The 144,179-nt window shown below is 44.9% G+C and overlaps 1 protein-coding gene across 1 annotated transcript; it reads left to right on the top strand.

Annotated features, from left to right (window-relative positions):
* Nucleotides 1-39,063: 39,063 nt before the first annotated feature.
* Nucleotides 39,064-131,762, top strand: MACC1 (MET transcriptional regulator MACC1). The gene is made up of 5 exons (XM_075315379.1): nucleotides 39,064-39,151; nucleotides 99,601-99,710; nucleotides 120,670-122,711; nucleotides 124,293-124,481; nucleotides 129,086-131,762. Exons 2-5 carry the CDS (start codon nucleotides 99,605-99,607, stop codon nucleotides 129,293-129,295), a joined length of 2,547 nt encoding a protein of 848 aa, XP_075171494.1. The 5' UTR covers nucleotides 39,064-39,151; nucleotides 99,601-99,604; the 3' UTR covers nucleotides 129,296-131,762.
* The last annotated feature ends 12,417 nt before the right edge of the window (nucleotides 131,763-144,179 follow it).

Here is a 144,179-nt window from a genome sequence, read left to right as displayed (position 1 = left end):
GGAACATATACTAGGATAGGACCATATATACAAAGATATAGGCAGGATGGGGGTCATACACCAGGATGGGGCCATGGTGGGGATATATATACCTGGATGGGACCATGATAGTGGACATATTTACCAGGAAGTGGCCCAGGATGGGGGACATTACTACACAGTAAGGGTGAGGGGGGGCTACTTTATGTCAGTATAGGATTTAGAATGCTACAATGGCCCATACATCTGACGAGAGGGGAGAGAGGGAGCACCCAGGCTCAAACTCTGCAACGGGGCCCATCAGACTGTAGTTACGCCACTGGTCACAAGGATTCAAATACAAACCATATAAACTTATCTATCAGTGGTTCTGATGAAGAGATGGGCAACGGACCACCAATAATTCCATTATGGGATGCAAGACAAGGTGGCAGAAACAAGGGTACAGCTTTATTTACAAACAGAAGATAAACATTTATGCAAGTGAACAGGGGTAAGTAATCTGGTAACAGTCAAATTTAAAGGGAACCTGTCAGGTCAAAAAAGCATTATAACCTGCAAGCAGGAGCATGTGTGAGCTACTAACCCCTTCCTACCCATCCCTTTGTTGTAATATTGTGTAATATGAAAGTAATAAAATATGTTTTATTACTTACATATTCCCTATATAAATGAGCAGGTCTCTAGCCCCATGGGCGTCGCATCGACCTGTGGGCGTTTGCATGCTTTCCATGGTATCACGTCCCTGTGGGCGTGATACCATGGATTTACATGAGCAACGTCATGTCTGCTTCTTCAGAATCCCGCACTTGCGCACTTACCATTGTCGCCGCCTTCTCATCCTGGTATTTACTTGCCGAGTTCAGACGCGCACTGCGCATGACCGGAACCGCAGGACTCTTCTGAACATGCGTAGTGTGCGTCTGAAGCTGACCAGCAAATACCAGGATGAAAAGGCGGCAAGAATGGTAAGTGCGCAAGCGCGGGATACTAAAGGAGCAGACGTTACCGTCGCTCATGTAAATCAATGATAACACACCCGCAGGGGCATGATACTATGGAAAGCATGCAAACGCCCACGGGGCGGTGCGACGCCCAGGGGGCTAGAGACCCTGCTCATTTACTTAGGGAATCTGTAAGTAATAAAACGTATTTTATTACTTTCATATTACACAATATTACAACACAGGGATGGGTAGGAAGGGGTTACAACAGTGCTGGTCAAAAGCATTGGCACCACTGAAATTCTGTCAGATAATACTCAGTTTCTTCTTGAAAATTATTGCAATCACAAATTCTTTGGTATTATTATCTTCATTTAATTTGTCTTCAATGAAAAAAAATGTCATAAAGCTAAATTGAATATAATTCCACACCAAACATAAAAAAGGGGGTGGACAAAAGTATTGGCACTGTTTGAAAAATCATGTGATGCTTCTCTAATTTGTGTAATTAACAGCACCTGTAACTTACCTGTGGCACCTAACGGGTGTTGGCAATAACTAAATCACACTTGCAGCCAGTTGACATGGATTAAAGTTGGCTCAACCTCTGTCCTGTGTCCTTGTGTGTACCACATTGAGCATGGAGAAAAGAAAGAAGACCAAAGAACTGTCTGAGGACTTGAGAATCCAAATTGTGAGAAAGCATGAGCAATCTCAAGGCTACAAGTCCATCTCCAAAGACCTGAGAGTTCCTGTGTCTATGGTGCGCAGTGTCATCAAGACGTTTAAAGCCCATGGCACTGTGGCTAACCTCCCTAGATGTGGAAGGAAAAGAAAAATTGACGAGAGATTTCAACGCAAGATTGTGCGGATGGTGGATAAAGAACCTCGACTAACATCCAAACAAGTTCAAACTGCCCTGCAGTCTGAGGGAACAACAGTGTCAACTAGTACTATCTGTTGGCGTCTGAATGAAAAGGGACTATATGGTAGGATACCCAGGAAGACCCCACTTCTTACCCCGAGACATATAAAAGCCAGGCTGGAGTTTGCCAAAACTTACCTTAGAAAGCCTAAAATGTTTCGGAAGAATGTTCTCTGGTCAGATAAGACAAAAGTAGAGCTTTTTGGGAAAAGCCATCAACATAGAGTTTACAGGAAAAAAAAAGAGGCATCCAAAGAGAAGAACACGGTGCCTACAGTCAAACATGGCCGAGGTTCCCTGATATTTAGGGGTTGCTTTGCTGCCTCTGGCACTGGACAGCTTGACCGTGTGCATGGCATTATGAAGTCTGAAGACTACCAACAAATTTTGCAGCATAATGTAGGGCCCAGTGTGAGAAAGCTGGGTCTCCCTCAGAGGTCATGGGTCTTCCAGCAGGACAATGACCCAAAACACACTTCAAAAAGCACTAGAAAATGGTTTGAGATAAAGGACTGGAGACTACTAAAGTGGCCAGCAATGAGTCCAGACCTGAATCCCATAGAACACCTGTGGAGAGATCTCAAAATGGCAGTTTGGAAAAGGCACCCTTCAAATCTCAGGGACCTGGAGCAGTTTGCCAAAGAAGAATGGTCTAAAATTCCTGCAGAGCATTGTAAGTAACTCATTGATGGTTACCGGAAGCGGTTGTTCGCAGTTATTTTGGCTAAAGGTTGTGCAACCAAGTATAAAGCGGGCTTTACACGCTACGATATTTCTAGCAATTGCTAGCAATATCGAACGCAAAAGCACACGCCCAGTCGTGCATGCGATATCGTGTGATCACTGCCGCAGCGAACATTATCGCTACGGCAGCGTTACACGCACTTACCTGGTCGTCGTCGCTGTGACTGCTGAACAATCCCTCCCTCAAGGGGAAGGTGCGTTCAGCGTCACGACGACTTCACCGCGACGTCACTAAGCGGCCGGCAAATCAAAGCGGAGGGGCGGAAATGAGCGGGACAAACATCCCGCCCACCTCCTTGCTTCCTCATTGCGGGCGGGACGCAGGTAAGGTGAGGTTCCTCGCTCGTGCAGTGTCACACACAGCGATGTGTGCTGCCGCAGGAATGAGGAACAACATCTATATACAACCATTAACAATTTTTGGTTTTAGGACGACCTCTCCATGGTGAACGATTTTCACCACTTTGGAGGACGTTTAAGGTCGCTGGTAAGTGTTACACGCTGCGATACCGTTAATGACGCCGGATGTGCATCACTAACGACGTGACCCCGACGATAAAACATTAGCGATATCGTAGCGTGTAAAGCCCCCTTTAGTCTAAGGGTGCCAATACTTTTGTCTGGCCCATTTTTGGAGTTTTGTGTGAAATGATCAATGATTTAATTTTTGTTTCATTCTCTTTTGTGCTTTTTCTTTGCAAGCAAAATAAATGAAGATAATAATACCAAAGAATTTGTGATTGCAATCATTTTCAAGAAGAAGCTGAGTATTATCTGACAGAATTGCAGTGGTGCCAATACTTTTGGCCAGCACTGTAGCTCACACAGGCTCCTGCTTGTAGGTTATAATGCTTTTTTGACCTGACAGGTTCCCTTTAACACACTGCACATTCTAGCTGGAGCGCCCCAACTATACATTTCCCCAGCTACTACAAATATCAATAGAATTGGAGGAACTTGTGTCAGGACCATTTTATTGTTCCATATTAAACAGAGGTTGTATGAAACTTTAACATGGTCATGTGTATAAAGTGTAACATTTCATGCAGTATTTTTTTTGGATTCAAGGTAAAAGAAAGCTATTAAGCTGAGACTGACATGTCTTCTCTCTGTTATTTTCACTCTGGTGTTTGCTTGAAAAATTGATTAAAACCTACTAGTGCTATTCCAGCCTAAAGCCACTTTCACATGGTAATTTGTCAGTCAGTATATGCAAGCCAAAATCAGGAGTAAAATATACAATCTGAGAAAATTATATTGGTGTCACACTGTACTCTAAGATGTACAATAGCAGTACGGCGCAGTAATGTGGGACAGAGAGGATTCCTGAAACTACCTGAGGAGGTAGTTAGCTGGTAAACCACTAGGGGGCATTAGAGTGGAGAAAACGTATGATCAGAGAATTCCATAGCAGAGGTAATACTAGTCAAGCCCACCAGATAGCCGTAGAATCGTCAGAAAGCCGTGTCACAACATGAGGTCTTGTAAATACATAGGGGCAAAGTCTAAACGTAGTGAGAAGGAAGCAGTCAGTAGCCGGGAAATCAGAACTCAGAAGCGAGGGAGAATGGGAAGACAAGACAGAATCAAGGTAAACAGATAAGGAACGAACAGTGAGACAGCGGGAGAAACACTGACAAGACGGAAACGGAGAACAGAGGAGGTTAACAACAGGTCAGGTGAACACGGAGGTCAGGCAGGGGGCAGGGCAGACAACAGGTCACTCACGAGCAGAACACAATAGAGCCAGAAATATCACTGGCATAGTCCCAGAGAAACAGTGCTCTAATAAAGCAGCCTGACCTCCAGAACAAGGCAGGAAGGATTAACCCCTAACTTGACCTGTATCAGAAATGAAATGAAAAAAAAGGCTCAGCTGCAGCTGAGCCAGGAGTAAATCATGACAACTGGAAAGTTTTCTACCTCTTTTAGGTTTAGGACTAGTGATGAGTGAGCACTACCATGCTCGGTTGCTTGGTCCTCGTAACTAGTGACCGCAGGACCCCCGGATCCGGAGACCCTCGAGCCACCCACTGAAGGTCCGGACCTGAGTGGCTCGGCTGCCGAGCACGGGGCGGCACACTCCGATTTCTGGCGTCATGAACAGGATACTTACCCATCCACTTACCTCGTGGAAGTGCGCCTGAAGACAGCGGTGATCCGTTGTGAAATTTTCAAAATCTTTTGGCGCGAAGATTCCCGCCATAGTCTTGTTCCCCGCGAAAAGAGCGCGAAAACTGAAGCCCCGCCCCCTGGGAACACGGCCATAAAGCAAAGCCGGAGGTCGCGAAACGAAACTTACCGGCCGGCTAGACGAGTGACACGAAAAGACCAAGGGGGGCGGGTGAAGATTCTGCGACATATGACTGAGCAGATAAAGGGCAGGGACTCCAGGACACTGCCATCCTTCTGGTTCCTGGACCCTGAGAGAGCGACAAGGCTGACCCGTCCAACAAGCCCGGAGCAACGGAGCCCGCGCCCGGAACAGCGGCGTGGGTGGAAGCCCGGACGACGCAGATGTGTCGCCGGATACAGGCCCAGGCACGATTCCTGATGAAATGGTGGATGGCTGAGATGGAGGAGCTAGCTGCGGCTGTGTGTGCACGCGAAGTGGAGGCAACCTTAGAGGAGCGGGTAAGCGACCCACGCCCCTATGTCACCGAGAGACTGGCCGATACGGCTGAGGGACTCGGTCTGCCCCTGCCCTCTATATTGCCTCCCTCGCCGTCCGTACTGGTTGCCGCTGATCCCCCGCTCGGTCCGCTGCCACCAACACCGGCAGCGGAGTCCATTCCACCAGCCCGCGAGGACCCGCCTGCAGTGGCCGCTGATGGTCAGGCCGTCGCCACCCTGACACCGACTCCGAGGAAGATTCACCTCCGGAGGATGCCCAGCCCCAGTGTGGACCCGTTGGTCCCGGAAGTGACTGCGCCCCAGTTGATCCAGGCCCCGGCAGTCCGCCCGGCCAAGATGGAGGTGGCTGAAGACCGGAAGTGGGCCCAGCGGGCAAAGCTAACCGCTCCCAAGACCCAGGCCTCGGCTGAGGCACTGCGGGGTTGCCGCTGTCAAGCAGCAGAACCGGCCGCGATACAACGGGGCTCCCCAGTGCAGAGGGTGCCGGTCGTAGCTGACACGGGGGAGCTCCGGCTGGGCCCGACCCCCACGCGGAGTGAGCAGGAGCAGGCAGACGCTCCGTATTGGGAGTGGCAGCAGCGCCACCTGGGCCGGGAAATAGCAGCCTGCGAGAAAAGGAAAGCAGAGGTGCTCGCCCGGACCATCCAAGAGATGGAAAACTTAAGGAACGCCACCTTCCGGGTGCGGGGCCCGATGCATGAAGGCCAGGTTCGGCACTTCAACCCCCGAAATGGATGGGGGTTCATCTTCGAGCCGGACCTGGACGCGGAGATCTTTGTGTCCCGGAGGGACGTCTATCCCCACCTTCCCATGGGTCACCCAGACCGGGACCTGGAACCCGATGAGTTAGTCATGTACACCCAGCATTGCGGGGAGAGGGGATGGTTCGCCCTCGACGTTAAAAAGGAGGGTAAGCCAAAGTGCCCGGAGGCGCGCCCATTCCCCTCCCGCACCATACAGTCAAGATGAAGAAGAATGCTGAGTTGGTAGCGGTTCCTGGCTACCATCCTGCCCGTCCCCGTTGGGACTTTGTTGACTTCCCCGTTTCAGTTTTAAAACCCCATTTATGCATAGAGACAAGGCCGAGAACTTGCAGGCCAACCCAAAAACTATTGGGCCTTGTAAATAGTCCCTGACCACCCTTTTCATGTCCTGCAGTCTCCGGAGAGGCTGATTGGAGGAAGGGCCTGTGGCAGAAGAGGCCAGGGTCCCATCACCAAGGAAACCAGTGACTACCCTCCGGGTCAGGGGTCCCCTGGACGTGGGGCCTCTGAGAGAGACTGCTGGGTAAGGAACTTATTACCTGGCCCGTATGGGCAACACCCGGACCCGAACCCGTTTCCTGGACTAGGGAAAAGGGGTGCTGACCTGGTTTTTAGAGGCAGCATCAGGGCTAGGTTTGTTTGGGTGGGCAAAAATGGAAAGGACTCGGTCCCATCCCATTCCCGGTTAATAAAAAAAATGTTATGCAACGTTTAAGCCTCCCGTAAGGGAAGAAAACCAAAAGTATGCTTAAAAATTGTACAAATGTTATTATAATTGTAAATATGTTTTATCTTTTCCAGTTAAAGAAAAATAAACGGTGGTGGTCGGACAGCCCGCAGACGGTCTGTGGTTATCCAAGGGGGAGGTTAACCAAGGGGAATGTGACGCCCTGGCTGGGCCAGGTAGTCACAGATAGGGTTCCGCACTACACCAGTCCCCTAACAAGGTGACAGCAGCCAAACATTTAAAACCCTAGTCACCCCCCCCCAGTGCTTGATGGACACACCAGGACGGAACTAGGCGGTTGGTAGATGCCCACCGAGGAGTCTCAGACAGCCTGGGGCGGGAAAGTTTAGTCTAGTCCTGAAGTTCAAGTCTAGAGGTCAAGTGGAGAGGTGTGTGGGCTGGAGCTGTGTGCAGCTCCAGCGGAGGACGGACCCTAACTGAACCGGTGCCAGGGTAGGAGCCCTGATACTGCTGGCTAGGAGGCAAACGGCAGTCTCCGTCTGCAGTTGCCGGGAAGACGGCTCTGTGGAACCGAGGTGGACTAGGACCAGAGCACAAAGGGGGGTACTCAGACCCTGAAGCTAGGTCCAGAAGCTACTGGGGGCTAGCTAATTAACTGATTGTGGCCAGGACTATAGGTCCTGTCCCACCCAAAGTCCCGGCTGAAGGCAACAGCCCAACGAAGGGGAAAGAAAGCCACCACCACAGCAGAGAGATCCCACGGGTCAGCGTCTGCTGGCAAAGGGCTCCTCAGGCCACCACAAGCCGGAGAGCGAACTCCTGAAGTTGCAAGCGCAGGTAGTCCACCATCACAAAGCAGGTGCGAGAGAATCCGAGACCACCAACCGGGTGGGGGACCAGACTGCAGCCGGCTGCGGGCACCGACCACCATCACCTTGGTTTACCAGAGACTCGTGTGTTTACTAATAGTGAGTACATCAGTGCCCTCCGGCCGCCCATCTACCTGCACCGCCCAACTTCCCCAATGGGTCCCGGGGCCACCATCCCTACCCACGGAGGGGTTAACAACTTGCTGCGCAACATCTCCCCTGGGTGCCCCGTAACTGCAGCGGTGGTGTCCACCTTCACCACATCCCGTGGGTGGTGTCACGAACTTAACATAGCTCCGGCCGCACACCTACGTCCTCAAGACACAAACCCCTTTTTGATCGGAGTGACCGCAGGACCCCTGGGTCCGGAGACCCTCGAGCCACCCACTGAAGGTCCGGACCCGAGTGGCTCGTCTACCGAGCACGGGGCGGCACATATTTACTTTACAATCCAAAATTCTGTGGTGTATCCTTTTTAATGTCACAGATATTTGCAATCAGGAAGTTGCAGCAGGAAAATGGTTAACTGCAGGATAGGAGTGATAAATAGGCAAACTGTTTATTTACTTTCAGTGCTGAGATTACAAGGAAGAATAGTAGAGACAAATAATAATCAATTTCTTAGCTTGTGAAGATATTTCTGTGAACAGCACATTTTTAGCTAAGATCCGATCACAGACACGTGTAGCAGGAGAGACTTTGTCCTGGACTTGATGAAACCCAGAGTTGTTAATTATACTGCCAGATAAATGCCCGTTTCACACATCCGGCATTTCGCCGGATCTGGCACGCAAGCAGTACAGTAGATTCAACTACAGTGGAAGTGCGACACCATGTGGTTGTGTGCTTCATGCACAACCGCATTTGTCCACATGGTGTTGCGCTTCCACTGTAAATGAATCTACTGTACTGCATGCGTGCCGGATCCGGCGAAATGCCAGATATGTGAAACGGGCCTAATGAAGCATGATTTAGTACTCCCAGAACACATTTCCACTGCTCCAGTGTTGGCATTTTTTACACCACTCCATCTGACATTTGGCATTGTGTTTGGTGCAATTTTAGGGATGATGTTTGTGATAGAAGAGGGATTGGAAGTTTCGCAATTATTGATTTCATAGCGCTTTAGTGACTTTTAGGCAATATTCTCCCCAGCACTCGCCAACCCTGTTCTGTAATTTTACTACTTTGTGGCCAAGTTGCTTTGGTTCCCAAATGTTTACACTTTTCAATAATACCACTCATAGTTGAGGAATATTTAGGAAGCGTGTTCTTGAACTGAGTTTGTTACAATGGTGATATCGTATTACAGGATCATGCATGAATTCAGTGAGATTTGTAGCAAAAGACATTCTTTTACCAAGGTTAGTAAGGGCAGACTGCATTGGGAGTGGCTGGATATTATACACATGTGGCAATGGGACTGATGGAAAAACCTGAATTCAGGTTTGTCCCAATACTTTTGTCTTCGTAGTGTATATTGCAAAGTTTGTTATCTTTGTGCCTTTTACTTATCATAGAAAAGTAAAGTGTAATTACTATTTAAGGAGCTATCTGGACCTGAAATGATCAATCAGGATTCTTGGCATGTTTGTTTTAGTAAATACTTGTATTTCCCATGAAATACTAATATTGAAGAACATTTTCTCAAATCTCTGCATTGTGCAAAATCTTCTCTTATTCTACATGGAAACGTAGAAATATTTATGCATGAATGTATGTAAACTACTGTGCAAATGTTTTAGGCAGGTAAGGAAAGAATGCTGAAAAATATGAATGCTTTCAAAAATAGAAGTGACAATAGCTTATTTGTATCAATTAATGAAATGCAAAGTGAATAAAAATCAACACCATCTTTTCCCTTGAAATCAGGTTCAATTCTTCTAAGTACACTTACACACAGTTTTTCAAGGATATTGACAGGAAAGTTTCATATTTCTTGAAGAAATAACCACAGATCTTCTTTGGATGTAACTGTGTTACAAAAATACAACATAGAAGTAAACAAAAATGCATTTAATTGCATATATGTCACCCCTCCTGGTATATCTATCTATATATATGGCCCCATCCTGGCATATATTTCCCCCTCCTAGTTTATATGTCCTCCTCCTTGGCCTCTCTTGGTATATATATGTCCCTCTCCAGGTATATATGTCCTCTTACGGTTATATATGTCCCCATCCTGGGCTCTTCCTGGTATATATGTCCCCCTCCTGCTAAACATGTCTCTGTCCTGTCTCTAATGCAAAATTAATCGCTTGTAAATTAACCATGTGGTAACGCCCACTCAGCTAAAGTGGGCATAGCAACATGGCCAGCCCCCTCTGCTGAGGCTGTACTACAGGCTGTGACATAGGCCCAGCCCGGGATTAATAAAGCAATGTAATTACCCTGACCCGGCCCAGGTTCACCTCTTCCCAGTCAAAGGAGCATCTGGTCAATGACGTAAGTAGAGCTGGGACCACCGTCTCAAAGATTACAGTTGGTAACACATTTTACCGTTATTGATTAAAATCCTGCAGGGCACAAAAGGCCCACCTGATCATGCCAGCACATGCCCAGGCCCAATTAAGATCGCCAATGACCATCTGCATGATCCAGAGGAGGCATTTGTCAGATGAGACTGAAATAGAACTTTTTGGTATGAACTCCACTTGCCCTGTTTGGAGAAAGAATTAGGATGAGTACAACCTCAAGAACACTTTCCCAACCATGAAGCATAGGGGTGGAAACATTATACTTTGGGGGTGCTTTTCTGCAAAGGGGACAGGGCGGCTGCACCGTATTGAAGGCAGGATGGATGAGGTCATGTATCTCGAGATTTTGGCCAACAACCTCCTTCCCTCAGTAAAAGTATTGAATATGGGTCTTGACTGGGTCTTCAAGCATGGCAATGACCGAAAACATACAGCTAGTGTCACGCACGGAGTAGGAGATGTCCGCATGTACCACATAACACATGCGTTCAGACCAACGGGCATCTGACTCACTACAACATATCAACAAACAAGGGGAACACTGGGGACACAATAACAGAAGGGGGACCTGGAACTAGTGAGAGGGGTAGGTGGGACACCTCCTATCCTCACCTGCAGTTGTCCCTCCTCTCCTAGTCAGTCCCTATATGGTCTCCAGAATTGCTACCAAGCAGGAACCACCTGAGACCCTGATAAGACCCTATAGATGCTCTGGCTAGTGAAGGGCAGGTGAGGGTCACTAAACCCCACCTCTGCACTAACAAGACACAAAGTAAGGTATGACAGACAGGGGGATTAACAGAAGGATACAAACACCAAACAAGCTCCCCCAAGCTCCTTTTACAAGGATGGCCAGAGTAGAATAAATTCTAACAACAGCAAGGACTGCTGGGAAAACGCCAGCAATTAAACCTAAATGGGCGTGGGCTCAAAGCAGCTACAGCTGACTTGCACTGCTATGAACTGCTGGCAACAAAAACTGACGTTAACTCATGAGACGCCAAAAAAAGGAAACTTCAATTAAATGAGGAGTCTAGATGGAGATGGGCACGCAGCATAGCGGTGGATACCGTTGCCTTGACACTCCAATTTTGGCCAGTTTATGATACCAGTTGTCTGATGAAGGCCACCTAGTGGCTGAAACGTCACATGTTTAAAACTATTTTGGAATAAATTATATGAAAATTAACCCTTGAGGGTGCTTTGTACCTATTTGATTGACTTACGGTTTGGAAACCAACAAGTGCACCTCGATATACTTCCACTATATTGGCTGTGCCTTATCCTTTTACAACTAGATGGAGATGGGAGGCTCCAGTACTACGGCTGTCACTAGTCTCAAAACAGCAGGGAGACGACCTTGACAGCCAGAGCAACTAAGGTGTGGCTCTATAAAAAGCATTTCAAAGTAATAGGGTGGCCTTCAGATCTGAACCCAATAGAAAATCTTTGGAGGAAACTGAAACTCAGTGTTGCCCAGTGGCAGCCTCGAAACCTGGAGAAGATCTGTATGGAGGAGGGGGACAAAATCCCTGCTGCCTTGTGTGCAAACTTGGTCAAGATCTACAGGAAACGTCTGACCTCAGTAATTACAAACAAAGGTTTCTATACCAAATACTAAGATCTGTTTTTCTATTCTATCAAATACCTACTTTATGCAATTAAAAGCATATTAACTATTTAAATTATCATACAATATGATTTTTTTGGATTTTTTTGTTCATTTTTGTCTGTCACAGTTGAAGTGTACCAACGATAAAAATTACAGACTTCTCCATTCTTTGTAGTGGGAAAAACTTGCAAAATCAACAGTGTATAAAATACCTATTTTTGACTCTGTAAATTAACACATTATTGTTCTTGGTCATAAAATCATATAGTAAATAACAGCACTATATATACTGTATATACAGTCATATGAAAAAGTTTGGACACTCCTATTAATGTTAACCTTTTTTCTTTATAACAATTTGGGTTTTTGCAAAAGCTATTTCAGTTTCATATATCTAATAACTGATGGACTGAGTAATATTTCTGGATTGAAATGAGGTTTATTGTACTAACAGAAATGTGCAATCCGCATTTAAACAAAATTTGATCGGTGCAAAAGTATGGGCACCCTTATCAATTTCTTGATTTGAACACTCCTAACTACTTTTTACTGACTTACTAAAGCACTAAATTGGTTTTGTAACCTCATTGAGCTTTAAACTTCATAGGCAGATGTATCCAATCATGAGAAAAGGTATTTAAGGTGGCCACTTGCAAGTTGTTCTCCTATTTGAATCTCCTATGAAGAGTGGTATCGTGGGCTCCTCAAAACAACTCTCAAATGATCTGAAAACAAAGATTATTCAACATAGTTGTTCAGGGGAAGGATACAAAACGTTGTCTCAGAGATTTAAACTGTCAGTTTCCACTGTGAGGAACATAGTAAGGAAATGGAAGAACACAGGTACAGTTCTTTTTAAGCCCAGAAGTGGCAGGCCAAGAAAAATATCAGGAAGGCTGAGAATTAGAATGGTGAGAACAGTCAAAGAAAACCACAGACCACCTCCAAAGACCTGCAGCTTCATCTTGCTGCAGATGGTGTCAATGTGCATCGGTCAACAATACAGTGCAGGTTGCACAAGGGGAAGCTGTATGGGAGAGTGATGCGAAAGAAGCAGTTTCTGCAAGCACACCACAAACAGAGTCGCCTGAGGTATGCAAAAGAACATTTGGACAAGCCAGTTACATTTTGGAAGAAGGTCCTGTGGACTGATGAAACAAAGATTGAGTTGTTTGGTCATACAAAAAGATGTTATGCATGGAGGCAAAAAAACACGGCATTCCAAGAAAAAGAAGAAAGCGATCCAGCTGAGTGAACAGGTGATTTATTCAGTGCAGTTCAGACAAGGCATATAGTCGTAGTTAACGCGTTTCTGGCTTAACGCCCTTAATCATAACTATGTTATGATTAAGGGCGTTAAGCCAGAAACGCATTAACCACGACTATATGCCTTGTCTGAACTGCACTGAATAAATCACCTGTTCACTCAGCTGGATCACTTTCTTCATTTTCATTGTTGTGCGGCCAGGGCAGGGCCGGATCCGAGTCCGAAGTGCAGTGAGGTAAGACGTGGGTGAGCTGGATTCCTTTACAAATTCCAAGAAAAGCACTTGCTACCCACAGTAAAATTTGGGGGAGGTTCCATCATGCTTTGGGGCTGTGTGGCTAATGCCGGCACCGGGAATCTTCTTAAAGTTGAAGGGTCGCATGGATTCAACTCAGTATCAGCAGATTCTTGACAATAATGTGCAAGAATCAGTGACAAAGTTGAAGTTACGCAGGGGATGGATATTTCAGCAAGACAATGATCCAAAACACTGCTCCAAATCTACTCAGGCATTCATGCAGAGGAACAATTACAATGTTCTGGAACAGACCTGAATATCATTGAAAATCTGTGGGATGATTTGAAGCTTGTGGTCCTTGCTCGGCGACCATCAAACTTAACTGAACTGGAATTGTTTTGTAAACAGGAATGGTCAAATATACCTTCATCCAAGATCCAGGAACTCATTAAAAGCTACAGGAAGCGACTAGAGGCTGTTATTTTTGCAAAAGGAGGATCTACAAAATATTAATGTCACTTTTATGTTGAGGTGCCCATACTTTTGCACCGGTCAAATTTTGTTTAAATGCGGATTGCACATTTTCTGTTAGTACATTAAACCTCATTTCAATCCAGAAATATTACTCAGTCCATCAGTTATTAGATATATGAAACTGAAATAGCAGTTGCAAAAACCCAAATTGTTATAAAGAAAAAAGGTTAACATTAATAGGGGTGCCCAAACGTTTTCATATGACTGTAGATACAATTATTGCACAGTGTCCTAGTATGGTATACAGAGAGCAAAGGTACTGACAGATGACTATAAAATATAATTATATCTGACTTTTCATAATGTTCAAGCAACTTAAAATGACCCAATTATGTCCTAGTAAGAGTGTGCAAAGATTGTATGTAATGGGGCATGTACAGGTACATGTACAAGTATATGTGGCTCTATATATAGTTGTGATATATTGCACCTTGCCCCAGTAAAGAATATGCAAAAGTGGCATACAAATGGAGCATCTGTAAGTACATGATTTAGTATTATTTAGCATCTGATGTGGCCTGTATAAATGCTATGCAAGAGGAAATTTGCCTTGCTGAGCCCAATATAGTAGTGGTGTAGCACTATATAGTAGTGGTGTAGGTCAACTATGTAAGCAGGGCGGCGACTAAGAATTTCAGGGCCCCATATTGGAAAATATTATGGGCCACCTAGAGACTCCACCTAGGCTCCACCCCAGCTCCGCCTCCACCCCTCAAACCTTTCATGCTCTCACTGCCATTCTTGGAAAAATGTGTATGTATATGTGTATATATATATATATATATATATATATATATACATACAATACATACACTCACACACACACACACACACACACACACACACACAGTCATTGACAAAAGTGTTAGCACCCATGAAGTTGTTCCAGGACATGAAGTATTTGTCAGAAAGTCAAGTTGACAAAGGCTACAATATGTAGCCAAAACATCTTGTGGTTGTCATATACTTGTGTGGCGCCCCTGAGGCTTCCGTCACCACAGGTCATTGCACCCCATCCAGCGGTGTGATGCCCCATTCTGGGAGAGGAAGAGAGTGAACTCCGGTCCCCTGGTAAATCCACACTACACCCAATGCTAGGAACACACTGGGACCAGGGAAAGTGGCAGACAACCCTCCCATGCTGCATGCTGGCAGGGGTCGTAAGACCCATCCCTGCTCCTATAGGGTAGAACAGGGCAATTGGGGAGGTGGGAGGAGCCATCTGAGAGCAGATAGAGGAAGGAAGGTCAAGTTAGGAGCAGTCTACCTCAGAGAGTGAGAGAGTGAGGAGCCAGCATGTAGTTGAAGAAGGAGAACGAGAGAGAGTGGGGAAGGAGGAGGAGGCCTGCTGGAGGCAGGCAAGGAGGAGAAGAGAAAGAAAAGAAAGCTCCAAGTCAGTCAGGAGCTGAAAGGAAAGAAAGAGACGCTTCCTGGTGAAGATCCTGGGACTCAGAGGGTCCAGGTGACACCAAGCAGAGAGCAGAAGGGGTCCCAGGGCCACGGGTAGCTGTAGAGCTGCGGTGGCCTGTTCCACAAGAACATCGGTGGAGGGATCAAGCTGCAACAGGGGACGGTCCCTAGAAACCGGAGGAGTGCAAAATCATCTCCAGACAGTAAAAACCGAGGCCCAGGGAATGTTGTAAACTCCCCGGGCCACAGCCCACAGCAGTACCTCTAGAAAAGGGATAATCAGCCGACAGGTGACTCCCCAGCCTGGAGGCTGTTGTGGAGGCCAAGCCAGGTTCAACCTACCAAGGCAAGGCTAAGGAAGACAGCAGAAGATAGAGACACTTAAGGGAAGGGTACTGTTAAAAAATATACTCTTAAATATATTTTTCTTCAAATACGTAAAGGCGCATGAATGAAAAGACCTCAAAAATGTAAAAATAAATGTATTTTATCTATTTAAAAATGGTTGCCAGGGTTCAGTTACAGAAAGGAAAAATAATATACTTTGATAGCTTACGCAAAGAGTTCATTTAGTAAATAATGATCAATGGGAAGTCTTTACCCATCTTTCTTTGGGTCCTGAATGGCAAGGCAGGAGGTGTCATCTCTTGGACAGCGTGTCTTGCAGCACTGGAGTCTTCTGACAGCAGGCAATGTGGAGGAGCGAGCCATAGCCCCCTCCATCGTGTGTTATATAACAACTGTCCAGTCCATATAGGGTGTTTAGTTGAATATAGCTCCATATGACATAAGCTTCTAGAAGCTACCAGAAGCTTCTGGAAGGATTTATATATATCCTTCCATGCTCAGCATATATATATATTCAATATGGATATTTTAATACTTATTCCTTATAAAAACTTTATTAATATACTATGCCCTTCAACATAAACAGAACTGTGAACTTATATGTCCTTCTATAAAATATTTGATAACTAGATGTATTAATTTTAATGTTTTTACAGGTACCGGCTTTTACTCTCTGAATCACCCAGAAACTGCGGAGGTCCCTGACAGTGGTCCCAGCAGTCCAAGGGTCCCTGCAGGACTGTGACAAGAATTGTGAGTAAAGAACTTGAAACTGTACCGTTGAAGTTGCCTCTGTTATTTCATCTGCATAGACACTCACAAGCACCAACTGTGCCCCGGGGCATTGCTCCACCTGTGGGGAGTAGTACCACCACTGCTGCCATATCATCCCCCGGAGGCCTCATACAGCAGCGGCGGCTTATTAGCCGCATACCACAGGTGGCGTCACGAACACAAACTTTATTCACCAAGCCACACATCTTCTACTGACACCCACCAGGGCCACGGAGCCGGGCCCAGCCACCACTGACTACCACTGGACTAGTCCGGCCCGGCACCGGGTGTCCCATAGCCCTGGGGTGGGCGAGTCAATTTTGGCGTCACGAACAGGATTTCGTGCCCGGTCACACCGGGTACTGTGCGCCTGAAGAATCGTGAAATAGCCTGTGTTTACTGTGAGAAACTGCCGCCATTGAAGCCACAGAGCGCGGGAAGAAGGGGGGCGTGCAAGAAGAAAGGGCGCGAAGAGAAGCCCCGCCCCCTTGTCCAAGAAAAGAGCGCGAAGCGGTGCCCGCCATAGAAGGCGGAGAAAGAGGAAATGGCGACTAGACAAGCTGGCCGGCTGGCAGAAAGAGTCTAAATGCCAGACCAGCAGATAAAGAAAATGTACCTTATCGCAAGCGGAGTGGTGCCGGCCGTGATGGGCTGGGCGCCAGTCTGGCGCCAGATGTTAGTGCAGCCTCCGGCCCCGCCTCCGAGAAGGGAAATGGAGCAGCCGAGTGGCATGGTCGAGCACCCGAGCAGTGATCCATCAAGCGTTCCCCAGGTCGGCAGCATGGCAGAGAGGCTGCAGAAGTGTACACCAGGGACCGGGAAGATGGATCCCGAGCTGGACCTGCTCCGGGAGGAAATGCAAATCCTGGCTCGGAGGCTGCATAACATGCAAGCAGAGGTGGACCGGCGGAGTGAAACATCGATGGTGTCGGAGAGCGTGGGCCACTGGATAGAGGCCGCGGAGCAGCGACCGGGTGAGCTACATGAAACCCCGACCCATCCTGACCCAAGGCCCTACCTAGCGCCACCGCCCAGTCCCTCCACCGTCCCGCTAACTTTCCCCGCCAGCCCCGCTGACGCCCGGTGGGGCACCGGAGGCCTGCCGGCAACCCCCGAAGATGGCGCCTGGGGAGGGGAGGACCCCGAGCAGTTAGTGGGCCCCCTACCGAGTCCCCCAGTAAACCTCCTGGGAACAACATCCCCGGGAGTGAACTGGGACGCGGCGCCCATTGAGAGTGGGAGACTGCAGCAGCCACTGCGGCCCAAGGAGACCCCCCTGGCAAATGAGCTGACCTGCCAGAGATTAGTGGAGGTGTACCAACGGGAGCGGGAGGCCCGGGAGAAGAAGCGGAGGGCCGCGGAGGCGTCCAACCTGGCCTCCAAGGATGAAATCCGTAAGGCCCTTAAGGGGTCACAGGGCCCAGTGAGACGGGGCCTAGTGGTAGATTTCCGGCAGAAAGGAGGCTGGGGCTTCATCAGAGAGCCCGGACTGGGTAAAGATGTCTTTGTGGCCCGACGTGATATTGAGGAACACCTGCCCAAAGGCCACCCAGGGCGAGATGCTAAGCCGGGTGACGCTGTGGAGTACACACGGCTGATGGGAAGCCGGGGCTGGTACGCCCTGCACGTCCACATCCTGCGGGAGGAGATGGCCTCCGAAGAACCGGAGTGGCGCCGGACTATGCCAGCGTGCAGCGTCTCCCCTGTCAGCAGCCGCCGCAGCACTACCTCAAAGCAGGCCCAAGCCGCAGAACTGAGCAGCGGGCCTGCAACAGCCACGCAGGAGACACAGACGCGGATCTCCATGGCTTGTGTGATGCAGGGTGCAAGGCCAAAGCAAGACCCAAAGGACCACAGCAACAGCTCTCTGCAAACCAGCAGCCCTTTGCAGGAACGCCGAGCTGAGCATACAAGAAGCCCCATTCCTGCCCAGGCTGCAGCGCCTCGCAGTAGGTCAGGGACCAGCACACAGGAGACGCAGACCCAGATCTCCATGGTCTACCTGCTACCCAGGGCCCTGCCGAAGCAGGATCCCAGCCATTGAAGCAAAGAAAAGAAGAAGCTGAACTGTAAATAGCCCCTGTCTGCCCCTTATGCTTTGTGAAGATGTCCCTTTTGTGCTGCCCTAATGTCCTTTTTGAAGATGACACCCTTTCCTGCCTTACTGCCCCTTGTACTTTTTGAAGACGTCACCCCCCCCCCTGTGTATGTGTACCGGGCCACTAGACTGGAATGTGGTCCCTGATAAATGTGATATGTAAAGTGTCCTATGTAACCAGGCCACTGGACTTAGTGGCTGGTTTTGTTTTCCACTTTGTTGATTGAAAGAAACGAACTGCCAGGCTACTGGACTTGTTGTAGCCAACCATGTAAATAGTTGCACCCGTTGTGCCCCCTACCAGAATTATGGGGGATGTGCCCGAACCGTGCAATGGACTGGAAGTGCACATTTAGAGTTTTCTTCATAAGAAGTTCGCAACGTTTACTTATATGTGCCTCCCATAAAGGGAAGAAATGTTTTATTGTTTTATGTTATGCATAACAAAAATGTTTTTGCAGTTTCTCCACAATTTTCTGTTGTTTTTCAGCCCGAGGACATGCTGGGATTTGCTGTGGGGGAGTGTGGCGCCCCTGAGGCTTCCGTCGCCACAGGTCATTGCACCCCATCCAGCGGTGTGATGCCCCATTCTGGGAGAGGAAGAGAGTGAACTCCGGTCCCCTGGTAAATCCACACTACACCCATTGCTAGGAACACACTGGGACCAGGGAAAGTGGCAGACAACCCTCCCATGCTGCATGCTGGGAGGGGTCGTAAGACCCGTCCCTGCTCCTATAGGGTAGAACAGGGCAATTGGGGAGGTGGGAGGAGCCATCTGAGAGCAGATAGAGGAAGGAAGGTCAAGTTAGGAGCAGTCTACCTCAGAGAGTGAGAGAGTGAGGAGCCAGCATGTAGTTGAAGAAGGAGAACGAGAGAGAGTGGGGAAGGAGGAGGAGGCCTGCTGGAGGCAGACAAGGAGGAGAAGAGAAAGAAAAGAAAGCTCCAAGTCAGTCAGGAGCTGAAAGGAAAGAAAGAGACGCTTCCTGGTGAAGATCCTGGGACTCAGAGGGTCCAGGTGACACCAAGCAGAGAGCAGAAGGGGTCCCAGGGCCACGGGTAGCTGTAGAGCTGCGGTGGCCTGTTCCACAAGAACATCGGTGGAGGGATCAAGCTGCAACAGGGGACGGTCCCTAGAAACCGGAGGAGTGCAAAATCATCTCCAGACAGTAAAAACCGAGGCCCAGGGAATGTTGTAAACTCCCCGGGCCACAGCCCACAGCAGTACCTCTAGAAAAGGGATAATCAGCCGACAGGTGACTCCCCAGCCTGGAGGCTGTTGTGGAGGCCAAGCCAGGTTCAACCTACCAAGGCAAGGCTAAGGAAGACAGCAGAAGATAGAGACACTTAAGGGAAGGGTACCGGCTTTTACTCTCTGAATCACCCAGAAACGGCGGAGGTCCCTGACAGTGGTCCCAGCAGTTCAAGGGTCCCTGCAGGACTGTGACAAGAATTGTGAGTAAAGAACTTGAAACTGTACCCTTGAAGTTGCCTCTGTTATTTCATCTGCATATGTCGCGGGCGGGGAGGAGGGTGTCAGCACACCGCGCTCACCCCTTCTGCTCGGGTCCGGCAGCTGCTCCTGGTGGCTCGAGCTGTAGGCCGGATCCCGGGGTTTCTCGAGCGACACTCCTCGCCCGTGAGTGAAAGGGGGGTGTTTGTTGGGTGTGGGGATTGTTATAGTTCGTGACGCCACCCACGGTTGTGGTGATTGCACCACCGCTGCTCAGTGTGGGGGTCCCGGGGATGGTGATGCGGAGCAGCCAGGTGTTGTGTTGCCCCTCCGTGGGTAGGGGTTGGTGATCCCGGGGCCCAGTGAAGAGATGTAAAGTGTAGGGCCAGGAGGGCGCAGGGACGCGGGGGCAGCGCTGTGCCTTGCGGCACTGTGGTACTCACTCAGCCTGAGACTTGGACACAGTTTGTACGGTAAACCAAACGGCTGGTAGGACGGTCCCACAGACGGCTGCACCTGCACTCCCGGTAGGTGACGGTGATGTCTCTCTTCCTTGCACCTGTGTTGACTGATGGTAGCGGTGGATTCCCTCCGGTTACCCGCTCCCCGACTGCAATCTGGGCCGGAGGAGCTCTACACTTTGCCCGCAGGCGCTGGCCCTGGGGAAACTGGTGCCCTGGCGGTGGCGGTGTCTCCCCTGTAATGGTCGGGCTGTTGCCGTCAATCGGGACTTGGTTGCTGGGGGATCTACGTCCCCTTCACTGACGGATTCGGCAAATTTGGCGACTCCTAGCCTTGCCGGGGTCCGAGAGGCCCCTGCCCTGGTGCTGACTGTCCTTCGGAACACTGCTCCAGACCACCGGGCACACAGCCAACGGGGTCCTTCCAGGAACTTCCAAACGGTCCCCCTCCGGACAGTCACCGCCGTCGCTGACCTTGCTGTTCTAGCCCTACACAAAGCTGGGCTCTCAGGCTTTGCACACTCTCTGCTCTGTCACCACTTCTTGCTTTCCTCCTTTACTCCTTTTCTTTCCTCCACTTTCACTTCTTGGTTGTTTACTCTAGCCCTCAGCTAGACTTCACTCTTGCCCTCCCCGGGCTAATCTTGTTTACACAAGCTCGCCCTGAGCTCAACTGCCTGACACTTCCTGCCTCCAGAGCTGTGAGCTCCTTGGTGGGCGGAGCCAACCGCCTGGCCCACCCCCTGGTGTGCATCAACAGACTCCTGGAGGAAGGCAACAAGGATTTCTGGTTAGCAGATGTGCCTACCTGGAGTGTGGGGTGCGGTGGTGTTGTGGCCTGTGACCCCTGGCTTGCCCAGGGCGACACATTCCCCCTTAGCAAAATGCAGACCGTCCGCGGGCTGCCGTCCTACACCGGTTTTATTTTTCTGTAAAAAGGGGATAACAGGGTTAAACAAACATACATAACATTTTTAATAAACTCTTCCCAAGACGGGAGGCACATTTACTTTTAACGTTTCAACGGTATACGGTTACGGTTTCCGCTCTCTCCCACCCAAGTAACCTGTCCCTGATGTTGCCCCTAAAACCCAGGCAGCACCCCTTGACCCACAGTCCAGCACACGGTACCCGAGCGGGATCTGTCCTTCCCTCCAGAGGGTAGCCACCGGTTCCTTTGGTGGCTGGTCCCTGGCCTGCTCTGCTCAGGGCCCTCCCTCCAACCTGCCTCTCCGGAGGCGGCATTGCGGAAACGATAAAAGTACCCAACATATTTACAAGCCACTAACGTTTGTGGTTGCCCTGCAGAGTTCACGGGCTTGTCCATGGCTAGTTCCCATGCATAAACTTTTAACGGTCCCCACGGGGACAACGGTGCCGGCTCCAGCCGGTTGCAAATCAACAAACAAATCAGGTTACTTCTTCGGTGTGATCATTTTCATTATTGGCAAAACTTTCAAACTTTCAACTTTTTCAAACAGACACACAACCCTCTTTTACATTTGCGGACCCCTCTTACTCATAGAACGGTCTCCCTGTACCTAAGTGGGGGTCTACCTAGGTTGGAACGGCTGGACCTTCGGGGCCCGGTGTCAGTGGTGCTAGACAGTGGGGTGAGGGAACAATCGGTTCCTCCTCCCTGCTATAGTGTGGAGCAGGCGGAGGTGCAGGGGGGCTGGGTACAGGTTCATCCCTGGGCACTGGCACTGGTTCTGGCTCACGGTTAACCGCTTCCACTACTTCTTCATCCACGGGTTGTGGGAACAGTATCACTGGAAGTATCACCGCACCGTTCTGTGTAGGCCAGTTTGCTGGGAAGTCACCCATCACAGTGTGGATTACCTCTGCTGCCTTTTCCACTGGTGGAGGAACCGGTACTTCAGCCTCTGCCTTCAACGCTGGGGGGCATTTTTTTAGATGGTCCCGAGAAACTGTGGCCAGGGTGCCCCCTTGGTCACGACTGATCTGGTAGGTCTTCCCATTGTCCCACTCGGTGGGTTGTACAACGTAAGGGACTTGCTCCCACTGGTCATCCAGTTTATGGGCTTTTCTCTTCCGTTTCAGCACCACATCTCCTGGCTGGAAAGGACCTGCAGGCGCCTTCTGGTTGAACCGGTGCTCTTGCTGTTCTCGACTTCGACTGAGGTTTTTCTCCACATACTCCTGGATTTGCCGGTACTGGGCCCTCCTCCGACTTTCCCACTCTGCCGTTGAAGGGAGTGCTTCCGGAGCCTCCAACCCCATCTCCAGATCCACCGGCAGGCGGCCCGGCCGAGCCCTCATCAGATACACTGGGGTGCACTTTGTCGAGCTGGACGGGATATTATTGTACATGTCGACCAAGTCGGGTAACTTTTCCGGCCACATGTTCCGTTCTTCCAGCGGTAGCGTCTTGAGGAGCCCCAGGACCAAGTGGTTCATTTTCTCGCACATGCCGTTGGTTTGGGCGTGGTACGGAGTGGTCCGGATCTTCTTGCAGCCGTACAACTGGCAGAATTCGTGAAACACTTCTGCTTCAAAAGCCGGGCCTTGGTCAGTCAGCACCTTCTCGGGGTACCCATGGGGTCGGCAAAAATAGGCCTGGAACGCTCGAGCAGCGGTTCGACCAGTCAAGTCCTTAACGGGGACTACCACCATAAATCTTGAGTAGTGGTCTACCATGGTCAATGCGTAGGTGTACCCACTTCGGCTAGGGGTGAGTTTGACATGGTCCAGGGCGACCAGCTCCAGCGGCTGATGGGTGACGATGGGATGTAACGGTGCCCTCTGGCTAGTCTCGTCCTTTCTCCTCAGTGTACAAGGACCGCACTCTCGGCACCAGGCTTCCACCGATTCACGCATCCCACTCCCCTCAACAACATCTCCAGCTTCTTCCACCCGAAGTGGCCAGCACCATCATGGTATGCCCGCAGGACAGTAGCAACCTCAGCTTGAGGAACGATCAACTGGCATATCTTCTCATGGGTCTTTGGGTTGATCAGCTCACGGTACAGCCTCCCTTGGTGTAGGTAGAGCCGTTTTCGTTCTTTCCACAAGCGTTGGGCTTCGGCTGGAGCGGCCGGGTCTATTCCCATAGCACCTTGTTCCACCAGGGTCTTGACAAGGCGAACAGCCGGCGCTTGGTCCTGGGCGTCCTGCCACTCTTGACTGGGCCGCGGGTCCAGATCCACCCGTTGCTGACATACTTGTACCCTCTCAGTAGGCGGCTGGTGGAACGCCGGCAACTCAATCTCCTCGAGGTCGTCATCCTCGCACCCCTCTTCTGACAAATGGGGCATCCGGGAGAGTGCATCTGCATTGATGTTGACACGACCAGCTCGGTACTTTATGGTGAAATCATAGTTGGCTAACCGGGCTACCCACCGCTGCTCCAGCGCGCCCAACTTGGCCGTGTTCAGGTGAGTCAGTGGGTTGTTGTCCGTGAATGCGGTAAATTTTGCTGCCGCCAAATAGTGCCGAAACCTCTCCGTGATAGCCCACACCAACGCCAGTAGCTCAAGCTTGAAAGAGCTATAGTTCTCAGGGTTCCTTTCGGTCGGCCGGAGTTTTCGGCTGGCGTAGGCAATCACCTTCTCCTTTCCATCCTGGACCTGGGATAGGACCGCTCCTAGCCCCACGTTACTGGCATCCGTGTGGAGGATGAATGGGCGCCCATAATCAGGGTACGCCAGGACCTCTTCTCCGGTCAGGGCCGCCTTCAACTGGCAAAAGGACTCCTCATGCTTGTCTTCCCACGACAGTGGGGCTCCAATGGGCCTTCCACCTTTGGTCTGTCCCACGAGGAGATCTTGCATGGGGGCAGCCATTTTCGTGTACCCCTTTATAAAGCGCCGATAGTACCCCACCAGACCCAGAAACTGCCTTACTTCCCTCACTGTAGTGGGCCTCGGCCAGCTTTGGATGGCAGTGATCTTCTCAGGGTCGGGGGCAACACCATCTGCACTCACCACATGCCCTAGATATTGCACCCGGGGTTTCAGCAGGTGGCATTTTGAGGGCTTCAACTTCATCCCGTACTTGGCAAGGGACGCGAACACCTCGGCCAGGTGCTCCAGATGGGCTTCATACGTCTGGGAATAAACAATCACATCATCCAAATACAGCAGGACGGTCTCGAAGTTTAAATGTCCCAGACAGCACTCCATCAGCCGTTGGAAGGTCCCGGGGGCATTGCACAGCCCAAACGGCATGCTATTGAATTCGCAGAGCCCCATCGGGGTGGTGAAGGCGGTCTTCTCCCGGTCCTCTGGGGCCACGGCCACTTGCCAGTATCCGCTGGTGAGGTCAAGGGTCGAGAAGTAGTTTGCGGTTCTTAGTGCAGCCAAAGATTCTTCGATACGAGGCAATGGATAGGCATCTTTATGGGTTATCTGGTTGATCTTCCGGTAGTCCACACACATCCGCATGGTACCATCCTTCTTCTTGACCAGTACCAACGGAGCGGCCCAGGGACTACAACTGTCCCGAATAACCCCTGCCTCCTTCATATTCTTCAACATATCTTTGGCACACTGGTAATGTGCAGGGGGAATAGGTCTATACCTTTCTTTGATAGGGGGATGTTCCCCCGTGGGAATGTGGTGTTGGACCCCCTTGATCTGCCCAAAGTCTAGGGGGTGCTTACTGAAAACCTGTTCGTACTCCTGCACCACCCTGTGTACCCCTGCCCTGTGATGTGTAGGGGTATCATCAGTGCCTACATGTAGCTGTTGGTGCCACTCCTTTGTGCCCCCCTGGGGTGGGGAAGTGCTGGTGGTAGGTGGGAGTGTGGATGGACTGGCTCCCTGGATAGTGTGAGGGTCCAGGGTGAGCAGCTTGGCAATGGTGGCATACCGGGGGAGCCTGACTTCTTCCTCCCCACAGTTCAACACTCTCACAGGCACTCTCCCTTTCTTCACATCTACCACCCCTCGGGCGGCTACTACAGTGGGCCAGTGCTCGGAAGGCATGGGCTCCATCATCGCAGGGTAGTCACGCCCCTGAGGCCCTACTGCTGCCCTACACCAAATCATCATCTCACTCCTAGGGGGCACAGTCAATGGAGCAATGTCCATCACTCTCACTCCACCAATCTCCCCTCCGGTTGAGCTTACATGCTGGCGGTACATCAGGGCGCGGATCTCGCGCTGCACAGCCCTCTGCCGGCTCCCCGCCGCCGTGGCGGCTAGCTGTTGCAGTAGGTTCAACACATCAGCCATGCAGTGTTCCATCACATTGGTTCCCAGCACTATTTTTGGGTTATGATCACTAGGTTCATTCATGATCACAATCATACCCTGGTGTTGCAGTTCAGCTTGCCCCACTGTCATAGCCACCTGTTTATACCCCACCTGGGTCAATGGAAGTCCATTAGCGGCAATCAAATTTATACTATTGTCTGGAGGCGCCAGCTCGTCTGTGGCCCAATATTGCTGATACAACGTGTATGGTATGGTAGTTACCTGCGATCCAGTGTCCAAGAGAGCCATCACTGGTATGCCGTCCACAGCCACGGGGATGATAGGGCGGGCCCCGACATATCGGTCTCGCCAGTCCGCGGGGCCACGGTGTTCTACTCCTGAGGATTGGCCCGGGGCCCCAGGGGTTGCTCGTTTAACGGGCACTGTCGGTAATAATGGCCCGGTTTACGGCAATTGTAGCAGATTGGAGGTCTGCTCCGCGGGTTGTTAGCGCTTCTCCGCTGCATCCAGGGAACATCTTCGGGACTGTCAGCAAGCTGTATCTGCGCCGGAGGCTGAGATCTGGTCAGAGGTTGTAGCGTAGCAAGGATCTTGGCAAGGTCTCCGTCCATGCGACGGACCTGGGCTGCCAATTCTTCCACTGTGCTGCTCGGGGCTGCAGGTATTAAGGAGGTTGGTTTGGCTGAGGCCGCCACAACGGGAGCTGTCTCGGCGGGCCACGGGACGGGTTCCAGAACTTCAGCAGCTGGGGGCTGTAGTGCTTTGATAGCCCGCTCTTTTAACACAGCAAAGTCCACATCAGGGTGTTCCAGGGCCCACAGCCGGAGTTGTTTACGATCCTCAGGGGACCTCATCCCCTGCGCAAATTGCTCCACTAACATCTTGTTGCTATCTGCCTCATTAATAGAGTTCACCCGCTTCAGCGTGCGGAGGGCGGTCTGCAGACGTAGAGCATAGTCCCGAATGCTATCCCCAGCTCGTTGCCGGCACTGGTAAAACTGCATCCTCAGCTCAGCTTCGGTCCGGGTCTCGAAGGCAGTCTGTAGCTTCTCGAAGATGGTGGCTACAGAGAGCCGGTCCCCCTCGGCCCAGGTCTCTGCTTCCTGCTCCGCCGCACCGGTTAACTGGCCTAGCACTATCGCTGCACGTTGCTTATCAGTCAGGGGGTACAGCTCTAGCAACGGGTTAAGCTTTTTCCGGAAGGCCTGTAGGGCATCCGGTTTCCCGTCATACTGCGGTAGCCAGGCAGCTCCGGGCGCATAGGGCAAGGAAAACGGCATGACCTGAGCAAGCGCGGGGGCCGCGGCACCTCCCGCCGGTACGGCCGGGACTTGGGCAGGCCCATTCCCATCCGCGGGTGCCGCTGCGGCTGCGACCACCGCTCCTCCAGCGGCTCCGTCGGGCGCAAACATCTTGTTTCCGTCCCCCTTAGCTCTTTCCGGCCCCTCCTCTCTCGGGGCGAGGTTTTGACCTTCGCGCCTCTACTGCTCGAGAAGACGCTCGAGCGGGAACTTTTCGCGCCAAAGATGGCGGCTTCTGAAATTTTTCTGCCGGATATCTCCGGCGGTAACAAGGCGCACCTCTACCAGATGGCAGAGCGGTAAGATCCTGTTCGTGATGCCAAGTTGTCGCGGGCGGGGAGGAGGGTGTCAGCACACCGCGCTCACCCCTTCTGCTCGGGTCCGGCAGCTGCTCCTGGTGGCTCGAGCTGTAGGCCGGATCCCGGGGTTTCTCGAGCGACACTCCTCGCCCGTGAGTGAAAGGGGGGTGTTTGTTGGGTGTGGGGATTGTTATAGTTTGTGACGCCACCCACGGTTGTGGTGATTGCACCACCGCTGCTCAGTGTGGGGGTCCCGGGGATGGTGATGCGGAGCAGCCAGGTGTTGTGTTGCCCCTCCGTGGGTAGGGGTTGGTGATCCCGGGGCCCAGTGAAGAGATGTAAAGTGTAGGGCCAGGAGGGCGCAGGGACGCGGGGGCAGCGCTGTGCCTTGCGGCACTGTGGTACTCACTCAGCCTGAGACTTGGACACAGTTTGTACGGTAAACCAAACGGCTGGTAGGACGGTCCCACAGACGGCTGCACCTGCACTCCCGGTAGGTGACGGTGATGTCTCTCTTCCTTGCACCTGTGTTGACTGATGGTAGCGGTGGATTCCCTCCGGTTACCCGCTCCCCGACTGCAATCTGGGCCGGAGGAGCTCTACACTTTGCCCGCAGGCGCTGGCCCTGGGGAAACTGGTGCCCTGGCGGTGGCGGTGTCTCCCCTGTAATGGTCGGGCTGTTGCCGTCAATCGGGACTTGGTTGCTGGGGGATCTACGTCCCCTTCACTGACGGATTCGGCAAATTTGGCGACTCCTAGCCTTGCCAGGGTCCGAGAGGCCCCTGCCCTGGTGCTGACTGTCCTTCGGAACACTGCTCCAGACCACCGGGCACACAGCCAACGGGGTCCTTCCAGGAACTTCCAAACGGTCCCCCTCCGGACAGTCACCGCCGTCGCTGACCTTGCTGTTCTAGCCCTACACAAAGCTGGGCTCTCAGGCTTTGCACACTCTCTGCTCTGTCACCACTTCTTGCTTTCCTCCTTTACTCCTTTTCTTTCCTCCACTTTCACTTCTTGGTTGTTTACTCTAGCCCTCAGCTAGACTTCACTCTTGCCCTCCCCGGGCTAATCTTGTTTACACAAGCTCGCCCTGAGCTCAACTGCCTGACACTTCCTGCCTCCAGAGCTGTGAGCTCCTTGGTGGGCGGAGCCAACCGCCTGGCCCACCCCCTGGTGTGCATCAACAGACTCCTGGAGGAAGGCAACAAGGATTTCTGGTTAGCAGATGTGCCTACCTGGAGTGTGGGGTGCGGTGGTGTTGTGACCTGTGACCCCTGGCTTTCCCAGGGCGACACACATAGACACTCACAAGCACCAACTGTGCCCCGGGACATTGCTCCACCTGTGGGGAGTAGTACCACCACTGCTGCCATATCATCCCCCGGAGGCCTCATACAGCAGCGGTGGCTTATTAGCCGCATACCACAGGTGGCGTCACGAACACAAACTTTATTCACCAAGCCACACATCTTCTACTGACACCCACCAGGGCCACGGAGCCGGGCCCAGCCACCACTGACTACCACCTGACTAGTCCGGCCCGGCACCGGGTGTCCCATAGCCCTGGGGTGGGCGAGTCACTTGTCACTTTGGATATGCCTGACCCATGAAGAGTTCCATATTTTATTGAAGACCTACAATAAACAAGCTGGACATCTCCCCTGGGTGGCTGATTTGACTTCTCAAGCGCCGGACCAGCCTCTTTTTTTTTTTCCTCAAATTAGTCAGGTGCCAGTATCTGTTAGTCCGTGCAGCTAAGAAAATTCAAGACACATTGGAAGGGTTGAGCTGAACTTGTTTTATTTTATAATTTCAAAAGAACAGATACCTTCTAACCTCACTAACTTGTTGTTCTTATCAGTCCGCAGCTGTCTGCTTTACCTCTGCTGGTTACCAAAGTTGGGGGAACCCCACATCATTTTTTCACTTATTTAATAACTAAATAATTGTAGAAGCTACGTATCTATCTATCTTTGCACACTTTTTATACAACCAAACCATTCTTTTCAGTTTCATGTGTTTTTCCATGTACGTGTCACAAGTATAGCACATGGATGACACACTCATACACACGAATAGCCAAATGAGACTGTGCAATAATTCTGTTTTAACGGATGTGTGAAGGGGCCTTATACGGTGGTGTGAATGAGCCCTGACACATCTGCAGCTTCCTCTCAGTTTTTCAGCCTCCACCTCACAGGCAGCCATGGTTGCAAATTGTTGCAATACAGCAGAGCTGTGAGAGCTGCAGCTGCTAATGTGTTTGTAAGACGACAAACTTCAGTTCTCCTGTTCTGTGTTAGTTACTTGTCTTACACTGGTAACTCCCCCTTTTAATTAAAATGAGCTCTGAGTGTACGTCCCATAGCCTGGAATAGCTAATTTACATATTTAAAAAATTATGGATTTCTATGACATAATACATCGGATCGCAGAGATCAAGGTATCAATTTATTTAGTTGTCTATAACCTAGATGCCCATATAGATGTCTTAGGAGGGTTGATCCTACTGATAGCTTACCTTAAGGCCCTGTGCGCACACTGCGTTTTTTGCCACGGATTTGCCGCGGTTTTTGCTGCAGAAAAGGTGCAGTTTTTGTTCATAAAGTTCATGCAGTCCTTATCCAGATAAATCTATGAGGAATCCCAAATGCTGTGCGTACACTGTTTTTTTTCCTACAGATTTTCCTGCAGAATTTTTGCAGCAAAATGAAGCAGCATGTCACTTCTTTTCTGCAAGTACCTGCAATTTTGCCATTGATAATGGTTAAAAACCGCAGGGACAAAACCGTGGTAAATCCGCACCAAAACCGCAACAAAACGCAAATTTTGGGTACGTTTATTTGCCGCAGGTGTGTAATTCTGCCAGAGGGATTGGATATTGCTGAAGAAATACATCTACCCAGTGCACACAGACCCTTAAAGCTCCGCTCCCATGATGAGCTTTTGGCTGCTGTATATTTTAGATGCCCGTAGTGATGGCTAAAGGCCCCATCACCCGCCCCCGTCGTTTGTGCGTCACGGGCAAATAGCTGCCCATGGCGCACGATATTGTTCGGAGCCGTCACACGGACTTACCTGCCTAGCCTTACCGCCTTACCTAGCCTTACCGCCTCCTTTCTAAGGGGGCGTTTCGTGTGGCGTCACAGCGGCGTCACTAAGCGGCCGCCTAATAGAAGTGGAGGGGAGGAGATGAGCGGACAGAACATCCCGCCCACCTCCTTCCTTCCTTATCGCGGGCGGCCGCAGGTAAGCTGTAGTTCGTCGTTCATGCGGTGTCACACGTAGCGATTAGAGTTGAGCGCGGTTCGTGGTTCGTGGTTCTCCAGTTCTAGGCTCGAGTGATTTTTGGGCTGTTCGAGATCGAACTAGAACTCGAGCTTTTTGCTAAAAGCTCGATAGTTCTAGATACGTTCGAGAACGGTTCTAGCAGCAAAGAGCAGGGCTTTTTACAGCTACAGTGAGCAGGAGCCATCGCTGGCAGCCTGCCACAAGCTGGTAACCAAGATAAACATCGGGTATCCAAGCAAAGCGCTTTGGTTAGTAACCCGATGTTTATCTTAGTTACGTGCAGGAAGCCCACACTTTCCCGCTCAGCTCGCTCCACCCCCTCCTGCCCGCGGCATGTACACATACATACACATACACAAACACACACACACACACACACATCCACCCCCCCCCCCCCCCGCCCGCCCGCCCGCTCGCTCGCTCGCTCGCTCGGCTTACCTGCGGTGATGAAGTCCCGCCATCCCGACCTCAGCGCTGTCACTGTCCTCCATGGCCGCCGCTTGTCACATCACCTATCGCTTCCGACCCGAGACTGACACTGGCGGTGACGTCACGGACCTCTCGCGATACTTGATGTGAAGGCGCCGGTCATTGACCTCAGTGACAGGGGCTGTCAGTGTGCTGGAGATCAGCGCAGGTAATGTACCTCACTGACAGCAGCACTTGTCACCCCCCTGCAGTGACCTGGGCTGACCCATTGATGTTAGCTCAGGTCACTGCACTGCTCTCCCAGCCAATGGGGAACATCCTGCTCTTCATTGACTGGGACAGTGTGCATCGTCATGGCAACCCCTTGGATTACACCAGACCTGGATTTGTTTTTCAATCTAATAAATTGGTTAAAGAGGGAATGTTTTGGGGAGTGTTTTTTCAAATAAAAATGTGTTTGTCGTGTATTTTTTTTTTATTACTGACTGGGTTGGTGATGTCGGGTATCTGATAGACGCCTGACCTCACCAACCCCAGGGCTTGATGCCAGGTGACATTACACATCTGGTATTAACCCCAAATATTACCCCGTTTGCCACCGCACCAGGGCGCGGGATGAGCTGGGGCGAAGCACCAGGATTGGCGCATCTAATGGATGCGCCACTTCTGGGGCGGCTGCGGCCTGCTATTTTTAGGCTGGGGAGATTCCAAGAACCATGGACCTCCCTAGTCTGAGAATATCAGGCCCCAGCTGTCTGCTTTACCTTGGCTGGTGATCCAATTTTGGGGGACCCCTACGTGTTTTTTTTTTTAATTATTTATTTAATTTAAAATAACAGCGTGGGGTGCCCTCAGTTTTGGATTACCAGCCAAGGTGAGGTTGCCAGCTGTGGTCTGCAGGCTGCAGCCGTCTGCTTTACCCTAGCTGGCTACAAAACTAGGGGGAACCCTATGTCATTTTTTTTTCATTTTTTTGGCTAAATACAAAGCTAAGCACCCCTTAGTGCCACATGAAAGGTACCAAAGGGTGTTCCACTTTTTCTCCATTTTTTTCTCCACTTTCTCTCCACTTTTTCTCCACTTTTTCTCCATTTTTTTCTCCACTTATTCTCCACTTTTTCTCCTCTTATTCTCCACTTTTTCTCCACTTTTTCTCCACTTTTTCTCCTCTTATTCTCCACTTTTTCTCCACTTTTTCTCCACTTTTTCTCCATTTTTTTCTCCACTTTCTCCACTTTTTCTCCACTTTTTTCTCCACTTTTTCTCCTCTTATGCTCCACTTTTTCTCCTCTTAATCTCCACTTTTTCTCCACTTTTTCTCCACTTTTTTCTCCACTTTTTCTCCTCTTATGCTCCACTTTTTCTCCACTTTTTCTCCTCTTAATCTCCACTTTTTCTCCTCTTATGCTCCACTTTTTCTCCACTTTTTCTCCACTTTTTCTCCACGTTTTCTCCACTTTTTTCTCCACTTTTTCTCCTCTTATGCTCCACTTTTTCTCCACTTTTTCTCCACGTTTTCTCCACGTTTTCTCCACTTTTTTCTCCACTTTTTCTCCTCTTATGCTCCACTTTTTCTCCACTTTTTCTCCACTTTTTCTCCTCTTAATCTCCACTTTTTCTCCACTTTTTCTCCACTTTTTCTCCACTTTTTCTCCACTTTTTCTCCACTTTTTTCTCCACTTTTTCTCCTCTTATGCTCCACTTTTTCTCCACTTTTTCTCCACTTTTTCTCCACTTTTTCTCCACTTTTTCTCCACTTTTTCTCCTCTTATGCTCCACTTTTTCTCCACTTTTTCTCCACTTTTTCTCCTCTTATGCTCCACTTTTTCTCCACTTTTTCTCCACTTTTTTCTCCACTTTTTCTCCTCTTATGCTCCACTTTTTCTCCACTTTTTCTCCACTTTTTCTCCACTTTTTCTCCTCTTATGCTCCACTTTTTCTCCACTTTTTCTCCACTTTTTCTCCATTTTTTTCTCCACTTATTCTCCACTTTTTCTCCTCTTATTCTCCACTTTTTCTCCACTTTTTCTCCACTTTTTCTCCTCTTATTCTCCACTTTTTCTCCACTTTTTCTCCACTTTTTCTCCATTTTTTTCTCCACTTTCTCCACTTTTTCTCCACTTTTTTCTCCACTTTTTCTCCTCTTATGCTCCACTTTTTCTCCTCTTAATCTCCACTTTTTCTCCACTTTTTCTCCACTTTTTTCTCCACTTTTTCTCCTCTTATGCTCCACTTTTTCTCCACTTTTTCTCCACTTTTTCTCCACTTTTTCTCCTCTTAATCTCCACTTTTTCTCCTCTTATGCTCCACTTTTTCTCCACTTTTTCTCCACTTTTTCTCCACGTTTTCTCCACTTTTTTCTCCACTTTTTCTCCTCTTATGCTCCACTTTTTCTCCACTTTTTCTCCACTTTTTCTCCACTTTTTCTCCACGTTTTCTCCACGTTTTCTCCACTTTTTTCTCCACTTTTTCTCCTCTTATGCTCCACTTTTTCTCCACTTTTTCTCCACTTTTTCTCCTCTTAATCTCCACTTTTTCTCCACTTTTTCTCCACTTTTTCTCCACTTTTTCTCCTCTTATGCTCCACTTTTTCTCCACTTTTTCTCCACTTTTTCTCCACGTTTTCTCCACGTTTTCTCCACTTTTTTCTCCACTTTTTCTCCTCTTATGCTCCACTTTTTCTCCACTTTTTCTCCACTTTTTCTCCTCTTAATCTCCACTTTTTCTCCACTTTTTCTCCACTTTTTCTCCACTTTTTCTCCACTTTTTCTCCACTTTTTTCTCCACTTTTTCTCCACTTTTTCTCCTCTTATGCTCCACTTTTTCTCCACTTTTTCTCCACTTTTTCTCCACTTTTTCTCCTCTTATGCTCCACTTTTTCTCCACTTTTTCTCCTCTTATGCTCCACTTTTTCTCCACTTTTTCTCCACTTTTTTCTCCACTTTTTCTCCTCTTATACTCCACTTTTTCTCCACTTTTTCTCCACTTTTTCTCCACTTTTTCTCCTCTTATGCTCCACTTTTTCTCCACTTTTTCTCCACTTTTTCTCCATTTTTTTCTCCACTTATTCTCCACTTTTTCTCCTCTTATTCTCCACTTTTTCTCCACTTTTTCTCCACTTTTTCTCCTCTTATTCTCCACTTTTTCTCCACTTTTTCTCCACTTTTTCTCCATTTTTTTCTCCACTTTCTCCACTTTTTCTCCACTTTTTTCTCCACTTTTTCTCCTCTTATGCTCCACTTTTTCTCCTCTTAATCTCCACTTTTTCTCCACTTTTTCTCCACTTTTTCTCCACTTTTTTCTCCACTTTTTCTCCTCTTATGCTCCACTTTTTCTCCACTGTTTCTCCACTTTTTCTCCACTTTTTCTCCACTTTTTCTCCTCTTAATCTCCACTTTTTCTCCTCTTATGCTCCACTTTTTCTCCACTTTTTCTCCACTTTTTCTCCACTTTTTCTCCACTTTTTCTCCTCTTATGCTCCACTTTTTCTCCACTTTTTCTCCTCTTAATCTCCACTTTTTCTCCTCTTATGCTCCACTTTTTCTCCACTTTTTCTCCACTTTTTCTCCTCTTATGCTCCACTTTTTCTCCACTTTTTCTCCACTTTTTCTCCTCTTATGCTCCACTTTTTCTCCACTTTTTCTCCACTTTTTTCTCCACTTTTTCTCCTCTTATGCTCCACTTTTTCTCCACTTTTTCTCCACTTTTTCTCCACTTATGCTCCACTTTTTCTCCACTTTTTCTCCACTTTTTTCTCCACTTTTTCTCCTCTTAATCTCCACTTTTTCTCCACTTTTTCTCCACTTTTTCTCCACTTTTTCTCCACTTTTTTCTCCACTTTTTCTCCACTTTTTCTCCTCTTATGTTCCACTTATTCTCCACTTTTTCTCCACTTTTTCTCTACTTTTTCTATGGTCGGTCTACCCATTAGCTCTGCCATGCATAGTGTAGCTCTACACCTACTGCACATGTTACTTTATGATTGACATCTCTTTCGTACCAGAGCTGTCTAAGTCTACTCTGACCCCATATTTGTCATTACTATATTGTCCTTGTACTGTATTATGACATTTGTATCATGTGTTTCATTTCTTGCTGTGTTGCAATTTTTTTGCTGCATCCCAATTGTACCTCTACATTGTTCGAGTTTATGTTATTGTTCTCTCACTCTTATGTGATACTGATTATTGTCATTTTTCATGATTACATGCAGATAAGTCCAATCTGACGAAGGCTCAGGCCGAAACGTCATTTGTAACTTGTTTTGGACAAAAACATATATGCTTATGAAAAAAAAATTTTCTTAATACGGACCAATAAAGAGTGATTTTGCATTACTATCCGTTGTGACTTACTGACTTAGTCTGGGAGATATAGAGTGCCGAGGTTACTCACTAATTTTATCTATTATTACCTCTGAGCACCTATATACCAGTGAGCAGAGCTTCCTCTACAGTAGTTCTCCTGATTAGGCATGCCCTTACCTCATGAGCAGGGCATTGCAGCTTTGGTAGCAACCATTACGACATGGACTCTGCTGCTGTGGACCCGGGGAGAGTGAGTGCAGATTCATTGCACCCACACTCCTCACATGAAGGGTCCGCACTCCTAGAAAATGGGGGATACGTTCCCTGAGTGTCTCCCCCCCATATTCTAGACGGTCCAGAGTCGTCGTGGGACCCCTTTATTTTTTTTCTTACAATAAATTGGTGAAAGAGGAAATGTTTTGGGGACTGTTTTTTCAAATAAATTTCTTTTGTCGATTTTTTGTTTTTGTTAGTACTGACAGTTTATGATGTTGGGTATCTAATAGACGCCATGACATCACAAACTGCTGGGCTTGATCTCAGGTGACTTTACAGCTAGTATCAACCCGATTTCACCCCGTTTGCCACTGCACCAGGGCACGGGATGAGCTGGGGTGAAGCGCCAGGATTGGCGCATCTAGTGGATGCGCCACGTCTGGGGTGCCTGCGGCCTGCTATTTTTAGGCTGTGAAGGCCCAATAACTATGGACCTTCCCACCCTGAGAATACCAGACCACAGCTGTCCGCTTTACCTTGGCTGGTGATCCAATTTGGGGGGTCCCCTACTTTTATTGTGTAATTATTAATATTTATAAAATAATTATAAAAAAGAGCCTGAGGGGACCTCCACATTGGATCCCCAACCACGGTAAAGCTGCCAGCTGTGGTTTTCAGGCTACAGCCGTCTGCTTTACCCTAGCTGGCTATCAAAAATGGGGGGACCCAACGTAATTTTTTTTTTTTAACTATTTTTTAAATAGAAAAAATTAATGGGCTTCCCTGTATTTTGATTGCCAACCAAGGTAACGGCAGGCAGATGGGGGTGGCAACCCATAGCTGTCTGCTTTATCTGCGCTGAGAATCAAAAATACCGCGGAGCGCTACGTCATTTTTTTAAAGATTTATTTTTACAGCACTGTGATGTCCAGCAATCAAAATACAGGGAAGCCCATTTTATTTTTAGTTATTTAAATAAATAATTAAAAAAAATATATGTTAGCTCCCACTGCATTTTTTGTATTGCTAGCTAAGGGTAATCCAAGCAGCTACTGGCTGCTAACCCCCACTGCTTGGTGTTACCTTCACTGGCAATGGAAAATCCAGGGAAGCATTTTTTTTTTTTTTGCCAAAAAGCTACAAAAAAAGGACGTGAGCTTCGCCATATTTTTGTATGCTAGCCAGGTATAGCAGGCAGGTGCTGGAAGAGTTGGATACAGCGCCAGAAGATGGCGCTTCTATGAAAATGCCATTTTCTGAGGTGGCTGCAGACTGCAATTCGCAGCAGTGGGGCCCAGAAAGCTCAGGCCAACCGGTGGTGCGGATTCCAATCCCAGCTGCCTAGTTGTACCTGGCTGGACACAAAAATGGGGCAAAGCCTACATCATTTGTTTTCTAATTATTTCATGAAATTCATGAAATAATAAAAAAAGGGCTTCCCTTTATTTTTGGTTCCCAGCCGGGTACAAATAGGCAACTGGGGGTTGGGGGCAGCCGTACCTGCCTGCTGTACCTGGCTAGCATACAAAAATATGGCGAAGCCACATAATTTTTTCAGGGGGCAAAAAACTTCTGCATACAGTCCTGGATGGAGTATGCTGAGCCTTGTAGTTCTGCAGCTGCTGTCTGTCTGTATGGAGAAGAGCAGACAGCAGCTGCAGAACTACAAGGCTCAGCATACTCCATCCAGGACTGTATGCAGAAGTTTTTTGCCCACCAAAAAAATGACGTGGGCTTCGCCATATTTTTGTATGCTAGCCAGGTACAGCTGGCAGCCACGGGCTGCCTCCAACCCCCAGTTGCCTATTTGTACCCGGCTGGGAACCAAAAATATAGGGAAGCCCGTTTTTTTTAATTATTTCACTTATTTCATGAAATAATTAAAAAACAAATGATGTGGGCTTCGCCCTATTTTTGTGTCCAGCCGGGTACAACTAGGCAGCTGGGGATTGGAATCCGCAGCACAGGTTAGCCCGAGGTTTGTGGGCGCCTCTGCTGCGGATTTCAGTCCGCAGCCGTCCCAGAAAATGGCGCTCTCATAGAAGCGCCATCATCTGGCGCTGTATCCAACTCTTCCAACAGCCCTGGAGCCGGGTGGCTTGTTGGGTAATCATGAGTTAATACTGGCTTTGTTTTACCAGCCAGTATTAAGCCAGAGATTCTTAATGTCAGGCACATTTGACCCGGCCATTAAGAATCTCCAATAAAGGGTTAAAAAAAGACACCACACAGAGAAAAAATACTTTAATAGAAATAAATACACAGACACATTAGAGACTCCATCTTTATTACCCCTGTCAGCCCTCCACGATCCTGCTCTTCTGTCTTCTTTCTTTCTAGTGTAGTAGTAGTGACGATTGTAGTGAGGGGCATCACTTGGGGCTGGGGAACCTCCATCCTAACTACAATGCTCACTACAATCGGGAAGCAGCGTGCAGCCTTCACTCCGTGAGTGATCACTGCTGGCTGCTAGCGGTAACGCTGACAGACGCGTTACCATAGCAACGGTGCTCCCGGAGCCGCGGTTAGCGGTGACGTCACCGCTAACTGCGTTGCTATGGCAACGGTGATCTCCGTTAATGACCGGCTGTGTCAGCCGGTCCCTAACGGAACGGGGAGTCGACCGTGTGCTAGAGCATGTCGCCGGTACACGGCGATACACATATGTGCACCGTGTACCGGAGAGATGCACTCGCAGGTCCTACATGACGTGTCATAGTCATGTGACCAGTCTGTAGCCAATGAGATAATAGCCACGTGACTGGTCACATGGCTATTTTGACGTCACGATAGGTCCTGCTTCTCTGCTGGCAGTGCAGGTCACCGGGAGGATTCAGCGATCATCGGATGGAATAGCGGCAGGAGACAGAGTGCAGAAGGGATCGCGAGGACCGGTAAGTGTTATGGCAATGTTTATTAACTGTTTGTGTACATTTATAATGCATTTTTATGTGTTTGTGATTGCCTCCCATTATAGCCTATACGTTCGAGTTCGAGTTCGGTTCGTCGAACGTTCGACGAACCGAACTCGAACGGGACCCCCGTTCGGCGAACCGGCCTCGAGCCGAACCGGGACCGGTTCGCTCATCTCTAGTAGCGATGTCTGCTGCCTCGGGAACGACGAACAACCTGCGTCCTCAACAATCAATGATTTTTTTAAAATGAACGACGTGTCAACGATGGACAATTAGGTGAGTATTTTCCATCGTTAATGGTCATTCATTGGTGTCACATGCAACTACGTCGCTAACGATGCCGGATGTGCGTCACGGAATCCGTGACCCTGGTGATATATCGTTAGATACGTTGTTGCGTGTGACGGGGCCTTTAGAAGTGTTGATCCCACTGACAGATTCCATTTAAAGTTTGTACCCTTCAAAGAGAACCTGTCACTTACATTATATATATATATATATATATATATATATATAACATTTTGTAAATAATATTCACATTTTTTTCTTAGAGTTGATGTCACATGTCCATCCTGCGTACACTGCTATGTAGCCTCTTACGAAATGTATTAGCTACACTTCCTGCCATATGAATGTGATACCTTACTAGTAAGAGTTTTCACTTTTTTTCCCTGGTACCTCCTTCAACCGAAACTCCTTCCTCAGTTTCAGGTATTCACACAGGTAGGCAGATGAGAATTTTGGGTAATGAGTCTTTTCCTCTGTCAGAAGACCTGGAAGTACACAAAGAAAAACTTCAATTCCCAGCAGACACTGCGCTCTGGTATGTCAGTCAGCAGGGATAGGGCAAGGTGTGTCTGAGTTTGCCTAGTCTTGCTCAACAAGGTAATCATTACGCCAAAGTTAACTGCTTGACTAGGTAAACAAACAGGAGTAATTGAGCATGAGCAGGACACCATGAAAGCTGCTCTTCTGAGCTGAACTTCTTTACAAGGTAAGATGGTTTCCTCATATTGCAGAATCTCAGAAACCTGCACAACTAATGAAAAATGCTGTGTATATTCATTGAACACATATACATTAGTTTGGAGGAGATGGTTGTGCTAGGAGGACAATGAATGAGAAGACGTGGAAGCTGCAGGTGCCTATAGAACAGCACTGAGGTCTGTACTTCACTACAGAAGAAGCTCCGGTTGAGTAAATCTCCTACAATGTGTCTAGGTGACTGTTCGCAATGGATTTTGTTGGTAATTGTGTTCATATGTGTCTTATGTGATAGCAACAAGTATTTATTACTATTTATTTGGCTTCAATTGTGCGAAAAATTTCAAAACCATCATCTTATTCTTAGCAATACCCTAAATGATGCAGATGGCTCTATAAGACATTATGGAATATTGATTCATGGTATTATCCTGGTAGGGATTGGAGCTACGGGAAGTCTTCAAGTCAAAAACGTTGCAAAATATTTGCCAAAGATGCAAAGTTTAGCTTTGTTTTGTGTTCAGACTACACTAAAAAAGTCAGAAACCTGAGCAGTTGGCGGGCATAAGCCCCGGTATGTACGTATACATAAAGTGATACATAATACATACCAATACAATTTCCTATCATTGCTAACCGCCTGCATTATTCTTGGCTCTGCATATTGTGATTGTATCCTTGTCTAAAGGAAATCAAGACGGAGCTACTGAGGTTCTAATTATTATGTGATATAGGGTTATTGTTTGGATCAAGTTCTTCATGATAAATGTCCCATTATTGGAGCCGTTTTCTAGTATATTTGAGACTTCATTAAAGGTTTGCAGAGACTGGAGAAGTCACACATTGACGCTGCCTGATAATGGCAGGAAGAAAGTCATATTGTCATCACCACTTTGATGATTCATGGTAGCGTCACAAATACATCTTGTTTAAAAGGGAAAAAAAGTGTCATTGGGAGGGGCCATCGGGTTACTTGGTATCATCTTGTACAACGAGATGACTACAACTGATTGAAATTTATGTAGATGAAGATTGTAATATGAGTATTAGTACAATCAAATATTAAAGGGAACCTGTCAGCAGATTTTCCCAAAAATATCACCTTCTGCAGCTCCTGGGCTGCATTCTAACTAATTTACATATGAAAAGGTAATATTTTATAAAGTTGTTTTGGAGGTCTGAAAAGGGGGCCAGCAACAACGTGAACCTTCATAGAATACCTTCATAGAATACAGCCCAGGAGCTGCAGAAGGTGATATTTTTGGTTTAATAGGGAAAAATCTGGTGACAAGTTCCCTTTTAAGCACTGTAGGGTTTAACTGAAAAACAAACAAAAAATTAGGGTTCATTTTTACTCTAATCAAGGCTTCTAATCCTACTGGATTGAAGACAATATGGAATTGTTTAAGATACATGTCTTCTGTTAAAATGAACCTGTCAGTTAAATAAAAAACAAATTGTATTTCTCTGCAGCCATAGTGCTAATCTGCAGGTAAATACTATCTAAAAAAATATATGCTTCTGTTATGCCCTGGACTATCCAGGTCGTCCCAGGTAGACACAACAACACTACACCTCAGGGGTTCATTCCCACCTAAGTCCCGATTGAAGGCAACAGCCCAACCATTCCGGATGAGTGCCACCGCCAAGGGCCAGAGATCCAAAGGGCCAGCGTCTGCGGGCAAACGGGCTCCTACGACAAATACAGGCCGGGGAGCGGACAACCGGTGCCTAGGCACAGGAGTCAAGATTCACATATAAAGGTGCAGGAGAAAGGCGGACATTACCAACCTAACCTGGGAAAAGCTGCAGCCGGCTGCGGGCCCCGTTCATCACTCCGTTTGGTTTACCAGCGACTCCAGTGTCTTGTGCCAGAGTGAGTACATCAGTGCCATCAGGCACCGCGCCGCGCTGCACCGCAACACTACACCCTGCACCCAGGCCTTGGCCCACCGGACCCCGAACCAACAACCCCTACCCACGGAGAGGTCAACACCTAGCTGTGTCATTACACCGCTCCCGGGATCCCCGTACCTTCACCGCAGCGGTGGTGTCCACAATCACCACAACCCGTGGGTGGCATCACGAACTATCACCCCACATCCCCGCATGTAGCGCCAACTCCCTTGCAGAGCGACATGACCCCTGGGTCCGTGAGAGGCTAGAGCCACCACCCGCAGTGTGAGCACGGATCCGAGCGGCTTGGCGGTTGCAGCCGAGCCCGCGGGGCGGTACACTTCTAATTGGAAGTTCAGCTGTACAGAAAAATTAAATCAGCATATGTGCACATGGCATCTTATGGACGCCGGCGTCCTGTACCCACGTAGTTTTTGCTATTGGAAGATGCTTCGGGAAAATGTCGGCTGTCTTTTGCTTGAAGCATCTTTTCGGACATCTGTTTAGACAACGTTTGTGGTGGCTTTGCTGTCAATCTTTAACTTTTAGAAGCAGAATATGTCAGAAAAATGTGCCAGTCAATTATTTTAGCTATTTCTCAGCTCTTGAAGCCTGACAAAAGACGGAATACAGTTCATTTTGACATTGCTGTGCTGATGATCATTATTTTTTATGCTTTTTAAGGCGGGTTTCTTGTTGGGTCCAGTTCTCAAGACTGGCATTTTTCACTATGGTCTTAAAGAGATGTTACTGATTCACAAAGAGGTTTGCGCCTCTACATGGATTAGAAGCATCGGACAAGTGGCATGCGCCTCGCCACAAACTCTACTGCAATCCCTGCTGGAATAAGATTTATAGAGTAGCAACTAGTCATGAATTTGACAAGCGGTGATTGGCACCCCCAACCCCACTCCAGATACGCCCTCTTTGTTGAACCTAGGCACAATTATCATGAGAACTTTAAAAGTTGCCACATGTTATATTTCAATGTTTTTATGCCAGAATACAGTCCAAAAAGCTTTGATGATTCGGGCCATTGTGTGCACATGGGTACGATTCGTAGGTAACCTACGATTAAGAGCCATTTGTTCGAAACACATCTGGTGTTTCAGATTTTAATGTTGTGATGGTGCAATTTGCTTTTCAAGAAGCTATGAAATTAAGAATTAAGGAAAACTTTTTAATGGTGCTGGATTCCCACTTTTTTCTTCTCTGAAAATTGTTTATGGGGTAATTAAACATGCATTTTTCAGTATAAATAAAAGGGGAGACCTCCAAAACCATTGAGACTTTTGCTTAGGGAATAATTTTCTGACACTGGGTCCACTGCCTAACAAGTGTGATCTGTTTTGAGTGGCATTCTGGTTTAAATAAATGATTACCTTTCTATTGTGTAGGTGCTAACTGTTCATTGTGGGTCTGACCATTACAATAGAGGATAAATGTTAGCTGAACTCTTGATATTGATGGAATTGGCTAACAATCTTATGTGTGTGGACACTGTCTTGATGGAGGATGTAAGAGGACAGGGGAGGTAGGCATGTTTGTAGCACCCAGGGATATGGAGTACTCGGTTCCGGGCAGTGTCTCTATTAGGAATGTCATGGTGGTGGCAGTTACCCGGTTCCGTGCCCTGGGCCCTTTTTGTAATGGGGATATTTACAGGGGATTGGTGAATAAAGTTTATTCGTGACGTCACTTGCGGCTATATGTAGGGAGCCGCTGCTGCAAAATGTCTCTACTGGGACTGATGGTATTAGCAGCTAGTATGGTAGTCCCTCCGCAAGTAGGGTATTGCCCCAGTGGGTGTATGGTGCAGTGGGCGTTTGAAGAAGGAGTCCAGACAGGTATTCAGTGCAACTGGTTTACTCCATTTCTGAAGATGTTGACTGGTGGCCCGAGGCCGGCTGGTTTCACCTCCAGATCCCCTTGTCCCAGTGCCAGTCTGGTTCTCTGGTACCTTCTTCCCCTGCACCTGTCTCTGGTAAGTGGCTTCCCATGGTATGGAACACTGGGGGTCCCCGGTCTGTGGTTTGTTCACTTCTGTCCACCTGACGGTAGCGTGAACCCTGTGGGGATGGAGTCTCTGGTCCTGTCCCCGGTTCTCCCTTTGCTACTGAGTCTTCGGATTCTTTAGGGTCAGCAAGGTCCTTAATGACTTGCTGTACAGGTGTTAACATGTCGGCTTGAAGCTCTTTCATGTCCCAGGGTCCTGTACTCAGTCGGTGCGTAGTTCCGGCAGTACTCTGCCAGCAACTAACTCTCCTGGGTACCAGGTCAACATCAACCCGAATCAGGGAGTCACTTCACTTCCACCTTTTATACCTCAGCTGTCACTACTCAACTGAGTACTATCCATAGTCTGCCCTTCCCACCTGGTCAACTAGTGGACTGGAGTGGCTCCACCTCTAGGCGGCCATCCAGGCTCCCACCCTAGCTAGTTACCATTGTATGCGGGATTGTTGGGGAAAACTGGGATTACCTGGGTTTTTGGTGTTACTGGCAGTGGGTTTCTGGGTCCCCAAGGGGGTAGGCCCTGCATCCTGGTGGGGATGCAGAACCTTGTAGCACTCTGAGGGGTTCAGGGGCGCTACATGTTCATATCACTGGGGAGATGGAACATTGGTAGCTTCTCTCACCAATGGATTTGGTCTAAATTTAAGATGTATTGGCCACTGTAGATATAAAGATCCTGATCTAGATAAACGTGTCTGGATTTTCCAATAAATATGTCAATAACGTCTGAACAAAGGCATAATTTATTCTTAGGCCTCATTCAGACTTCCTTTTATTTTGCAAAAGAACCGTTCTCAGGATTCAGTTTTCACCTATTTTTGATCTGTGTATCCATTTTTACCATCAGCGTGGCATCTGCTTTTTTTCATATTCTTCCAATCTTATAAAGGACCCAATGAACCAAATGGATGTGATAGATCCGTGACTTGTATAAAAAAAAAAATTGGACATTTTCGTTTCTGTGAAGTTAATTTGTGGACACTTGACCTGCAAAAAAGCCCCCCCAAAAAAAACAAAAAAAAAAACCCCCCAAAAAACCACACGGATGTGTGAACAGCCCCATTCACTATAATAGGTATTTGTTCTATTTGTGGGAAAAATAAAAACAAGTGTGAAAAATGCAATTTTGAAAGCGGACTTCTGTGGAGTCAAATGTTTCCAGGAAAGTTTAACTCTGTATAGAAAAATGTATAAAACTCTTGGTGACAAGTATAAAAACTAATCTGAATTATGGGATAGCTGATTCTTGTCCCTATCGGTCACAATCACTGAAGTGTCCTCACTAATAGAGCTCGCTCACACTGGCGTATAATTTGTAAAAGTGTTATCCAGTGTTTTATCCGATAGCACTAGCTCCAATGTTATTCTATGGGGCAATGCCGACCAGCTATTTTTTCCCATGCCAATCTGGAATGAGAAAAAATTGCTGCATTCTACGATTGGAAGCAGATATCGGATGGCGTGCACCCATTCAAGTCTAAGGTAGCATGCGAAGCATCAGACTGCACTAGGATGACATCTGAATGCAGTCCGATATATACAGACAGAGGCAATGGAGAAGTTAAGTTCTCCATTTTCTTCTCACCTATGCTCTGATTCTTGCATGTGAGAGAATCTGATCACAGAAAAATAACACTCGGCTCACACTCACAGCAGAATTTGAGCCAAGTATCATTTGCATATTCAGTACAATTCTCTATCATGAGAGAACATACACTAATTTGAGCCTACCCATGATGTAAGCATTCTTATGAACATAGTTTGGTAGGGCTTCAATGATATTTTTATAGCTGACAGCCTACAAAATAATATGTTAAGGCCCTGTCACACACACAGTGATAAATCTTTGGCAGATCTGTGGTTGCAGTGAAATCATGGACATATTTTTCCATTTGTACAAAGCCACAAACCTGGCACTGATTGTCCACAATTTCACTGCAGCCACAGATCTGCCACAGATCTGCCACAGATCTGCCACAGATCTGCCACAGATCTGCCACAGATCTGCCACAGATCTGCCACAGATCTGCCACAGATCTGCCTGTGTGTGTGACAGGGCCTTTAGACCAATATGGTGCATTGAGATCTCTGTTATTTCTCCTCCATTTCTCCTCCATTCTCTCCATTGCCCATTTATATAGTCGTTTAAAGATTCAAAAGCAAAAAATAAAGTAACTGAAAGTCATCCTCATTTTCTATTATGGTGTAATTAAATGTTTTTGCCTGTTAAGTTAGGCTTAAGTATTTGAGTATTAAAGGACTTGTCTCAATATCTTTGGTACATTTTCTGTCTTTCAAATGTCTTTGAAAACAAATAATTTGCAATTTATTTGTAATTTAAAATCCTCTGTCCTCACAAATGAAGGGATTTCTTATTTTATTGTTTACTGTTCATTGCCGGGTTACTGGCCATGTCTGCAGTCAGTGGTGACCGTTCTCCTAGGCAAAGAGCATAGTGCTTACAGAGGTTCTTCACTACTTCAACAACCTCTCCTTAAATACTGTTTATCCCCTATTAAAATTCATAATATAAAAAATTGATACCCACCTCCCGCGTTGGCATTATTATGTCATGTAAACACTGCAGCTCATTGATTGGCTGCAATGCTCTCATGGCAAAATAATGTTACGCAAACCCTGGTAGAACCACAGTGACATTTTTAGAATGGTGTCGATATAGACCATGAGTAAATATGAGCGGACCCATTGAAGTTTGGTTCGGAGGGTGCAGTGAAACTTTAAGTTAAGATCGGTTTGGGACCCGAACTTGACCTGAACTCCAATGGAAGTCACTAATTGGACAGTTCAGATCTCCGACTACATGCAGCGATCCATAAACAGATCACTTCCTGGGGATGGTGGGGTGTTTTTTTTGGGGTTGTTTTCGTGGGGATGCATACTACTTCCAATGATGCTGTTGTTACCCCCAGTGCAAGCAGTTCACACACTGCAAGAGGCTCGCACTGATCTGAGCACCAGGCGAAAATTAATTAAACACATGGCTCCAAAGTGTTTACAGAATATTAGTCAAGTGTGTATGAAGGGTTTTTGGCCTGTATGTTGGTATACTGTAGCCTCAAAAACAGTATGCCAAGAAAGCTTGTAAACTCCAGGTGTATACAGCTGAGCCTTACGTGTCATACTCTACTGCTAAATGTGATGCCAAAACAGGATGTAAGATGCGCCAACCCTACAAGGCTTTCTTATTGTTTTCTTTGTTCTTGGACATTGCAATCAGTGTTGTATACACATTATCATCACGTGTACTGTAGACGGTGAAGAAATTTGAATTTCATGGACGTATTCCTTAGTGCAAACATTAAAGAAGTCCGACATCAAAGTGAGGTATTTTTCAGACCAGTCAATCAATCTCTCAGGGTTACTATTATGGCAAATATGGCACAGTGTTTTGAAAGGCCCGCTGCTGACGCTTGCATGTCCTGTCCAGTCCTTGTGAACTTGGGACTGGTGCCTGTTGTAAACTCCCCTGACGAATACTAAATGTAGGAAACGCGTCGGGAGAACGGGGACACCAGGACCTCATTTCCTAATAAGGGGACCATATGCTCAGTCCATGTAAGGACCATTGGGACGCCATGGATATTATGAGGATCCTTTAAAGTAAAGGTGGATGGATCGTTTCTGGGTGAGACCATTCCATCTTTTCTACATATAAGAACAGTGATTTCTGGGACCCAGTGGTACTGAGGTGGTCCAAATCCTGTGGGTAGCTGTCCTATTTTGCAGATTTGCATCGGTCACCATACCAGATTATTGTTCTGGCCATTTGAACCCCTTTTACATGCTGAGGGGAACTGTGTGTTCTGGCTATTTTAAGATAACATTTTATTGAGGTTGGGATCTCCGGCTTCTTTTAAGGAATTTATTAAAAGTTAAGTTTTAGTTCTTGTACCCCGGCTGACTACCTTTTACAATTATGGCAAAGCCATTTATATGAATGACATGATAGCTTGGTGTTATATATACAAATATTGCTTTTAGTAGAGAATATTTAATATATATATATATATATATATATATATGTATATATGTATGTATATATATATATGTATATATATATATATATATATATATATATACATACATACATACGGTATATATATATATATATATATATATATATATATATATATATATTATGAAGCATAGCATTTTTATAATCTTGTATGTAATTTGAGAAACACAGAGGTACAGTTGGGCTATGTTCACACAGTTTTTTTTTTAGTAACTCAAACACAATGAGTTTTTCAAGTGGAAAGTTCTTCAGGAGATGCTCCTTCTTTGGAGTATCTGCTCATGGTGTAATTTAGACACCGACACAGCTGCAGAGTTTTCCCAGGCAAAGTCGCTTCCTTCAGGCAAACACTGGCGGACGATTTTCTGATGTCAAAGTGCTGCCATTCTTGTTGCACCTTTATACTGTGGAGTATAGAATGCAGGAATGAGCATATCACTTCTATTAACCATTTAAAGGTTTTCAAAACTTGAAATAGTTAAAAGGAGTGACATAAAAAGTAACTAAAGTGACGCATAAAATAAACAATAAACATAAAATGAATGTCAAAATGTCACTGCAGTGTCCTACGTTCCTTTTATATGGTGCTTTTGTGGCCATGTGCACATACTTATGGGGAGTTTTTTTGAAAAGTTTTTCTTTTCCTGGAGTGTTTTTGTGAAGAGGTTTTGAAAAGTTATGAAAGAGCGTGAACACCGTGTTTTTTAAATCTTGAAATTTTCAAGGCCAATCCAGTTTAGAAATACAGTCATATGAAAAAGTTTGGGCACCCCTATTAATGTTAACCTTTTTTCTTTATAACAATTTGGGTTTTTGCAACAGCTATTTCAGTTTCATATATCTAATAACTGATGGACTGAGTAATATTTCTGGATTGAAATGAGGTTTATTGTACTTACAGAAAATGTGCAATCCACATTTAACCCCTTCACGACCTTTGACGGATCTTGTAATGGAATCCAGCTCACCCACGTCTGACCTCACCGCACCTCAGACACGGATCCGGCCCTGCCCCGGCCGCAGCAATGAGAAATGAAGGAAAGCGATCCAGCTGAGTGACCAGGTGATTTATTCAGTGCAATACAGACATGGCATAGTCGTGGTTAACGCGTTTCTGGCTTAACACCCTTAATCATAACCATTATGATTATGATTAAGGGCGTTAAGCCAGAAACGCGTTAACCACGACTATGCCATGTCTGTATTGCACTGAATAAATCACCTGGTCACTCAGCTGGATCGCTTTTCTTTGACGGATCTATCAGTCATGGATCGTGTGCCGTTAAGCCCCACCCCCTGCCGCGGGCAGGGAGCGGCGATCGGCGCACATATCAGCTGTTTTCAACAGCTGACATGTGTGCCTGCATGTTACGAGTGGAATCACATTCCACCCGTAACATTAACCCCTTACATCTCGCTGCCAAAGTGTGGCAGCGAGATGTATATACGCGCGGTGAAGATTTTTTTTAATATTTCTGGATTAAAATGACGTTTATTGTAGTAACAGAAAATGTGCAATCCGCATTTAAACAAAATTTGACCAGTGCAAAAGTATGGGCACCTCAACATAAAAGTGACATTAATATTTTGTACATTCTCCTTTTGCAAAAATCACAGCCTCTAGTCGCTTCCTGTAGCTTTTAATGAGTTCCTGGATCCTGGATGAAGGTATAGTTGACCATTCTTGTTTACAAAACAATTCCAGTTCAGTTAAGTTTGGTCGCCGAGCATGGACAGCACGCTTCAAATCATCCCACAGATTTTCAATGATATTCAGGTCTGGGGACTGGGATGGCCATTCCAGAACATTGTATTTGTTCCTCTGCATGAATGCCTGAGCAGATTTGGAGCGGTGTTTTGGATCATTGTCTTGCTGAAATATCCATCCCCTGCATAACTTCAACTTCGTCACTGATTCTTGCACATTATTGTCAAGAATCTGCTGATACTGAGTTGAATTTATGCGACCCTCAACTTTAACAAGATTCCCGCCCGGTGCCGGCATTGGCCACACAGCCCCAAAGCATAATGGAACCTCCACCAAATTTTACTGTGGGTAGCAAGTGCTTTTCTTGGAATGCCGTGTTTTTTTGCCTCCATGCATAACGCCTTTTTGTATGACCAAACAACTCAATCTTTGTTTCATTAGTCCACAGGACCTTCTTCCAAAATGTAACTGGCTTGTCCAAATGTGCTTTTGCATACCTCAGGCGACTCTCTGTTTGTGGCGTGCTTGCAGAAACAGATTCTTTCGCATCACTCTCCCATACAGCTTCTTCTTGTGCAACGTGCGCTGTATTGTTGACCGATGCACATTGAGACCATCTGCAGCAAGATGATGCTGCGGGTCTTTGGAGGTGGTCTGTGGATTGTCCTTGACTGTTCTCACCATTCTTCTTCTCTGCCTTTCTGATATTTTTCTTGGCCTGCCACTTCTGGGCTTAACAAGAACTGTACCTGTGTTCTTCCATTTCCTTACTATGTTCCTCACAGTGGAAACTGACAGTTTAAATCTCTGAGACAACTTTTTGTATCCTTCCCCTGAACAACTATGTTGAATAATCTTTGTTTTCAGATCATTTGAGAGTTGTTTTGAGGAGCCCATGATGCCACTCTTCATAGGAGATTCAAATAGGAGAACTACTTGCAAGTGGCCACCTTAAATACCTTTCCTCATGATTGGATACATCTGCCTATGAAGTTCAAAGCTCAATGAGGTTACAAAACCAATTTAGTGTTTAGTAAGTCAGTAAAAAGTAGTTAGGAGGGTTGAAATTAAGAAATTGATTTACGGTGCCCATACTTTTGCACCGTTCAAATTTTGTTTAACCCCTTCAGCCCCCAGGCACTTTCCGTTTTTGTTTTTTGCTCCCTTTCTTCCGAGAGCCATAACTTTTTTATTTTTCCATCAATCTTGCCATATGAGGGCTTGTTTTCTGCGGGATGAGTTGTACTGTTAAATTAAACCATAAGTTTTACCATATAGTGTACTGGAAAACGGCAAAAAAATTCCAAGTGAGAAAAAAATTGCAAAAAAAGTGTGATTGTACAATAGTTTTTGGGATATTTTATTCACCGTGTTCACTATATGGTAAAACTGATGTATCTATGTGATGTCTCAGGTCAGTATGAGTTTGTAGACACCAAACATGAATAGATTTACTTGTATTTAAGGGGTTAAAAAAAATTCACAAGCTTGTCTAAAAAAAGTGGCGCACGTTTTGCGCCATTTTCCATAACCCGTAGCATTCTCATTTTTCGGGATCTATGGCTCAGTGATGGCTTATTTTTTGCGTTTCGAGATGACGTTTCTAATGGTACTATTTTTGCGCAGATGTTACATTTTGATCGCCTGTTATTGCATTTTGTGTAAAACTTGTGGTGACCAAAAAACATAATTTTGGCGTTTGGAATTTTTTTGCCACTACGCCGTTTACCAATCAGATTGATTGATTTTATATTTTGATAGATCGGGCATTTCTGAACACGGCGATACCAAATGTTTATATTTATTTTTTTTTGAACCCTTTCATTTTCAATGGGGTGATTTGAACTTTTAGGTTTTTTTTTGTTTTTTTTAATTTTTTAAAACCTTTTTTACTTTTTTTTTTTTTATTTTACTAGTCCCCCTAGGGGGTTATAGTGATCAGCAATCCGATCACTCTGATCTATCTGCTGATCACAGCTATACAGCTGTAAACAGCAGATACGGTCACTTCCTGCTTCACTGGCCTCCCGGCCGAGTGAAAACGAAAGTGAAACGCCATAGCTGCAGGCGTCATCACGACCCAGTGCTAACATGGCAACCACCGAAAGTCACGTGATCACTCACGTGACTTCCGGTGGGGGCGATGGTAAGTGAAAATCTTCACCGCGCGTATATACATCTCGCTGCCAGACTTTGGCAGTGAAATGTAAGGGGTTAATGTTACGGGTGGAATGTGATTCCACTCGTAACATGCAGGCACACATGTCAGCTGTTGAAAACAGCTGATATGTGCGCCGATCGCCACTCCCTGGCCGCGGCAGGGGGTGGGGCTTAACGGCACACTATCCATGAAGGATAGATCCGTCAAAGGAAAGCGATCCAGCTGAGTGACCAGGTGATTTATTCAGTGCAATACAGACATGGCATAGTCGTGGTTATCGCGTTTCTGGCTTAACGCCCTTAATCATAACCATAATGGTTATGATTAAGGGTGTTAAGCCAGAAATGCGTTAACCACGACTATGCCATGTCTGTATTGCACTGAATAAATCACCTGGTCACTCAGCTGGATTGCTTTCCTTCATTTCTCATTGCTGCGGCCGGGGCAGGGCCGGATCCGTGTCTGAGGTGCGGTGAGGTCAGACGTGGGTGAGCTGGATTCCATTACAAGATCCGTCAAAGGTCGTGAAGGGGTTAAATGCGGATTGCACATATTCTGTTAGTACAATAAACCTCATTTCAATCCAGAAATATTACTCAGTCCATCAGTTATTAGATATATGAAACTGAAATAGCTGTTGCAAAAACCCAAATTGTTATAAAGAAAAAAGGTTAACATTAATAGGGGTGCCCAAACGTTTTCATATGACTGTATGTCTGCAGTCTTTTTCCTCAAACAGCTTCGGTGGTGGCTTTGCTGACGTTTTTGCTGCGGCTTTGCTGCCAGTATCTCTTTTTACTTTTCAAGTAGAAGTAGAAGCCGCTCAAAGAATGAACATGTTCCTTCTTTTAATCCCTTCAAGGTTTCCAAACCTTGAAGTGGGTAAAGAAGTGACATAGGTCTTTATTTTAACATTGCTATGCATTATATTCACTTTATACGGTGCTTTTGTAGGCAAATTCCAGACAGAATCCACATGAAAAAACATAGGCCCCAAGTCATTAATACCATACATTTTCTCGCAGGTCTTAAGGATGCGGCGTGTTGGAATCACATGCTTCTGATTCTTGAAGTACACGCTGTTATGACCTGTTAACTGTGGATGATCACAAAAAATCCCATTAATAAGGAAAAAACAAAACCACAAGCATAGTTGGAAACTGAGCTGACTGCAATCCCCTATCTATCAGACAACACTAGAAGTAGCAGTGGGATGTTCCTAACACACCTAGACACCTCGTCACTGCCCGAGAAACTTGCTACACCTCAAAGATAGAAATGAAGAATCCTAACTTGCCTCGGAGCAGTCCCCAAAGGAATAGAAAGCCCCCAACATGGAACAACGGTGATGAAAAAAACACAATAGACAGAAAATATAGCTCAGGTGAGGCCTGACTTACTAGATAGACAGGACAGATAACTGATTGAGGCCAGCAAAAAACCCTGCAAAATAACACCAATGTTCTGGTAGGCAAAAGATATGAGACCGCACGGTCTCTCCCCCACTATATCAGGTAATCTTGTGCTAGACACTTTAAACAGAACTGCAGATATAATGTGAAGAAACAAAGTCACAGAACAAATAATATTCTAAAGTGTAAATACTCCAAGCATGAACAGGGAGCAAGCTCCCTTTCTTGCTGGAGGAACTTTTCTGCTCATAAAAGCAGAAAGACAGATCCTCACATACAAGAAACCAAATACAGAACAAAATGTAATAAGCAGAAACACTCTTAAGTGCAAATCCAGCAATTAAACACAGAAACAGTAAGCTTATCTGGAGTAGATTTATGGGTACTTCACACACAGCGAGATTGCTACTGAGATCGCTGCTGAGTCACGTTTTTTGTGACCTCATTAGCGATCTCGCTGTGTGTGACACTGAGCAGCGATCTGGCCCCTGCTGTGAGATCGCTGCTCGTTACACACAGTGCTGGTTAGTTTTTTTTATTGTTGCTCTCCCGCTGATAAGCACACATTGCTGTGTGTGACAGCGAGAGAGCAACAATCCTGAATGTGTAGGGAGCAGGAGCCGGCGTCTGACAGCCTGCGGTAAGCTGTAACCAAGGTAAACATCGGGTAACCAAGGTGGTTACCCGATATTTACCTTCGTTACCAGCCTCCGCAGCTCTCATGCTGCCAGTGCCGGCTCCTGCTCCCTGCACACGCTAAGTTAAGCGGTGTGAGCTGGTAACTAAGGTAAACATCGGGTAACCATACCCGATGTTTACCTTAGTTACCAGTTTCCGCAGCTTCCAGACGCCGGCTCCGTGCAAGTGCAGCATCGCTTGCACGTCGCTGCTGGCTGGGGGCTGGTCACTGGTTGCTGGTGAGATCTGCCTGTTTGACAGCTCACCAGCGACCATGTAGCGATGCAGCAGCGATCCTGACCAGGTCAGATCGCTGGTCGGATCGCTGCTGCATCGCTAAAGTGTGAAGGTACCCTAAGGCACCAAATAAATGGGAAAAACAGAAGGGAAAACTCCCACCCATCTTCAGAAGCAGGCAGGAACATCTATTACTGGTGACCGCCAGGCACAAAATGCTCTCCTAAATAAACTAGGCTGATCTGCAATAGGACTTCCTTGATTCCCAATTAATTCCATCACCTGTCTGTCATTACCATTCCTGGCCACCAGAGGGAGCTTCACACCAGTACCCACTCGGATGACTTTAACAACAGCATGTCTCCTAATGAGCTGTTTACAGCACCACAAATCTTACTCCAGTCTCTAACTGGAGTAAGGATTCTGAAGAAAAGAACTTCACAGCTCTTTATGAATTAGATGAGCTGTAGCATCTCACGCCCCCTCATATCTGCCACATCCCTGTCCCAGCCTATTATACCCATTTAGGTGGAGCTGGGAGAACCTGGCATGAAAAAGTGTGACTTGTGAAAAACTACTGCAACTTTTCACAGCGATTTACTCCAGAATTCTGGTGAAATTGCTTTCATGAATTGAGGCTATATTGTGCACATACCCTTCAACGATGTGACATTCATTTTTATTATTTTTTGTTAACCAGGATTTTTTTTAAAACCACTTTATGAAAGAAAACAAATGCTCAAAAACTGCTCATATAAACAGCAAAGTGGTATTTCCATACAAAAATGAAATTGGTTAGAATTTTCCATGCCTTTTTGAAGAGGATTTAAGAGCAAATCTGCTGCTAATTATCTCCTTAAAACGATCTGTGTGAACATAGCCCTAAGGGATTGGACCCATACACCTCATTCACCCTACAGTCATCTCTCCCACCCCTACACCCATACACGTCAACGCTTGGTCCAGTATTAATTTATTCTGAATGAGGAGAGAGAAGGAAGTTTTCTCAGGTGAAAAAATATGAATAAAAAATTCCCGAATTCTACTATTTCCTGACATCAGTTTTAGGCTGAAATCCTTGAGGGTCCCATCCCTAAACAATAAATCTGTGTGAAATTTTACTGTACAAATGATAAACTTTTATAAGGTTAGAAGATTACTCCTTAGGGCTAGGACACACGGTAAGTAAAACTGAGCGAGTGGAATGCGATAAAAAAATTTGCATTCCACTCAGACCAATGTTACTCTATGGGACCACCCACATGAGCGATTTTTTTTTTTCTCAGCCAAAAAAACAATCGCAGCATGCTGCGGGTGGAATCTGAGTCGTTTTCACTTGCACCCATAGAAGTCTATGGGTGCGCATCAGCTGATAATGGAGGAGATGGGGAGATTAGTCCTTCCCTCTCTTCCGCAGCTATGCTCCGATCGCAGGATCGCATCACAGTATAATGACACTTGGCTGACTCAGCAGAGCGGGAGTCAGGGGCCATTCGCATAATGCTCTTGTATCGGATACTAAATGCCCATATGTCTTTAGCCTTAGAGGACCTTTCACCAGGTCACAACTGTCTGATTCCCACTGCTCCATTAAGGTATCCATTTTTGTGTTGTGTTTTTTTTTTGTTTTTAATCAAACATACATTTTTGTGTGGCGCTAAATGTTATGGTCTTTACCAAAGGGGCGTGGCTCACTGGATTCTCTGGGGGCGTGTCTTCCGGCTGCTTTGCATTGCTAACCTGTTAGTTATACACCTCTTTGGTAATGGCAGTAGACTAAAAGCCCATTGTCTCTGAATCAACATAGTGGATCTAAAAAACACAATAATCCCTCCAGAACACTCAGGGGACCAGCGGAAATAAAATAAAAGCAAAAATTGTTCATTTTTTTATGTGGTGACAGGTCTTTTTTAATGCTATAGGTCAATGGTAAGCATGGTAATCTGTCTCTTTACCTATGTGCTGGATTCATATTTTCCATGTCTATTTTTTTTTTTCAACCTTTGAAAGAAATATGTTGTTGCCTGGAAACTGAACACGCAGCACACAGTACCTGCCACTGATATTATTATATCTTTTCATTTTTTTTTTATTCTAATAGCACAAAAAAGCTTGAAGCCTATTATCACACAAGAAATTATGGGTTAAGGTGGCCATATATGTTAGATAGAAGTAGGTTAATGGTTGAGCAAGTTTTTTTTGTGAAAGACTATGATGTCAATGCACCCATATGCAAGTCACAATTTGTTAAACTACGGGGTGATTGACTCACTACCTGGAAAAATTGCTATAACTTCTACAAGAGACGATCAATCATACGTAAGACACAACTGCATTCCTACCAATGCATGGCGTCCACCTAAGCTGACATCCCAAGCAGGGAGAGGGCTGATTAGAGACGCAAACAAGAGGCCCATGGTCAGTCTGGAGGAGCCGCAAAGATCCATAGCTCAGGTGGGAGAATCTGTCCACAGGAAAATTATTAAGCCTTGGTTCCACTTGCGTATAGTTTCCGAATGAAGAGCATCGGATGCGATATGCTAACGACCCTCGGCTCAGGCTTTGCTGCAAGAGTGAGCCGAGGGTTATGCGACTGTGATCCGATCTTGCGATTGGATCACAGCTGCGGAGGAGAGGGAGGGAACACTTTCTCCTTCACTTTCAGCCTGTCTCTCGGATGACATGTGAGTGCGGTGCGATGTTTCACACGCATCCATAGACTTGTATGGGTGCATGTGAGCCGAGACTCACTGCCAAACACAGCATGCTGCGATTCTTTTCTTTTGCCAATATGGTATAAGAAATCAATCGCAGATGGACACTGCCTCATAATTTTGCACTGGTGTGAGTGCAATCCAATGTTTTATCGGATTGCACTCGTCCGTTCAAAATGAAAATGGAACCAAGGCCTTAGGCTGGGGTCACTCGAGCTTATAAAAGAAAATCGGTCCCATTCTCATTGAGAAAAGTGGGACAACTTTTCTCACTTTTCATCTGTGTGCTGTCCATTTTTTACTCAGCAGCTATTATCTTTTACAGTATAGGAGGGGGGGAAACTACGGGTTTAGCCGCACTGGAACCACAGGAGCCCATAGCTCCTGTGGTTCCAGCGCGGCTTAACCCGTACTTTCCCCTCCTATATTGAACCATTTTCGGGGTGGCTGCTGACCACCACCATCACATGCACTACAAGCAGTTGTGACTTTCACAACTGAATCACATGAGTACTACTACAGTACTGCCCTCATTATCACTACCGGGTAAGACCCTATTGTGCTCTTTTATCCACAGCTCCTCATTATCTTTTACAGGACCATTCACCATTTCCCATCTTACAGAATTGTACAGATTCTGTCAAATTGAAGCATGCTGTCATTTTTTTCTTTTCTTCTCATGCTGAAATAGCTGAGAAAAAAAACGCTGATCTGCACTGCCTCATTGAATAACATTACATCAAGTGTAGTCCATCTTTTTATCGGATTGCGCTAGTCCGATTTATATGCTTTTGTGAGTGAACCCTTAGTCGTATACTCCACAAATCTGGCCTTTGTGGAAGAGTGGCGAAAAGAAAGCCATTGTTGATAGCAAGCCATAACAGCCCTGTTTGAAGTTTGCAAACAAGCTGTAGTGGACACCGCTAACATGGAAGAGGGTGGTCTGGTCAGCCAAATGGAAAATACTGTGTGGTGGAAAACTAACACTGCACATCACCCTGAAAGTGCCATCCCCATCGTCAAATATGGCAGAGGCAGCATTATGCTGTGGGGATTTTTTTCTTCAGCAGGGGCAGAGCAGATGGTCAGAGTATATGATCCGTTTGCAAAGAAAAATGGTGGCGGTCTCTCAACCTTTTCCTAGCAAGCAGTCTGTGAAAAACAAACAGCATATAGATATAAATTAGATTGCTTTTCATTTTTTTAACTGACCTATCTACTTAAACGGGTGAGTTTATCAGATAAATCAGATAAATATAGGACATTTCCACTTCTTTTACATGGAACATGAGTCAACAAAAAAATGTGAATAGCCCTTTATACTACACTGAACAAAAATATAAATGTAACACTGTTATTTTTGCTCTAATTTTTCATGAGCTGAACTCGAAGATCTATGACTTTTTCTATATACACAAAAGGCCTCTTCTCTCAAATATTGCACATTTTAGAGTGGCCTTTTATTGTGGCCAGCCTAAAGGCCATGTCTCACTAAACTACATCGGTAGCAACATCGCTGCGGAGACACGGTTTTTGTGACACAACAGCGATGTTGCTAGCGATGTTGCTCTGTGTGACATCCAGCAACAACCTGGCCCCTGCTGTGAGGTCGCTGGTTGTTGCTGAATGTCCTGGACCATTTTTTAGTTGTTGCTCTTCCGCTGTGAAGCACACATCGCTGAGTGTGACAGCGAGAGAGCAACAAACTGAATGTCTAGGGAGCAGGGAGCCGGCTTCTGCGGACGCTGGTCACCAAGGTAAATATCGGGTAACCAAGAAGCCCTTTGCTTGGTTACCCGATATCTACCTTAGTTACTAGCGTCCGCCGCTCTCAGGCTGCCGGTGCCGGCACCCTGCTACCTGCACACGTAGCCGGAGTACACATTGGGTAAATAAGCGAAGCGGTTTGCTTATTAACCCGATGTGTACTCTGGCTAGGAGTGCGGGAGCCAGCGCTAAGCGGTGTGCGCTGGTAACCAAGGTAAATATTGGGTAACCAAGCGCTTGGTTACCCAATATTTACCTTAGTTACCAAGCGCAGCATCACTTCCATGTGTCGCTGGGGGCTGGTCGCTGGTGAGATCTGCCTGTTTGACAGCTCACCAGCGACCATGTAATGACGCAGCAGCGATCCTGATAAGGTCAGATCATTGTCGTGATCGCTGCTGCGCCGCTACGTGTGACCCTAGCTTTAGGCACACCTGTGCAATAATTATGCTCTCTACAGCATCTTGATATATCACACCAGTGAGGTGGATGGATTATCTGAGCAAAGGAGAAGTGCTCACTGAATAGAAATGAGCAAACCCGACTTTATGAAAAAAAAAAACAGAGTTCAGGTGCTTTACGTATGAACCCCACTTGAGCTAGCATCGCTGTGCTTGGGTACACTCGGTGCTCAGTCTAGTGCGAGCCACTTGTAATGTTTGAATGTCTAGTACTGGATGTAAAAACAGCGTGATCGGGTGTAGTGTGCAGCAAAAAATAAATGGGAAAAACCCCGCTCACCCTCCGATGGAAGTGATCTCTTTATGGCTGGTTGCATGTGGACGGAGAGCCAAACTGCCCAATTAGTGACTTCAATTGGGGTTCAGGTAAAGTCTGGGTCCTGAACTAACCTTTATCTAGAGTCCAACTGAACCCACTGAACTGAACTTCCACAGGTCCGCTCATCTCTACTCACTAACACAGATTTAGACAAATTGGTGAACAATATTTGAGAGAAAATTGACTTTTGTGTACAAAGAAAAAGTCTTAGATCTTTGAGTTCTGCTCATGAAAAATGGGAGAAAAAACTAAAGTGTTAGGTTGATATTTTGGTTCAATGTATTAAATATGTCAATGAACTGTCAGCATAAAAAACTGACAGCACACACACAGCAATAAGCTCTAAATTGTAGGACCTGTCAAAAGTGGCCAGTTTTTGCTCTTATTTTATTCCCGCTGCTCCTTTTGAGTATGTGTGTGTATATGTGTGTATATGTATGTATATGTGTGTATATATGTGTGTGTGTATATATATACATACATACATACGTGTATATATATATATATACATACATACATACATACATACATACGTATGTATGTATGTATGTATGTATATATATATACATATACAGTTAGGTCCAGAAATATTTGGACAGTGACACAAGTTTTGTTATTTTAGCTGTTTACAAAAACATGTTCAGAAATACAATTATATATATAATATGGGCTGAAAGTGCACACACCCAGCTGCAATATGACAGTTTTCACATCCAAATCGGAGAAAGGGTTTAGGAATCATAGCTCTGTAATGCATAGCCTCCTCTTTTTCAAGGGACCAAAAGTAATTGGACAAGGGACTCTAAGGGCTGCAATTCACTCTGAAGGCATCTCCCTCGTTAACCTGTAATCAATGAAGTAGTTAAAAGGTCTGGGGTTGATTACATGTGTGTGGTTTTGCATTTGGAAGCTGTTGCTGTGACCAGACAACATGCGGTCTAAGGAACTCTCAATTGAGGTGAAGCAGAACATCCTGAGGCTGAAAAAAAAGAAAAAATCCATCAGAGAGATAGCAGAAATGCTTGGAGTAGCAAAATCAACAGTCGGGTACATTCTGAAAAAAAAGGAATTGACTGGTGAGCTTGGGAACTCAAAAAGGCCTGGGCGTCCACGGATGACAACAGTGGTGGATGATCGCCGCATACTTTCTTTGGTGAAGAAGAACCCGTTCACAACATCAACTGAAGTCCAGAACACTCTCTGTGAAGTAGGTGTATCTGTCTCTAAGTCAACAGTAAAGAGAAGACTCCATGAAAATAAATACAAAGGGTTCACATCTAGATGCAAACCATTCATCAATTCCAAAAATAGACAGGCCAGAGTTAAATTTGCTGAAAAACACCTCATGAAGCCAGCTCAGTTCTGGAAAAGTATTCTATGGACAGATGAGACAAAGATCAACCTGTACCAGAATGATGGGAAGAAAAAAGTTTGGAGAAGAAAGGGAACGGCACATGATCCAAGGCACACCACATCCTCTGTAAAACATGGTGGAGGCAACGTGATGGCATGGGCATGCATGGCTTTCAATGGCACTGGGTCACTTGTGTTTATTGATGACATAACAGCAGACAAGAGTAGCCGGATGAATTCTGAAGTGTACCGGGATATACTTTCAGCCCAGATTCAGCCAAATTCCGCAAAGTTGATCAGACGGCGCTTCATAGTACAGATGGACAATGACCCCAAGCATACAGCCAAAGCTACCCAGGAGTTCATGAGTGCAAAAAAGTGGAACATTCTGCAATGGCCAAGTCAATCACCAGATCTTAACCCAATTGAGCATGCATTTCACTTGCTCAAATCCAGACTTAAGACGGAAAGACCCACAAACAAGCAAGACCTGAAGGCTGTGGCTGTAAAGGCCTGGCAAAGCATTAAGAAGGAGGAAACCCAGCGTTTGGTGATGTCCATGGGTTCCAGACTTAAGGCAGTGATTGCCTCCAAAGGATTCGCAACAAAATATTGAAAATAAAAATATTTTGTTTGGGTTTGGTTTATTTGTCCAATTACTTTTGACCTCCTAAAATGTGGAGTGTTTGTAAAGAAATGTGTACAATTCCTACAATTTCTATCAGATATTTTTGTTCAAACCTTCAAATTAAATATATATATATACAGATCCACCATGCTCTTTTTAAACGGACTCTCAGCAGGAAGTCTATTCAAACCATGAGCGGACGCATCATGTTCAACCATTGACAAACACCTTCCCGTCTGCTTGCTTTCCTTCTAGCTCCACCATTCTCTCACTTTATGAAGCCAGAGCTGCCAATCAAAGAATAGGGGGGTAGAGATAGAGGAAAAATAATCTGGTGGCAAAGTATATTTAAATGTTTGGCCCTGCCATGATGCACAAGCGCCTGTACTTGGTTTGCACAGTTATTCTGCGTGGAAAGGGTCCCTTTAACTCTTTGTGTGGTCAAAGATTTTATAACCAGTGTTTAGTACTACATGACTGATGGCTGAATCTGTGTTTAGACTCAAACGTGGATGACTGTCAGTTACTTATAATCACAGAAAGAGTGGATTTAAATTGATAGTTATGCATAATATTTTTTTTAATCACACACAGGGACTTCCCAGTTGGACACCATCATGTACAGTACAGACCAAAAGTTTGGAAACCCTTTCTCATTCAAAGAGTTTTCTTTATTCTCATGACTCTGAAAATTGTAGATTCACATTGAAGGCATCAAAACTATGAATTAACACATGTGGAATTAAATACTTAACAAAAAAGTGTGAAACAACTGAAAATATGTCTTATATTCTAGGTTCTTCAGAGTAGCCACCTTTTGCTTTGATTACTGCTTTGCACAGTCTTGGCATTCTCTTGATAAGCTTCAAGAGGTAGTCACCATAAATGGTCTTCCAACAGTCTTGAAGAAGTTCCCAGAGATGCTTAGCACTTGTTGGCCGTTTTGCCTTCACTTTGTGGTCCAGCTCACCCCAAACCATCTCAATTGGGTTCAGGTCTGGTGACTGTGGAGACTAGGTCATCTGGCGTAGCACCACATCACTCTCCTTCTTAGTCAAATAGCCCTTACACAGCCTGGAGGTGTGTTTGGGGTCATTGTCCTGTTGAAAAATAAATGATGGTCCAACTAAATGCAAACCGGATGGAATAGCATGCCGCTGCAAGATGCTGTGGTAGCCATGCTGGTTCTGTATGCCTTTAATTTTGAATAATCCCCAACAGTGTCACCAGCAAAGCACCCCCACACCATCACACCTCCGCCTCCATGCTTCACAGTGTGAACCAGGCATGTAGAGTCCATCCGTTCACCTGTTCTGCATTGCACAAAGACATGGTGGTTGGATCCAAAGATCTCAAATTTGGGCTCATCAGACCAAAGCATAGATTTCCACTGGTCTAATGTCCATTCCTTGTGTTGTTTAGCCCAAACAGGTCTCTTCTGCTTGTTGCCTGTCTTTAGCAGTGGTTTCCTAGCAGCTATTTTACCATGAAGGCCTGCTGCACAAAGTCTCCTCTTAACAGTTGTTCTAGAGATGTGTGTGCTGCTAGAACTCTGTGTGGCATTGACCTGGTCTCTAATCTGAGCTGCTGTTAATCTGCGATTTCTGAGGCTGATGACTCGGATAAACGTATCCTCCGCAGCAGTGGTGACTCTTGGTCTTCCTTTCCTGGGGCGGTCCTCATGTGAGCCAGTTTCTTTGTAGCGTTTCATGGTTTTTGCCACTGCACTTGGTGACACTTTCAAAGTTTTCCCAGTTTTTCGGACTGACTGACCTTCATTTCTTAAAGTAATGATGGCCATTCGTTTTTCTTTACGTAGCTGCTTTTTTCTTGCCATAACAATTACTTCTAACAGTCTATTCAGTAGGACTATCAGCTGTGTATCCAACAGATTTCTGCACAACACAACTGATGGTCCCAACCCCATTTATAAGGCAAAAAATCCCACTTATTAAACCTGACAGGGCACACCTGTGAAATGAAAACCATTTCTGGTGACTACTTCTTGAAGCTCATCAAGAGAATGCCAAGAGTGTGCAAAGCAGTAATCAAAGCAAAAAGTGGCTACTTTGATGAACCTAGAATATAAGACATATTTTCAGTTGTTCACATTTTTTTTTGTTAACTATTTCATTCCACATGTGTTAGTTCATAGTTTTGATGCCTTCAAGGTGAATCTACAATTTTCAGTCATGAAAATAAAGAAAACTCTTTGAATGAGGTGTGTCCAAACTTTTGTTTGGTCTGTACTTTACAAATGTTTTCCATATATTGATAATGGCAGCTGCAGGGATGCAGCATTACTTACCAAAAGCAGATTTTGCCACAGTTCCACCAATATTGCGGTTTTCTAAAACCATGATTGCAATTATGAGATTGTGGTGGGAAAGAAATGTACTTCTACGATAGGTCCATCTGTATGAATGTACCCTAACTAATTTTAGACATGTGCTCATTGTTCTTAGGACAAGGGTTACAGTGCACGTTGTATTTAGCTATTTGAGGTTGAATGTGAGAGCACGTTGACATTCTCCTGTGTCGCTCCCTGTGTGATGTCATGGTGTTTGTTTTTTACCGGTATCTGACACAAAGACCACACCTGTGTGGACATGTGTGACTCACAAAATATGTCCCCCAGCAGGAAACTACTGAATGTTTTCAAGAGTCTTGGAAAATGTTCTGTATGTGTCTTGTTCATATTCCACCTTGTGCACCTATTTTTATTCTATCTACATTTTTAGGTGCACTAAACAAATTTTACATTATATTATGAATGCAAATAAGAACTTTGCTGTCTTTTCGTTTGCACCATATTGAGGGACACAATACTGGCTGTAAAGCTTTCGCTCAAGTGTCACATATTTATAGCATTTCTTTAATACATTTTTGCTAAATTCTTCAAATACAAGAGGCTAATTATAGAGAATGAGGAGAAGAAAATTCCAATCCCTGATGATTGTTCTTTCAAGCTCCATCAACAATCGTACGTGCCTTTTACGAAACATGTAGTCTGTTAGTGGTAGGAGGGGAAGACCGTCTTGTAAAGTTGAGCAAAATGATTTCTGTTGCTCTGATCTGACATCCAGTCCTGTTCTCTGAGGCAGTTGGACCAAACGCAGTCTTCACTTTTGCAACCAACATCCATGGCGCTTCTTGCCTTTGCTAGCCCCCTTGATGTCCCAACTGTGCGACTTGACATAGGTCATAGTTACATAGTTACATAGGTGGAAAAAAGACCTAGGTCCATCTAGTTCAACCTTCCTCCACCAGTTCTACATGTGGTCACTAAGTCATTTATAACCAACAATGTTGTGTGTAGTGAGGAAATCATCCAGCCCTTTTTTAAAAGCTGTTATAGTATCTGCCATTACTACCTCTTGTGGTAGGGCATTCCACAGTCTGACTGCTCTAACTGTAAAGAACCCTTTCCTATTTAGCTGTCGGAATCGCTTTTCTTCCACTGGCAGTGAGTTCCCCCTGGTCCTTAGTATTGTCTTTGGAAGAAATAAGTCATGTGCCAGTCCTTTATATTGACCACACATGTATTTATACATATAAATGAGATCTCCTCTGAGACGTCTTTTTTCTAAGCTAAACATATCTAACTTTTTCAACCTGTCATCATATGGGAGGCCTTCCATTCCTTGTAATAGTCTAGTTGCCCGCCTTTGAACTGCCTCTAACATCTGACTGTCCTTTTTTAAAATGTGGAGCCCAAAACTGGATCCCATATTTTAGATGTGGCCTTACAAGTGATTTATAGAAGGGTAACAATACGTTGGCATCACGGGATCTAATCTCTCTTTTTATACACCCTAAAATCTTGTTTGATTTAGCAGCTGCTGCCTGACATTGAGTGCTGCTGTAGATGATGTAGTAATTAGTGGCTAACTTTAGTAACTAAGCCTCGTGCAATGTCCTGACTTTTGAAGGACCCATTAAGCACCATAGGTGGCTAGTATGCCAGGCTGAGGATGCCATCCAAAGAAATGATGAATTCCCTGGTCTGGCTACCACAATAAGCCAATATTGGATGCTTTACCATGGTGACAAATCTTTTTACTCAACTTTACAGTCCTGATGTGTTGGAGACATTAGACATGGTGGTTCATCAAAGGTGAACCTATAATTTAATACATCTGGATATCGACTATGTTGGGTATTTATGTTTTAGTTAAGTGTGGAAGAATGAACCAGTTACAGTTGAAAATAGTCATAAATTTGTTTGCTTTTTAGGGGGGTAGAGGAGGGGAAAGGTTTGTAGATTTTCTGACTGATAACAGTCATGTTATCTATACATCTAGTTGTGCAACATCAATTCTGGAGAACAAACATTTGTCAGTGTTACGGACTTTTTCAGTGTCCGTCTCAGGATTTTACTAATTAACTTTTGTTTTGAAAATCCAAGGGACATTTTTCTGAGTTTGCATGTTGTGAAGGACAGGCCCATCTCTGAATCTGCAGCTGTCTATATAGTATAAGTGGGAACTGTACACTATATTATCATTTTAATAGTGGTTGTATCAATCCTACTCTGCAGATCCTCTAAAACCATCTCAAAAAGCCCCTCTAAAACATCTGACCAATATAGTAACTACTAGGTATAAATTATATAAAAATATCCACTTATCCATCACATAATAGTAAGAAACCAATAAATAGTAATATAAATACCTGTACACATAAGGCAGGAAAGCTGGAGATAACTTCAGCAAATACCCTTAGGTGCTTTTATAGGGTCTTCCTCGGGCTTTGTTTTCAAGGGGTTTGTCTATGCATTGTCTTTTGAGGTCCACTTTCTTTATTGATTAAATTTTTTTTGTGTATTTATATATCAACATGAGTATATTTTGATTAATTTAAATTAAGCATGATTTATGTTTTCTAAGCTAGTTTGAAGGTTTATCGGTTTGGCTATATTGCTGGCTCATTTTGTAGCTGTTTTAGGTGGATTGTAGAGAATATCTACTCTATAGAATATCATAAAGATATCACATCTGTAGGCATCTATCCTGGATTAATATTTATGATTCTATTATATTGTATTTTTGTAAGACAGTGCGGGGCGGTAGCTGTTGGTGAGGTTATCTGCTGCGCCCCGACATGTTAAATTGAAGAGGGAATCCTGGCTAGGTGTGGACTTGCATTGGGGAGGCAATACACTTTTTTACAGGCCACATGATGCCAATGACCTTGGTGAGCCAAGTACAGATGTTAACTAGTTCAATGAAAGAGACCACCAGTTCTTAATAGACGTTGTTTTGCTTAACCACCATTTGTTGACAATTATTTAAACATGGCAGGTACACAACTTCTGGTACATTTCTTCTTGAGCACAGAGCATCTCTAAACATAGCTCCTTTACTTCTTCACACTCACCTCTATTTGTCTGACTTGCTTCACTGCAACCCAGCTTAGTACCACAGTTCTGACAGTACAGCTTATGATTCAGTGACCAAGGAGGATCAGAAAAAGGACAAAAATGCAGAAACCCAAAAAGTAACCAGAGTGGCTGGAATCTTAACAGACTGCAGACCTAATACTGACACACAACTAGAAGTAGCCGTGGGGCGTGCCTACGATGACCTAGTCGCCACAACACAGCCGGAGAACTAAATATTCTTACAGAGAGAAATATAAGATAAGATAATCTGCCTCGGAGCAATCCCCAAAGATATAGATAGCCCCCCACATGTAAAGATTACGGTGATATAAGTAAACACAATACACAGCTAGAAAACAGATTTAGCAAATATGAGGCCCAAACTATCTGTATAGGAAAGGATAAGAAAGAGCGCTGTCTGCAGCCGTAAAAACCCTAATAAATCTCGGCATGCCTGATATGAAAAAGCCCTGAGCCAACACAGACTCTCCCCCACTTTATCAGTACTCTGGTGTTGCTGGGATCCAAAAAAATCTAATATAGATGAGGGACTGAATTTAATACCAAGCATGACAAAACACAATACATAACAGAACATGGAGTTGGTATACAGACACTCCCAGCAGGGAATAATCGAACTCCACCAAGAACTCCACATAGGCAAAATCAGGAATCAAGCATTAGAATCAAAACAGAAAAAGCTACAATAAAGTGGAAACAATAAGCAGAGGTACAAAGACCAAACTTATCTGAGAGGAGTTCTGGCAGAGAGAAGGACTGGTTTCAGAATGTCCTTAGCACACAGAAGATACATTGAGCACCGGCAAGGAAATGGAAAAAACTACTTAGTTATATAGGCCCAATCTAAATTACCTTGATTGCCAGTCCTCCACAGGTGTCTGGCTCCCATTCAGCAAGTCAACTGCACCGCCAGCACTGACCACAAGAGGGTACCCCAAATTGGAAAATATATTCACAACAACAGTCCGTTAAAGTCATATCTTCCACCCATGGTTCCACATCATGTCCTCCTCGTAAAGGAGCTCACTTGCCAGTTTGGCAGAACTTAATCTCTAGCTCTCTGATGCCTAGGGAACGCATGCCCTTGGCACTCACTTTGTCTCAAGCTTCTGTTCTCTCCTGGTCCATTATCTTAAAGGGAATCTGTCACCAGGTTTTTGCCATCTAATCGAAGAGCAGTATAACATAGGGGCAGAGATCCTGATACCAGTGGTGTTTCACTTGCTGAGCTGCTTAGTGTAGTTTTGAAGCAATCACTGATTAATCAGCAGTAGATTATCATTAGAGGACTACTTCTGTGCTGCCAAGTAGTTCAACATATTCATGAAACTGCTAGATCTGCAGCAGAGAAAACATTGATTTTATCAAAATGACAGCAAACAACTCAGTAAGTGACACATCACTGGAATCGGGGTCTCTGTCTCTAATTATGCTGTTTAAGATAAGGTAGCAAAAACCTGTTGACAGATTCTCTTTAAGGGCTGCTTCTCACTTGCGAGTTTCTCGCAGTAGAGCAATGCGAGAAAATCTCGCATTGGAATCGGACACATGTTAGTGAATGATTCAGCTCTCATCTGCGATTTTTTTCTCAGTCCGAATCGGACTGAGAAAAAAATCGCAGCATGCTGCTTTTTTGCGAGTTTCTACTGCGAGTCTCTCCAATGCAAGTCTATGGGAGCGTGTAAAAAATCGGATGTCACGGGACGGCACTCACACCATCCTAGTGACATCCGATTTTCTAAATACATTTCTCGCAGGTTTACTAAAACACTGGAAACGAGCGATGTCTCACAATGTCTGTCAATCACTATTCTCTGTCAGTCGGTCTCTCCCTCTCAGTCTCTATTCTCTCTCTGTCGGTCCGTCACTATCTCTGTCCCTTTCTCACAGTCTGTCGGTCATTTTCCCCTCCTCTCTCATACTCACCGATCCCCGATCCCCGGCGCCGCGCTGCACGGCGTTCACACTGCTGCGGCGGCTTTTACTATTTTGAAAAAGCCGGCCGCTCATTAAACAATCTTGTATTCCCTGCTTTCCCCGCCCACAGGCGCCTATGATTGGTTGCAGTGAGACACGCCCCCACGCTGAGTGACAGGTGTCTCACTGCACCCAATCACAGCAGCCGGTGGGCGTGTCTATACTGTGCAGTGAAATAAATAAATAAATAAATAATTAAAAAAAATGGCGTGCGGTCCCCCCCAATTTTAATACCAGCCAGATAAAGCCATACGGCTGAAGGCTGGTATTCTCAGGATGGGGAGCTCCACGTTATGGGGAGCCCCCCAGACTAACAATATCAGCCAGCAGCCGCCCAGAATTGCCGCATACATTATATGCGACAGTTCTGGGACTGTACCCGGCTCTTCCCGATTTGCCCTGGTGCGTTGGCAAATTGGGGTAATAAGGAGTTAATGGCAGCCCATAGCTGCCACTAAATCCTAGATTAATCATGTCAGGCGTCTATGAGACACCCTCCATGATTAATCTGTAAGTTACAGTAAATAAACACACACACCCGAAAAAATCCTTTATTAGAAATAAAAAACACAAACACATTCCCTCATCACCAATTTAATAAGCCCCAAAAAGCCCTCCATATCCGGCGGAATCCACGGACCTCCAGCGTCGCTTCCAGCATGAAGGTGACAGGAGCTGCAGAAGACACCGCCGCTCCGGTCACCTCCAAGCAGCAACTGAGGTGAGTAGCGCGATCGGCTGAGCTGTCACCGTATACAGCAAGATCCTGTCTTGCTGTATACGGCCTTGGTCACCTCTCCCTCTGGGGACACCCCATTCATGCGACTCTGTTCTAGCAAACACCAGGAGAAGAATGAGTATGATTACTGCACTGCAGTAGTCAAAGAAACAAGAAGGAGTAGGTCAATAGCGATTTATTTCTACGATTTCAGAGAGAACCCTCTCCTTCCTCAGGAAAATCACATATATCATACATATTTATGTTTTGTTTTTTTTTTAAATCATCATTTCTCGGACAAAACCCCAGATTGCGCTTTTTTTTTTCCCTCCAGCTCACTGCGGCTCTGCTCTAGACAGACTGTCACAGTGTAGGTGAAAGGCAGGGGACAGGGGCTCCTAGACTGGCCCTCAGGGTAGGGGACCCTAGCTATCTTCTAATGCCAGAGTTACCTCTGATGGTGAGGATATCTGGGCCATCTTCCTTGCCCTGCGCCTGACCAGCCCTGATTTTAAACCCCCTCCCCAACTCCTGGGGAGGGTGGCGGCAGGAGGGATTAAGCCAACAGAAATGGATAAACAGGGGAAACCAAATCTCTATCTCATTGCACACACATAGAGACGTATAAGACAAAAGAGCTTAAGTAAATAAGGGAGGAAACAACAAGACAACAGGAGAACTCCACAACTCCATGCACAAAGTAATGCAATCACCAGTAGGACTGAAATAAAACAGGATAATCCCAGGACTTGGATAATTGGCATGGGTAGACCGGCTCCTCCAACTTAAAAAGGTGGGGAGTGACTGTGATAGGTCTCCCACAACATCTGATCCAAGAAGTAACCAGCAGAACGTAACTCCTGCAAGCCCGATCACTAATGAGAACACATGCATGAATAGCCTGTCTGTGTAAATCAGAAGCACCAATGGAGGCATAGTGTGGAGTGTCAGACTCTGGCCCTAAACTAGCCTGATGCTATTCATACTGCAAACACTGTGTGACACAGACCTTAGGTCTGTCAGTACTGCAAGCTGGGCCCTATCTGACCCCCTCAAATGAAACTGTCACTGTCCCTTCAGCCAAGTCTCTCCCACTCTGGGCTAGTCCCAAACATTAATTCTCGCTTACCCTACTGTCTGGCACAACACCTGTTACAATTCACATTGCACTTTATTAACACTTCAAATATTACACATTTTACATGACATTTCATAACAATAACATGGGTGACTTCAAGGGGGAACCTGATCAATATGTCAGGCTACTGTAACAGTGTTTAGCTCTCTAAACTCGCTGAGTGTCATTGTGGCATCTGCTGCTGTTTACATTTTCAACACCTTTTGTTGCTTCTGAGTTACACAGACAGGACATTGACCAGCTGTGTTCTTATTAGTGATTCGGCTTGCAGGAGTTAATTTCTGCTAGCCTGCTTGTTACCTCCCGGTTGTACAGGAGCAGGGCGAGGAATGCGGCCCAGATATCATAACCATCAGACGTATTTATGGGATCAGGGACAACTATAGCCCCACTAGCTTGAGGGCAGTTTAGGAGCCCTGGTCTCCGGTCATGACAAGTCACTGTAGTGGACAGCTACTGAATGCTACAGGCACATGATGGGGGTAGACAACTGTCATGGGTGTGTCCCGCCCTGGGGGAACCTCTAGCAAGTATGGGACCAGAAGGTCACAGTGCCTTATTGAGCTCTTTGTGACCACTACCTTTTGCTATAAATCATCACGTGTCTTAACATCTGATGCCTGTCACTGAATCTCATCATTCTTATGCTGACCACTTTGGAAGGAGCCTGTCTCTGGAAGAAGCTGAAGTTTTGTGACAATTGCAGCTGTGGTGTTAGCTGCTTTGGAGTTACTTTTTGTGTCTATTTTTTTTTCGTTTGTCTCTCTACTCCTGGGATGTATTATTACAGTGGTGAGACTGGTGCTCTCACTGGCCTTCTCACTAGCTAGGGTGAGTTCAGGGCAAGGCAGGGCCTAGGAACATATTAGGCGATGAGGGGAAGGACTCATATAGAGATGTTATGGAGTGCAGAGATCAGTCTCAGGTGAGTGCAGGAGATGATCCCGCTCCTTTCTCCCCAGCGCCAGGTCCACCTGGCTGATTCGTTTTAACCCCTTCACGACCGGCCGATTTTTCGCTTTCCGTTTTTTTTTTTTCGCCATTCTTTTTCTGAGAGACGTAACTTTTTTTTATTTTTCAGTCAATATGGTCATGTGAGAGCTCATTTTTTGCAGAACGAGCTGTACTTTTAAATGAAATCATAAGTTTTACCATATAGGGTACTGGAAAACGGCAAAAAAATTCCAAATGCAGAAAAATTGCAAAAAAAGTGCGATAGCACTATTGTTTTTGAGATATTTTATTCACTGTGTTGACTATATGGTAAAACTGATGTATGGGTATGATGCCTCAGGTCAGTGCGAGTTCGTAGACACCAAACATGTATAGGTTTACTTTTATATAAGGGATTAAAAAAAAATCGGAAGTTTGACCGAAAAAAGTGGCACACGTTTTACGCCATATTCCGTGACCCGTAGCGTTCTCATTTTTCGGGATCTATGGCTCAGTGACGGCTTATTTTTTGCGTCTCGAGCTGACGTTTTTAACGGTACCATTTTTGCGCAGATGCTACGTTTTGATCGCCTCTTATAGCATATTGCGCAAAAGTTGTGGTGACAAAAAAATGTCATTTTGGCGTTTGGAATTTTTTTGAATAGGTTTACTTGTATTTAAGGGGTTAAAAAAAATTCACAAGCTTGTCCAAAAAAAGTGGCGCACGTTTTGCGCCATTTTCCATAACCCGTAGCGTTCTCATTTTTCGGGATCTATGGCTCATTGATGGCTTATATTTTGCGTCTCGAGCTAACATTTCTAATGGTACCATTTTTGCGCAGATGCTACATTTTGATCTCCTGTTATTGCATTTTGCGTAAAACTTGTGGCGACCAAAAAACGTAATCTTGGTGTTTGGAATTTTTTTTGCCGCTATGCCGTATACTGATCAGATTAATTGATTTTATATTTTGATCGGGCGTTTCTGAACGGGGCGATACCAAATGTGTGTGTATTTTTTATTTTTTTAACCCTTTAATTTTCAATGGGGTGAATGGGGGGTGATTTGAACTTTTAGGTTTTTTTTTTTTTTTAATTTTTTAAAACTTTTTTTAACTTTTTTTTTTATTTTACTAGTCTCCCTAGGGCGCTATTGCGATCAGCATTCCGATCACTCTGCACTATCTGCTGATCACAGCTATACAGCTGTAAACAGCAGATACGCTATCTTTCTCTTTTGCTGTGCCGTTGGCAGAGCGAAAGTGAAAGCAATTCATGTGTAGTACAGGAGTCATCACATGACCCTGTGCTACCATGACAACTAACGGAAGTCACGTGATCGCGTCACGTGACTTCCGGTATCGGGCGGTAAGTAAAAGTTTACCGCGATCGCGCTTATAATGGCGCGGTCACATATTGACAGCGCCATTTAAGGGGTTAAACGGCACGAACAGATAACGATTCTGCTCGTGCTGATCGCGGCATGCTACCGCCAGCAGACCGCGGGCAGTAACATTATGACCGCTAGGACGTAATTTTACGGCCCGCGGTCGTTAAGGGGTTAAAACCAAAATGATGAGCGTATTAGATGGCATAACTAGCAGTGAGAAAAATATGTTAAAGCACAATTAATTTTTACTAATGTGTGTCCATTAGTTATAGGTCATAGATTGTAAACTTGTGAGCAGAACCCACACTCGTCTTAATATTTGTTAAATTGTGTTTTCTGTTATGTCTCATTGTCTGTATATGTCCCTTCTGCTTTGTAAAGTGCTGTGGAATATGTTGGTGCTATAGAAATAAAAAAATATTATTATAGGTTGATTAGCATTCGCCATTGGAATGTACTGAAGTTAGGGCTCTAGAACGTGGACTTGTGGAGTGACACCGATAAGGTAATAATCAACCGAAATAGTCATGCAAACCCAGCAATGCACAAAGTAAAGAGCAAAAGAAAACTGACGTTTGTAAATATCGCTGCTCTCCAGTTCTACTTGCAAAGTGTGTCAAAGATTAGTTTTAGTAAAAATGCAATTAGCTAACTGGGGAACTTTAATATCTGTTAGCTGAGTGAGTATAGACACATGGGGTCCAATTCATTATTGCTTTTGTGTCTGTCTTTTGTTGTGTTTGGGGGTTTACAAGGTTTCTTTTTAGTTTGCACCAACTCTATGTAATTCACGTTTGTTTTATATGTTCACCTGCTTTGTTTGTTTTTTCTTAGTTTGCCACTGTGGTTGGGGATTAGGGTTTTTAGATGTTTTTACCTGATTCATTTGCAACGTCCCAGTTAGGCACAAAAAACATAACTTGAACCAATAAAATGTCTGTGAATAGCACACCATAAGGGTGCGTCCCCACGATCAGAGTTCACAGCGTTTTTAGGCGCAGCATGTTTCAGCTGCATCCAAAATGTTGCGTTGTACACTACAAGCACAGTGGATGGATTTATTGAAATCCGATGCCCACTGTGCATGTACTGCCCGCAGGTAAACCGACCTGCGGTGTATCTCTATGAGCTGCAAGGATATAAATTCTTTTCTGCGGAGTTGCGAGCGTTCTACGCAGGGAGAACACAGCGAGAGACCGCAGCGCTCCGAACCCTGATTATGAGCAACTGCAGTCTCCTACAGAGGACAATCGCGGTCCCGCAGGTCATAAACCACCGCGTCCAGGATGCAGCAGGTCCTGATTGTGTGCACATACCCTAAATGATGATTGTAGGCCCTCAGTTTGAGCGGGTGGGCTGCGAAAGAAACATGGGACTTATTTTCAAACATCTGATTTTCAGATTGGGTCCTCCATAGCTGTTTTGCCATTGAACAGGCTGCACATGATATACATCCACATTTAGTACAGCAGCAGGGTAATTGTTCCTTCTGCATATATCCTTTATCAGTTGTATTGTTACTTTATGAATCATCTGAAAAGTTGTTATAGTCATCATAGGAGAATAAATGCTACCTTTGTCAAAAGTGAAGGCTCTTACTGGTGACTGCGGTCCTTATAGGCGCACATTGTGCTCGTTCTAGATACAATAAAGGCTCTCTATAGTTCTGAGTAAATCCTGCACCTGCTTTTTTTACAGCAACATATTTAAATGTAAGCTATGTAAAAACTAAAGTCAACTACTCCGCCATGGACACATGCCTTTATCTTACATTTTATTGAATTAGGAAAGGTGACAGATGGGTTCCATATGGCAACGTTCTGCAGACACGAGAGGGGATGCTTTTTGCATTACACAATAAAAAAAAAACTTCTAGAGGACATATTGCCTTTTTTATTTTTTAGGACGAATTATGTTGCTTAAGGAACATTGTATTAAAAACAATATAAAAATCTAAAGCTAAAACCTCTCCTGTTGTATAAAATTTGTGGTTTCTTCGCTGCCCCCTCTCCTTAATGTGGTATTTCATGAAACATTTAAACAACAACAAAAAATGTTCCTGCTTCAGGCCTTGTGCGCACTAGAAATTGACTTTTTCTTAAGGAAAATCCGGACCCTCTGGAAAAAATCCCGCACCCGCGGTAAAAAACTGCACCAAAACCGCAACAAAATCTGCATGCGGTTTTTCCACGGTTTGGTGCGGATTTGCCGCATTTTTTTTGCAGGTTGGTCCCTGCGGATTTTTACTATTATCTATGGCAAAAACCACAGGTACCTGCGGAGAAGAAGTGATGTGCACATTAAGTCTGCAGCGGAAATTCCACGGGTAAATCCGCGGGTATAAGAAAACGCAGTGTGTGCACAGCATTTTTTTTATACCCATAGGTTTTGCTGGGGAATGACTGCAGAAATGTTAGAAACAATTTCTGCAGAAAATCTGTGGTAAAATCCGTTGTAAATCCATAGCATGCGCACATAGCCTCACACTCTCCACTGGCACAAAGAACTTCTGATATTCACACAATAATAATAATAATAATATAGCTTAGGACACATACCGTAGCTATGATACTCCTGTAAAGAACATGTGTTGCATATGCTACAATCAAATCTAAGTATGAAGCATTTCTTTAGCAAGGTGGAATGGTTGTGTGTCTACTCTAATTGCACATTCCTAAGCAACTTGCATACATTGCAGTGTTATATGTTCTCTATCCTCTCTTCTGCACTGAAATCCGTAAGTTTGAAAAGGGTCTGGTGTGTCAGACTAAACAGTGCTGGAAAAAAAGACTCAATGATAGATAAATATTTGGAGTTTTGTTTAGGTTGCCGCTAATTTGCGTTCTATGCGAGTGGTCCTGCAGCATTTACTCCACCTATAGAACTTATCATGCAGAAGTCCTACTGACCCACTGTCTGATTATACACCAGTAACTCATGCAGCATTTTTGCCTAATGCAGAATCATACTAAAATATCTATAGCCAACACAAAACTACACTAATTGCTATCACAGTGTCATACTGCTAGTACTACTTTATATACTTAATAGTAATGGGGGTCTCTTAGATGCTTCCCATTACTAATCTAGGGCTTAGTGGCAGCTGTGAGCTGTCATTAACCCCTTATATTACCCCAATTGTCACTGAACCAGGAATCAGGATGAGACGGGTATCTAATTGCATCTAATGAATGTGACAAATCTGGGTGGCTGTGGGCTGCTATTTTTAGGCTGGGGTGGCCCATTAACCAGGGGCCTCCCCAGCCTGCGAATACCAGCCCCCAGCTGTCAGCTTTAAAATAGCTAGGTATCAAATTTGGAGAAACTGCATGTGTGGTTTAAAATTCATACCGCACATCCAATCCCTCACCACCTCCTGCCGTTTTCAACTCAAAAATATCTCCAGAATCCGCCCTTTTCTCAATCCCCAATCTACAAAAATTCTAGTGCACGCCCTCATAATCTCCCGCATCGACTACTGCAACATCCTCCTCTGTGGTCTCCCTGCTAACACACTCGCCCCTCTCCAGTCCATCCTTAACTCTGCTGCCCGACTGATCCACCTCTCTCCTCAATACCACCCCGCTTCTCCTCTCTGCAAGTCCCTCCACTGGCTCCCAATCTTCCACCGTATCCAATTCAAATTACTAACACTGACCTACAAAGCTATCCATAATCTGTCTCCTCCATATATCTCTGAACTAATCTCTCGCTACACTCCAAAACGTAACCTCCGGTCCTCCCAAGATCTCCTTCTATCCTCCTCTCTCATTCGCTCCTCATGCAACCGACTCCAAGACTTCTCCCGAGCATCCCCAGTCTCCTGGAACTCACTGCCTCAACACGTCAGACTATCTACTACACTCGCAAGCTTCAAACGGAACCTAAAGACTCATCTGTTCAGAAATGCCTATAACCTTCAATGACCTCACTGCCCCACCACCGTGCGGAGCTGCCGCCCCACCCCCGTGCGGAGCTGCCGCCCCACCCCCGTGCGGAGCTGCCGCCCCACCCCCGTGCGGAGCTGCCGCCCCACCACCGTGCGGAGCTGCCGCCCCACCACCGTGCGGAGCTGCCGCCCCACCACCGTGCGGAGCTTCCGCCCCACCACCGTGCGGAGCTGCCGCCCCACCACCGTGCGGAGCTGCCGCCCCACCACCGTGCGGAGCTGCCGCCCCACCACCGTGCGGAGCTGCCGCCCCACCTACACCCCACCTACTGTCTCCTCCCCAAAATCCTTTAGGATGTAAGCCCGCAAGGGCAGGGCCCTCTTCCCCCTGTGCTAGTCTGTCTATTGTAACGTGTACATGTATTCTGTATGTAACCCCCTCATGTACAGCACCATGGAATCAATGGTGCTCTATAAATAAACAATAATAATAATAATTTAAATAATTAAACTAAAAAAAATCCACATTGGGTGCCTCGTATTTTGTTACGCAGCCAAGACAAGCGCACTACTGGGTGCTGCAGCCTGTAGTCATCTGCTTTCTGTGCTGGGTATCAATATACAGGGGACCATATGCCAGTTTTTTAAATTTATTTATTTTTACACTCCATTAGGGGACCCAGACAGTGTCTGTGACAGACGATGTCACACAGGTTAGGGACGCAGTCTGACTGCAACCAATCAGAGATGCCGGGACTACCGGTGGGTGGGGGAAGCAGTGAATATGTGTGAGACTTAATGAGCGGACCCAGAAACAATGTGAGAGCCACGTGGGAAACTCGGTAAGTATAACTGTCCTGCTTTATTCCTTTTCTTTCTTTTGTAGCCCCCTAGCCCTTACTAATATTAGGCCCACCCCTCTCCCCTGAACCCTTACTAACAGCAGCCTCCCTAGCCCTTATTAACATATATACGTTTTGCCTACCATCAAATTAATTGATATTTGGATATGTTTGTCAAGCTGCTTGGCGAACACCGAGAAAATCGCAAAACCAAACTGGTTCTACTAAGCAGCCGCCCAGTAAGTGATACATTGCTGGAGTCAGGATCTCTGCCTACATTATACTCACATTAATTGATAAAAATGGAGCTGTTGGTGCTATTTCTGTGGAGTGGTTTTATGTAGAAGGTGGCATGGGTTTTTTCTTTGTGTAGCATGAGCCAATTGTATTTGGCTTTTTATAGTTTGGGTTGTTGCTTTATTGATTTCCAGGGCTGGCTTGTGCTCTTTTAGTAACTTGTATTACTTCATAGTCTCATAGACCTATTAAATAACAAGCTGAGCTTTTCCTCTCCCTGCCTGTATACAGCTCTGCCTCTCTGCTGCTGCTCCAGTCTTTGTTTATTGGCTGTGGTGGTGATGTGATGCCTACAGCATACCTCCCAACTTTTAAAGAAGGAAAAGAGGGACAAAGTTTGCGGCGCGCGTAGCGCGCCGCGGCAAATTTTTAGGCCACGCCCCCTAACCGCACCCATTTCACAGTCACGCCCATATCCACTCCCCATCCACACCCATTCAGCACAAACACGCAGGCAGCCGGCGGGCCTCCAGCACGGACACGCAGGCAGCCGGCGGGCCTCCAGCACGGACACGCAGGCAGCCGGCGGGCCTCCAGCACGGACACGCAGGCAGCCGGCGGGCCTCCAGCACGGACACGCAGGCAGCCGGCGGGCCTCCAGCACGGACACGCAGGCAGCCGGCGGGCCTCCAGCACGGACACGCAGGCAGCCGGCGGGCCTCCAGCACGGACACGCAGGCAGCCACAGTGAGGCGGCCGGTCGCCTTCACAGACAGGCGGCCGGCCGCCTTCACAGACAGGCGGCGGGCCGCCCGCACAGAGAGGCGGCCAGCCGCCCGCAGAGAGAGGCGGCCGGCCGCCCGCAGAATGAGGCGGCGGGCCGCCCGCACAGACAGGCGGCGGGGGGCGCCCGCACAGACAGGCGGCAGGGGGGCGCCCGCACAGACAGGTGGCGGGCCGACCGCACAGACAGGCGGCCGGCCGACCGCACAGACAGGCTCCGGCCGGGGGTGAGGGGGGAGGGAGGGAAGGAAATCAGCGCTGGGGAGATTAGTTTACTGTACCAGCAGCAGCACAGGCAGCGCTCCTCTCTATGCCACCTCTACTAGGATGGTAGGAGGGAAAAGCAGGGAGGCGGAGAGAGAGTGGGTGGGCGGAGCCCGGGAGCCGGCCGTCCCGCCCGTGGCAACGGGACAAACAACGTAAAGCGTGAAAGTCCCGCTGTATCCGGGACGGTTGGGAGGTATGCAGCATGTTAGAATGTGTACATAAGATCCCGCTGGTGGTGGCCGCAGCTTATAGGCCCCAAATCTGGTGACAGGTTCCCTTTAAAGTGAACCTGTCAGGTGCTATCTGCACTCAGAGCCAGGAGCAGTTCTGGGTACATATTGCTAATCCCTGCCTAACCGTCCCTGTATACACTAGCATAGATAAAGAGATCAAGAACAAATATTTTTAAAGATCTTATATCTTATGCTAATGAGCGCGGGGACTAGTCACAAGGGCGTTACTTCACTTGGCTAGTCGGCTCGCATAGCATGTTAGCATGTTATTACGCCCCTGTGTGAGTACTAACACGCTATGTGAGCCGACTAGCCAAGTGAAGTAACGCCCTTGGGACTAGTCCCCGCGCTAATTAGCATAAGATATAAGCTCTTTAAAAATACTTTTTCTATAGATGCCTTTATCTATGCTGGTGTATACAGGGACAGTTAGGGAGGGATTAGCAATATACACCCAGAACTGCTCCTGGCTCTGAGTGCAGATTGCACCTGATAGGTTCCCTTTAAAGGGAACCTGTCACTAGAAATTTAGCAAAAAAAATAAAAGATTCCCCTCTGCAGCTCCTGGGCTGCATTCTGGAAAGGTTCCTGTTGCTATTGTGCCCCCTTTGAGACCTAAAATAATACTTTATGAAGTCTTACCTTTTTGTATGCAAATCTGTTTTTATGGTCACGGGGGCGGGCTGCCTGGCGTCCGTTATTCCCCCTCCTGCCGCTGTACGCCGTCCCCCATTGCTCATTTCCATACATGAGGACGCCTTCCTCATGTAACTGTCCTCCTGAAGTTTTGTGCATGCCCAGTGCCACTCTCGCGGGAGTGAGCACTGTGCAAAGTGTGAACGCTTTTGAGGTGATTGCGCAGGCGCGAGATTATGGGCGGCGCTGTGATTGTCATCAGCAGCGTCATCCAAGTACCCGCCCATAATCTCGTGCCCGCGCTTCTCACTCTGCCTCCACCGTTATGCGCAAGCACTGGCCATATGAACCACGTTACCTATTACCATGGGCGCGAGATTATGGGCGGCGCTGTGATTGTCATCAGCAGCGTCATCCAAGTACCCGCCCATAATCTCGTGCCCGCGCTTCTCACTCTGCCTCCACCGTTATGCGCAAGCACTGGCCATATGAACCACGTTACCTATTACCATGGGCGCGAGATTATGGGCGGCGCTGTGATTGTCATCAGCAGCGTCATCCAAGTACCTGCCCATAATCTCGTGCCCGCGCTTCTCACTCTGCCTCCACCGTTATGCGCAAGCACTGGCCATATGAACCACGTTACCTATTACCATGGGCGCGAGATTATGGGCGGCGCTGTGATTGTCATCAGCAAAGTCATCCAAGTACCCGCCCATAATCTCGTGCAAGCGGTAATAGGTAACATGGTTCATATGGCCAGCACTTGCGCATAACGGTGGAGTCAGAGGGAAAAGTGCGGGCACGAGATTATGGGCGGGTACTTGGTTAACGCTGCTGATGACAATCACAGCGCCGCCCATAATCTCGTGCCTGCGCAATCACCTGAAAAAGCGTTCACATGCGCAAAACTTCGGGAGGACAGTTACATGAGGAAGGTGTCCTTGTGTATGTAAATGAGCAATGGGGGACTGCGTAAAGCGGCAGGAGGGGGAATAACGGACGCCAGACAGCCCGCCCCCGTGACCATAAAAACACATTTGCATACAAAAAGGTAAGACTTCATAAAGTATTTTTGTAGGTCTCAAAGGGGGCACAATAACAACAGGAACCTTTCCAGAATGCAGCCCAGGAGCTGCAGAGGGGAAGCTTTTACTTTTATTGTGAAATTTCTGCTGACAGGTTCCCTTTAACTGGTAGAGGAGCCAGGATAAAGCAGAGCTGAAGCTGTTGGGAAGCTAGGACCCAGCAGCTCTGCTCCACAGGCAGGAGACCACTGATCGGTAAGCTAATAGAAGCCTGCAGATGCCACTCTGCATAGGTTATTACTGGCCAGTGCTATCTGCAGGAGAGAGAAGTGCTGATTGCACGGTCTCCTCAGCTTCCTGATTCCCCGTGTATCTGCAGCAGTGAGAAGCCGCACACGGGGAGTCAGAGAACAGCTGCAGAGAAACGCAGGCTCCAGGACTGGGGGGGTCGGCTCTGGGGGAGGGGGGGTCGGCTCTGGTGCGGGGGGGGCGGCTCTGCTGCAGGGGGGTCGCTCTGCTGCAGGGGGTGATTCATACCTCAGCAGCAGTCACAGGAGTAGGTGCGCGGTCGGCTCTGTAATGAATAGAAGGGAGAAACAGCGAGGCGGGGCTACAGTGGGTGGGTGGAGCCGGGATAAACAGCCTCACGGGCGGGACCCGGGATCAAAGGCTCAGAAGAGGGACTGTCCCGCTGTATCCGGGACGGTTGGGAGGTATGCTACAGTGCTGCAGGTAATCACTGGGCTCAACGACTGGTGCTGCCTACATAAACAGTATGTCAGTAAGCCCAATGATTGACTGCAGCACTATAGACACTATGTCACGGCTGCAGCCAATCAAAAAAGACTGAAGCAGCAGCAGGGAGGCAGTGTTGGACTCAGGAAAGGCAAGAAAATGCTTAGTTTATCATTATCAGGAGATACTGTAAAAGGAAAAGTGCACATGATAGGGTAAACCTATTAGAGACGAAAAAAAATGGTGTTGCTCATCTAGGCGTTTTCGGGGTAACCACCATAAAGACACAGTCGCTGCTGCCTCGTGGCTAGAGAAGATTCCCCTGAAAAATTTCAGCAATACGAAAAAACATACACTTTAAAGGCCTGTGCACACCTCGTAGATTTGTCACTTTTTTTCTGCTCAGACTTGTCACAATTTCCTGATGTCAGAAAAGTGAATGAGAATCCTGAAGTCTCCTGCACATGTTGCTTATTTTCTCCCTGCAGAGGTGGTGCAGATTTCAGTCTACAGCATGTCAATTCTTTTAGTGTTTTTAATGCAGATTTCTAGTATACAAATGAGTGTGAAAAATATGCAGCAAAAATGGTTGAAAAACATATCAAAAATGCAACAAAAATGCAACAAATACCCGCTTTTTGAATCTGCAGTTTTCCTGCCAAGAGATGCACAAATTTCTGCACCAAATACTTAATGTGTGCACATAGCCTAAAATTAGGCTGCACTGCTGCTGTCAATGTGGCAACAGGTAAACTAATGTGTTTCAATGACAAGCCGGCATCTTTTTCAAGTTCAAAAACCATTCTATGCCTCTAAGGCTATGTCCGCACATTGCTTTTTACCTGCTTTTTACCTGCTTTTTTGCTGCTTTTTCAACTGCAGGGTTTAATGCCAAAATGGTTGTGTTCTGCTTATCAAGCAAAGTCTATGGGAATTTGGGTTTCTTGTCCGCACTTTGCAGTTCAAACTGCAGCCTTTTTGTTGCAGAACTTTGGTCAAAAACTCAGCTTTGCAGGGCAAAACCCAAATGGCAAAAACAATTGACATGTCTTGTAAGAAGTCAGAGAAATCTGCTTCTTTTCTAGGACGGATCATTCTCAAAGTTAGCAATTCAATGGTAAAATCTGTATTTAGGAAAGATTCTATGTGGAGGGGAGGGGCTAGGTGGGGGGAGGAGTTATAGGCGGAGCTATTTTACCCACCCCCCTATCTACTTTTTTCTTATCAGTAGCAGCTCTCATCTCTTTTCTCAGTAATGGGAAAAGTCTTCACTAAATTAATCAGGAATTGAGAATTTTGAGAATGACCAGTCCAAGTTGAGAAAGAAGCAGATTTCTCTGATAAGAAACATTGCAAAATTTCTTATAGTCATGTGTTCTATTGATTTATGAAATAATTAGGTAAATGATGGTTACTCTTTAGAACAATAGCAGCTGCTTAGTTGGGTTTGTGAGGTGCCCTGCACACAAGGCTACACATTACATCACCATCAGAAATGGGCGCTATTGATTACATCACTTTTTTTTATTCAATATGAAATGACTTCAGCAATGTATTTACTAATGCAATAGAAATAATAATAGTATCCACTCTATATGAAGAGGTGCAAAGTTCATTCAGTAAGAATAAAAACTAACGAGTTGTGTATATACGTACTTACCATAGACGCAGGAGCTGACATGGGCATCGTGCAGTTTATGTCGAAGATTAAAGGGAACTTGTCACTGGAAAAATGCTATTACCTGGAATATGGGGTTACATGTGTTGTCCACTACTGGAACAACCCTTTCTGATTCCACGTTTCCCCAGGTAAAATAATAAAGCCTATACTTACCTCCCATGTCAGCGCCGTTCCAGCGGTGCTGCGGGTCGTAGTGCTGAGGCTCATGTGGGGTTGTGATGTAATGCGAGCCTCGTGTCCAATAAGTGCCAGCATCTCCATCTGCTCCTTAGGACACAGTAGCAATCAACAGGAATTAAGCATATCCACAGCGCTCCCTTTCTGCTGATTAACTCGTTTGGTCCAAAGTCGGGGAGAAAATGGAGCTGATTGGACACTGGGCAAGTGTGAAATCACAACCGCACGTGAACCCTGCCGCTGAAACCGCGTCTCTGCTGGAACGGCGCTGGCATGGGAGGTGAGTATAGGTTTTATTATTTTACCTGGGGGGGAAACATGGAATTAAAAGGAGTTGTCTTAGTAGTTATCCCCTTTTATCCGCAAGTTAATAGCATGCTGAACCTACCCGGCTTTTGTACATAAAACCACTCTGCCAGGTGAAATAGAACCTTAATCCTTCTGGTAGTGCTCAGGTTTCAGTCACGGAGGCGGCCCCAGTGCAGGTTCAGTCACCGCTCTGTGTATGGAGAGTGACTGTAACCACATACTCTGCACTGACTGACAGCTGGTTCTAATGCAGAGCGGCTGTCAGTCAGTGCGGGGGATGTGGATCCATGACTGAATCCCACCTCCATGGCTGAAACGAGCGCTGTCTGGAGGAATAAAGTTAATTTCCTCCCGGCCGCAGGCTTTAGTGATCAGATGCCAGGCAGGTGCAGAAGGCTATAATCCAGCAGATTAACCCCATATCTGCAGGTTAATAGCATTTTTCCACGTGACTGGTTCTCTGTAATAATCCTTATGTGCTTATTTTATATGAAGAAACATCTTGTTAGAGCAGCATTGCTAGAAATTTGACGTGTGGCAGATCATGTACTTTTTTTATGGCCCATTTATAAGGAGTCCTAAACTGTACGTATCTCTGAGGACTCGGTAAACTTCTAAGTAATGCTCATGAATTATGCAGTTGAGATGGAAAGAGTCATTCTACTTTACTAAATTCTTTGATGAACGTCACTTGCCTCGGGCCCAACTGACATTCAAACATAATGTTTGTCTTTAAGAAATCCATGCTGCATAATGCATACCAGCCTCACAGGCACCGCGCAAATGAAGGCCTTATTCCCCACATCCTGTCACCTTGAATTTTGGGTAATGCTTTGTGTATATCCTTCTTTTTACATTTACTGTAGTATAATGACTAATATTCTAGAAAAACAAGAGACCATGAGCCCCCATATCATAGTTTGTGCAGTAACACAAGGAGAATGATTGTGAAGGCATACAGTGACTATAGAGACCGATAAAGATGCCAGTTCTCAAGGTCACGTCACTGCAAGACAAGGGCGTCCATTCCTTTATATCTGGATATACTCCTGCCAATAAGATGGTAGTCACAGGATGCTACTGTCTTGATGAATACACATGTTATTGATGTCTGGAAAAGTCTCGGCTACATTCTGTTGTCTCTTTCCTCCCAATATGCAATACAAACAAGAGGAAAGGAGAACTAAACTGTACCACCCCCACAAGGAGGGAAGGTTGCGGCCCAGACATCTGTTTGGTTTGGAAGGGTAAAGACACATCCTTGCACGGTAACTGCTACCGACACACTTTTTTCATTCATCTAGATTTTAGACATTGGGAATACATTCACTGAATGAGGGGGTAAGGTGTTTTTGAATACGCAATATCTGTTCTCTACTTCCGTACCTCTACTTTTTCAAAATTAACTATCTTTATTGTACACACTCGGGTCTAAGGGGAAATCTTTTCTTCTTGCGGAGATTGACAAACCAATTTGGTTGCCAGTGAGGAGTCCTATAGCTGCAATGCTCCTCTGGAAAATATGCTAATTGTCTCTTCAGGGAGGAAGGAGACGAGCTCTAGTGCCACCTATTCGAAGTACAAATCCTAAAAGTCAAAAGTGACTCTCCAACGAGCCTTGTCATATGACTAAAGACCCCGTCACACGCAGTGACATATCTAACGATATATCGCCGCGGTCACAGATTCCGTGACGCACATCCGGCATTGTTAGTGACGTCGTTGCGTGTGACACCAACGAACGACCGTTAACGATGGAAAATACTCACCAAATCGTCCATCCTTGACACGTCGTTCATTTTCAAAAAATCGTTGATTGTTGAAGTCACAGGTTGTTCATCGTTCCTGAGGCAGCACACATCGCTGTGTGTGACACCGCGGGAACGACGACCTACAGCTTGCCTGCGGCCGCCGGCAATGCGGATGGAAGGAGGTGGGCGGGATGTTACGTCCCACTCATCTCCGCCCCTCTGCTTCTATTAAGTGGCCGCTTAGTGATGCCACTGTGATGCCGCACGAACCGCCCCCTTAGAAAGGAGGCGGTTTGCCGGCCACAGCAACGTCACTAGCCAGGTAAGTCCGTGTGACGGCTCCGAACGATATTGTGCGCCACGGGCAGCGATTTGCCCGTGGCGCACAAACGACAGGGGTGGGTATGCTCGCAAGCGATATCGCTGCGTGTAATGGGGTATTTAGAATTTATGCCAGATCAAAACCTCAATTTGCAGAAAGTGTTTCAGGGTGATTGCCCCTCGTCAGTGCAAAGTATGACATTTGATCTGGTAGTATAAGAAACTCTAATGGGGTGTAAGGGGAAAACATTTCTCCTTGTGCAGACTGACAAACCAATCTGGCTGTCTGTGAGGAGACTTATAGCTGCAATGCTCCTCTGGTAAATATGCACAATACTGTACACTCTGGCACAGTTTGGATGTTTTGTGATGCGGAGAGGTTACTTTCAGAATACAGCTGGTTGCAGATCAGGAACGAGACCAGACAATGTCTGGGAACTAGGATTTTCTGATCAAATTGGATTTCAATAAGCAACGCAAAATAACTCGCAGAGATTATGACAAAGAAAGTATAACATATACCCTACCATAAATACCGGGACCAATGTTCTGCCCCAGTGACACTCTCCAATGTTTCCACAGATATCTGGATAAATTTACCTAACAGATGCTCTGCCTAGTACAAGGGTGCAATTTCTACTCTGTGCGCAGTGAGGATCACTGAGTTTATAGAATGACCTGTCGTTGGGTCAGCACACAGGCTAACAAATGTAACTATAAGGCTAATCTCCCCTTCCCCTATACCCCACACACAGCAACAGGCTACCCAGTGCCAAACTTTACCAGTAACTGCAGTTTTACATGTGAATAAGTTCAGTTCCCCTCTAAATGGCTGTAGCTCACCTAACCTAACCTAGTTTGGTGCCAAACAATAACGAATGTGTGCACACGTCTGCCAAAAATATTCACGAGGAACCTGAGCTGAAGACTTAACAGATAGAGATAAGCAAACTCATAGAAGTTTAGTTCTGTAGGTTCAGCCGGGCTTTAAATAAAGTTTGGTTTGGGTACCAGAGTTGACTTGAACCCCAATGGAAGTCACTAATTGGGCAGTTCGGGTCTCCACCACATTCAGCCAGCAATAAACAGAACAGTTCAGGAGGGCAGGGTTTTCCATTTTTTTTATTTTTTTTTTGGTTTGTTTGGTGCACACTACATCCGATCATACTGTTGTTACCCCCAATGTGAACTGTTCAAACACTGCAAGCGGATCGCACTGGGCTGAGCACTAAGCGTACATGGAGCACAGCGATACTCATGCAAGGGGTTTGCATATACAAAGCACACAAACTCCAAACTCTATTATTTTTGTAATGTCTGCTTTTGGCACGAACACTGAACCTTGGGTTCTCTCATCTCTTACGGTTCCACTTGTCCAGTACAGGAATATTGGGCCAAAGGGAATATTGGTAGATCCAAACTGTACATATCTGTATCTTAGGTAGATTCAAATGGAGTATTTGTATCTTTACTGGCCAATAACCATTCGGAAATGGTCACCACAGGAACAAATTCAGCTAGGTGTTTTGCACTGCCAACAACCAAGGATGTCTTCTGGAATTCAGTTCTCAGTTCCCGATATGACGCTAACATTTTTCACATACTCAGCAGACAGTCTCTATCAGATCCAGTACTCTCGATTAACGAGCCGAGAGCAGTTCACCACACATCTGCACTCTGCGGGTTCTGGTCCACACAATGTCCCGTACCTGACCACACAGAGGAGTCTTTTATCCAGCCTGCGCAGAGACCTTCCTGGTGGACGGGAAATGACGCTGCTGGTGTTACCTCCACAATCTCACAGATTCTCTGAAAGGATATGTCAGCAGGTTTTTGCTATTTAATCAGAGAGCAGTATAAGGGGTGCTTCACACACAGCGAGCTCGCTGCCGAGTCACGCTTTTTGTGACGCAGCAGTGACCTCATTAGCGATCTCGCTGTGTGTGACACTGAGCAGCGATCTGGCCCCTGCTGCGAGATCGCTGCTCGTTACACACAGCCCTGGTTCGTTTTCTTCAAAGGCGCTCTCCCACTGTGACACACAGATCGCTGTGTGTGACAGCGAGAGAGCGACAAATGAAGCGAGCAGGGAGCAGGAGCCGGCAGCACAGGCAGCGTGAGAGCTGCGGTAAGCTGTAACCAAGATAAACATCGGGTAACCAAGGTGGTTACCCGATATTTACCTTAGTTACCAGCCTCCGCCGCTCTCACGCTGCCTGTGCTGCCGGCTCCGGCTCTCTGCACATGTAGCTGCTGTACACATCGGGTTAATTAACCCGATGTGTACTGTAGCTAGGAGAGCAAGGAGCCAGCGCTCAGTGTGCGCGGCTCACTGCTCCCTGCACACACAGCTAAGCGGTGTGCGCTGGTAACTAATGTAAACATTGGGTAACCATACCCGATGTTTACCTTAGTTACCAGTCTCCGCAGCTTCCAGACGGCGGCTCCGTGCAAGCGCAGCGTCGCTTGCACGTTGCTGCTGGCTGGGGGCTGTTCACTGGTCGCTGTTTGACAGCTCACCAGCGACCATGTAGCGATGCAGCAGCGATCCTGACCAGGTCAGATCGCTGGTCGGATTGCTGCTGCATCGCTAAGTGTGAAGGTACCCTAACACATGGCAAGATATCTGGATTCTAGGTATTTAGTGCTTAATAGGCTGTGTGCTGTAGTTGCTATACAATCTGTGTTTTATCAGCAGGAGATTATCACTGCCTGACAAATGGAGGCCAGTCCTTCTAATTTATTTATCTCCACCTTCACCACTGATTGGCAGCTGAAAACAGGATCATAACTATACCAAGCAGTCCAGTAAGTGATACATCTTCGGAATTAAGCTCCTTACCACTACATCATTCTGCTCTCATTATATGGCAAAAACCTGGTGAAAGAATCTTTTTAGTGGGCATATAACAGATAAAGATGTCTGCTCTTGTTTCATTGTGGTTGATGAAACATTATCAGTTCCATAAATTGAACCACTGAATGTTACCAAAGATTTGGGACGTCAATATTTGCTTGTCCAGTTTCTTAAGCCTTTAAGTTCTTTAAGTCCTTCCAGTTCATGGAGTATGTACAATATTTGACCACCTCTACTTTTGAGGGTATTTGATAACCAATAAGTTCCATGTCTATCTTGGTAAATACCGTCACGTAATTAGGTTAATGGTTTTCTGCTGTCAAATGAAGCCATGAAGCCACCAATCTATGGTATTCTCCCATTGGGACGATAAAGTTGGCGTGACATGGAGGTCATTTCCAACCCTGTGTCAATTAGACTAGCTACTCATTGGCCATTTCAAACCACCTGTGTTATAGGGCACTCCCCTGTTAATTCCTTATCTCCCTCTTTACAGGCTAATGTGTGAATGAGATGGAGAATTACATACAGTCTAAGGGTGACCGGCCACTTCAGGCTCTTGTATACGCTATGTAGAGCCATGTAGACGAGAGAGCTGTGAGTTCATTTAAATTTGTGGCAAAAGTTAAAAAACAACTATTTTAACAACTGATATTTTGTTGGTGAAGACCATTGATATAGACAATTAAAATATTCACACATATATAATGGAGACACAAAGGGGAGGTGATAATAGAAAGACACCAAGACTGTTTTCTACAACTGGAATTTCATGATTTTCTACATCTTGTCGTGTACCGTGACAGCTGCAGGGTGTGTGCTTTTGAGCCTGCAAGTCTGCACTTAGCAGTGACTCCATGTGACCTCTCAAATATTGTGTTTGGTGTCCGTGTAGTACAAACTAATAATTAGCAACCTGGAAGTTGTTGGTGAATTTGTATAGTTATCATCTGGTTCAAAATTGAATAAATGGGATATTCTTGGGTTAAGCAATCCATAGATATGCCATAGTTGTTTTGGGTCATGCGTATACCCGACGTGTGTGCGGCCCCTATATGAGACCATACAGTGTCTTCACAGCTCTGTGCTATAGTGCCTTGCATTGCACTGCATATAAATGAATATGGTCAGCTATAAAACCCGCAGTTGTGAACTTGGCCCAAAACTGCGCATAGACAGAATAAATATCCTAAGATATATGCTATAAAAAAATGCAGTAAGGGACACAATTACATATTCTACATTCACTGGTAAGTATAACAGTGTAATAAAAAATAAGGGTCTCATATTCATTCACTGACCGAATAATTATCTAAAATCAACCAATCAAAGCTCAAGTTTCATTTTTAAAACTATTGTGGAGTATATAGATATATACCTGGAAGTAGACATTCACTAAGAGGGGGCCAGAATGGGGACGTATATACCAGGAAGGATACATATTCACCAGGATGAGGAAATGTATACCAGGAGGAGCCAGGATGAGGACCATATATACCAGAAAGGGGACATATTCACAAGAATGAAGACATATACCAGCAGGGGGCCAGGATTGGAACCAATATAACAGGAAAAGGATATATTCACCAGGATGGGGACATATATACCAGGAAGGGGACACATATATACTATGAAGCACCCAGGATGGGAACATAAATACCAGTGTGGGGCCAGGCTGAGGAACATATATACCAGGATGGGGACCTATATATCAAAATGGTGACATATATACAAAGATGGGACAAGGATGAGGACATATATACCAGCATAGGAACATATATACCAGAATGGGGGACATATACACTAGCATAGGGGGCATATATACCAGGATTGGGAACATGTATTCAAAGTATGGAGGACATACAGGGGCAAGAAAAAGGGTAAAAATGTTTTTAACTTTTGACTTTCAGGCTCAATATCTCACCATCCACTACAGCTTTGAGTGTTAGACTACCTTCATTTTATAGACCATCATCTTGCCTATCTCATGCATAAATTTGGCTTGTAACTATTTTTAGCATATGATTAGTTATGTAGATACTTGTCATGTCACTCTATTTTTACTGTTTTGCTTTCTATATATTACAAATTACAACCTGTTCTCACATTCCCTAGTAGATCAGTGTGTTATTAGATTGATTTTCAAGTGAAAGTCACTGGTTTGAATCACGGAGCAGTCATGAAGAAAATTTTCCAAGAAAAGGTAAACAGCATCATCCAGCTCATCGATAATGGTCTCTAGGCCAAGAAAATTGCCAAACTGAATCATGTGAGTGCTATGATAGTTGGAAAAATAAGAAATTAAGTTCATCCATTCATTAAAAAGCCAAGAGGTAGACGTCCAGACAAAATATCGCAGTCAAGAATTAGCTCATCTCAAGGTTTTTCAATCTAGCGTGACAAACATGGCAGTGGAAGTGACTCATATGCATTGCAAAACTGAGATCACAAATGTCCATGCAATCACTGTGCAATGCACATTGCACTAGTCCGAAAGAGGTAAAGAATTCTCAACTTTGATATCATCATAAGAAGCATCAACTCGAATTTGCAAAAAAATATGAAAATTGTACAGTAGAAAATTGAAAACGGGTGAGTTGGTGTGGTGTGACAAACGTCAATAGACTAAGGGGGATTTTACACGTTGCGACATCGCTTCCGAAATACGTCGTTAGTGACGCACATCCGGCGCCGGTAACGACATCGCAATGTGTAAATCCTAGATGCACCGATTAAACTATCGCAAAAGCGTCGAAAATTGGTGATCTGCATCATTCATTTTCATAATGTTGGGTCGACCGCAGGTACAATGTTGTTTGTCGCTCCTGCGGCAGCACACATCGCTGTGTGTAAACCCGCAGGAGCGACAAACATCTCCTTACCTGCATCCCGATGGCAATGCGGAAGGGAGAAGGTAGGCGGGATGTTATGTCCAGCTCATCTCCACCCCTCCGCTTCTATTGGCCGGCCGATTAGTGGCGTTGCGGTGACGTCGCTTTGACGCCGAACGCACCTCCCCCTTGAAGGAGGGATAGTTCGGCAGTCACAGCGACGTCGCCGAGCAGGTATGTGCGTGTGACGCTGCTGTAGCGATAATGTTCGCTACGGCAGCAATCACCACATATCGCATGTGCGACGGGGGCGGGTACTATCGCGCTCGGCATCGCTAGCCGATGCTAGCAATGTCGCAGTGTGTAAAGTACCCCTTAGTGCTGATGGGTGCAAATGGGTCTTGAAGAGACAAGGGAAAAAGGGTCTGACGGATTGAGAAATTGAAGTAACTGTCAAATTCAGTGGAAGATGCCTGATGATATGGGGGTTGTTTCAAAGTCAAAGGCGTTGGATACTTGACCAGGATCGATGGTGGTCTGAATGCTAATGTCCCGGGCGGTGAGAACGCCGTCGCTGCTGCGCTCTCGCTAGCGCTCAGGTCCGGCGCTGCTGCGATGGCTGCTCGGTGGCTCGAGCGGAGGGCCGGATCCGGGGACTCGAGCGGCGCTCCTTGCCCGTGAGTGAAAGGGGTGGTTGGTTTGGGGGATTTAGTCCGTGACGCCACCCACGGATCGTGGTGAAGATGGGCACCACCGCTGCTGGTGACGGGGATCCCGGGAGCAATGGTAGGGAGCAGCTGGGATGTTGTTTTCCCCCTCCGTGGGTAGGGGTCGGTGGTCCCGGGGCCCGATGATGCGACGGGGAGGCAGGGTCGGTGAGGTGCAGGGGTAGCGCGGCGCGGTGCCGGATGGCACGGGTGTACTCACTCAGCAAGAAAGGTACAAAGTCCTCGGTAAACCAAACGGCTGGATGGACAGGTCCCGCAGCCGGCTGCAGTGTCTCTCCCCGGACAGGTGATGGCGGCTGTCTTTCCCTGCACCTTGATGTTTTTTTGACTACTATGGATTCCCAACGGTAGTCCGCTCCCCGGTGTATGGGTCCCGGAGGAGCCAGTTTGCCCGCAGGCGCTGGCCCTTGGGTCTCTAGCCTTAGGCGGTAGCTGTATACCCTCACGGTGTGGGCGGTTGCCTTCAATCGTGACTTTTGCTGTTGTGAAACCCCTGGGGTTCCAGTCACATTCGGATCTGACTATTGTCGGCGGCTCCAAGCCTGGTTGGGGTCTGATGGCCCTGCCTGTGTGTGCTGGCTTCACTTCGCTCCCCGGTTGGTACCGGCGGGCCGTCGCCTGACCCCTGTTCTACGGTTACGCATTGCTCCACCACTCCTGCAGACGGCCACCACAGTCTGCCAACCTTGCTGTCAGTGCCTGGGCCACAAACCCAGACACCGAAGCGTTTGTTCCTCTCACTTCAACCTCCTGGACTCAACTGTCAATTTTCCCGCTTCCAGGCCTGTGAACTCCTCGGTGGGTGGGGCAAACCGCTTAGCTCCTGCCCACCTGGTGTGGACATCAGACATTGGAGGGAGGCAACAAGGATTTTTGTTTGGCTGTTGTCCCTGTCTAGTGGGGGTGGGGTGTTTGTGTGTTATCTGTGACGACCTGGCTAGGCCAGGGCGCCACACTAAGATATATGTGAGTATCCTACAAGATGAGTTACTTCATATACTTGAGTACTATGGGCATAAAAAGGACAACATAGTGTTCCAGGAGGACAATGATCCGAAGCATAATATGTTAAGATTGGCGAAGAAATGGTCCAATGACAATGAAGTATAGGTGCTGGACTGGCCCCCACACTCCCCAGACCTCAACCTAACTAAAAACTTGTGGGTAGAGTTCAAGAAAAACCTGTACCTATACCCAAGTAAGTTGACCAGTATGCACCAACATTGGGAACGTGTAAAGCCTGCTTTACACACTTCAATAGATCTTTCAATCCGTCGTCGGGGTCAAGTTGTAAGTGACGCACATCCGGCATCGTTCGTGACGTATTTGCGTGTGAAATCTACATGCGATCAAGATTGAACGAAAATACGGTGATCGCATACACGTCGTTTATTCCTCATACATTGGACGTTTGGTAGTACGAAACTAGTGAATTGTAACGTGTGACATCCCTCATACGATTGTGATGTCTGAGGCTATGTGCGCAGGTGTGCGCTCTGCACCGCAGCTTAAAAAAGGTCTGCTTCAGAGCGCAGCTGAAAAGCTGCGTTCTGAAGCGCCTCACAATGTCTGTCATTCACTAATCTCTGTCAGTCCGTCACTATCTCTGTCCCTCTCTCTCTGTCTATCTGTCTATCTGTCAGTCTATCCCTCTTACCCCCTCTCTCATATACTCACCGATCCCCGGCTCTGCACGGCATTCACACTGCTCTGGCGGCTTTTACTGTTTTGAAAAAGCCGGCTGCCCATTAAACAATCTCGTATTCCCTGCTTACCCCGCCCACCGGCGCCTATGATTGGTTACAGTGAGACACGCCCCCCACGCTGAGTGACAGGTGTCACACTGCACCCAATCACAGCAGCCGGTGGGCGTGTCTATACTGTGTAGTGAAATAAATAATTAAATAATTAAAAAAAACGGCGTGCGGTCCCCCCTAATTTTAAAACCAGCCAGATAAAGCCATACGGCTGAAGGCTGGTATTCTCAGGATGGGGAGCTCCACGTTATGGGGAGCCCCCCAGCCTAACAATATCAGCCAACAGCCGCCCAGAATTGCCGCATGCATTAGATGCGACAGTTCTGGGACTGTACCCGGCTCTTCCCGATTTGCCCTGGTGCGTTGGCAAATCGGGGTAATAAGGAGTTATTGGCAGCCCATAGCTGCCAATAAGTCCTAGATTAATCATGTCAGGCGTCTATGAGACACCTTCCATGATTAATCTGTAAATTACAGTAAATAAACACACACACCCGAAAAAATCCTTTATTAGAAAAAAAAACACAAACACAGTCCCAGAACTGTCGCATATAATGCATGCGGCAATTCTGGGCGGCTGTTGGCTGATATTGTTAGGCTGGGGGGCTCCCCATAACGTGGAGCTCCCCATCCTGAGAATACCAGCCTTCAGCCGTATGGCTTTATCTGGCTGGTTTTAAAATTGGGGGGACCACACGCCGTTTTTTTTAATTATTTATTTATTTATTTCACTACACAGTATAGACACGCCCACCGGCTGCTGTGATTGGGTGCAGTGTGACACCTGTCACTCAGCGTGGGGGGCGTGTCTCACTGTAACCAATCATAGGCGCCGGTGGGCGGGGTAAGCAGGGAATACGAGATTGTTTAATGGGCGGCCGGCTTTTTCAAAACAGTAAAAGCCGCCGGAGCAGTGTGAACGCCGTGCAGCGCCGGGGATCGGGGATCGGTGAGTATATGAGAGAGGGCTGCTCAATTCACTTACTCAGGAGATTAGCGGTCACCGGTCAGTCCTTCACAGGTGACCGCTAATCAGGACGCGACACAGACAGAGCCGCAGCATGACAATGAAGTCGGGTGACGTTCACCCGAGTTCATTCTGACAGTGCGGCTCTGTCTGTGTCTGCTGTCAACTACCATTCACCGCTGCTACATGGCTGTCTGTGGCTGCTGTCAGCGGCCATGTAGCAGAGCTGAATGGCAGATGACATAGTAAAAACGCATCCCTACATTACACACGCTTGGCAAGTCAATAAATAAAAAAAAAAAAAAAGGTGCCCAATGCATACGTCACAGAACACATGATCTAAAGGATCGCACACAAAATTGATCAATTTAACATAGACTACTAACGCACGTGTGACAACAAATGAACGACCTACGTGCAATCTCATTAGATCGCATATGCGACCTGGGCGTGTCACATCGTATACGAGATCGCATACCTAATTGTAAGGTGTAAAGCTGGCTTTAAAGAGACCTCCAATCCCGAAGGATTCAGCCAAAAGTGGATTTCCAAAATACTAACAAAACAGCAAAACAGTAACAATGCAGTGACATGACAAGAATCTGCATAACAAATCATAAGATAAATAAGTGCAAGTCAAAATTTATATTTGAGATAGCCAAGATGATTGTCCATAAAATGAAGGTAGTCTCACACTCAATGCTATAGTGGATACAGCATTAACATGCATATGTGTCTTTTTAGATAGTGTATGTAAACTTCTGGTTTCAACTGTAGAATTTAGAACCCTAAAGGGCCCATACATCTGCCTAACATGCAGGATGGGGGAGGGGCAGGTCCAAATTTTGCATCGGGGCCCATTGAACTCTAGTTACACCACTGCTGGCTATTCAAGTGAATGGAGTCTGACAAAAAACTGTTGGGGGTGCAATGCTAATAGGCATGTGGATAGTTTGTCTTGTGACACAACAGTTTTATATTTTACACCACATAATCATGTAACCTCATTCCTGAGAATTATGATGAATAGATAGTTAAAGCATATTTAGTTCTTAATTAAAGGGTTATACTCTAGTTGTGTTTTGAGCACCACACAGCTCTCCAATCTCTTTCACTTCTTGTTTCTGGGCTGTGGGCTATTCTTATTGATAGTTTTGGTTCAGTAACTTCACCCTACTGATGAGTTTATGCTAATGACACATTCACAGTCTGGCAGTGATTATTCTGAAATTTATACTGTTATCAATATATTAGCATGTAGAGATAACAAGGTCTTGAAAAAGTGATAAGAAGAACTTCTCTGAATAATGCTGAAGCTGTGGGCTGGTGTTTTTTAAGAACTAATAGCAGCAGCTGGTCAGGAGATCAGAGGGAAGGTGAAGTGAACCTGTTGCATAGAAATCAATGTAATGGAAAGAGCCATCTGGTATATCAGGAGTTAATTCCTCAGCCTGGAATGTAACTAGTTTTCAGTGGTTTTAGTGGCCAATCTCCTTGGCAAAAAGCTGTACACTATATGCAAGATAAAAGCCCTCATAGCTGGAGAATGAAAGCATGTAGAAAACACAGGTCAAAAAGTAAGTTACACTAACAAGCAAAAGGGTAACAATGTTTTGAACTTTTGACTTTCAGATTTCATATCTCATCATCCACTACAGCTGTGAGTGTGAGACTGCCTTTATTTTACAGACATTCATCTTGGATATTTGGCAACTATTTAGCACATAATTAGTTATGCAGGTTCATTGCATTGTTACTGTTTTGCTCCTAAAAATCTAAATTTTAATTTTAATTACTTTGTTATTATTTTGTAAATCCACTATTGGTTTTCAACACTACCTGAATCCTTCTGGGCATGCTTGTGATTAGATTAAAGCAAGTCTCCACCAAAATCTGATCCCAGGTTTCTGCTACACTTTCCGAATGTTGGTGCATAATGGTCACTTGAGTACATATACAGCTTTATCTTCAACTCTACCCACAATTGTTCAATTGGGTTGAGGTCTGGAGACTGTGGAGGCCAATCCAGCACCTCTACTTCATTTCTTCACCAATCTTGACATATGCTGCGAGTGATTGTCCTGCTGGAACACTGTCATCTTTGTCATACCTACAGTACTCGAGTTTTCAAAGTAACTCATCATGTAGGATACTCACATATAGCTCAAAATTAAGACCACCATCGATCCTGGTCAAGTATCCAAAACCTTTGGCTGTGAAACTACCCCATATCATTAGGCTTTCTCCACCGAACTTGACAGATCCTTCAATTTCTTCATCCATTAGCCCCTTTTTCTTTTTTTACTTCCATACTTATTTGCACCAATCACAACATAGTCTATTGACTGTTGTCTCATATCTCCAAAGCCCCTGTTTCCAATTTTCTGCTGTGCATTTTTCAAACTTTTTTGCAAACTCAAGCTTACACTTCTTATGATGATATTGATGTCGAGACTTCTCCTTTTTTTTGGGCAACAATTCCAGACTTGTGTATTGTGCATTGCACCTTGCTTGCATGGACATTTGTGATCTCGGTATAAGGAAGCATACAAGCAATCTCCACTGCTGTATTTGTCGCGCCAGAACTTGTGATGAGCTGACTTGTTGACTCCAATATTTTGCTTGGAAGTCCACCTCTTGGGTTTTGAATGGATGGATGGACTTCATTACGTATACTTCAAACAATCATGGAGCTCACATGATACCGTTTGGCAATTTCCTTGACCGGGAGACAACTTTTGATGAACTAGGTGATGTGGTTTCTCTTTTCTTGGGAAATCTTCTTCATGGCGGTTCCTCGATTCGAGGCTGCTCTCACTTGGCTTCTGCAACACTGATATAATCAAGACACAGACGCAACAGTTAAAATTCATATATTTTTATGTTTATTTTTTGTTTTATTGTTCTTTCAGAATTTCACTTGTAAATGCTTTCCTCCTTGTGAATCATATTGTCACCGAACTTGCTTATCACTATATGCATGTATTTTTATTTTCTTTTGTAATACCGCATAGATCAAATGGCTGATGATGACATTGTACCTTTTTTCAAAATCTTTCCCGCTGTATACTCCCCGTGTAGTGCTATATGTAGATGTGATTATCCTGATGAAGGAGTAAACTCCGAAACGCGTTGATTAAAGTCACATATCGAAGATCCTGCATTCACCTTCTTTACACACCAACTCATATATTTAAGTAATGTCAGTACTGGGGCTGCAGCAGCTGTGTTTCTGAGTTTTTACCGGTGGTTGTGCCTGACGCAACCCTTCCAGGTGAGCATAACCTTTATCTCGAGGGTTCACCTTGCCAGGGTAGGACCTTATTTGTGCTTTTTCCTTTTATTATGTAGACAATGTTTTAATGTTATAGCATTGGTTGGTTTCTGTGTGGAGTTGCCTTTTTCAGGTTGTTGCTTTGTTTTCCTTTCAGGGTTCACTGGATGAGTTCTAAAAATTGAGTGAAGTCCGCTGCTTGATTATTTACACAAATCATTGTTTGAACTTGTTCTGCTTCTTGCATATTGTTCACCTTGACTTTTAATTGATTGTAAACAAAGCAATAAAACTAAAAAAAATCTATGAAAATAAACAAATGAAAGTCAGACATTGCTTTTCAACAATGCTTCCACAGATTTTTTAAAAAAAATAAAACTCATGAAACAGGCCTGGACAGAAATTATGGTACCCCTGAAAATGTGACAAAAGGGACATGCTAAATCAAGTTGTGTCCATTAATCAGCATTATAGGTGTCTACAATCTTGTAATCAGTCAGTGGGCCTGTATATAGGGCTACAGATACTCACTGTGCTGTTTGGTGACATGGTGTGTACCACACTCAACATGGACCAGAGGCAGTGAAGTAAAGAGTTGTCTCAGGAGATTAGAAATAAAATTATAGACAAGCATGTTAACGGTAAAGGTATAAGACCATCTCCAAGCAGCTTGATCTTCCTGTGACTACAGTTGCACATATGATTCAAAAATTTAAGATCCATGGGACTGTAGCCATCTTCCCTGGACGTGGCCAAAGGAGGAAAATTGATGACAAATCAAAGAGAGAGATAATACGAATAGTAATAAAAGAGCCCAGAAATACTTCTAAAGAGATTAAAGGTGAACTTGAAGCTCAAGGAACATCAGTATCAGATTGCACCATCCATTGTTGTTTGAGCCAAAGTGGACTTCATGGAAGACAACCAAGGAGGACACCATTGTTGAAGAAAAAAAATCGTAAAACAGCCAGACTGGAATTTGTCAAACTACATATTGACAAGCCACAAAGCTTCTGGGAGAATGTCCAGTGGAAAGATGAGACAAAAATGGATCTTTTTGGCAAGGCACATCAGCTTTTATATTCACAGACAAAAAAATTAAGCATATCAAGAAATAAACACTGTCCCTACTGTGAAACATGGAGGAGGCTCTGTTATGTTCTGGGGCTGCTTTGCTGCATCTGGCACAGGGTGTCTTGAATCTGTGCAAGGTAAAATAAAATCTCAAGACTATCAAGGGATTCTAGAGAGAAATGTGCTGCCCAGTGTCAGAAAGCTTAGTCTCAGTCACAGGTCATGGGTCTTGCAACAGGATAATGATCCAAAACACACAGCTAAAAACACCAAAGAATGGCTAAGAGGAAAACATTGGACTATTCTGAAGTGGCCTTCTATGAGCCCTGACCTAAATCCTATTGAGCATCTTTGGAAAGAGCTAAAACATGTCGTCTGGAAAAGGCAACCTTCAAACACGAGACAACTGGAGCAGTTTGCTCTTGAGGAGTGGCCAAACTACTTTTCGAGGGATGCATAAGTCTCATTGACAGTTACAGGAATCGTTTGATTGCAGTGCAATCACCTCAAAACGTTATGCAGCAAAATATTAAGTTAAGGAGGGAATCATCATTTCTGTCCAGGCCTGTTTCATGAGTTTTATTTATTTGAAAATTATGTGGAAGCAGAAAAGCAGCAATGCCTGACTTTCATTTGTTCATTTTCATAGATTTTTTTTATTTATTATTTCTTTTGTCAGATTTGAAGTTATTTCTGTGACCATTGTGGGTTTTTCTTTCATTAAACGAGGGGTACCAATAATTTTGACCATGTGTGTATTTCCTATTCCTAGTTCATCGTTACTAGCTCATTGCTATTTGTTACCTATACTGGATCATATTACACATTCTACAGACAGCGATTTAATCAGCAAGTTTTAGGGTAGGGTGAATCATCTTACAATGACAAACTGTCAAGGATAACTGAGAGAAGATGGGTCATGTTTTAGGTGACTGTTAAATGAGCCCCATGAGAAATAACACAGCTGACAATGATCGTTGATGTCCCAGATGTCTGGAAAACAAGCTGCTCAGCGTATAGGAGACACATAGCCCACAGTTACCGAACCTATGGTGTCAGAAGTGCAGTAAAGTTTCTATGACATGGTTTACCTTAGTACAAACGTTAATGAATGTCCTATGTATTTTATTTGGCAGGAAAATGTCAAGGCGACAACAATCTTTTCACTCTGCCGGCATTTCAAGAAGCAAATCAGAAGGAACACTGATTGACTTTGATTCACCAAGTGCACCTACAAATAATCCAGGTAAGCATAAATATCTGAATTTTAGCTTTATGTTTTCCCCTTTCATGTTGCACTATTCCGATCAGGTTACATTAAGTGGTCTCTGTACTTTAAGATATTCTGATCTCATTTAATAGAAATCCCTGCCTTTATGGGAAATAAAAAGGAAAAAAAAACACGTTCTAAGTATGAGTAATTAAAATAAAAACACTTGCTAAAGGACTCAACTCCCCAGTATGAGTCCGGTTTGACATTCTTGGTTGTCGTATCCTAAGTAGAGATGAGCGAACCGGTCCCGGTTCGGCTCGAGGTCGGTTCGCCGAACGGAGGTCTCGTTCGAGTTCGGCTCGTCGAACGTTCGACGAACCGAACTCGAACTGCATAGGAAACAATGGCAGGCAATCACAAACACAGAAAACCACCTAGAAAACACCCTCAAAGGTGTCCAAAAGGTGACAAATGACTCACAACACAACACAAACACATGGGAAAGTGACAAGGACATATACTCATGCGAAAACAAAACAGCTGGACAAGGAAAAAGAGGAGGACACACAGATATAGGCATGGCACGCCCTTCTAAAATCATGTAAAACACCGCAAGGTGACTCCAAGCGTAGTCTCCCTTTTTTTTCCAAAAATTGGGCCCCACACACACCCACCCATTCAGTGGCAGCAGTTGTGCCCCAGTTGTACAATTCACAGCTAGATTTGCATCAAGCACATTCAAAAATACGCCATTCTTATCCGTCCCCAGGATGACATTGGGGTAGGTAGCAAAGTCTTTCCTGATCCCAGCTCTGTTCATCTTGGCTTCTTTTAAAAACAATGTAAGCAAGGGTTACTCCAAGCAGAGTCTCCCTTTTTTCCAAAAATTGGGCCACACAGACACCCACCCCATCAGTGGCAGCACTTGGGCCCTAGTTGCAAACAGGATGTTTTGATTTGCATCAAGCACATTCAAAAATACGCCATTCTTATCCGTCCCCAGGATGACACCGGCGTAGGTAGCAAAGTCTTTCCTGATCCCAGCTCTGTTCATCTTGGCTTCTTTTAAAAACAATGTAAGCAAGGGTTATTCCAAGCGGAGTCTCCCTTTTTTTCCAAAAATTGTGCCCCACACACACCCACCCATTCAGTGGCAGCACTTGTGCCCTAGTTGTACACTTCACAGCTAGATTTGCATCAAGCACATTCCAAAATACGCCATAATTAACCGTCCCCAGGATGACACCAGGGTAGGTAGCAAAGTCTTTCCTGATCCCAGCTCTGTTCATCTTGGCTTCTTTTAAAAACAATGTAAGCAAGGGTTACTCCAAGCGGAGTCTCCCTTTTTTCCAAAAATTGTGCCCCACACACACCCACCCATTCAGTGGCAGCACTTGTGCCCTAGTTGTACACTTCACAGCTAGATTTGCATCAAGCACATTCCAAAATACGCCATAATTAACCGTCCCCAGGATGACACCAGGGTAGGTAGCAAAGTCTTTCCTGATCCCAGCTCTGTTCATCTTGGCTTCTTTTAAAAGCAATGTAAGCAAGGGTTACTCCAAGCGGAGTCTCCCTTTTTTCCAAAAATTGTGCCCCACACACACCCACCCATTCAGTGGCAGCACTTGTGCCCTAGTTGTACACTTCACAGCTAGATTTGCATCAAGCACATTCCAAAATACGCCATAATTAACCGTCCCCAGGATGACACCAGGGTAGGTAGCAAAGTCTTTCCTGATCCCAGCTCTGTTCATCTTGGCTTCTTTTAAAAACAATGTAAGCAAGGGTTACTCCAAGCGGAGTCTCCCTTTTTTCCAAAAATTGTGCCCCACACACACCCACCCATTCAGTGGCAGCACTTGTGCCCTAGTTGTACACTTCACAGCTAGATTTGCATCAAGCACATTCCAAAATACGCCATAATTAACCGTCCCCAGGATGACACCAGGGTAGGTAGCAAAGTCTTTCCTGATCCCAGCTCTGTTCATCTTGGCTTCTTTTAAAAACAATGTAAGCAAGGGTTACTCCAAGCGGAGTCTCCCTTTTTTCCAAAAATTGTGCCCCACACACACCCACCCATTCAGTGGCAGCACTTGTGCCCTAGTTGTACACTTCACAGCTAGATTTGCATCAAGCACATTCCAAATCCACAAGCATTTACTCTCCCCAGGATGACACAGGGGTTGTAAATTCCTTCTGGATCCATGGCTTGTTCATTTTGATGAACCTCAGTCTGTCCACATTGTCACTGGACAGACGCGTGCGCTTATCTGTCAGCACACACCCAGCAGCACTGAAGACACGTTCAGAGACAACGCTGGCAGCTGGACACGACAAAATCTCCAAGGCGTAACTGGAGAGCTCTGGCCATTTTTCTAGGTTTGAAGCCCAAAAGGAGCAAGGCTCCAGTTGCACAGTCATGGCATCGATGTTCATTTGGAGATACTCCTGTATCATCCTCTCCAGCCGTTGACTATGTGTCAGACTTGTTGTCTCTGGTGGCCTTGCAAAGGAGGGTCTAAAAAAATTATGAAAAGATTCCATAAAATTGCTGTTACCAGCACCAGATACGGTCCTACTGGTACGTGTAGACTGTTGAAGATGACGAGACCGTCCCATGTTTGTCACGTTACAACTGGGAGATTCACTCCCTGCACCTGCACGGTTGCTTGGTGGAAAAGCGGATCTAAGATCGAGTAACAGCTTCTGCTGATACTCCTGCATACGTGCGTCCCTTTCTATGGCTGGAATTATGTCACAAAATTTGGACTTGTACCGGGGATCTAATAGTGTGGCAAGCCAGTAGTCATCATCACTTCTAATTTTGACAATACGAGGGTCATGTTGGAGGTAGTGCAACAAGAAGGCACTCATGTGTCTTGCGCAGCCATGCGGACCAAGTCCACGCTGTGTTTGTGGCATAGAGGTGCTAACCGTTCTTTCTTCCTCTGACATCTCCCCCCAACCTCTTTCAACTGAAATTTGACCAAGGTCTCCCTCATCTGCTGAGTCTTCCATGTCCATGGACAGTTCGTCCTCCATTTCTTCATGTCCTCCTGCGCCTTCCTCAACATCTCGCCTGCTACCATGCGCCCTTGTTGATCCCTGTCCCCCATGCTCCCATGCCTGGCGCCTTGGTGATGATGAACGTCTGGACCTTGGTGATGTTGTTGTGTCTTGCGCATATGAATCCTCCTGTAGTTCATCCCCTTCCTGTTGTCCCACCCCCTGACTACGAATAGTGTTTAGCGTGTGTTCCAGCATGTAAATGACTGGAATCGTCATGCTGATAATGACATTGTCAGCGCTAAACATATTCGTCGCCATGTCGAAACTGTGCAGAAGGGTGCATAGGTCCTTGATCTGAGACCACTCCATCAGGGTGATCTGCCCCACCTCTGCATCTCGTTGGCCCAGGCTATACGTCATGACGTATTGCACCAGGGCACGGCGGTGCTGCCACAGTCGCTGTAACATGTGGAGAGTTGAATTCCAGCGTGTCGCCACATCGCATTTCAGGCGATGAACCAGCAGGCCGAAAGACTTCTGGAGTGATGCAAGTCGCTCAGCTGCGGCGCTTGAACGGCGGAAGTGAGCAGACAGTTTTCGTGCCCTGTTCAGAAGGCCATCTAGGCCGGGATACTGTGTTAAAAATTGCTGCACGACAAGGTTCAACACGTGAGCCATACAAGGTACGTGTGTCACCTTGCCCAGGCGAAGGGCCGCACCCAGGTTTGCAGCATTGTCGCACATGGCCTTACCATGCTGTAGGTTGAGTGGAGACAACCATTTATTAAACTCGGACCGCAGAGCTGACCACAACTCCTCAGCTGTGTGACTCTTATTCCCAAGACATGTCAAGCTAAAGACCGCCTGATGCCGTTGCGCTCTGCTGCCAGCATAGTAATGAGGGGTGCGTGATTCCTTCTGCGCAGTGAGAACGCTGGTGGCCTGACCAGGCAGGCTTGGGGCGGAGGTGGAGGACCCAGATGAGGTGGAGGATGCAGAAGCAGTGGCGGAACTTGGACAGACAGAGGATTGACACACAAGTCGTGGGGATGGCAAGACTTGTGCAGCAGACCCTTCACCATCTATCACCATAGTTACCCAGTGCCCAGTCAGCGACATGTAACGTCCCTGTCCATGCTTACTGGTCCAAGTATCGGTGGTGAAATGCACCCGTTCACACACAGAGTTTCTCAATGAAGCGGTGATGTTGTGTGCGACATGCTGGTGTAGCGCGGGCACACCTTTCTTAGAGAAGTAGTGGCGACTAGGCATCTGGTACTGGGGCACAGCGACAGACATAAGGTCTCTAAAATCCTGTGTGTCCACTAGGCGGAAAGGCAGCATTTCGGTAGCCAACAGCTTACAGAGGGATAGAGTCAACCTCTTAGCTTTGTCATGGGTCGCAGGAAATGGCCTTTTATTTGTCCACATCTGAGGGACAGAGATCTGGCTGCTGTGTGTAGACGGTGTTGAGTAGGGTGTCCCTGGAAAAATGCAGGTTTGTGAGGAAAGTGCAGGCGGAGACATGATGTTGCCTTCATCCAAAGTTGGTGCTATCGATGTCTGAGACAGCTGTACACACTCACTTGTTTCCCCTTCCAAAACAACTGACGACCTACCAAGCAAACTGCCTGTTGCGGTTACAGTGGTGGAAGTTGTGGGTGGAAAAACAGGTGTGACAGCTGTCCCCACAGTCCTAGAAGATGACGAGCGCGCGGATGCACTGGAAGGGGCAGGCGGTGGATGGTTCGCTCCGCTAGGCCGCATTGCAGCACGGTGAGCTTCCCACCGGGCCATATGATATTTATTCATGTGACGATTCATGGAAGAAGTTGTCAAACTGCTGAGGTTCTGACCTCTACTAAGAGAACCATGACAAATTTTACAGATCACATAATTTGGGCGATCTTTTTCTATGTCAAAAAAGGACCAGGCTAGGCAAGGCTTAGAGGTCATGCGACCTGATGATCCACCCCGAATAATGCTCAGAGGCAGAGTGGTGGCTGAGGATGCAGTTGTAGACGTGCTACCAGTACTCCGACTCTGTCCAGGAAGGCGCAAGGTAACTTCGTCTTCAGTTGCATCCTCCTCCACCACCTCTGTTGACCTCCTCGAGTGCCTGACTGTGGGTTGACAGTAGGTGGGATCTAGAACTTCATCATCAATTGTTGTGTTTGCACTCCCCTCCCCCTCTGACCGAGCCTCTTCTTGCCCTGACCGAATATTTAAGTTGTCATCCCAATCGGGTATCTGAGTCTCATCTTCATCAGTATGTTCCTCATTGTCTATAACCACAGGTGTTACAGTTTGTGACAAAGGGTCAACATTATGCTCGGAAACTTGGTCCTCACGGCCTGAATCAGAGTCACAAAGGTTCTGGGCATCACTGCAGACCATTTCCTGTTCTGTACTCACTGTAGCTTGGGAGCAGACCTCTGATTCCCAGGCTATAGTGTGACTGAACAGCTCTGCAGACTCAGCCATCTCAGTTCCACCATACTGTGCAGGGCTGATGGAGACTTCAGAGCTGGGAGAAATCAAGTTTGATTGGGATGACAACTCAGAGGACTGGTGTTTTTTGGATGCGGTACTTGAAGTGGCTGAGAGGGCACTTGTTGGACCACTTGAGATCCATTCAAGCATTTTCCTTTTTTGCCCATCATCTACCTTTGTTCCTGTTGTTCGTGTCCGTAAAAAAGGGAGCACATCGGATTGTCCACGGTAAGTAGTAGACATCTTACTTTTGCTGGTAGATGGTCTATCTTCAGCAGATGATAATGGAGCTTTGCCACCTTCCCCACGGACAAAACCTTTTTTGCCTTTTCCACCACGCCTCTTCCCCTTTCCACCAGCATCTGTCATTTTGCCACTCATGTTGATTGTGACAAGATTGTGGACTGACAATGTGGTAGTAAAAATTGAGAGGTGGTGTAGATTGCAGTGGTGGTCTAGCTTTATTAACAGCAGAATAATAAAGAATAAATATCCCTGACAATGCAACTACGGCCCTTAAACTGGCAGCAAAAATTGCTAGTATAATGGCTTAGTTATAATGAGTTGGAGTGTGCAATGCAGGCAGACGTGCTGCAAATGTCTTTGCACTAGTGGGACTATAGCAAAGTCCAATAGCCACGTTTAGGATGCCACTAGGTACACTGAGTGTTTGCTAGTATAATGGCTTAGTTATAATGAGTTGGAGTGTGCAATGCAGGCAGACGTGCTCTGCAAATGTCTTTGCACTAGTGGGACTATAGCAAAGTCCAATAGCCACGTTTAGGATGCCACTAGGTACACTGAGTGTTTGCTAGTATAATGGCTTAGTTATAATGAGTTGGAGTGTGCAATGCAGGCAGAGGTGCTCTGCAAATGTCTTTGCACTAGTGTGACTAGACAACAGTCCAATAGCCACGTTTAGGATGCCACTAGGTACACTGTGTGTTTGCTAGTATAATGGCTTAGTTATAATGAGTTGGAGTGTGCAATGCAGGCAGACGTGCTCTGCAAATGTCTTTACACTAGTGGGACTATAGCAAAGTCCAATAGCCACGTTTAGGATGCCACTAGGTACACTGAGTGTTTGCTAGTATAATGGCTTAGTTATAATGAGTTGGAGTGTGCAGAGGACAGGAGGGTACAGTGGCAGGATTGTGGGGCTCTGGGTAGAGGAATGGAAGCCTGCCTTTCTATTCCCTCCTAATAGGGAAATGCAGGGAGGAAATCCCTGACCTTGGCTACACAGACGCTGTCGCTGTTTTCAGGACCTGTCACCTATGGCTCTGACCCTAACGGTTTGAGCCCTTAAAAGGACTGCTAGAAAGTGCTATCCCTATGCTGTCCAGCGCTGTGTATGCAGCGCATACAGCTGTATCGGCGATAGGACTCAGGAGGACGGAGCTGCGACAGTGATGTCTGACACCAAAGACGCAGAAGAGATAATGGCGTCCTGGAGGAAAATGTCCGGTTTTATAATGCAGGGACATGTGACATGGACATCCTATCACACATGCCGTTGCTTCTCTGGCTAAAAGTCCACTTAGCTGTGTGTGTGTCTGGGATTGGCTGACATGCTGGCCCGCCCCACTACACGCGCGCGCTTAGGGAAGGAAGACAAGGAAAAAAAAAAAAAAATGGCGATCGCCATTATAGAAACAGCAGTGATCTGAAGGCGCTGTTCACGCACACTATACACTGAAATGTCATAATAGTGTGATTCACAGAGTGACTTACACTATTACAGCGGAAACCAAGCTAGGAATTAGCTGGTTTTTTGCTGCTAGAACCGTTCTCGAACGTTTCTAGAACTATCGAACTTTTTCAAAAAGCTCGAGTTCTAGTTCGATCTAGAACAGGCCCCAAAATTACTCGAGCCTAGAACTGGAGAACCTCGAACCGCGAACCGCGCTCAACTCTAATCCTAAGATGCTTAGTGTAATCTCACGAGGGTAACACGAGGGTCAGTGGGTGCTCTCGTCCACTAGCCTACTTGTCTTCAGAAAGACTGCATGGACCAGGACTCATCTAGCTGAACACTCGCATTCGTTCCCAGTGGGCAAAACACTAATCAGACAACACAGGGTGAGGGAACCACACATTGGTAAGATTTATCGTCCCAACCTGGGTTCTCTAAGCAAATTTGTGGGCTCACTGTTGAGCAGTGAAGCAATTTTGTGAACTTCAGCTGGAACTGTGGATACTGGTCTGAAATCCTGTATAAGGAATCTTGAAGCAGTTCTGTGATCCCCCACAGCTGGAATTGTAGCGCCTCAGTTGAGGTTATGTAGAATATCTCTCTGATGACAGACGCAAGGTTCTTTTATACCACTCAGTTCTCTTACCGGATTGGTGGAGATGACTGCTCTCTCGTTGGTCGCAAGTTCAATCCAACTGCATAATTTCCCTCTGAACTACAGTTAGGTCCAGAAATATTTGGACAGTGACACAATTTTCGCGCGAGTTGGGCTCTGCATGCCACCACATTGGATTTGAAATGAAATCTCTACAACAGAATTCAAGTGCAGATTGTAACGTTTAATTTGAAGGTTTGAACAAAAATATCTGATAGAAATTGTAGGAATTGTACACATTTCTTTACAAACACTCCACATTTTAGGAGGTCAAAAGTAATTGGACAAATAAAACCAAACCCAAACAAAATATTTTTATTTTCAATATTTTGTTGCGAATCCTTTGGAGGCAATCACTGCCTTAAGTCTGGAACCCATGGACATCACCAAACGCTGGGTTTCCTCCTTCTTAATGCTTTGCCAGGCCTTTACAGCCGCAGCCTTCAGGTCTTGCTTGTGGGTCTTTCCGTCTTAAGTCTGGATTTGAGCAAGTGAAATGCATGCTCAATTGGGTTAAGATCTGGTGATTGACTTGGCCATTGCAGAATGTTCCACTTTTTTGCACTCATGAACTCCTGGGTAGCTTTGGCTGTATGCTTGGGGTCATTGTCCATCTGTACTATGAAGCGCCGTCCTATCAACTTTGCGGCATTTGGCTGAATCTGGGCTGAAAGTATATCCCGGTACACTTCAGAATTCATCCGGCTACTCTTGTCTGCTGTTATGTCATCAATAAACACAAGTGACCCAGTGCCATTGAAAGCCATGCATGCCCATGCCATCACGTTGCCTCCACTATGTTTTACAGAGGATGTGGTGTGCCTTGGATCATGTGCCGTTCCCTTTCTTCTCCAAAGTTTTTTCTTCCCATCATTCTGGTACAGGTTGATCTTTGTCTCATCTGTCCATAGAATACTTTTCCAGAACTGAGCTGGCTTCATGAGGTGTTTTTCAGCAAATTTAACTCTGGCCTGTCTATTTTTGGAATTGATGAATGGTTTGCATCTAGATGTGAACCCTTTGTATTTACTTTCATGGAGTCTTCTCTTTACAGTTGACTTAGAGACAGATACACCTACTTCACTGAGAGTGTTCTGGACTTCAGTTGATGTTGTGAACGGGTTCTTCTTCACCAAAGAAAGTATGCGGCGATCATCCACCACTGTTGTCATCCGTGGACGCCCAGGCCTTTTTGAGTTCCCAAGCTCACCAGTCAATTCCTTTTTTCTCAGAATGTACCCGACTGTTGATTTTGCTACTCCAAGCATGTCTGCTATCTCTCTGATGGATTTTTTCTTTTTTTTCAGCCTCAGGATGTTCTGCTTCACCTCAATTGAGAGTTCCTTAGTCCGCATGTTGTCTGGTCACAGCAACAGCTTCCAAATGCAAAACCACACACCTGTAATCAACCCCAGACCTTTAAACTACTTCATTGATTACAGGTTAACGAGGGAGACGCCTTCAGAGTTAATTGCAGTTCTTAGAGTCCCTTGTCCAATTACTTTTGGTCCCTTGAAAAAGAGGAGGCTATGCATTACAGAGCTATGATTCCTAAACCCTTTCTCCGATTTGGATGTGAAAACTCTCATATTGCAGCTGGGAGTGTGCACTTTCAGCCCATATTATATATATATAATTGTATTTCTGAACATGTTTTTGTAAACAGCTAAAATAACAAAACTTGTGTCACTGTCCAAATATTTCTGGCCCTGACTGTATGTAGTCAGCAGGGCTGAGGCTATCCATGTTTACAGATAACAGAGCTCCGATCAGTCTTGTATGAGCCAATGGCTAACTTCTGTTTACTTAAGAAACAATCTGGCCTAATTAAAAACAATTCACTGCCCACACAAGGGGCCAGACACTGGGTTGTCCCACTCACGTTATCACAAGATTTTGTTATTTGGAATGAATGAGCACTGCCAACATCATTCAAACCAATTGATAACTACTGCATTAATATTACTGATCGGTAACTGCTGTACTAATGATGAAGGCAGCACTCTTTCATTTCAATGCCCCAGATCTTGAGATAATACTCAAGATCTCCTATCTGACACAAAATACCGCGGTATGGGGGTAATAGGTTACAGCTGAATATTTTGGAATTCTACAAGTCGGTCTTTTAACCTCAGTGGTCAGTTTTATTAATTGTATTTTTAAATCACTTATATAGAGAAATATTTAGTGCATGGTTAGATACTATTTTCATTATAATAAAAAGGGCATGGATAGGTACGCTATAAAGATTATCTGCTCTTTTAGGTGAGTTTTCCAAATACGTTTATGATGGTTTTTGTACATGAGGAATAGCCGTATTTTGGGGTTTTTATATTACTTGTATCCTCCATATTTTGGGGGCAGGATACTTGTTGTGTAATGACCTTCTGCAGGATCAGTCACTAGGAGCTGCAGAAACTTATTTTTGTGTCTCGTTCTCTGTTTTACACCTCCTCTTCTACCCTTAGACTTCTATAAATAGCACCTGTAGTCTAATTCCTTAGTGAAGACAGAACTGAAGACAGATTTGAGCATTTTTTTAGTGTAAATGACAAATGAGAGTAAAAAATGAGTGATGAGTCAGGAGAGAGGCATTTTTCTATAAAAAGATAAGCTACAGTATACTTCATGAATTAAAAATCACTCAAATTATTAGTCATGTTATAAAGCATGAAAATCAGGCCAGTTCTGGACATATTAGACTAGTTTGTGCCCCTGAAGCAATTTAAACTTGTTTTATGGGATAGGGGTAGAAAAAAACATGTTTTTGTCTGGTTTAGTGTGAAATGACAAGTACGCTTAAACCCCTATCCAACATATTACATACGATCACCCTATTGTTCTCTGCTGTTAATCACTCAAATACCGCTGTCAATCTCTGACAGCAGCATTCACAGCGCACAGTCCAGGGGACACGTCGTTTGCCAGATCACCATGCAAACAACAAGACCTCATGCAGTTCCATTACACCAAAACTGAAAAGGTTACAGGTCTTGGAAAATGGTGACAGAACCAAAATTATTTTTTTTTACAATTTTCTCAATTTTTGTATAATATATACTGCGCAAAAATATCAATGCAAAACGTTTGTGTTTGCTCCCATGTTTCATGAGCTGAACTCAAAGACCTATGACTTTTTCTATGTACACAAAATGCCTTTTTCTCTCAAATATTGTTCACAAATTTGTCTTTACCGAGATAATCCATCTTTTCAGAGAATTCGTCAGTACATCCCACTAGCCTCTCAACCACAGACCACATGTAACCACACTAGCCGAGGACCATGCAGCATCTTAACCTCCAAGATTGCCTGAGACCAGCCAACTGGACAGTTGCTGCAACAATCGGTGCATAACCAAAAAAATCTATGCACAAGTCAGAAACCGTCTCAGCGGAGCTCATCTGAACGGTTGATGTCCTCATCGTAGTCTTCACCTGAATGCAGTTCATATTTGTAACCGACTTGGGTGTGGAATGTTCACATTCAATGGCATCTGGCACATTGGAGAGGTGTTCTCTTTAATGATGATTGCCAGTTTTCACTGTAGAGGGCAGATGGAAGATTGTCAAATGGTGATTACACCAGATACTGACTGGTTTTCTGCCCCAACCCTTCCCCCCGGACCCTAACAATTTTGTAAAACTGCACATTTTAGGGTGGCCTTTTATTGTGGCCAGCTTAAGGCACACCTGTGCAATAATCATGCTGTCTAATCCACTTCTTGATATGCCACACCTGTGAGGTGGATGGATTATCTCGGCAAAGGAGAAGTGCTCACTGACATCGATTTAGACAAATTTGTGAACAATATTTGAGAGAAAAAGGGATTCTGTGTATATAGCAACAGTTTTAGATCTTTGAGTTCAGCTCATGAAAAATGGGTGCAAAATCAAAAGTGTATTTTTGTTTAGAATATTATAATATACACTTGGTATTGCTGTAATCTGACTGACCTGGATCACCGTGTTGACAAAACATTTTGACCATGTAACAAATACTATAAGATCAACCCCTCTCCCCCTCCCCCCCCCCCAAAAAAACATGGCGGAATTGCGGAGGGGAACGGGATTTTGCATTTTCACCACCCTTTGAATCTTTTTCCTATTTTCTAGTATATTGAAAGGTAAAAAGAATGGTGCCATTCAAAACTACAGCCTGCCCCCATTAAAAAACAAGCCCTTGTACGTATGTCGGTGAAGGAATTAAAAAGTTATGGTTAGAGAGAGGGTTAAAGAGTGAAATCCTGATTTGATCATCCTGCATTGTAGCTGACGGTACATAGACTAACCTAAACATTGCATGATAGTTTCAAATTGAACATGATGAGCAATGGAAGTCAATGGGAAACTCAAGTATTTTTCTGGAAGACCCTAACAAGAGGGCTGGGGGGTGCGTGCAGGAAAATCTCTGAAATGGATGGAAGCAGCTCTCAAATGGAATGGGAACAGCATGGGGAAAATGTCTGGACGCATCTCTGACTCCCAGGTCACTGCTGGGAACAATGTTGTCAGAGTGTTACACCACTTTTATGGACTAACAATAAAACATAAAAAAAATTGAAGAAAAAATGCATTTTACAGGAAAAAATGTTCAGAAACATTATTTCCTGTATAATTTTAATGACTTGTATTCAAGGGAAAAAAAGAAGAAACAAACGCCTACTTCACCCCATAAGCTATGTAGCGTTTTTGCAGTTTTGCATCGCGTTCAATTTTGAAAAAAAATGCTGGAAAAAAACTGAGAGTTGACATGCTGCTTCTTTCAAAAAACGCAGCAGTTTTCCATGTCAGGAAAGAAAAAATATTGTGTGCATTAGAGCTTTTGCCCGTATTGTAAAAATAGTCTTTTAATTTGCAAAAAAACAAGACCTTTTCTTAATATCCTGTCCATCTCTCACTGTATTTCCCCATCGTCTATGACTCCAGTAGATGACATAGTAGAGGGGGAAACACACCTATCGCTAGTCACTGGTAAATGTAATTTTAACATTTAATTCAATTATTTGGGCATGTGGTGTGTGACGTGGTCAGACACATCCTGTTTAATTTATGAAGGAGGGACTCTGAAATCACAAAGCCTATGCAGACAATGCAAAAACTGCCAAACATGAGAAGGAAGCAGGACTCCGATGCACTGTGTGCAAGGGCTGCCAAAAATTAGGACTGAAACACACCCTGGAAGACATGTAAAGGAGGGCCTCACAGTAAAAAAACAAACAAACAAAAAAACACATTATTAAGCAATGGGACTCCTAGACCAGTAAAGCCTCTTCATTATGAGCAAGGGCTGCCAAAAAGTAGGTACTGCAATACACACTGGAAGACACATAGAGGAGTATCTCGGAATACATTTTTTTCCCATTATTAAGGAGTGGGACTCCGTATCACTACTTAATACATTTTTGAACAAGTTTAATGAAATATATCAAAACTAATCTGTCAATGAATAAATTGAAAGATGCTATCATGTTGTGGACTGTGGAAGAGATGTATGAGACCAAAAGGAACACTCATTTCCATCAGCTGATGCTGACATTTGACAGCGAGAAATCTACTTCCCCGTCCTTTACCGCATGCCATTTGCATATAAAATTAGGTAGATGTAGCTTTGGTTTTATGGTTCAGCAGCAAGAACTGTAAGGCTATAATCCCTGCCTGTATGCCTGTAATCCAAACCTATCCCTCCTCCAGCAACTCTCCATACAGTGAATGCAGCTAACAGTGCTATTAATAGGGTATAGAACAGATGCAGCCCTGACGAAGGTTTTTTGGTTTTAGGTTCCAGCAGCAAGGACTGTAAAGGCCACTTTACACGCAACGACATCGCTAACGAGATGTCGTTGGGGTCACAGAATTCGTGATGCACATCCGGCCTCGTTAGCGACGTCGTTGCGTGTGAAACACACGAACGACTGTTAACGATCAAAATTACTTACCTTATTGTTGATCGTTGACACGTCGTTCAAATTCCAATTATTATTGCTGTTGCAGGATGCAGGTTGTTCATCGTTCCTGCGGCAGCACACATCGTGTGCTGGTGTGACACCGCAAGAATGAGGAACATCACCGTACCTGCGGCTGCCGGCAATGAGGAAGGAAGGTAGGTGGGCGGGATGTTCCGCCCGCTCATCTCCGCTTCTATTGGGCGGCCACTTAGTGATGTCGCTGTGACGCCACACGAACCTCCCCCTTAGTAAAGAGGCGGTTCGCCGGCCACAGCGACGTCGCCAGGCAGGTAAGTACATGTGACCGTTCCTAGCGATGTTGTGCGCCATGGGCAGCGATTTGCCCATGACGCACAACCGACGGGGGCGGGTGCTTTCACCAGCAACATCGCTAGCGATGTCGCTGTGTGTAAAGTGCCCTTAAGGCTATAATACCTGCTTATATGCTTCTAATCCTAACGTATCTCTACTGCAACAACTCTTCCTACCCTGTTTCCGGGGTACAGTGTGCCGAGAGTCACGTCATCGGGTCTTGTATGTATAAACCCGATGACGCTATGCGGCAGGCCAATCACAGTAATGCCAGTAGCCAACATGGCTATGGCATTAGCATGATTAGCAGGCAATCCCCGCTTGTTAGTGGCTGAAAAACAGACACAACACTTGGGGTGAGGACTCGAGAATGGCGCTTGAGCACCAGGGATACTCAATTGAGGATTGAGCAGTTGGGACCATCACTAATCTTGAAACATTCTTGCAGAGAAATAATTAACTTTAGTAACTTTCTACAATATTTGCTCTTCAGCATAAGAACGTACAATTAATGATTTACTTGGAGCAGGAGGTTTTTGTCAGCAGTTTTCGAGCCAGCCACCATAAAGAATGAATGTAATATTGGTATATAGATATATTTAATGGGAAACTGTCTGTGTCTATGCATCACTTTATTAGTAGCTAATAGATTATGTTGTTATATCTGGCACCACGTTGGGTATTTAGGCAAGACAGACTCTTAATTATTTTGAAATAGCAAGAATTTCAGCACTTAGGATATAAAGTGCTAATAATGTCCTACAGTTATTTTAAGAAATTAGTGATAGGTTTATAAATGTGCAAATAGTATTTTTTGTAATTTAGCTTTATTTTTATGCAATTTCTATATTAGTAATTTTTATTTTTGGAACTGTAAAAGGAAAAAAAGAATAAACGTTTCTAGCATATAGTGTGTTAAAAAAAACTGTACTAAATTTGGTTGGCTTTCTGTAAGGGCAGTTTTACACGACAGTATTTTTGGTATTGGTGCAATCAGACAAAACATCGGACCGCACTCGGACCAATGTTGTTTTTTGGGGCTGCGATCACATTGGAACCATATATATTATATAAATTCTCCTATATTTAGATATCATTTGTAGGGGGCAATACTAGAGTTGGGCATCAGTGGCTTCTTCTATGAGTAATTTGCTTGACTTAAATTTTATGTTGTTACATCTTTATTTTATTTTAACCCGTTAAAATGATGTCATGTGGCCATGTTAATAAAAACTACCAATTCAGCATAATATTTTTTATTCTATTTTTTTCATAACAACTGGGGAAAGTTGCACATTTCTACTATTCAATAAGTAAATGATTATGAAAATAATGGTACAATATTTGCAGGTTGCCTAACTACACAAATGCCATCACAGCTCAGTGTGTCCTACAGTAAAAGCATTATAAAAAAATATCAGAATTCTGGTTTTACTTGAAAACAAAAATAGGTAATAAAGTCCCTTCAAATTTTACAAGTTCCACATATAAAATGTTTTTAAAATTAGGATATATTAAAGGAGTTGTCCACTTTTCAGACCACCTCTTCTCAAGTGCTATATTCCCCCGTATGTACTAACAAGAGCGTCTACTGGCCTCTGGTGCCGGCACCATTCTAGCTACATCGGGGCTTCTGTGATGTTGTTATGCCACGTGAGCCCAACAGAAAATAAGGAAGTAAGAGAGAAGCGGCCACTGTAGATTAAACTAATGCCAGGAAGAAGTGAGAGCTGCTACTGACCTCCTCCAAATGTTATTTACATCCAAAGAAAGGGAGAGTGAAGTGGCCGCTGGTTGGCTGCTCAGGTAGCATAACCTCACGGGAGTCCCAGCTCTGGCATCCATTGAACACTGCCAGCACCAATAGTGCTTATAGGCTCTTGTTATCTTATTTGGGGCAAGATGGCAGTTGAGAAGGGGTTGTCTGAGAAATGGACAACCCTTTAAGATAAACTAGGAGCATAAAGTGATACAGGGATAGTAAAAATCTTAACGTTGTATAAGTGCTAAATGTGATATCGGTCCAAAAAGCTTCAGCATTATTCCGTATATCTCCGTATAGGGAACAGTGATTACAAATCTGATAACTTGAAAGCTAACAAAAAATGGAAGTTATTTCTGACTTGACCTATATCGGTCTCCACCAGAAGGAACCATTGACAAACTGGAATATTTAATATGTAGATAATTATTTCCAGATCTCAACATTTCACCACATTTGTAATAACATGGCACATCAAGTGCCCAAACGAGCATGACCGACAATGACCGAGAATGTGCACTACCATGATTAAAGGAGTGGTCTGAAATCGAACTGAATTTACATCCTAAGTTATTTTTTAATTAGTTCCATAACCAAAATTATTTTATACTAATATATTTTATTCTAATATGCTGGAATTACAAATTTTCTAACTGCATTATTTTACTGTTTAACATCTTATTTTTTGATGACGCTTGATTAAGAATCCCAGTACATGTTGTCGCTGCCCCTATGCAATCACTAAGATGACGTAGCATTAGTGATGCTCATTTCAAGGGCTGGGCTAGTGATGTGCACATTGTGAAGTGCACAATAACAGTGCGCTTGTTACGCTTGCCACTGGTGATGGTGAAGTGGTAAACAAAAGTGGACCCACTTGACCACAGGGGTTACCCGGGCTTAGCCTTTAGTGGGAGGGACTTGACTAAGCACCAGCCACGAGGCAGACACCAGTTGCCACTTCCAGGGCAGTGATAGGCACTGTAACAGCTTATCCCCAGGGTAGGGGTGGACACAGTTGCTGACTGGCAAAGTCTAATGTATACAAGGACCACTGGGATGGCTGAGGCAGATAGCAAGGCCAGGACAGACAGGCAGAGTCACAAGTGTGGACTTGGACCATCAGAACGGCTGAGGAAATATAGCACAGCCAGACGTAGAGGCATCGGGGTTAGCGACAGGACCGGGAAACAGTAATAGGAAAATGTACACTGGGCGGACACAGACAATGGAGACTAGGACTTGACAGCTAGTTAGCTAGGGAACAGACCACTAACTAACCACATTGCTCAGGCACCTCCCCTAATGGGAGAGTGCCTTAAGTACCCAGTGCATTGTAGTGATAGGCACTTACAGGAAATTGTGCTCTGGCTTTTCAAGATATGATCAGGTGTGCATGCATGCACCCTAGGCGCATTCCCAGGAGGCCTGTGCGGGATGCACAGGCCCCAGGAGAAGAAAGCAGAGGGTGCTACAGTGTTGTTTGTTATCAACAGAAATATCCCAACAGATCAGCTAGCATCAGAATGCGTTGCTAGTGTGTCATGTAAGAATAATACTCGGCGTGCACCCCAAGTGACATTTATAGACCAGCACCACCCCCGTAAGTGACATCTGTAGACCAGCACCGCCCCTGCAAGCGACGTCCAAAGACCAGCGCCGCCCCTGCAAATGACGTCTAGAGACTGGCATTGCCCCCACAAGCGTTCCAGATGTTTTTTTCCAATCTTTGGAGGAACTCTTCTGTAATCAAAGGAGTATTTTTTTAACCCAATTCAAAAGTTGCATTCTTTTGGGGCCTATTGAAAAAATTCTGATTTTCTTAACAAAAAGTTGCAAATTAATGATGGGTAACAGAACAGTAGTATTTTTTTTTTTTTACTTTTTGCCAAATTTAATAAAAACACACAACTGAGACCTATAATGGCAGAATAATAGCGTTATCTGAAGTGACAGGTTCCCTTTAAGTGCACATTCTTGCATTTTTCATTTAAACAGCAAAATGTATTCTGTTTGAGTTAATCTAAGTCTCCTAATAAATTTTAATTACTATAAGTACTAAAGTTGTGATGACTGCCAAGTTTTCAGAAGTCTTTTAAATTTTGATTTACTAATTACATCTTCCATGATTGAAAATCTGAAATACCTGGCATCAGTGACTGGACATTCAGACATTTTTTAACCCAAATTTGAGGTTTTGTTTTGTTTTTCATTTAAATGTTGCATGCAATGCAATTCCAATAGAATTGTCTATTACCATTGCAGGAGTAATGCCTTTACGTACTTTATTAATGTTAAATTTAAGGAAAACTCTCACAATCATTTTTGCCCCTACACTGCCATTAACTGCACCTACAGGTGCTTTTATGACTTTCCAACCTAAACTCTATAGCTATTAAACTCTTCATGGCCATTTTCTGTTTTTTTTTTCCGTTTTCGTCTTTACCTTCTCTTGTTCCAAGAGCCATAACATTTTTATTTTTCTATCAAAACAGCCGTATGAGGGCTTGTTTTTTGCAGGACGAGTTGTCATTTTGAATGACACCAATAATTCTACTACAATAATAGTGCAATTTCATTTTTTTTTATTTTTTTATTTACCATGTTCACTATACAACTGACTTGGCAATACGATTCTCCAGATCAGTGCGAGTACATAGATACCAAACATATATATAGTTTTTTCTTTATGTAATTGATAAAAAAAAATCAGAAATTTTTAAGAAAAAAATATATCTTTTTGTCACCATTTTTCTTGACTCGTAATGTTTTCATTTTTCGGGATCTGAGACTGTGAGAGGGCTTTTTTTTCATGTTGGAACAGAAAAGAGCCTTCCACAAACTGTTCCCTTACAGCTGTAAACTACATTTGTCTAAAATGTCCTGTTCAGAGTTGAGCGGATAGTGAAAAATCCTGGTCTGGCGGCTACCCGGCGGGTTGAGAAAGAAGTCCGGATCCGATCCGGAGTTCGGCCCCATATATGTCAATGTGGAGTGGAATCTGGGGACGAGAGAGAGAAAAAAATAATAATAATAATCCGGATCGTGCACCCGGAATCCCGTGTGGGTCGGACTCGGATCTGCCGCTCAAACCGTGCGGATCCGGATTTTGCCGATCCGGGTCCGCTCAACACTAGTCCTGTTATCATGAAGAATTAAGATTTATTTTCTTTGGAACTAAGGAACTAATGTCAAGCCTTAAATTTCAAGTCTGTAACATTGTCCCTACTCCAACAAACTTTACAGTTAGGCAACATTATCCTGACATTTGATTGGAGAGATGCATACATTCTCCTGACATTTGCCAAACAGACTCATCCATCAGATGCCAATAGAGAAGCGTAATTTACTTCAAAGAACATGTTTGAAGAGTCTAGTGTCAGCGTGCTTTACATCACTTCAATTGTGCTTTGTGATATAAGGCTTCCATACAGCTGGTCATCCGTGGACATTGCCATGCCATGAAGTTCTTGTCACACAATTTTTAATGCTAGAGGAGGTTTGGAGTCTGCAGTTGAGAGCCGAGCATTGGACCTAGGCAACCCCACTCTGTAGCTTTACATGGTCAGTCAGTTTGGGGCTGAATTGCTGGTGTGTCTTCCACTTTTTAATGACCCCACTCATAGTGGAAAATTTAGAAGGGAAGACTTGTCATGAACTGACTTGTTACAATGGCGACTTCCCGTTACAGGATTGCGGTGGTATCAGAGAGCTCTTTAGAATGAGCCATTCTTTCACAAATGTTAGTAATAGCAGATTATATGCCGAAGGGCTACAATTTATACATCTGTGGCAATAGGATCCAATTAAATATTGAGGTTCCCGCATACTTTTGTCCATAACTATATATGCATACATATTTATATAAATTATTTTTTGCTGTGTTCACTAATAGAGGTTTTAGAATGGTGAACGCATAAAGCAAACTACCGCTAAAAGATAATGGGGGTGATGCTGCTCTTCTGATGAGTTACATTGGCTGCTGGGGAATCTTGCCTTTCTGGCTGGATGTCCCTTGGGCTGGAAAATGTCATCACAAGTCAACAGTGACAGCATCCAATACAAGCACATTGCCAGTATATCTCGCCTTTTCTTACATGTACCAGCTGGCCTACAGAGCTTCAATTAAACCATTTTACAAACTGATACACGTGACACTTTGTGAGTCTCACAAGCCTCAAGGCTCTTATTTTGATTAAGGTGCATGCTATGTCAAAACTTGTTATATGAGTTAAACCAACAGCAGACAATATATATAGGGGAATGTTTATAAACTTTTTTCTTTTAAGTATAAAATATTAGTGGAAGATTATGGAGTTTAAATATTGTGACTGGTTCGCTCTTACTATGGTTGGAGATTTGGAAATACAGTACCTCACTCACTTGTATGCATCTCTCCAATCAATATGTTTTAGGTTTTTATCATAGGAGAATACCACAGAAACTCTACTGAAGAATGAAAATCCTCTGCAAATATCTTTGCTTCCTTGTGCTTAAAAATGGTTGTCTGGAATTGTTTTTTTTTTTTTTATTTTGGGTCTAGGAACTAACAGGCAGGTAGGTAGTTGCTAACTACTTGCCTGTTTTGCCCAGGGCAGATCTCTGTTGGAACAGAGCCATCATAGTTCATAGATCATTCCTGATGGCATTCTGAAACTTCCGCTATGCTACATTGAGGTGGGGAGACTGCCAATGTCATGCTGATTGACAGAGCAGCTCTCCACTGTTTAACTGCGGGGAGCCGGCTTTCAATCAGCCTAATGTCGGCAGTCTCACCCAGATGACAGTGCAGCCCAGAATAAGAGATTGTCCATTGACATGAACAATCAGAATCGCCAGCAGGACCGGTTTGTGACCACTCTAAGGAAAAAAAAGCAGGGAGTTAGCTACTACCTGTTTGTTAGTTCTTAGTCCCAAAGTAAAAACTTTAAAATAGTCCAGGACAACCACTTTTAATTACAGAGGTTTATGAATAACAGACATGTCTCAAGAATATCCTGCATTTTTGAGAGGTGCCATCAGTGAGCAGTGCAGAAAAATGGTGGCCATAGTGTTGACTGTTAAAATGGTAGAACATCTTATTGTATGTATCACATTTCTTTTTTTTTTTTCCACAGAAAATTTGGGAAACAAATTGGATCTCCTTATCAATTGGTCAGATGTGTTCCAAGACCATTCGCAGAATTTTCAAAAGCGGACAAATCCATTTTGGAATGGACTTTCAGAATCTAACCCTTTTCTGGATGATGTGGTTCAAGCCAACACATCAAGTGATCTAAGAGTGTCAATTTTAAAAGAGGACCCTTTTTTGCTCTTTAGGGATTCAGACAACCGAAATTCAGTCTCAAGTTCTGGAGATGAACTTGACATAGATCATGTCCTGGATAAAACATCAACAATACAGAATGGAAGATCTAAAAGTGTTTCATATCTGGATGATCTAGATGATGCACAATCTAATGTCCAGGAGATTGATGGGCAGATTTTGGCCCCAGATTTAGAGTGGCTTCAGAATGATAGAGAAGCCTACAAAATGGCTTGGTTGAGCCATAGACAATTAACCCGATCGTGTCTTGATTTGGATGTAATGAGTCAAAGTCCCGGATGGGGGCAAACACAAGCATCAGATACTCATGTATTTTGTAGAATAGAACACAAAGGAGGGTCTGTACAGCTTCCAAACTCTGACATAACGCTCCATGTTCCTGAAGGTCATGTTAGACCTGGGGAATTTCAGGACATCTCTTTAAAAGCTTTTCTTGATCCACCATGCTTGCTAAACAACAACCTGTCAACTAGCGTTAGCCCTCTTCTAGAAATAACACTAAGCAACATCAATACAGTAGAAGATCTTTTACTGGAAATGAAAGTTGCAGCTGAGGTAAAGAACGATCCATATAGTCAAGTCATGACTGATATTATAACCTTTTACAGCTACAACAAAGAAGGTCCATTCGAAAAAATCCCAGATGGCTACCTATACAATAATATGTTACAAATTAAGTTACCAATTCTTAGTCGAATCACATACATTGTGTGCGCGGCACAGGCCAAGTCTGTTCAAAACCAATCCAGCAGTGTTTATGACTACATTCAGAAATCCATGACTGTAGCGGTGTATGGACCCAAGCATATACATCCAGCATTCACCACGGTGCTAGCTATTATGGGACATAACTATACTCCAGATAAACTCACCGTGGATGACCTAAAAAGACGCGGAAAAAATTTACCACCACTTGTATTTCAACTTTGGGGGAAACATCAGTTTGTATTTCACCAAATGCAAGACTTATTGATTCATTTTATTACAAGTGACTCATGTTATTCAGTAAAAATGACAGATAATAGTAATGAAATCAAACTGCAGCAGCTGAAGGCGGGTAAGATCATTCGTGCCCAATTCCCTTTCTCATTGAAAGGTGGCAAAGATATCAGCGCTTTTGTTTTTACTGTCCAGATCAAAGACAGCCAAGGTTCAACATTAATATCGGAGTTTCCAATCAGCACCCCTAACGCTGCTCCGAAAATACACTGCACTCCAAAAAGTCAAACCTGCCTACAAAAACGCAAACAGGTTTTGTCTACCCCGGTTATGCCGATAAGGAACACTGTGAAATATCCTAAGTTCCAGGATAAGACTCTGAAGATGCTCAACTTTGCTGTGACATTAAAAACTGTTCTCAGGCAACAGAAAATTGACTATTTCTTGGAATATTTTAAAGGAGACACTATTGCCCTTCTTGGGGAAGATAAAATTAAAGCTATAGGTCAAAACAAGGGTAAAGAATGGTATGTGGGTGTTTTAAGAGGAAAGGTTGGCCTTGTACACTGCAAAAACGTAAAGATTATTTCCAAAGATCAAGTCATTGATTTTTCCGACGTGCATTTTACAACCAAGATGCTCTTGGAGCAGATCACACTGCCATTTAAGAAATTGACTTATATATACTCATCTGTGCTATCCAATGTCTCCGACAAAGTACAGGACTGGAGATCTTTAGCTGACGCTCTTGGTTACTCACATTTGTCCCTGGACGACCTCAGTCACACTCTTCCCGAGAAAGAGTCTGATAGAGTGTCATGTGTTGTGAAAAAGCTGAAAGAAGATTGTCATGCCGACTCCAAAAAGAGGAAATTTCATTATGAGCTTATTATGGTAGGTATTCTAGTCTTAATTATATTTAACATTAGGGACATAGGTCTACTTATCACATATGCTGTAAGTGAATTAGGCAAATAATGTAACTTTATGTTACACAGTCCAGTATGCTATCCTTAGAAATCTTGATTATTTGTACTTTTTTCTTTGGGTTAATGTTGCCCACTCACATGACTCCTAATGTCAGGTACTAATATTTAAAAGCAAGCTCCACTGTGGAAAAACTAGCTGCAATTGACGGTTTGTACCACAAATCTTACATCGTATCTAAAAACCTTAAATTTTCTACAAATGATCAACAAATCTAAGTAATAGCAATAAAAATCTATTTTATCATCAGTAGATTATAGTCATTGATGATATTATATTTCTCACTGGAGGGACAATTTGAATAACATTAGATGATAATTCTTTAGTGCTCATAGGCAGCTTTGTTACGTAAAATAGTAGGGATCTGCAAGAATTCCGTAATCTAAGAAGTACCGTATTTTTCAGATTATAAGACACACTTTTTCTCCCCAAAAATTGTGAGGAAAATGAGGCGTGCATCTTCAAATCCAAATGCATCTTACCGGGAGGTGGTAGAGAGGAGTCGCAGGAGGCAAGCGCTGTGCTTGGGTCTGTGCAGCTGCAGAGGGCTGTGTTGGGGCCTGTGAGGTGGTGGACTGCGAGGTAGGGGCATCTTGAAAATGTTGGTGGTGTGGGGTTCAAATAATGGCGCCTGGAGGCGGCGAGTGTGCAGAAGAAGCTCTCAGCTCAAGATGTCATCTGCGAACGCACCGCCTCTGGCCAATTGATCTCCCAGCAGTGAACTTAAGGAAAATGGCACCTGGAGGTGGCGCAAATGAGATCTCAGCATATTATTGAGCCAATAGTTCAATCTGCGCACGCGCCGACTCCGGATGCCATTTCTTGGAAGCCCGCACGTCTGACAGTTTCTGGAGGTTGTCTGCCTCACAGCATCTGGGACACCCACCAACCGCAGCATTGCCCTGCTCCACCACTGCTCCTGCCTAATGTGACCCCGCTCCACCACTGCTGCCATCCCCCACCCCACCCCCCCCCGGTAAGAGACCACCGGATTGTAAGACGGACCCCCTTTCTTTTTTTTTTTAAAAAAAAATCCTAACTAAATTTGGGGTGTGTTTTATAATCCAGTGCGTCTTATAAACCGAGAAATATGGTAAATCCCCGACACAAGCAAAAGACCTTACAAAATATAGAAGTTTGGATGGGGAAATGTCATATTTGGTAATGTCCATGCCAGTCAGTGAACAGAACTCCTAAACAAATGTGACTCTTTCTACAGAATGTCAAAAATAGCAAATGGAAAGAGAAATTATAGTTCAAAAGGGTCCATGATTCTAAGTTGGCCAAAAAATGTACACAATTGATAAATAATGACACAAATGCAATGACAGATTTGGTACAAATTGCTAAATAAGTTAGATACTTTTCAAGCTATCGGATTTGACTGATGTCAAAGTTAAATTTTTTCAACCAAGAAATGGGTTATGTCTCTGGATGCCCAAATATAAGTTAGTAACATTTGTTTTTCTATGTGTCAACTGTGTATAGGGTCTTTTGAAGATTGACTGTCAAGGCTTGGTAGCTCGCCTTACACAAGATACCGTTATCCTGACCGCTGCCGTACAGCTTGGCATACGCTGGAGAGAGCTGGCTGAGAAACTAGCAAGACTTACAAAGCAACAGATTGAGGCCTATGAGATTCCTCATCACGGAAAGAGTGGAGAGGTCAACTTACAGGTATTTTCCAAAGCCAGATTTGTTTTCTAGCATTAAAGCTATCATATCCAGGAACGCTGTTTCTCTGAATATATAGGGTTAATCTGTGGGTATATAGTGTTAAAAGGATGCCTTACTGAAGCATCGGCTACAGAGAGAAAATAAATTTATATTATCCATGTAACGGCTCATTTCCAGTTATACGGGTAGAGCAGAGAGTTGTTACTGTCAACACACTGTACATTGAGCATAGCTGTAATCACTCCTCAATGGGCATAACTGTAATCACTCCCTGATATTTCAATCAGCGTATGTGTGCAGAGCAAGCTGTCAATCAAAGAGCTGAGGCGTGGTTACTACCGGTTACTGAGTAGTGAGAAGTGAGTGTAATTGCTCTGTCCTGTTGACTGGAAGCAAGCAGCTGCAGAGAGAAAATCAGTACATTTTCTACCTGTAGCCGCTGCTCTATTAAGGCAGATCAACTGTGATTTTAACTTTATTCAACTGCAGATTATCTCTATATCTGCAGATAAATTGCATTTCTGGACATGACAGGCTTGCTTTAAAGGTATGAAGGCGGCTTTCAATGGGTATCGAAAGACCAAATACATACTTATATTTCAAAGCTGAGCAACTGAAAATTGTAATCATAGAGCATAAAAAATGTACTGATGTCTCGTCAAGGCAAGACACTGGAACAGAAAATACAACCAAAAAGAAAAAATGTGTGCCAGAACAAAATATAACAATGCAGATTACCTCTCAAAATGTAAAAAACTTTATTCTATACAAATCATAAAAGCGGTGAAATACAAATAATTCTGGCAATGCAGACAAAATGTCATGGTCGTCTCTTGGTGAGGTTAGTGACCGGCTCAGGGTCTCTTTTATCACCAGCATGTTTATGTATGTTTTTCTTTTGGCAGTCGCAGAGTTAATGTCAGTTTTCCTTGCTAACTGCAAGCTCATTAACTCTCTACCCAGGTGATTTCTTTGATGGTCACTTCCGGCCTGGATAAAAAGACTCTGCTTCCTGCAGAGGATGCTGGTTATTCAGTTCTATCTGGAGCTGTGAGGAGGTGCTTTCTGCTATTATATGTTGGTGTCTGGTGTGTGTGTGTGTGTGTGTGTGTGTGTGTGTGTTTGTTTTGTTACTTTCTGCTGTCTATGATTCCCCTCCCTGTACACCATTTGTTTTTCTCTACTGTTGGAATTAGGAGTGAGTTTTGTTTTTACCCCTGTTTGTCAGTTTAGTCGGTGGGGCTTTCTACTTCTGTCATTGCCCTTCCCTCAGGTGTTGGGTTGTGGCAAGGAGTCTTATCATCAGGGACAAAGACAGGAGTAGAAAAAAGATTCCAATAGTATACCAAACCAAGAAAAAAATCCCTCACAAACAGTAGAAAAAGGATTCCAATAGTATACCAAACCAAGAAAAAAATCCCTACAAACAGTAGAAAAAGGATTCCAATAGTATACCAAACCAAGAAAAAAATCCCTCAAACAGTAGAAAAAGGATTCCAATAGTATACCAAACCAAGAAAAAAAATCCCTACATACAGTAGAAAAAGGATTCCAATAGTATACCAAACCAAGAAAAAAATCCCTAAATAGGGATTTTTTTCTTGGTTTGGTATACTATTGGAATCCTTTTTCTACTGTTTGTGGTATAATTTTTTACAAAGACAGGAGACAGGGATACGTTGGGGGCCCAGACCTCGCTACCTTCTGTGTTGAGGGAAAGCCAGGGTACGCTATGTCTGAGTCAGCGTAGGGTCTCCCATCCAGTGATCCCCCCCCATTCCTGTCACTCCGGTGACACAAAAGCCGTGGGAACCCCAGTTGTAAACTTTGTAGATCACATACAGTTGAAACCAGAAGTTTACATCCACTATCTAAAAAGACACATCTGCATGTTTTTCTTACTATCTCACATGAAATCAGAGTAAACCTTTCCCCTTTTAGGTCAACTAGGGTTGCGGAAATTATTGACATTTGCCAAATGCCAGAATAATGAACGAGAGCGAGAATGTTTTAGGCCATTTTTATTACTTTCTGCAAACTTAAATGTTTACATACATTTCATTAGTATTTGGAACAGTTGCCCTTAAACTGTATGACTTAGGTGAAACATTTTGAATATCCTTCCACAAGCTTCTCACAATAGTTGGTAGGAATTTGGACCCATTCCTCCTGACAGAACTGGTGTAACTGAGCCATGTTTGTAGGTCGCCTTGCTCGCACCGGCCTTTTCAGCTTTGCCCATAATTTTTCAATAGGATTGAGATCAGGGTTTTGTGATGGCCACTCCAAAAAACATTGACTTTGTTATCCTTAAGCCAATTTTAACCAGCTAGGCTGTATGTTTCGGGTCATTGTCCATTTGGAAGAACCATTTCTACCCAAGCTTTAAGTTCCTGGCTGATGTCTTGAGATGTTGCTTCAGTATTGCCACCTAATCTACTTTCCTCATGATGCCGTCTATTTTGTGAAGTGCACCAGTTCCTCCTGCAGCAAAATAACCCCACAACATGATGCTGCCACCCCCGTGTTTCACAGTTGAGATGGTGTTCTTAGGCTTCAATGCTTCTCCCTTTTTCCTCCAAATGTAACGAGGGTCATTATGACCAAACAGTTCAATTTTAGTTTCGTCAGACCACAGAACATGTCTCCAGAATGTAAGGTCTTTGCTCCTGTGTGCATTTGCAAACATTACTCTGCATTTTTTATGTTTCTTTCGGAGTAATGGCTTCTTCCCGGCAGAGTGGTCTTTCAGCCCATGTTGAATCAGTGCTCATTTCAAGACATGCATATGTGTGTTCTTAGATAGTGTATGTAAACTTCTGGTTTGTAACTGTAGTTACATGGTTTATATTTAAACACTGTACATAAATAAGTGTTCAATAGTATATACACTTGTAAAGGTAAATATGTCTGTACAAAAAATACCAAGAAATTACCCACAGTAAATATCACTTGTAAGGCTTCGGCTCCACTTGCGTTTTACATGGATTGCACTTGCACCAATGTAAAACTATAAGAGTATCCATCTGCGATTCTTTTCTCATGCTGTATCGGCATGAGAAAAGAATTGCAGCATGTTGTGTTTGCCAGGGAGTCTTGGCTCACGCACCCATACAAGTCTATGAATGAGTGTGAAACATCGCACTGCACTCGTATGTCATCTGTGTGCAGTGCGATATATGTAGAGACAGGTGATGGAGAAAGTGCTCTCTCCCTTTTCTCCACAGCTGTGGTCCGATCGCAAGCTATATACACTGAACAAAATTATAAATGCAACACTTTTGTTTTTGCTCCCATTTTTCATAAGCTGAACTACAAGAGCTAAGACTTTTTCTATGTGCACAAAAGGCCTTTTTCTCTCAAATATTGTTCACAAATTTGTCTAAATCTGTTAGTAAGCACTTTTCCTTTACCGAGATAATCCATCCACATCACAGGTATGGTATACAAAGATGCTGATTAGACAGCATGATTATTGCACAGGTGTGCCTTAGACTGGCCACACACTCTAAAATAGGCAGTTTTACAGTGTTGTTCTGTCAAAACACCAATCAGTATCTGGTGTGACCATGATTTGCCTCATGCAGTGCAACACCTCTCCCCCACATAGAGTTGATCAGGTTGTTGACTGTGGCCTGGGGAATGTTGGTCCACTCCTCTTCAATTGCTATTGCTGCATATTGGCAGGAACTTTAACAAGCTATCATTTTCGAAGGGGAAAACAGATATAGAAATTCTGCTGTAAGATCTCCTGAAACAAGATACATAGACCTTTAAAAGCACAAAGTGTCCTCTCCCATCTACATAATAGGAAAATCTGTATTCACTGAAGACAGATTTTGTCCATGAACTGAGAATTTTGACAATGAATGATCAGTCCAGGAGAAGAAAGAATGGATTAATCTAATGACATGTATTACAAAGTTTCTTGTTATTTAGTTTACTATTACGGTAGTTTATGAAAACAAGTAAAATGAAACGATGGTTACTCTTTAAATTGTTTTCTTAGTGTCTACTGGGTAAAATGTTATCCCTGGTAATCCGACCCTTCAGGTGCACTCAAACGACCGTATAAATAGGACCGCACTGCTTCGACTGGCCATGGCTCTTCCGACTTGAGCAGGACAGCTGCATAGAAATAATTAAGCCATCATGCTTTGGTCGCGACTCGCGAGGCGCATGGGCAGTCCAAGCATTATGGTCCCATTTACACCCTACTAATGTTTAGTAGGGATGAATGAATACTTAGATTATTCAGCTTTGCGAATAATTTCCAAATACTTCGCCGCTATTCGACTATTTGTGAATATTCGATGCGCAATGTAAGTCTATGGGAAACCCGAATACCAACTATTCGGAACTATTCGGGCTTCCCATAGACTTACATTGCCCATCGAATAGTCGAATAGCGGCGAGGTATTCGGAAAATATTCGCAAAGCCGAATAATCGAAGTATCGATCATCCCTAATATTTAGGTGTTCAGACTACAAAGTACGCGTTGTTTTGCCTAAACTGAGGATAATACACTTGTCCATGAGTCCTCTGGGGTTTTCTGGCTTCCATAATGTAATTTCTCAATTAACCCTTGCCTTCTCTCTTGCAGATGATGTGGAAACCTGCTTTTGACTTCCTATACACCTGGGCTGCTCATTACGGAGACAGTTACAGGGACGTTCTACAAGATTTACACTGTTCATTGGACAGAATGAAATATCCGGTGACCCGGCAATGGAGGGAGCTGACTGGGACTCTCATCTTTGTCAATTGCCTGGAGGTCTTTCGGGCCTCTTCTTTTTCTAAGCCTGAAGATTAATTGCAAAGATCATGAAATTCTTACATATCTACAGCGAAAACAAAGATTTTCTCTTTCTGTACTGTGCATTTTAAGTTGTGGAGATCAGACCCTGATGCCGTTCTAGAGGAGTTTATGGTGCTTTTATTATATCAGTATCCTTAGGTTCCTGCAGACAGGTGCCATAGCAACCCAAACAGTGTTCGAAAATTACTGCATGACTGGTAGGCCCGATGTATCGCCAGTCTATAAAGTGCTCAGACACATAGTACACAAGCTAGTATTGACGTCTTTTTTTTTTTTTTTTTTTCCCTTGAATTTTTACATTTAGCATCCCTACCAGTATATTCATACAATGATGGGATTTATTATCTTTTATATATTTACTATATATTGTTAAATCTTTGACTACTACTCGAAAGTATCCAGCTCTATTATCCAATGCTGTGATAATATTCTTTAAATTATATTATTTTTACTGAATATTTATTCTGGAATATATGATGTGTAAATTATTGGTATTCGTCTTGTTATGACCATAGCACCTATAGTAAACTGTTGGGACATGTTATTCCGGTATTTATACAACTATATGACTGATAAATCCCTTTATTTCTGTAAATATACCTTTGTACACATGTAGCCGTGTGTCATATAGAAACAGTTGTTCTAGTAAGGGGCAATATTAGAAATAGGTGAGAGCTGTAAGGAATAGCTAAAATTTTTAATTATACTCCCAGATGTTGCAAAGTTATGATTTTTTTATCTTATTTAGCTTTCTTCTCTTTCAAAAATGATGCTGCAGTGCTAGTTCAGTGTCAAATTCATTACTCTATAGTATTCTGATTTGATTTATTAAAGGGAACTTATCCCCGGGTGTCACGTTTGCCAAGTGTGATGAGCGTGGTATGTGAATTTAGATCTACGGGCGTGTGACGCACAAAAATAAAACAACAAACAAAGGGGACACTGGGGATATAACAACGGAGGGCCCTGGAGCTAGTGGGAGGGGTAGATGGGACACTTCCTATCCTCACCTGCAGCTGTCCCTACTCTCCCAGCCAGTCCCTATACAGTCTACACAACTGTCACTGAGCAGGAACCTGCGAGACCCTGTAGATATCCTGGCTAGTGAGAGGCAGGTGAGGTTCACTACACCCACCACTTCACTAATCAGACACAAGGGAAGGAAAGACAAACCGGGGAAATGGCAACAAAAAAGGATAAAGCCCGAGTTCAGGACAACTTCTCAGCAGGACCTTCCACCAAGGAGGTCATAGAAAAATGAATTTTTATGTTCAGCAAGGATTGCTGGGGAATGCCTTTACTTAAACCTGAAGGGGCATAGCTACAAAGCAGCTGTAGCTGAAATACTCAGCTAGGAACTGCTGGACAACAAAACTGACATTAACTCATAAGGAACTGAAAGAAATGAAACCACATTTAACTGATGATGATGTCAATGATGGAAATGAGGGAGTCCAAACCTGAATTTGTCACTAGTCTCCATAAATAGAGAGACGACCGTGACACCAGGTTTTTTTTCATCGGATTTTAGAGCAGCATAATGTATGGACCGAGATGGATTCCAGCTGTGTGTCACTTACTGGGCTCAGCAGGAGGTGATCGCTAGAGGACTAGTAATCCTGCTTCTATGTAGACCTTCGTACTCATGAGCTCTATAGAACCCTGCCCCCATCACTGATTAGCAGCTTTCTGCTAATGCACAGTGTACACAGATCAGTGGTGTGGACGGGGTTATACAGAGCTCAGCATTCAGAGAAGCGTTAGATCTGCAGCAAAGAAAAAACAGGGTTTTTAGCAGAACAACAGCAAGCAAGAAAAAGGGACTATACCCATAAATCATGCTCACAGATAGGGTAGCAAAAACCTGGTGACCAGATTCCCTTTAAATTATAAATCTCTGAATAGATGCTAAACATAAATTTGTACAGCTAGCGTTAAATTTTGGAGGAACTTCTGATACGTTGTCCTTCCATTCTAGACCCCAAACCTTGCCCTTACAGTAGATACAGCAGTACAGGTGTAGTTTTCGTTTTCTTTTTCTTTTTTTTTTTTTTTTTGTGCTTTTTTATTTTATTTTATAGAAATAAATATAGTTCTGGGAAAGGAACAAGGAAGTATTGTCCTTAATAACCTACATGTTACACAATGAGCAAAACTGTAAAATAAAATATGTAAACTAATTACTGAATATTGAAGTAGTATGTGAGACATTACAGAGATTAGCTGAATGTTATATTTAAGAAAACAAAATCTTTTCTAAATTTCTGATTTCCACTGTTCAGTGCTGTAGTTTGTATTTTGTTATGTATTATATGACTTTATTTGTTAATGTCTGCTGCCTGCACCACCAGCTACTACCTGGTCAATATTATGTGTATGAAGGAGATGGATGACTGGTGTATATTACTGATGATAAAGAGATTATACAATGGAAAAATACTTTGTTTTCATGTTATTGTTACGTACAGTTTAAGATATTAAATTAATTTCAAAATGTAGTCTATAATGTTCCTAATCATTATCACCTTTTATATGTTTATTTCAGACATATCTACTATATAGTCTGTCTGTCTGTCTATCTATCTATCTATCCTGATTTAGACCTTTAAAGGGCACCCATCACCAGGATTTTCGTATATAAGCTAAAGCCAGTGCTATACTGGCACTATCAGGCTGATTCTATACATACCTGTAGTGGTCAGCTCGGATGTTTAGGTTTTGAAATCCAAGAAAGTAAAGTTAATAAAATGAGCAGCTTCTTGAGTGACAGTTGCACTGGAGCAGATAATATATTCATAGTTATCCCCTCCCTCTGTTAGAATTAGCATAAGCATTATACAAATGACTCGCTTTGTCTAGCAGGACCTGTGGTGAGCTCATACCCATGTGACCAGAAGGGGCGGGGCCTCAGCTACCAAAGCTGGATACCGGTCACATGGGTATGACCTCACACAGGTCCTTCCACAGACAAGGTGAGTCATTTGTATAATGCTTATGCTAATTCTAACAGAGGGAGGGGATAACTATGAATATATGATTTGCTCCAGTGCAACTGTCACTCAAGAAGCAGCTCATTTTTACAAACTTTACTTTCTTGGATTTCAAAACCTAAACATCCGAGCTGACCACCACAGGTATGTATAGAATCAGCCTGATAGTGCCAGTATAGCACTGGCTTTACCTTATATACGAAAATCCTGGTGATTGGTTCCCTTTAAACACCAAATATGACCTATAGACGTCTTAAAGTGGTGTCTCTTGTTCATAACCTCACCTTTTTCCCTCTAAGGGTATGTTCACACATCAGGTTTTTGCTGTGCGGCACAATCCGGCGCTTTTCGGGAAAAACGCATCCGTTTTTTGGGGGTTTTTTTGCCGCCGTGCGCGGTTTTTCCTCATAGACTTTTATTAGCGTTGGATTGTGCCGTATGTACATGCGTTTCATCCGGATGCGTCAAAAATCATCACTCCGGCGGCCGCAGAGGACGCAGAGAGGAACGTTTTTTGCCAGCGGCAAAAAACTGCATAGCGCCGGGTGCGGAGCTGTGCGGCATGTTGCATAATGAAAGTCTATGCGCGCCGGATATGGTGGCATGCCTCAAACGTCGGAAGCATGGACCGGATTCGATTTTTACTTCTGAGCATGCCCAGAAGTGATATAAATTCATTGCTTGTCAGAAAATCAATCAATCACTCACTCACTCTCTCTCAAACTCTCTCATTCACTGACTCACTCATTGACTCATTGACTCACTCTCACCCACTCACCGATCACCGGCGCGGCGCTGCACGGCTATCACAAAGCTCCGGCGGCTTCTCCTGATTTGAAAATGCCGGCCGCCCATTATTCAATCTTGTATTCACTGCTTTCCCCACCCACCGGCGCCTATGATTGGTTGCAGTCAGACACACCCCCACGCTGAGTGACAGCTGTCTCACTGCAACCAATCACAGCCGCCGGTGGGCGGGTCTATATCTTGCAGTAAAATAAATAAATTTAAAAAAAAAAACGGCGTGCGGTCCCCCCCAATTTTGATACCAGCCAAGATAAAGCCACACAGCTGAAGGCTGGTATTCTCAGGATGGGGAGTTCCACGTTATGGGGAGCCCCCCAGCCTAAAAATATCAGCCAGGGGCCGCCCGGAATTGCCGCATCCATTAGATGCGACAGTCCCGGGACTCTACCCGGCTCATCTCGAATTGCCCTGGTGCTGTGGCAATAGGGGTAATAAGGGGTTAATCATGGCAGGCGTTTGAGACACCCCCAATGATTAACCTGTAAGTGAAAGTAAATAAACATATACACTCAAAAAAAATACTTTATTTGGAATAAAAGACAAAAAACACCCTCTTTCACCATTTTATTAAAATCCCCTAATACCCCTCCAGGTCTGACGTAATCCACAGAGGTCCCACGACGCTTTCAGCTCTGCTACATGAAGCTGACAGGAGCGGCAGTAGAACACCGCCGCTCTCTATCAGCTCCACGCAGCAACTGAAGTGAATCGCGCTGTCAGCGGTGACGTCACTGAGGTAACGCCTGTGTGTGCGGTGATGATGTGTGCGGTAGTGTTGGGGTATGTGCGGTGATGATGCGTGCAGTAGTGCCGGGGTGTGCGGTGATGATGCGTATGGTAGTGCCGGGCCGTGTGCGGTGATGATGTGTGCGGTAGTGCCGGGGTGTGTGCGGTGATGATGTGTCCGGTAGTGCTTGTGTGTGTGGTGATGATGCGTGCGGTAGTACCTGTGTGTGCGGTGATGATGCATGCGGTAGTGCCTGCGTGTGCGGTGATGATGCGTGTGGTAGTGCCTGCATGTGCGGTGATGATGTGTGCGGTAGTGCCTGCGTATGCGGTGATGATGGGATCTCTCAGCATAAAACAAAACAAAAAAAAAAAACGGATCAGTTTTTTTTACCGGATCCGTCGCATCAGTTTTTACACAATCTGAGACGGATCTGTTGCATCAGGCACAAACCGGATTGTGCCTGATTGGAAAAAACGGATGTGTGAAGTTAGCCTAAGCCAAACCAGGGTTCTGACTCTGACTTATTCGTGCATCATATGGTCAGCTGTCATTTTCCTACAGCAGCAGCCTTCCCTGGTATAATCAATCACTGTGTGTGTGTGTGTGCCCAAGTATGTGTTCATGTGCGCGCATGTGTGTGTCCTTGTGTGTGTCCTTGTGTGTGTCCTTGTGTGTGTGTGTGTGTGTGTGTAAGGCCATGTTCACGCTCTGCATCTTTTCTTAACCACAGAGATGGAGCGTTTTTGGCCCCAAAAAGCGCACCCACAGCAAAAACGCATAAAAAATGCATGCGTTTTTGCTGCTTTTTTATATCATTTTGCCCAATGCATTTTTTAAGTCAAATCTATTGACTGGAAGGGCTCAAAAACACTGGCAACATGCAAAAAGAATTTCACATGCTGCATCTTCAAAAATGTAGCCAAGATGCAGCCAAAAAAAGATGCCCAGTGTGGACAGCAAAATAGAAAACTCACACTTTGCTGGGAGAAGGGAATGCATGCATTTAGGTGCATCTTTCTGACCTCAAACATGCACCAAAAACACAGTAAAAGATGAAGTGTGTGAACATAGCCTAATCATTCAAGTCATTTAAAACAGCATGTTGATCAAGAATTACCGTAAGTGAGGGGAATTCAGATCAGCAGACACAGGTACGTGCATCACCACTGATGATGCTGCATTGAATAGCATGTTAGTACATCCCTGAGGGAGTGCTACCCTGTTAAGAGGGCGGAATGAGGGCAGGAACTAACGCCCTTGTGACTAGTCCCCTCGCTCATAGGCATGTCATAAAGGATCTTTATAAATACTTTTTCTAAAGATCTCTTTATCTATGCTATTATATACAGGGACAGTTAGGCAGGGATTAGCACTATGCACCCAGAACTGCTCGTGGTTCTGGGTCCATATTGCACCTGACAGGTTCCCTTCAAAAAAGAAAAAAACAACATCGGAGTTTGGGTGCTTTACGTATGCTAACTGCTCAATCAAGCATTACTGCTCGGCCCAGTGTGCACCGCTTACCGTCTATGAATGCCTCTCACTGGGGGATGACTGCAGCGTTATTGGATGTAGTGTGCACTAAAAAAAAACTTAACTCCCTCATTCGGAAGAGCTTTGTTTATTGCTGCCTGTATGTGGGCAGAGACCCGAACTGCCCAATCAGTGACTTCCAATGGGGTCAGGTCAAGTACGGGTCCCAAATCGAACTTTAACTAGACCTTGCCTGAACAGCACAGCTCAATATGTAGTGGTCACTGCCAGGTGCTACAGTTCAGCTCTGCTCAGTGTTTACATCCGGCCACTGCCAGAGTTAATAATACTGGGGTGGTGTATACTGGACCCTCACTAATTTTAATATATGGTAGATAACCAATACTGAGTATATAGTCATCAGTGCTATATGCCAGAATCACTCGTTTAAGGTCTGACCATTTTGTGAGCCTTACAACATCATTTCTGTCATCCATCCATCTATCTATACTCTGCTGTTTCAGGGTATTTACTCATCATCAGTGCAGATCAGTTTTCTTTCATGGACAACCCTTCCAAATTCTGTTTCTAATCATTTTAGTTTACTGATTGATCCTAGTTCAGTCTACAGGTCTTGTGTAATTTTAGCTATTACGCTTCTGTGTTGGAAACCTTTACGGATTTTGTGGATAAAGGTATTTTTTTTTTTTACAAATGTAAAAGTATATTTTCAATCTCTAAAAAGCTGAAATATTTACTACATATAGAAATTCCTGTATGTAATTAATGACCTATCATAGTTTTTATCCCTTTAAAGGGAACCTGTCAGGTCCCTTATGCGCTCTATGCGTTCTAACCCACAAGCAGCGTGTTGTGTGGCCTAGAAACCCCTTCTTACCCATCCCTGTGTTGTAATATTGTATAATATGATTTTATAAAATAAAGTCTTATTACTTAAATGTTCCCTATGTAAATAGGAGAGGGCCTAGTCTCCCGGATGTTGCATCACCCCTTGGGCGTCTGCATACTTTCTGTGGTATCACACCTCTGTGGGCGTAATACCATGGATTTACAGGAGCGACGCCACTGTCAGCTCCCGGAGATCCTGCCGTTCGCGCAGCCTTCATATCTGGGTGTTTAGTTGCCGGCTTCACAAGCGCACTGCGCATGATTAGAAGACTCCTGCGGTTCTGACCATTCGCGGAGCGTGTATAAAGCCGGCAAGTAAACATTCGGCTATTAAGGCTGCGCGAATGGCAAGCGCACACGCGCAGGATCTCCAGGAGATGACAATGTAAATCCATGGTATCGAGACCACAGGGGCATGATACCATGGAAAGCTCTTGGAGATCCCGCGCATGCGCGCTTGCCATTTGTACAGCCTTCATATCCAGGTGTTTACTTGCCGGCTTTACAAGCGCACGTCGCTCATGTAAATCCATGGTAACACGCCCACAGGAGCGTGATACCACAGAAAGCATGCAATTGTGACGCCCTGGACTAGCCAGGTAGTCACATACATACCAACATACACACCCTCACCCTAGGCAGTTACAATAGTCAACCAAAAACCCTTGTTGCCTCCCTCCAGGGCCGGATGTCCACACCAGGTGGGGCGGAGCCAGGCGGTTGGCCCCACCCACCGAGGAGTACACAGGCCTGGAGGCGGGAAAAGTGTCAGTGCAGTCTTGGAGGTGAAAGTGAGAGGAGTAAACACTTGAGGTGTCTGGGTATGAGCCCAGGCACTGACAGCAAGGTTGGCAGATGGTGGTGGCTGTCTGCAGGAGTTGGTGGAACTCCGCAGAGCCATAAGGACCGGGGTCGGGCGTCAGCCCGCCGGTACCGGACCGGGGAACGGAGTGAAGCTAAGCACACAGGCAGGGCCATCGGACCCCGACCAGGCTTGGAGCCACCGTCAATAGTCAAATCTGAATGTGACAGGAACCCCAGGGGTTTCCTAACAACCAAGTCCCGATTGAAGGCAACCGTCCACCCAGAGAGGATATACAGCCACCGCCACAGGCTAGAGATCCAAGGGCCAGCGCCTGCGGGCAAAGCGGGCTCCTACGGCACCTATACGCCGGGGAGCAGACTACCGGTGGGCAACCACAGGAGTCAGAACATTTCTAAAAGGTGCAGGGAAAGACAGCCACCATCAGCCGTCCAGGGAGAGCACAACAACAACAACACTGCAGCCGGCTGCGGGACCCGTCCATCCGGCCGTTTTGGTTTACCAACGACTCTGTCAGTGATTGTCTGAGTGAGTACACTAGTGCCGTCCGGCACCGCGCCGTGCAGTCCCTGCAACCCAGCCATCCGGCCTCCCCATTACACCACCAACCCCCCTACCCATGGAGGGAACAACATCCTAGCTGCACCCTACCATCGCTCCCAGGATCCTCGTTACCAGCAGTGGTGGTGCCATCATCACCACGTCCCGTGGGTGGCGTCATGAACAATCTCCCTAACCAAACCACCCCTTTTCACTCAGGGGCGAGGAGTGCTGCTAGAGTCCCCGGGTCCGGTCCACCGCTCGAGCCACCGAGCAGCAGCAGCAGAAGCTCCGGACCCGAGCGTGGTGAGTGCATCCCCACCGCCCGGAACACAATGCCCAAGGGGCGAAGCAACGCCTAGGGGACTAGACCCTCTCCTATTTACATAGGGAACATGTAAGTTATAAAACTTTTTTTATAAAATCATATTACACAATATTACAACACAGGGATGGGTAGGAAGGGGTTACTAGGCCACACATCACCCTGCTTGTAGGTTAGAACACATAATGGACCTGACAGGTTACTAGGGATGATCGAATATCCCAAATATTCGGCAATATTTGGCTTTGCGAATATCTGACGAATAGGTCGCCGCTATGTGAATATTGGATGCGCAATGTAAGTCTATGGGAAGCCCGAATAGTTGCTATTCGGCAACAATTCGAGTTTCCCATAGACTTACATCGCGCATCGAATATATGCAAATAGTCGAATAGCGGCGACCTATTCGGCAAATATGGGCGATGCCGAATATTTGAGGCATTCGATCATCCCTACAGGTTACCTTTAACAGTTCAATGCTTTGTGAGAGGTCAGATCACTCCTATCCCCTATTAATGGTCATTTTACTGATGACAAATCTGTACTTTAGGAATAACCTATTACTGTATACGAGTCCTAATATATGCTTCATATATGTCATATTCACAACTATTTAGGATTCGCTATTATATAAGTCACTCTATATAATAAATTTACATGTAATGGAGTTTTATAAGTTCATGTTTAGAGACTATAAAACTGTTTTCATCCCTCGTTAACCTAAAAACCTGAAAGATCCAAGAAGCGCAGCGTAGTTATTATACAGTTTAAATGCTGGAGATGGGTGTCGGAGGCGCACCCAAGCTCTTCTATACTTGTAAATCTCTCTGGGGTGAGGCCGGCCTGTGGCAGCATGTCTCTGACTACCAGATCTGTTCTTTCATGTGTTTTATGTGAATGTGAAGGGATCTAAAAATACCTGAATTACAAATGTTTATATTGGAAATTAAGGCTGCTATTATTCTGTATTGTAAGCTTCTGACATTAAGGATAATCTGAAAATATTGTCTTTGATGTTAATGATAGGAAATGTCAAAATAAAAATCGAAAATTCTTTCATTATAAAGGCCAAAATATTAGAGAGTGAAAATGATTGTATGATCAATGTGAACATAGAATATGCATCAAAGTGTATCAAAGAAGAATACAAAATTTCACACGGAGACTAAGGGGTACTTTTCACACTACGACATCGCAAGCCAATGGTAGCGATGCCGAGCGCGATAGTCCCCGCCCCCGTCACAGCTGCGATATCTTGTGATAGCTGCCGTAGCAAAAATTATCGCTACGGCAGCTTCACATGTACTTACCTGCCCTGCGAATTCGCTCTGGCCGGCGAACCACCTCCTTCCTAAGGGGGCGGGTTGTGCGGCGTCACAGCGACGTCACAGGGCAGGCGGCCAATAGAAGCAGGGGGGCGTTGATGAGCGGGACGTAAACATCCCGCCCACCTACTTCCTTCCTCATTGCAGCCGAGACGCAGGTAAGGAGATGTTCCTCGCTCCTGCGGCTTCATATACAGCGATGTGTGCTGCCTCAGGAACGAGGAACAACATCGTAACATCGGTCCTTCCGATATTATGGAAATGACCGACGCTACACCGATCGTACGATTTCGACGCTTTTGCGCTCGTTAATCGTAGTAAAAATGATTCACATACTCCGATGTCGACAGTGACGCCGAATGTGCATTACTTTCGATTTGACCCCACCGACATCGCACCTGCGATGTCGTAGTGTGCAAAGTACCCCTAAAAGAGGACATGTGGGTCAATATATTCTTTCATTAAAGGAGTTGAAAAACATTTCTTTTTATTTTAAAGATGCTCCCATAGAAGTCTGTAAATAAAAACATACTTGTCTTTCTAAGATCGCCAACATTCCTTAGTTATGTTACCTGGACCCCTAACAATCTCCTCACCTCCTCATGAAGTAGTGCATGTCATATGACTAAAGCAACCAATCGCTAGCCAGAACACATGCCCAAAGGATAAGTATCTGACCTTGAATGGCATATAACTGCTGCAGTTATTCAGTGGCTGATGATTGTCTGCAGTGGTCATATGATTTCCAACACCAAAAGAGGAAGCAAGGAGGCCAATGGACACAGTAGCAATACAAATAAAGGCCGACATCCGATGGAAGAATAGATGTGTCCTTTTTATTTTTTCCCCAAACCTGTATGGGCCCATTTTTTAAATAAAACAAGTGGTGGACAACCCCTTTAAGGGCTTTTAAACTTATCTCCATCACTCGAATAGACAATTAAATTTAAAAATCGTAATGCTTTAGATTTCAGTTCCCAGATTTTCATTGATTACTTGGTGTCTCCTTGAGTGTTTGTGTCTTCTACTGATGTTAACACTGTAGATGGTCCTATAATTCCTTTGCTGATGACTCTCTGAATGTATTGGAAGTCAGTAAATGGGTTATCCAGTCTAGAATGAAACGTTTGAAATCACTCTGTATGCCACTCTGTGTGACTGCAGACTTGTGAATACTCCAAGTACACGCACTGTGCGCTGCAAGCATTCGGTGGTCTTTGTGCCGGGAACACGGGAACAGCAGATAAGTATGTAATATGCAAACCCCCGGCCAGAACAGATGTACTGATCAAGGCCATGCCCACTAGTTGGGTTCTGGCCGGGAGTATGCATATTGGATACTTGACCACCATTCCCAGCACAGACACCGACGAATCCTCAGAGTGCACAGTGTGTGCAATGGGAGGATTCACAAGTCTGCAGTAACACAGAGTGGCACATAGTGACTGCAGAGTTTTCATTATAGACAGGACAACCCCTTTAAGAGAGGCATGGACGTGCTATTAAAGCACTAGCTTAATAAGACGTAGAGTTGTGTTTCTTAACCAAGTGCACGTTCATGCCTAATGACTGGCGACATTTAAGTGAGAGACCAGGGAGAGTTGAAGTGTCACTAATTACTGTTGCCAAAAACAAAAATTCCTAAAATATTAACAATTAGGATTACTTTAACTTGTGAACTTTACAATAAAAGACTAAGGCGAGCTTTACACGCTGCGACATCACTAGCAATTGCTAGTGATGTCGAGCGCGATAGCACCCGCCCCCGTCGTACATGCGATATTTGGTGCTTGCTGCCGTAGCGAACATTATCGCTATGGCAGCTTCACATGCACATACCTGGTCGGCAACGTTGCTGTGACCACCGAACAATCCCTCCATCAAGGGGGAGGTGCGTTCGGCGTCACAGCGACGTCACTAAGCGGCCGGCCAATAGAAGCGGAGGGGCGGAAATGAGCTGGACATAACATCCCGCCCACCTCCTTCCTTCCGCATTGGCGGTGGACGCAGGTAAGGAGATGTTTTGTCGTTCCTGCGGTTTCACACACAGCGATGTGTGGTGCTGCAGGAACGACAAACAAAATCGTATCTGCAGCAGTAACATCAGCGTGTGCTCTGTCTTGCACCATTTTCGGGCATTTACGTTTTCTGCAGGCGGACACCCAAACGTAGTAGACTATGTCTCTGTTGCTAGAGACTTGTGACATGATCTGGGCCAGAGTCTCTTTTTGCCATATGAGATCCCTCACACTAAAATGTTTCCCTTTCCTTCATTGCTAAAAGGGTTAATGTCAGTTTTGCGTTGCTGCAGCTTTTGACAGTTTAGTCTAGTGTTTCCAGTTGGTGACCACTCCCATCCCCTATATATGGTCACATCTTCCAGTAGAGGGTGCAAGTTATTCTGATTCCAATCTGCAGCTTGACCTCGAGGTGGAAGGAGCTGCTGAGCCTTTGTTGCAGTGTAGTGGTGTAGGCTGCAGTCCTGGTGTCTGACTGGAGCCGTGAAGTTGTGCTTATCCTTTTGTTGTTTCCTGTTTGTCTTCCTTTCGTGGTGTGTTGTTTTAGTATAGCGGTGGGGCTAGCATCCCTAAAGGGTGCTTTACACGCTGCGACATCGCTAGCGATCTCATTAGCGATGTAACACGTCAGATCGCACATACGATTTGCAGAGATCGCACATGTGACCGGCGCTATAAAAAAAAATGACCTATGTGCGATCTCGGTAAATCTTATCTGCGATCTGGCATGTCACATCACTAACGAGATCGCTAGCGATGTCGCAGCGTGTAAAGCACCCTTTACTTGTCCACTCACTAGCAAGAACTGTTGAAGGATCTCTCAGAGCTTCAGGTTCCTGCTCAGCGACAGGTGAGGAATCTGTATAGGGACTGAATAGGAGTGCAGGGTACAGTTGCAGTAAGTGGAGAAGGTGTCTATCTTCCCTCTCACTAGCATTAGAGCCCCGATGTACCCCTTATTTGTTGTGGTGAAAACCCGATTTGTTGCATGTCTCGCCGTGACCAAAGGGGCAGTCGCTGTGGTCAGTTCTATCACTTTTACACAAATGCTAAGCAGTGACCCCCTTAGATAGATTTACTTTTCTGTAGAACCATGAAATGGGTGCAGAAAATGAGGAAAAAGATGCCAGCCTGTTCTGTCAAGAAATTAAGGATGCGGAAACATGAGACCAACATCCCTCTGGTAACAATCTTTTCATACCTGGTGTGTGAACTGAACATTGACTATTCTCTGTGTAGTCGTCATGTCTCTCCGTGCCCCACATAAAAGCTAAACTTGAGATTGTGATTTTACCCTTTATTGTCTGAATACCACAACTGCTCCACGGTCAGCATACTCAAACTCTTCCACTACACTATATCTGGCAAAAGGTGTGGTCCGAAAATGTCTATTTGTCTCCTACTATATTTAGACTCAGATATGCTTAATGTATCACGCTTGGTAGTGGATATGATTCAGCTTCTACACTTGGATACAAATAAGGTTTAAACAAGTGGCCTGGAAATAAAAATGACCTAGAAATGTACAGCAGTTCGGATCTGATATTCATCATACTCCTTCCTGAACTTTCAGAATGTTAGCAAGAAGCACGCGACAGATGGAAGAGATCATTTGGGAATTTCTCATACCCCCATGCCATTTCTTGGCACAGAAAAGTTGCTAAATTTGGCACAATTAGTGTTTATGCAAAAATGATGCACCTTTTGTCCATGTGCCCCAGCTGCAGCACTTCAGCAAAAAGCTACACAGAACTTTGTAAATAGCAATAGAGTGATGAATTTCCTGGCCTATAGGATTGTCAAAAATTAGGCGATGTGCGCACGCTGAGTATTTGATTGCAAAAATCTCTGCACCAAATCTATATCTCTTGGCAGAAAGAAGCACATTTTTGATCCGCATTTTTGGTGCATTTTTTATGAATTTTTTACATGCATTTTCCATGCATTCTGGGGAGGAAAAACGCTGCAAAAAACACTTAAAGAATTGATATGCAGCAGATTTATTTCTGTACAAAAAACTGCAAGGAAATATAAAGCACCTTGTGCTCAAAACTTCAGGATTCTCAGTGATTTTGCTGGCATAAGGATGTTCTGGCAGTTTTGTGACAAAGCTGCTCTCAAAAACACAAAAAAAACACCAAAAAACGAAACACAAATGCACTGTGGGTATACAGCCATAACACATCAAAAAAAGGCAACAGTACTTACCTGCCCAGGTCACAGACACTACTGCTCTAATAGGATAGCAGCAAATGCCCTTTATAAAGATCTCCATGTTGCTGTTCTATTGGTGCATTAGTGTCTGTCACCTGGGCAGGTAAACACTGTTGCCCTTTTTGCAGTGTTAATTCCTGAATTTTATTGGAAAATTATAATTCCTCTTTCTGTGGCATTGCTTTTAATCTTAAAGGATTGTGCCATTGTCTTCAGCTGAGGCACAATGCTCTTCATTCAGCCTCTTGGCTTCTTGCTTGTAGAGGGTCCCCTGCTTGATTGATAGTTCAGACCAGTGTCTTCAACTGTACCAAAATGAGCGCTCTTTCCGATATGTTTAGAATTGGAAGCTTTGCTTTCGCTGCAGTGGAAGAACACAGCTCCCAATCATGGCCAAATTCGGTGCCACTATGAGTTCACACCAATGAAGTGGGCCAGCTTAAGAGCAGGTTTAATTGGAAAAATCTTGTAGACAGTGTGCATGTCTGGTCACCACTGCAGACTACTGGTAACCCCAGCAATAAGTCATAAATAGTGATTTGTGAGCACTACCATATGCTCGGCTGCTTAGTACTCAAATTGTGCAGTTGCATGCTTGGATGGGCAAAACTTGAGTACCGAGTATAATAGAAGTCAATGAGTACCCGGAAAAATGCTCAAGTTCACCAATGACTTCTATTATACTTGGGTATTTGAGTCGCACCCATCAAAGAATCTAACTGCT

This window comes from Anomaloglossus baeobatrachus, chromosome 6, assembly GCF_048569485.1.
Source record: "Anomaloglossus baeobatrachus isolate aAnoBae1 chromosome 6, aAnoBae1.hap1, whole genome shotgun sequence".
Taxonomy (NCBI): domain Eukaryota; kingdom Metazoa; phylum Chordata; class Amphibia; order Anura; family Aromobatidae; genus Anomaloglossus; species Anomaloglossus baeobatrachus.
This window is presented reverse-complemented; position numbering and strand designations above follow the sequence as displayed.

What these genes read in the sequence shown, in the direction of transcription:
- MACC1 (XM_075315379.1), top strand. Translation starts at nt 99,605, where the DNA reads ATGTCAAGGCGACAACAATCTTTTCACTCTGCCGGCATTTCAAGAAGC. An exon ending in TGCACCTACAAATAATCCAG is followed by an intron (nt 99,711 to 120,669) that starts GTAAGCATAAAT and finishes TTTTTTCCACAG; the next exon opens with AAAATTTGGGAAACAAATTG. An exon ending in TTCATTATGAGCTTATTATG is followed by an intron (nt 122,712 to 124,292) that starts GTAGGTATTCTA and finishes AACTGTGTATAG; the next exon opens with GGTCTTTTGAAGATTGACTG.